A 144179-nucleotide genomic window follows, 5' to 3' on the forward strand; every position below is an offset into this window, starting at 1 on the left:
AGAGTGGATTCCTGAGAGTGGAGTGAGAAGCGTTGGATCCATCAAGTATGGACGGCTCAGATTGGATATAGTGTGATGATCCGTGGGAAGAGTTCTCATTGGTTGGGAACATCTTCAATTTAAAATACTAGTTTCCATGTGTTAAAAATAAGGAGATTTTGTTAACAGCTATAAAAATATTATGCAAGAGTGCATCAATAAAATTTTCACTCAACTTAGACCACATTTTATGGATGATCACCGAGTTGTATGCAATTCCGATCTTTCTATCTATTTTTTGTCATTTAGACTAATTTTCGCCAATTCAGTTGGAAGTGGGTCAAATTTGAACAACACCTACATCATATTTGCTCTTTATTTTTTCCAAAAATATTTTCTAGGTAACATAAGTATCTACTTAATCAGAGAAACATAAAAAACTTTGCAAAATTCCACCCCTAGCTACGAGCGGTCATGACCACTATTTTGACCGTGTTTTGAAACATGCATGAAAAATTCAAAAAAAAAATTGGTAAACCTTCACATTGTGTCATTATATATGACCAAGGTACGAGGAAAAATAACAAACTTGTAATACGACAATTTATTTTAAAAACTCTTCTCACTAATGAGCTATCATCTCTGAAGGTTCATGGATTTCAAGCCAAATGATCAATCTCATGGCCACATTCATGGCATAGTTTGTTCAAATGATCTCATATTGGGTACAAGGGTGCATATTGGAATGGAAAACAATGTTTCCTAAGGAAGTTTTCATTTACTTCGGACGGAAAATTCATTTTTCATTTTTCAAGTACCCAAAATGAGTTTTTTTGTGAAGGACCTACCATATATTTGTTGCAAAATTGGACCAAATACTTTTTCTAAAATACTAGGCCATATTTAATATATAATTGACCAAATGGGTTGGGTGTCAAAAGCTTTTATCCACCTCTCATGAAAAAGACAAATGTTCGTCGAATTAGCTCGAAGCGGGTTAAATTTGAACTGCAGGTGCATTATAGTTTGCTCTTTATTTTTCTCAAAAATCATTTCTAGGTACACAAGTATCTATTTTATCAGTGAAACATCAAAATATTTCCAAGATTCAACCAGTAGGTAGGAACGGACATACCCGCCTTTGTGACTGCTTTTTGAAATGGCATGAAAAATTGAAAAAAAAATCAAAAAATTCTAAAATCTTTGCGTTGTTTTATTATATGTGACAAAGTTACCAAAAAAATAAAATTGTAATACGGCAATTATTTTTAAAAAAGTGTTCTTACAAATGAGCTATCATGTGTGGAGATTTATGTCTTTCAAGCCAAATAATCAATCTTGTGGTCACATTCATGACATAGTTTGTTCAAATGATCTCATATTGTGCACAAGGGTGCGTATTGGAATGGCAAACAATGTTGCCTAAGGAAGTTTCCATTTGCTTTGGACACAAAATTCATTTTCCATTTTCCGAGTACCCAAAATGAGTTTTTTGTGAAGGACCTACCATATATTTGTTGCAAAATTGGACCAAATCATTTTTCTAACATACTAGGAGATATTAATGTACAATTGACCGAATGGTTGGGTGTTAAAAACTTTAATCGACCTCTCGTGGAAAAGACAAATTTTCGTTGAATCAGCTAGAAGCGGGCCAAATTTGAACTGCAGCTACATTATAGTTTGCTCTTTATTTTTTCCAAAAATCATTTCTAGGTACACAAGTATCTATTTAATCAGAGAAACATCAAAATATTTCCAAGATTCAACCATCAGGTAGGAACGGTCATACCCGCTGTTTTGACCGCATTTTGAAATGGCCATGAAAAATTCAAAACAAATTCAAAAAATGGAAAACCATTGCATTGTGTTATTATATGTGACAAAGTTACCAGTAAAAATAATAAACTAGTAATACGACAATTATTTTAAATAAGTGTTCTTAGAAATGGGCTATCATATGTGAAGATTCATGGCTTTCAAGCGAAATGATCAATCTTATGGTCACATTAATGACATATTTTGTTGAAATGATATAATATTATGCACAAGGGTGCATATTGAATGGCAAACAATGTTGATTAAGGAAGTTTACATTTTCCTTCTATGAAAATTTCATTTTTCATTTTTCAAATGACCAAAATGAGTTTTTTTATGAAGGACGTACCATATATTTGTTTCAAAATTGGACCAAATCATTTTTATAAAATACTACTCCATATTTAATGTACAATTGACAAAATGGTTGGATGTTAAAAACTTTTATCCACCTCTCATGAAAAAGACAAATTTATGTCGATTCAGTTGGAAGCGGGTTAAATTTGAACTGCAACTCCATTATAGTTTGCTCTTTATTTTTACCAAAAATCATTTATAGGTATATAAGTATCTATTTCATCAGAAATACATGGTGTGCTGCCTTGACGTTGAGGTTTGGATGGTGGTCGAGGGCCCAACTCCAGAGCGCATGAACTTGCATGCCAGCCGCATGGTCACCGCCTGACCGTTGCGTTGCCACGCGTTCTAGGTGGAATATGCATGTCTAGTGGGTTGGACAATCCCTCGGTAGGTGTTAGCAAGAAGAATACAATAGAAGAATCTCACGAGGAGACTGAACTAAGCTCAAACATGAATTAGCACCCAAGTGTTTGATTAGCGGTGCGGGTAATTCACATAGACAATGGGCCTAAATTTTGGCTGAGGATGATCATCTACTAAGGACACTCTATTGGCAAATTTTTATCTCAAATGGATGAACCTAGGTGGCACTTGCTTTGCAAAGTAACACATTGTGCAGAAATATGAATGTTGAAGCTGGGATCGAATTAATGAATGGATTGAGCTGAAATTTGGTGTACGATGTTAATTTGGGCATATGAAGGCATTGTATAAAAATTATACCATTTGGACATGCCAAAGTGACACTTCCTTCCCAATGTGCCAATCTGGACAAAAAATGGTAATTGAAACTGGGCTGACATAGATGATTGGATTGAGCTGAAATTTGGAGGAGGATGATAATTTGGGCACATTAAGGTACTGTAAAAATTTCATAAAATTTGGATAAATAAAAATTGTACTTCCTTCACAATGCTCTCTACTGAACAGAATATTGGGGAAAATATTGAGAGAAACTGGCTGAATTAAATGTGCTAAAATTTGGTGGAGTAAGGTTATATGGTCAGTGTCATTCCGTGGTAAATTCTCATCAACTATAAAGCAATATAAAATGTAGTTGCTTCACAAAATGAAAATATTACCAGAAACAAAGATTGGATCATGAGCTCACATGGATTGTGAGATGTGGCTACAATATTATGGAGAGCTATGTTTTGGGGACATTGATGATGTGGAAAAAATTCAACTCATCAGGATATTCCTATCTAGTACTTCCTTCACAAAGCTATTAGCTGAACACAAACTTTGGATATTTGCTGAGAAAGATTTACTAGGCAAATCGTTACAAAAGTTTTCATGAGGCAATGATTTGGATAGGAAAGAGTGCCAAAAAAATATAAGGGTAATCAAAGAAATAGAAATAGCACTTCCTTCACGAAGTGCTATTCTGAACAGAATAGGAAAATGAATATTGCTGAATTATTTTTGAACTATGGAAGGAAGGGTTTTCACATATATGAGAAATATATGATCCAAAGTATTTATGAGAATTTTTCGAGAATTTTTGGAATGATAGAATAGTAGGTTGCTTCACAAACTAGGATGAGGTGGGATATAATGGACCCACGAGTGACATGTCAACATAGTTAGAACATGTTACGACATTTTTACAATCGTCGTAAAAGTTATGACGATCTCATCTTATGCGGTTACGATGTTTTTGACTCACATTGTCGTAATTTATATGTAGATTTGATCCCCTCAAACGGTTTACGACGATCTCGGATGAAATCGTCATAGATTTATGACGAATTCATCAATGACATTTTAAAAAACATCACATATGAGCATATTTCTTGTAGTGGACGAGGATAGTGGCAGGTTGTATGTGACGTACCCCAAGGACTAGAGGCACTTGAACATGATCGTGGTCCTAGCAAGGCGGGATAGCATTAGCTTTTGTCGTTTATCTTGTCCATAGACGGACCATGTTTTCTATCTGAATAATGAACGATTGTGTGGAACTATAATTTAGCTTGTGGCAAGTGTAAGCCGAATCTTATTACTCTTCCATCTATTATGTAATGCAATGTTTATCCTGCTTGCGAAACACTTATATGCGACTCTTTCCCCTTTTGAGGGCTCGCCCCCAAATAAGGAAAGTGTCACATCTTAGTTGTTACAAGTTGGTAATCAAAGCCTTACGACCATAGGAGCCTTTGGTTAATCGAACTTAGCCGAGTCGAGTCTGGTGAAAAACTATTTCGAGTCTTAGTTATATCGGACAGTAGGTTTCTTTTTTCTCCTCTTCTATGCTCTGGTGAGGTTCACTACTTAGGAAATTTTAATTCTACTCCTCTTCTCGCTCAAAACAATTTAGGATCACGCGGATATTTTGGAATCTATATGATACCGATGTGATGGAGTTTTGTCTTGGTGCCTCTTGTCTGACTTGATTTCTTCCGGGGAGTTGAGCTCCAGGAAATTCTTGAGCACATCGTTATCGTTTAGATTTCTTAGTATCTCAGGATGGAGGATGATCGAAATTGCTTCAATACTTGTAGTGACGAGAGGAGTCTGGCATCCCCAGTACTGGTGCACAGAGTCCGGATGTATCACCATACTTAGTATCATTGTGATTAGGAAGGTCTGAGATAGATGAGTTTCCAAGATTTTAGTTATGTGTTGATGGATGTGATACACTGGATGGGCTAGTGTTATTGCTAGGAGCTGAGTGATAAATTTCTCCTTGTATCCGTTGACCCGATTGCATGACCAAAAATTTCAGAAGTTCTTAGGTGGGAATTCCATTAGTAACCTAGGGATTCTTTCATCAGATGTATGTTGGGAATATACATTTGTTCCGAGCAATTCTAACTCATACTTTACAATTGCAAGTGGCTTTGAATCAGATGTTGTCAACAGTAATTTGTGGAAGCATTCTTACTAATTTTATTTCGAGTGCAGTTGCTAAGAATTCTTGTTCAGATATTTCTGTCCATTGAATCAGCTTCATCTTTGAATTTTTCAACTCTGGTCTAATGTTGTTGTGTGTCTCTAGGATGGCTCCACCAACTCGCCAGAATCCGGGTCGTGAGGATGAGCAGTCAAACCCTCCACCACCCCCTCCGCCTCCTCCTCATGAGGCATGGCAAGCTGTGATGGCGGCAACCAGTGCAAACACTCAAAAATTGTTCCACTTGTTGCAAGAGAGGAACCAAGGGCACCAGGGTAATTTAAACAATGGTGGTCAGCAGTTTGCATCCCTGAATCAATTTCTGGCAAACCAGCCGAAGTCCTTCACCTCCTGTGACCGGCCATTCGATGTGGATGACTGGATTCGTGACATGAACAAGCAATTTAAGTGCAGTAATATCAGACCAGAGGACTTTGTAAAGTTTGCAACATTCCAACTCAAGGGGCATGCAGCAGAATGGTGGCAACAATTGAAAGATTTCAGAGGCGACGGGGTGATCAGCTGGGATAATTTCTACAGGATTTCAGGGCTCACTATATTCGAGCAAGTTTTATGGAAGAGATGCATGAGAAATTCACGAGCTTGATGCAAGGGAGTTTGTCTGTGTACAACTACAATGTGGAGTTCCAGGAGCTAGCTCGTTATCCTAAGGAAGACATTCCATATCAGAAGAGCAAGATTTAACAGTTCCGTGGTGGTCTGAAGGAAGACTTGCAGCTGGCCCTTGCCTTGCACGATCCCACTAAGTTCGATCAGTTTTACAATTTGACTCTCAGGGCTGAGTCGGACTTGCTCAAAGTTGAGAACTCAAGGAATCGTTTCATAGACTCTAGTTCCTCTTCCTCAAATCAGGTTGTTCCGAAGCAACAAAAATACTGGGTTTCTCCTCCTCCTCGGCAGCCTCGGCAGTTCAAGCAGTCTGGTGGTCGTGGTCCTTCCCATCCACCCAACCCAGCTTTTGAGCAGAAGTTTGAGCAGCAGAAGTAACGAAATCCTCAAGTGCAATTTCGTCCGCTATCACAGGTGACCTGTCACAAGTGTGGTCAGAAAGGTCATTACTCTAACAAGTGCACCAACCAGCGGCGTCTCCCGACTCCTCCTCCAGCCAGACCCCCACACAATACTATGGTGATGTTTAATCCAAAGTATGCAAGGGTGAACATGGTGAATGCAGCTGAAGCAGAAAAGTCCTCACATGTGATCATGGCTAATCTCTCAGTTAATTCTATTCCTACAAAGATTTATTTGACACTCGTGCATCGCATTCATTCATTTCAAGGCCTTTCTCATTTAAGAATGGGTTTTTAACTCGTGACTTGCTTAAGCCTCTGTCAGTCGTGTCTCCCGGTAAGATCATGAATTCTAGCATGGTGGTTCTTGATGTCTCTGTTAAGATGGGAAACTATTCCTTTGTGGCTTCTCCAATTGTCCATGGCTAGTCGGATATTGATCTGGTCCTTGGGATGGATTTTCTCACGATGAACAAGGCATTTGTCGATTGTGAAGCCAAAGAAATCAACTTGACTCATCCTTCGGAGGACGTGATTATTTTTGCTGCCCGCGATGACACGATTCGTCTCTTTTCACGAAGAAATTTCACCCACTTCTCAAGTTCCAGTGGTCTGTGAGTATGAAGATGACTTTCTAGAAGAATTGCCACGAATGCCTCCGCGTCGGTCAGTTGAGTTTGTAATTGAACTTGAACCTGGAAGTGAACCGGTGTGTGAAAGTGTGTTATATCGACTAGAGGGGGTGAATGGGCGATTTTAAGAATTTCATCGCTGAGGAAATTCCTTTTGAGGAAATTCCTCACTCATGAATAACGTGCCGCGGAAATAGCACTGGATCAGAAGTGCAACGATTACAACAGCAGTTTTCTTGATGAAGATTAAGAGAATCGGTTTGCACGGTATGCAGGCACAGAATAAGCAGGTGAAGATTAACTGGTATGAAGAATTTGAGGTTGAGGAAATTTGGAGAAAGTCTTCAGCAAATTCTTCAAACAGTGACAATGAAAGTCTTCAATATACAATATGGAGGAATTGAAAGAGTTGAAGAAATAGAACCCGTATGACGATGAAGACAGTTGTTGATGATCCAGTTCCAACTGTTGTGACAGTCGTCCGTCTGGTTTGGAGTGGCTTGGTATTGAAACCAAAGGACACACAGTACCTACCATATTATCCTTGAGCTAAGGACACACAGTCCTCGCCCAACACTCGTGGTAAGTCTTCAGGGCAGACTTCCAAACCCTCACGAACTCGGTTACCCGACGATCCACAATTGACTGCTGGATGCTCTAGACCATGACGCCTAACCGTCTGGAGGATGCACAGTCCTCAAAGGTAAAAGGCTTTAGTTCCACACAAGAACAAATTCTTCAGTGATGCTCAATTACTTGGTTTTTGGTTTCTGGTTTGGTGTTTGGGATATTTCCTCACTTGATGATTTACTCTCGAAGACTCTGAGGAATTTGGGTTGCTCTAAATAACAAGTATGAGTTTCTCGCAGAGCAGCCCACCAGCTAGTGGTTGTGGGGGTGGCTATTTATAGCCTGGGAGCATACAAACATGATTTGACATAAATGCCCTTAAATATTGTGACCGTTGGCGTGGATAAGATCGGTGAGGTGGCGCGAATCGCAGCAACGGTCGAAACTCTCAACTGTGAGAGTCCTCATGTATCTCATATTCCTCACTTGAGGCTTTTGTAGGTTTAGGCTTGGGTTGAGCATCATGAGAAAATTCATTCTGTAGTATTACCTTGACCCCCTTTAACAGTACGGTGTTCCTATCACTCAAGAGTAAAGACAATGAAACAGAAATAATAAATCTTCACGCTTCAAAGTCTTCGGATTGATTTTCTTCAGGACACAACGAATTCCTCATCTTCAATATCTTCATGAGGAATAGCAATTTCATCACAATTTTTCGCGATCAAAGTCTTCAATCTTAGACCAATTTCTTCAGCCGAAGACATACATTTTTAGAGGTCGATATTCATCGTATAACTCAAACTCCTCAGCGACTTATAGAGCATGTGTGCACTTATAAACACATTAGTTACTTAACATATACGTCTTCAAACCACCAAAATCACTAAGGGCACTAGATGCACTTACAATCTCCCCCTTTTTGGTGGTTGATGACAACAAGGTTAATTTTTCAACGGGGACAAAAATATGAAGTGAAAATACTGAGTTTAAGGAATTTGAAATCAAGATACTGAGAGACTCCCCGTGAAGATGTGCATTTTTTGAGGAATTTGCTTTTCACAACAGATGCACATTGATGATTTATATCAGGGAGATCTCCCCCTGTATCTTGTAAATCATGCATACATTTGACATATAAAATGTGGAATTTGAGAATGCATGATGAGAAACGGTATCTGACGTATTTCAGCATGCCTGCATTAATATATTTTGAGGAATAAGCATGTGAAGAACAACGTTCAAAAGAGTCAGAGTACCATCGGGCTTAAGTTCTAACTCATTACATAAAACACTTCAGAAGAACCAAGAGTTTGTAACTTAATAAAGTTCATAAGCCCCAAAATATATATCCCACGTGAAGACTAACTCAGATTTCTCGCCCTTTGTCATCAAGTGACGAAAAGGGACAAAACTGAGGACTAACACCCCATGAAGACTTTCACTTCTTGGCTGATGAAGAGGCGTGAGGATTCTTGGCGACATGCTTCTTCCTTGGACCAGTGGCAGTGTCTTCTGGTTCTTCATGAGACTCTGCAGTGCGAAGTGAAGAAAAAGAACTGTCCTCAAGGTCAGGAACTGGGATTGGCTTGAATTTCTTCTTGGTAGGCCACGACCAGTCAAAGTCTTGAGTAAACTCCAATTCCTCAAGTTCTGCTTGAGTCTTTAGATGAGCCAAGGTGCCCCAGGTACGATCAAACACCTCATGAAGATAATAGTGATTTTTCCTCACTGCATTCTCAGTCGCGTTGAGGGTTTTCACAATGGCACTGAATTGCCGTTTTACCCATTTGTGATTGCGATCGACCTTCTAATCAACACTGAGGAGTAGCTCTGTGTTGTTCATCACTCTTGGGGCAGTTGGGCTTGGTGGATCATGAGTGGCAGTGTCTTCATATGAAGAATATGATTCTGCTTCGCGAAACTGGCCATCAAGGGGCCGATTTCCTTCATCAATGATAGATTTTCCTTTGCCTTCAACAGGCTCAAATGTCTTCTTGATGACTCTGATGGGCGGCAGATATCCTATGCGATTAGGAAAATCAGCATGGTAGTTGATGCCTGACCTGCTTCTGATGAATCTCATGATCCACGCAGCATAAATCTTCATATCAAATGGTGACTATGCATTATCAGCCAAAGTCCTCACGAAGAAGTCATGAAGGTTTATTGGTATGCCATGGATGATATTGAAGAGGATATTCTTCATGATGCCTATGACATCTTCTTCATCATCATGGCCTTTGATAGGAGCGATGACATTGGCCAGAATTCTGTAGACCGTTCGTGGTTCATACTTCAAGTCTTGAACCAGAAAGCGAGTCCTTGGAGGTTGGTCCTTGGCCAAAGACTTCATGAGGACTTCCATCAGTCTGTTGGGAAGCTCCCGTTCCTCATACATCAGCACTGCATTTTCTGAGGGAATTGAGACTGGAAGCGCTCACAACAATTCAGTGGCAGGCGCTTTGTAGTGCGTGTGCTGAGTCATCTAGTCCAACACCCAAGTGTTGACATCCTTCGGGTCTCCAGAGATATGCAAAGTAGCGTAGAACTGAAGAATTATGTCACAGTTCCAGTCACCTATGTCAGTGCAGAGAGGCAGCAGTCCAGCTTCGTGAAGAACATTGAGGACTGGAGTGAAGCAAGGAATTTCTTCCATGTCACAGTGAGGAATATGCTTGTGCTGAAATATTTTGTTTGTCCCACAGAGCACAGAGGCATAGTAGTAAAGTTGATTCCTCGTTCAAAATTTCCGGTGCCTAATACGAAGATTATCATACGGATTTGCGCCTGTGAAGTACATTCGTTCTTCATAGAATGCTTCCTTTTGAAACTTTGTCTTCTTTAAAAAAGGCTGATTTTGTTGTGGTTGAAGATTATGCTGCTTTTCTTTAGGAGGAGCTACTATGATTGTTGTTTTTGTGTTGACCACAACAATAGCAGTTTCGGTATTTGGGGCAGGAGCATTTTCTTCATTCTGACATTTTTCTTCAGGTTGAGGATTTTCCTCAGCTTGAGGAATTTGCTTGGTGGAGGAGGCGGTTGTAGCATTGGTCGCTGCATTATCTTCAGCTGAAGCAGCTAATTCATGAGCAGATCCTGTGAGGATTTCCGTTGCAGCAGGAGTAGGAGGGATTTGGGTAGACCTTGGTCAGTGATGAGTCTCTTCCCAAAAGTCATCACGAAAAACTGGAGTGGTGCACCCAATTTCATCATAGGTCTTTTGAGGAATGGAGGGTTGAGGAATGTCATCAATTTGAATTTCCTCATCCATGATTTCTTCAGCTTCAGCATCTTCCATTTCCTCATCATCTTCAGGAAAGACATAGTCAACTCCGAAGGGAACCAGTGAGTAGGATGGAGCTACATTCAGAGGTGTAGCATCCACTGGGGCAGTTGAAGACTCTGTCTGAGTGACCTTTGGGCGCTTGGCCTCTAAGGATTCTGAGGTCGTCGAAGCTTTTCTCTTCTTTGCTTCTTTCTCAGCAGCTTTGGTCTTCTTCATGTCTGATGCAGACGGAACCATCTTCTTCACCTTTGACGGTTAAGGTGAAAGAATTGTTTCTTCAAGAGCTGGTGCAGTCACAGTCCTGGCATTTTCCTCAACTAAAGCATTTTCTTCAGGTGGAACATTTTCTTCTGCTGGAGCAGATTCATCATTTGGAGTAACTTGAGGAATTTCCTCAGCAGCACGTTCATCAGCTTCATCTTCTTCTATCAGCTGAACCGTGTAGCTAGACTCGGGTAGCTTTTACTGCACAGGAGGAGCAACTTTCTTTTTGTATTCATCAACTGCATATGTTGCAAACTTGATGAAATTCACCTTGATACTTTGACGATCAGATAGGCTCGTGTACTTATTTGTCAAGGTTTTTAGTTCAACCTGGGTTGAAACAAGAGCTTTAGGCGTCAGATTGAGGAGATTCTGCTTGAGGAATTTCTCCTTCTTCAGTTTAGCAGCCTTTGCTTGCTTGGCTTGTTGTTCTTTCCATTTTGCCTCATTGATGAATGTGGCAACCATGTGACTGAGACCAGGGGGAAGCTTCAAGTCATCAATGGGAGTGTTTGGATTTTCATACTAGACATTGATGAAATCCAGCAGAACCTTGGGGTCCATGGCAAGAGGAATAGAGGTGCCTGAAGCTTGTGCAACTCGTTCCTGCTTGTTTCTGGTGATTGCTTGAAGAGTTTCGTCATGAAATTCCTCACTTCCTTCTGATGCAGAAGGAATGTTGATGATTTTGCTCGGACTAGGCCTGATGCCTCTTCCAGTAGTCATTTTAATCTTCAAAAGAGTTGGTGAAGACTTTGTAGCAGAGCTCGTGGCAGATGGCACTGAGGAGCTGGAATGAGAAGGCTAATGCTTAACTATCTACTTTTGTTCGGGCTGTGAGGTCTGTGGTGCTACTGAAGGTTTTGACACTGGTGCAACCTTCTGAGGTAATTGCTCTTTTGGCACTGAGGCCTTTGGTTTCTTTGGCACAGTCTTCTTCTGAGGAATAGCTCTACCAGAGACTTCAGGAGCTGAAGAGGTGGCGGCAGTGGCAGCAGCAGCAGAGTCCTCATTGAATTTCTTCACTGCAGCTTCTGCTTTCCTCTGGAGCTTAGCCAAATGTTTGTCTTTCTACTCAGGGTAATCCTCAATTGTTTCAACACTTGAGGGATGTGTAGCCTGTTGATTACCCACAGGAGGCCTCTTGCATGGTGGCTTGAGGGCGAATTTCTTCGCATATTTTGGAGTTACATAGCGATATTCCTTCCACTCCTTGGTCCATCTGCGTTCAATTTTTGAAGCCTTATCTTGCGCTTCGCCATGGTTTCTTTGCCATATATTTCCTCATCAGGAGTGCAGTAATCACCATATATTTCTTCAGGAATATCAGTTGTAGTGTTCTGTTCAAGTTTTATTCCTCCTTTTTGCTTTCTCTCATCTTCCATTTTCTTCAACTAAGGCTTTTGCTGAGGAATTTGCACTCTTGAATATTCTGATGACACTGGTAAAGTTTCCTCGAGGAACGCTACGAGTTAAGTTGATGAGAACCTAGTGATTCATCAACTGACATTTTGTATCTGTGAACAGAGTATGGGTGCAAAGAATTTGGAGAGGTCATATGCGTTCTCAGATTTGAAGAAATTGAAAAAAATTAGAAATTGAGGAATTTGACCAGTGGGTTGAGGAATTTGACTAAGCATTCTGATCTTGGGTTCGAGAGTTGTGCAAATTCGAGAATTTACACAATTGAGGAATCTCATGAAGAATTTGAGTGGCTTAGTGAAATTCATCAAGTGTTTGAGGAATGAGTGTGCGAGGCTGACAGACACTTGGGAACAATAGATTTCGCGAATCTAAAGTGAAATAATAGATCAACAAAGGCAGTAAAATAAGATTTTAATTACCCTGAGCAAAGAACACGAAGAACAGGAGCAGTAAAAGTGAGAAGCTCTTCGGTTCAGATCTTCTACGCCCTAACTTGGCGGCAGAAGTCAGCTACGGCGGTGGCTGAGGAAGAGATTCCGCTTTCGGCATGAGTTCAGTGACGGCGAGGGCGAGGCAGTGAAGTTGTTCCTCACCGGCGACGAGTTTGCTAGCGATGGCGCTAGGGTTGAGCTCGAGCGGAGAGGTGACGAGAGGACGAAGGGTTTTAACTGAGGGGGGTAAGGACCTATTTATAGCTCAGGTGAAAAACTGTTCGGGTGAATCTTTCGGACCGAACTACCCTTGCCTATTCGTCTCTGCACGACACGTGGAGACCACGATTGAAGCGGTGGAGATCATGCTTATCTGATCATGGGAAGTGGGTTCAGTTACTATGTAATGATATAAAAATCATTTTTGAAGATTTGAGGATTTCGTTGCAAAATCCTCAGCTGACAAGGACACAGTGAGGATTTTGAACAAGTTTCAAGTAGAACGCATATGAAGAATTGAACAGACTGGGTTGAGTACAGCATAGAGGGGAGTCGGGTTCGATCACATTCACTTAGATGAAATATCAAATTGAAGACACAGCTATATATATATATAGGAAAATGAAAAGCATCAAATGTTTTGAAGATTTTGAGAATCTTGAGGATTTTGTGACAAAGCGTGAGGATGATGAATTTCAACTTTCAAGAAAAACAGCTTGAGGAATTTCAAAGTTGGGTGGTGGCGTGACCCACCGTATAAGAATGATGATTTCAGGCGCCACGTACAATTGTCGTAGGGCCCTGAGAACCAAATTCTTCATTAATTTCCTCACAATAAGAGTGATATTCTTCATTGATTGAACAAAATAGATTCTTCGTGTGTTGCACATCTAAGTCATCAATTTTGCATAAGTGTTAGGATGTGTGCATGTTTTCACAAAACATTTGAAGACTCTAAGATATTTAGCTCACACCTCAACTTGCAAAACCTTTTCTCATCCAAGGGCTTAGTGAAAATATTTGCTAGTTGATCGTCAGTCTTCACATGGTCGATGATGACATTGCCCTTGAGGACATGGTCCCGAAGAAAATGATGACGAATCTAGATGTGCTTAGTCTTCAAGTGTTATACTGGATTGTATGCGATCTTGATTGCACTCTCATTGTCGCAGTAGAGAGGCACATTCTACATGTTGATGCCCTAGTCTTTGAGGGTTTGCTTCATCCATAGCAATTGAGTACAACATGATCCAGCAGCAATGTACTCAGCTTCAGCAGTGGAGAGAGAAACATAGTTCTGCTTCTTTGAGGACCAGTAGACTAATGATCTTCCGAGGAAATGACAAGCGCCAGATGTTGACTTGCGATCCACACGGTCACCAGCATAGTCAGTATCAGAATATGCAACGAGATGAAGAGTTGGGCCCTTGGGGTACCATAATCCTAGTGTTGGTGTGTGAGCTAAGTATCGAATAATATGCTTCACAGCCGTATGGTGTGATTCCTTCGGTTTGGCGTGAAAACGAGCACACATGCAAACACTAAGCATTATATCTGGCCTAGATGCACACAGATACAATAAAGAGCCAATCATCGAGCGATATACATGCTGATCAAAATCTTTACCATTTTCGTCAGTGCAGAGATGGCCGTTGGTAGGCATGGGCGTCTTGACGCCTTTGAATTCATGCATGTCGAATTTCCTCAGAACATCCTTGAGGTATTTCTCCTTTGATATGAAGATGACATTGTGTTGTTGACGAATTTGAAGACCTAACAAGAATTTTAGCTCCCCCATCATAGACATCTGATATTCTTCACTCATCATGTAAGCAAATTCATCACTGTAGCGTTTGTTAGTACAACCAAATATGATGTCATCGACATATATTTGGCACACAAATAGTCCATTGTCATAGGCTTTTGTAAAAAGAGTTGGATCGAGTGAACCAGGTTTGAAGCCTTTCTTCATGAGGTATTCCTTCAATGTATCATACCACGCCCGAGGGGCTTGCTTGAGGCCATAGAGTGCCTTTTTGAATCTGAAGACTTTGTCTATATTCCTCGGATCCTCAAAACCTGGGGGCTGAGCAACATATACTTCTTCCTCAAGCTTACCATTGACGAATGCACTTTTCACATCCATTTGATATAGAGTAATGTTATGATGATTAGCGTAAGCAAGTAGAATTCGAATAGCTTCGAGTCTAGCAACAGGTGCAAAAGTTTCATCGAAATCAATTCCTTCAACCTGTGTGTAGCCTTGGGCTACAAGTCGTGCCTTATTCCTCACCACTTGACCATCCTCATCTTGCTTGTTTCGGAAAATCCACTTGGTGTCGATGATATTGTGCTTGCGAGGATCTGGTCGTTTGACGAGTTCCCACACGTCATTTAGCTTGAATTGAACAAGTTCATCTTGCATGGCTTGAATCCACTCAGGTTCCATGAAAGCTTCAGCAACTTTTGAGGGTTCTGTGATAGACACAAAAGAAGAATGCCCACAAAAGTTAACGAAATGTGAAGCTTTTGAGCGAATGAGAGGACCTTACGCGTTGATGTCATCGAGGATTTTGTCAAGTTCTACTTCATTTGCAATCCTTGGATGAGCTGGTTGAGGATTTTGTCTGGGCTCAGGAATTTGATTTGGAGAAATTTCCTCAGGAGCACCTTCTTGAATTTCACCAGTGTTGGGGACGATTTCTTCAGCAATTTCCTCAGTAGGAACAATGTCTTCAGTAGCTTTGAACTTGATTGCTTCCTCACGAGATAATTTATCTGGCACAGGAGGCAATTGCTCTCTTTGCGAGCATTAGTTTCATTGAACCGCACATCTATAGTTTCAACAACCTTGTTGTGATAGGTGTTCAAGACTCTGTAGGTGTGCGAGTCCTTTTCGTAACCAAGCATAAAACCCTCATGTGCTTTAGGAACAAATTTGGAGCTATGGTGAGGATCTCTAATCCAACATCTTGCACCGAAGACTTTGAAATAACTTACATTGGGTATCTTATCAGTGAGGAGTTCATATGAGGTTTTCTTGAGGAATTTGTGAAGATATACCCTGTTGATGATGTGGCAAGCAGTGTTGATTGCTTCAGGCCAAAAACGACGAGGAGTCTGGTATTCTTCAAGCATAGTCCGTGCCATTGAGACCAGAGTCTTATTCTTTCTTTCAACGATGCCATTCTGTTGAGGAGTATAATGATCAGATAATTCGTGAGTAATACCAAGTTCATCAAGATAATCATCAAGACCAGTGTTTTTGAATTCTGTCCCATTTTCACTCCTGATGTGTTTGATCTTGACGCCGAAGTTCGTCGAGGCCCTTGAAGAAAATCGTTTGAAGACTTCCTGCACTTCAGTTTTATACATAATGATATGCACCCAAGTATATGTAGAATAATCATCAACGATGACAAAGCCATATAAGGATGTTGCATTGGTTAGAGTAGCATAATGAGTAGGTCCAAATAGATCCATGTGAAGCAATTCAAATAGACGAGTGGTAGTCATGATGGTCTTCGAGGGGTGTTTGGATCTGGTCATTTTTCCAGATTCACAAGCACCGCAGAGGTGGTCCTTGAGGAATTTGACGGATTCAATGCCAATGACATGCTTTTTATTCGCGAGCGTGTGCAAATTCCTCATGCCTGCATGACCAAGTCTTCGATGCCATAGCCAGCCTTCTGAGGTTTTTCTCGTAAGCATGTGGTTGGTTGAGGACGTGTGGAAAAATCAACAATGTACGAATCTCCTCTCCTAAAGCCTTCGGAGACTTTGGATCTGTCAGGTTCCATGATGACTACACATCTATTTTTCCAAAGATAACAACCATATCAAGATCACAAAGCATTGAGACTGACATGAGGTTAAACCCAAGGGATTCAACAAGCATCACCTTGTCCATGTGTCTGTCCTTGGAAATAGCCACTTTGCCACGTCGCAATACCTTGCTTTTACCTTTGTGAGCATACGTGATTTGCTTAGTGGTGATGGAGTCAGTGGCATATTCATCAGTAAGCTTTTATCACTAGTCATGTGGTGTGTGCAGCCACTATCAAGAACCCACTCGGTACTCTTAGGTTTGTCATCCTGCAGATGAATTAGTACAGCTTACCATCTCATATGCTTCAGACTTGAAGAATATGATATCAATTTCATCATATAGGAATTTCATCATTAACAGTAAATTTCAGGACGTGTGAAATGTTATCATTTCATCAATTTTGGCTTGCGTCCAATCAAGCATTTTCCTCAGGTCTCCAGCAAATTCTTCACATAATAATTTTCATCTAGAGACCTGACCTGCAGAAGTGATTAGTTCAGTTTCTTCACCACCCACATCTTAAGGGGTGGAAAAGAGTTCATCATCCTGCGAGCACCATACGAGAAAGGGGGCATTGAAGCTAATGCACTTCTCTTCACAGTAAGGGGGTTTGAGTACTCAAATTAATAGGTAGAGAAGTTCGTTGAGGATTTATGAACATAACGATTTGAGGTATAATGCTCATATTCATATCCCTTGTAATTTCCCTGCATATCACAAGCATTAGCACGAGTACAAGCATAGTTTTGAACAATTGAGGATTTTGATCCTCTTGAAGACTTTGGTCCACCTAAGGAATTTGATCTGGGGTTCAGGTTCTTCACAGGTGGTGTCATGAGGACATTCACCTGAAGATTTTCCAAACAACTTTTGGGGACCCAAATTTTCCTCAGGGGTGATCCCTTCCTGCAGTTAGTTCCAACATAACGAGCAAATACTTCACCAGATTGATTTTTGAATAGTTTATAGTTGGAGTAAAATGACTCATCTGAGGAATAGGATAATTCACATGCAAAGCTTGTTAGATTGGATGGATCAACATGAGGTCCTTTAGCAGCAACCCATGAGGTTTTGGGATACTGCTCAGGTTTCCAATATGATCCATCAGCATTCAGTTTCATTTCAAAGGCAATTCCTTCCTTCCTCGGGTTCCTGTTCAAAATCTGCTTTTTGAGAACATCGCAAAGGGTTTGATGCCCTTTGATACTTTCGTACATGCCTGTCACATACAATTCCTTCAGACCTGCATTTTTGTCAGTAACATTTGTGGTTTCCTCAAGTGAGGAATTTGTTACCATAGGAGCAGTTGAAGAATTTGTAGCAATATAAGCATTTGATGATTCTGGTGAAGAATTGGCTGTTTCATGCTTGATGCATTTGAAACATGGTGGAGTGAATTCAACCTGAGCGGCACTAATCTGTTGAGCAAGTAATAACTCATTTTCCATTCGAAGATCATCATGGGACATCTTCAACTTCTCAAGATCAAGTTTCCTTTGAAGAAATTCATAGGGAAGTTTGTCATGATCAGCCAAGAGTGTGCCATAACGATCTTGGAAGACTGTCAAATCTAGACTGAAGACTTTTCATATCTTCAGTAAGAATTTGAGTATGATTCATTTCATCATTCAACAGATCATCGCTTCTGTCTAGCAGTTTTTGAAGCTTTTCAATGGCACATTGTTGCTTAGTTGCAATGTTGGCAAATTTGCTGTAACTGGGTTTTTTATAATCATCGGGTTCACAGTCACTTGAATCAGAGGAGGAAGTGTCATTCGTTACCTTTGAACCTTTTGCCATGAAGCAATAGGTTGGAGGAAAATCATCAACATAGTCATCAGTGTAGATAGTGTTGTCATTTTCTTCAAGGTTGAAGATTGACAAGCCGACGAATGTGGTAGCCAGTGCAAGACTTGCCACACCAGACTCTGAGTCTTCTTCTGAACCTTCCTCTTCATCACATTCCTCATATTCTTCCTCAGAATCCATTTCCTTTCCAATGAGTGTCCGAGCCTTTCTAAAACTAGTCTTCTTGTGCGATGAGGACTTTGAGGATGAGGGTTTTGAAAATTTCTTCTTTTTCTTCGTGTTATCAGAACTTTCATCCTTGTATTTCTTCTTCTTTGGTTCCTTCACCCAGTGAGGACAATCAGCAATATAGTGACCAGATTTCATGCATTTGTGGCAGGTTCTTTTCTTGTAGTCCTCAGATGAAGATTCTGATTTCCTCATATCTCTTCTTGAAGATTTAACAAACTGACCACGCCTTGTAAACTTCTCGAATTTCCTCACGAGAATTGCAAGCTCCTGTCCAAGTTCTTCAGGATCACCAATGCTGCAATCTGAGTCTTCCTCTTCAGATGAGGAAATTGCTTTGGCCTTCAGCGCACGATGTCTAGAGTAGCTTGGTCCATACAGATCTCTCTTTTTTCCTGTTGGAAATCATGAGTATTGAGTCTTTCGAGTATATCAGCAGGATCGAGCATCTTATAGTCTGCTCTTTCTTGAATCATCAGAACCAGTGTATGAAATGATGGATCCAGAGATCTTAGTAGTTTCTTCACAACTTCATGGTCAGTGATGTCTCGAGATCCAAGTGCTTGCAATTCATTTGAGATGTCAGTGAGGCGATCAAAGGTATCATGGAAGCTTTCATTGTCAAGCCTCTTGAAGCGATTGAAGAGATTGCGAAGAACATCAACACGAGAGTCACGCTGAGTTAAAATTCCTTCATTAACTTTGTACATCCTAACCCAGATAAGCTTTGTTGTGCCCAAAGCACTCACTCTGCCATACTGACCTTTGCTCAGATGGCCACAGATGATATTCTTCACTTGAGAATCAAGTTGCTTGAATTTCTTCACATCAGCGGCAAAGACAGTAGCAACGATCGAGGGAATGCATGTTCCACAAGTTACCAGAGATCATTGCCAATAGCTTGAAGATGCATCTGCATCTTGGTCTTCCAATAGGGAAAGTCCTTTCCTTCGAAGGTAGGACATCCTGTAGTAACCTTGATCATACCTGCAGTCGACATAATGATACGTCTCCGTCGTATCTACTTTTCCGAACTCTTTTGCCCTTGTTTTGGACTCTAACTTGCATGATTTGAATGGAACTAACCCGGACTGACGTTTTTTTCAGCAGAATTGCCATGGTGTTGTTTTTGTGCAGAAATAAAAGTTCTCGGAATGTCCTGAAAATTTACAGAGATTTTTTCTGGAATAAAAGAAAAATACCTGCGCAAATATCCACCGGAGGGGGCGTGCTAGTGGGCCACAAGCCCACAGGCCGCGGCCACCCCCTATGGTCGCGCCGTGCAGGCTTGTGGGGCCCACGTGGCACCACCGCCCCCAATCTCAGCTCTATATCTTCCGTTTCGCCTGGAAAAAAAATCAGAGAGAAGGTTTCATCGCGTTTTGAAACACGGAGGCACCGCCACCTATTGTTCTTCATCTGGAGGGCAGATCTAGAGTCCGTTTCGGGCTCCGGAGAGGGGAAATTGTCGCCATCGTCATCATCAACCTTTCTCCGTCGACAATTCCATGATACTCTTCATCGTTCGTGAGTAATCCCATCGTAGGCTTGCTGGACGGTGCTGAGTTGGATGAGATCTATCATGTAATCGAGTTAGTTCTTGACGGGGATTGATCCCTAGTATCCACTATGTTCTAGATAGATGTTGCTACTACTTGGCTATGCTTAATGCTTGTCACTAGGGCCCGAGTGCCATGATTTCAGATCTGAACCTATTATGTTGTTGCCAATATATGTGTGTTTTAGATCCTATCTTGCAAGTTGTAGTCACCTACTATGTGTTATGACCTGGCAACCCCGGAGTGACAATAGCCGGAACCACTCCCAGAGATGGCCATAGTATGAGGAGTTCATGTATTCACCGCGTGTTAATGTGTTGGTCTGGTTCTTTATTAAAAGGAGAACCTTAATATCCCGTAGTTTCCATTAGGACCCCGATGCCGCGGGAGGGATGGACAATAGATGTCATGCAAGTTCTTTTCCCTAAGCACGTATGACTACATACAGAATACATGCCTACATTAGATCGACGAATGGGAGCTAGTTACATATCTCTCCGAGATATAGCTGTTACATGATGAATCACATCCGTCATACTCATCCATCACCGATCCACTTCCTACGAGTCTTTTACTACTGGTTCTCGCTATGTTACTTTGCCTAGGCTTGTCCCTTGCTACAAAAGGGATTGGGCCACTTTGCTGTTGTTGTCACTACTGTTGTTACTTGTTACTCTGTTGTTGCTACTACTGTTGTTCCTTACTACTCCGTTGTTACTTGTTGCAAGACTTTGTTGGAGCCGTAGCCAGGGAAGCATTCTTCTCAAGAATAATCCCTCATCCACGTGCTGGCGCCATTGATACAACTGTTAGGAATAGTCTGCCGTGTCAACAGATTGTTTCTGGCACCGTTGCAATCATACTACTTTGCTACTGATACTTTGCTTGCAGACACTAATATTTCAGGTGTGGTTGAATCTGACACATTCAGCTGATAATACTTGAGAATATTCTTTCGCTTCCCGTCTTGGCGAATCAATAAATTTGGGTTGAATACTCTACCCTCGAAAACTGTTGCGATCCCGTACGCGTGTGGGACATCAAAGGCTTTTTCTGGCGTCGTTGCTGGGGAGGCACAACTATATTCTCTGAGTCACTTGGGATTGATGTCTGATGCTCACTATGAGGAATCCGAAAGATCCAAGAACTAAAATCCTACCTTCCACTACGAGGAGAGGTAAGGAACTGCCATCTAGCTCTGCACATGATTCACCTTCAGTTTTGAGTAAGTTTGCGACTTCGCCTCCTGCTAGAAATCTTGATATGTCACGTGTGCTTGATGATGCTACTTCTGCTGCCTATGATGCTTATGATGCTGCTATGCTTGATACTATGCCTGATGATGCTATGCTTGATACTATGCCTGATGATGCTATGCTTGATACTATGCCTGATGATGCTATGCTTGATACTATGCCTGATGATGTTATGCCTGATACTGCTTTGCCACTTGGTGCATTCCTTGATGCACATATTGCTAGAGTTGCTGCTAGATGTGATGATACTTCTGAAACTGATGATACTATTGACGTAGAACCTGCTACTATGCTTGAATTGCCTGTTATGCCTGATACGCGCTATGTTATGGAGGGAGAGATAGCTGAGGACTTTCTTGCGTGTAAGGATAGCTATGATGTTGAGAAACTTCTGCACAAGTGGAAAGAAAAATCTCTGAATGCTAGGATGAAATACGACCCGAAGTTTGCCACTTCGCCTATCTTTGTGACCGATAAGGATTATGAATTCTCTGTCGACCCTGAGTTAATCACTCTGGTCGAATCTGATCCTTTTCACGGTTATGAGTCTGAAACAGTTGTAGCCCATCTTACCAAACTGCACGATATAGCCACCCTATTCACTAGTGAGGAAAAGATCCGCCACTACTATATGCTTAAGCTGTTTCCTTTCTCGATAAAGGATGATGCTAAGACCTGGTTCACTTCTCTTGCTCCTGGATGTGTGCGTAGCCCCCAGGATATGGTCTACTACTTCTCTGAGATATATTTCCCTGCCCATAAGAAGCAAGTTGCCTTGCAGGAAATATACAACTTTGCTCAAGCTGAGGAAGAGAGTCTCCAACAAGCTTGGCGGAGGCTCATCCAGCTACTGAATGCTTTGCCTGATCACCCTCTTGAGAACAACGAAATACTTGATATCTTCTATAATGGACTTATCGATGCTTCCAAAGACCACCTAGATAGTTGTGTCGGTAGTGTTTTTAGGGAACGAACCGTAGAACAAGCTGAGATTCTGCTAAATAACATCTTGTGCAATGAGAATGCTTGGACTATTCCCGAACCACCTCCTAAGCCAACTCCGAAGAAAATAGGTATTCTATTCCTCAGTCCTAAAGATATGCAAGAAGCCAAGAAATCTATGCGAGAGAAAGGCATTAAATCTGAAGGTGTCAAAAATCTACCACCTATCGAAGAGATCCATGGTCTCGATAACCCGATACAGGTAGTAGAAGTAAATTCTCTGCGTAGGTTTGATGAGAGTGATATTCCTTTTGATAAACCTGCTAGCTTATGCATGGATGAATTTGATAACTTTGTTGCCAAACAACAAAGTTGCAATGATTATGTTAGCAGACAATTGGAAAAGAATGCTCATATGCTTAGTCATTTATGAGCTTGTGTGGACAGAAATGTCAATGATCTTAAACTTCTGAGTAAACATGCCTCTATGGTTATTACTCGCGTAGAACAAGTACTTAAAGCTAAAAATGACTTGCTCAATGAGTTGAATGACAATGCCGTCAGAGTCGTCACTAGAGGCGGTAGAATGACCCAGGAACCTGTTGGAAATATGCCCTAGAGGCAATAATAAATTAGTTATTATTATATTTCATTGTTCATGATAATCGTTTATTATCCATGCTATAATTGTATTGATTGGAAACACAATACTTGTGTGGATACATAGACAAAACACTGTCCCTAGTAAGCCTCTAGTTGACTAGCTCGTTGATCAAAGACGGCCAAGGTTTCCTGGCCATAGGCAAGTGTTGTTACTTGATAACGGGATCACATCATTAGGAGAATCATGTGATGGACTAGACCCAAACTAATAGACGTAGCATGTTGATCGTGTCATTTTGTTGCTACTGTTTTCTGCGTGTCAAGTATTTGTTCCTATGACCATGAGATCATATAACTCACTGACACCGGAGGAATGCTTTGTGGGTATCAAACGTCGCAACGTAACTGGGTGACTATAAAGATGCTCTACAGGTATCTCCGAAGGTGTTAGTTGAGTTAGTATGGATCAAGACTGGGATTTGTCACTCCGTGTGACGGAGAGGTATCTCGGGGCCCACTCGGTAATACAACATCACACACAAGCCTTGCAAGCAATGTAACTTAGTGTAAGTTGCGGGATCTTGTATTACGGAACGAGTAAAGAGACTTGCCGGTAAACGAGATTGAAATAGGTATGCGGATACTGACGATCGAATCTCGAGCAAGTAACATACCGAAGGACAAAGGGAATGACATACGGGATTATACGAATCCTTGGCACTGAGGTTCAAACGATAAGATCTTCGTAGAATATGTAGGATCCAATATGGGCATCCAGGTCCCGCTATTGGATATTGACCGAGGAGTCGCTCGGGTCATGTCTACATAGTTCTCGAACCCGCAGGGTCTGCACACTTAAGGTTCGACGTTGTTTTATGCGTATTTGAGTTATATGGTTGGTTGCCGAATGTTGTTCGGAGTCCCGGATGAGATCACGGACGTCACGAGGGTTTCCGGAATGGTCCGGAAACGAAGATTGATATATAGGATGACCTCATTTGATTACCGGAAGGTTTTCGGAGTTACCGGGAATGTACCGGGAATGACGAATGGGTTCCGGGAGTTCACCGGGGGGGCAACCCACCCCGGGGAAGCCCATAGGCCATAAGGGTGGCGCACCAGCCCTTAGTGGGCTGGTGGGACAGCCCAAAAGGGCCCTATGCGCCAAGGATAAGAAATCAAAGGAAAAAGGAGAAAAAAAAAGGAGGAGGTGGGAAGGGAGGAGGACTCCCTCCCACCAAACCTAGTCCAACTCGGTTTGGGGGGGAGAGTCCTCCCCCTTTGCTCGGCCGACCCCCTTGAGGGTCCTTGGACCCCAAGGCAAGGCCCCCTCCCTCCCACCTATATATACGGAGGTTTTAGGGCTGATTTGAGACGACTTTTCCACGGCAGCCCGATCACATACCTCCACGGTTTTTCCTCTAGATCGCGTTTCTGCGGAGCTCGGGCGGAGCCCTGCTGAGATTAGATCACCACCAACCTCCGGAGCGCCATCACGCTGCCGAAGAACTCATCTACCTCTCCGTCTCTCTTGCTGGATCAAGAAGGCCGAGATCATCGTCGAGCTGTACGTGTGCTGAACGCGGAGGTGCCATCCGTTCGGTACTAGATCGTGGGACTGATCGCGGGATTGTTCGCGGGGCGGATCGAGGGACGTGAGGACGTTCCACTACATCAACCGCGTTCTCTAACGCTTCTGCTGTACGGTCTACAAGGGTACGTAGATCACTCATCCCCTCTCGTAGATGGACATCACCATGATAGGTCTTCGTGCAAGTAGGAAAATTTTTGTTTCCCATGCGACGTTCCCCAACAGTGGCATCATGAGCTAGGTTCATGCGTAGATGTCTTCTCGAGTAGAACACAAAAGTTTTTGTGGGCGGTGATGTGCGTTTTGCTGCCCTCCTTAGTCTTTTCTTGATTCCGCGGTATTGTTGGATTGAAGCGGCTTGGACCGACATTACTCGTACGCTTACGAGAGACTGGTTTCATTGTTACGAGTAACCCCCTTTGCTCAAAGATGACTGGCAAGTGTCGGTTTCTCCAACTTTAGTTGAATCGGATTTGACCGAGGAGGTCCTTGGATGAGGTTAAATAGCAACTCATATATCTCCGTTGTGGTGTTTGCGTAAGTAAGATGCGATCCTACTAGATACCCTTGGTCACCACGTAAAACACGCAACAACAAAATTAGAGAACGTCTAACTTGTTTTTGCAGGGTATGCTTGTGATGTGATATGGCCTACGATATGATGTGATATATTGGATGTATGAGATGATCATGTTGTAATAGAAAATATCGACTTGCACGTCGATGGTACGGCAACCGGCAGGAGCCATAGGGTTGTCTTTATACTAACGTTTGTGCTTGCAGATGTGTTTACTATTTTGCTAGGATGTAGCTTTAGTAGTAATAGCATGAGTAGCACGACAACCCCGATGGCAACACGTTGATGGAGATCATGGCGTGGCGCCGGTGACAAGAAGATCGTGCCGGTGCTTTGGTGATGGAGATCAAGAAGCACGTGATGATGGCCATATCATGTCACTTATGAATTGCATGTGATGTTAATCCTTTTATGCACCTTATTTTGCTTAGAACGACGGTAGCATTATGAGGTGATCTCTCACTAAAATTTCAAGACAAAATTGTGTTCTCCCCGACTGTGCACCGTTGCTACAGTTCGTCGTTTCGAGACACCACGTGATGATCGGGTGTGATAGACTCAACGTTCACATACAACGGGTGCAAAACAGTTGCGCATGCGGAACACTCGGGTTAAGCTTGACGAGCCTAGCATGTGCAGACATGGCCTCGGAACACATGAGACCGAAAGTTCGAGCATGAATCGTATAGTTGATATGATTAGCATAGAGATGCTTACCACTGAAACTATTCTCGACTCACGTGATGATCGGACTTGAGATAGTGGATTTGGATCATGTACCACTCAAATGACTAGAGAGATGTACTTTTTGAGTGGGAGTTCTTAAGTAATATGATTAATTGAACTAATTGTCATGAACATAGTCTAATGGTCTTTGCGAATTACGATGTAGCTTGCGCTATAGCTCTACTGTTTTTATATGTTCCTAGAGAAAATTTAGTTGAAAATTGATAGTAGCAAACTTTGCAGACTGAGTCTGTAAAACCGAGGATTGTCCTCGTTGCTACGCAGAAGGCTTATGTCCTTAATGCACCACTCGGTGTGCTGCACCTCGAGCGTCGTCTGTGGATGCTATGAACATCCGACATAAACGTTTCTGATGACTACACGATAGTTCAGTGCAAAATACTTAATGGCTTAGAAGCAAGGCGCCGAAAACGTTGTAAAAACGTCACAGAACATAAGTGATGTTCTAAAGAGATGAAATTGTGATTTCATGCTTGTGCCCTTGTTAAGAGGTACGAGACCTCCAACAAGATTCTTTGTCCACAAAGTAAATGAGAAAAGCTCAATCATTGAGCGTGTGCTCAGATTGTCTGAGTACGACAATCACTTGAATCAAGTGGGAGTTAATCTTCCAGATGAGATAGTGATGGTTCTCCAAAGTCACTGCCACCAAGCTGTAAGAGCTTCGTGATGAACTATAACATATCAAGGATAGATACAATGATCCTTGAGCGATTCGCGATGTTTGACACTGCGAAAGTAGAAATCAAGAAGGAGCGTCAATAGTTGATGGTTTGTAAAACCACTAAGTTTCAAGAAAGGCAAGGGCTAGAAGGGATACTTCGTGAAACGGCAAAACAGTTGCTGCACTAATGAAGAGACCCAAGATTAAACCCAAACCCGAGACTAAGTGCTTCTGTAATGAGGGGAACAGTCACTGAGGCGGAGCAACTCTAGATACTTGATAGATAAGAAGGCTGGCGAAAGTCGAAAGAAGTGTATTTGATATACATGATGTTGATGTGTACTTTACTATTACTCCTAGTAGCATGAGGGTATTGTATACCGGTTCGGTTGCTAAGTGATTAGTAACACGAAATGAAAGCTACGGCATAAACGGAGACTAGCTAAAGGCGAGGTGACGATACGTGTTGGAAGTGTTTCCAAGGTTGATATGATCAAACGTCGCACGCTCCCTCTACCATCGGGATTGGTGTTAAACCTAAATAATTGTTATTTGGTGCTTGCGTTAAGCATGAACATGATTGGATCGTGTTTATTGTAATACGATTATTCATTTAAGGAGAATAATGGTTACTCTATTTTCTTGAATATTCACCTTCAATGGTTTATTGAATCTCGATCGTAGTGTTACACATGTTCATGATATTGGTGCCAAAAGATACGAGTTAATGATGATAGTACCACTTACTTGTGGCACTGCCGCTTGAGTCATGTTAGTATAAATTGCATGAAGAGCCTCCATGCTGATGGATCTTTGTACTCACCTGATTTCGAATCACTAGTGACATGCAAATCATACCACATGAGCAAGGCCTTGTTTTCATTGAGATGAAATAAGATAGTAACTTGTTGGAAGTGATACATTTTGATGTATGCAGTCCAATGGGTGCTGAGGCACGTAGTGGATATCATTATGTTCTTACTTCACTGGAGATTTGAGTAGATACAGGAGTATTTACTTAATGAATCACAAGTCTGAAATGTTGAAAAGTTCAATTCCGTTTCAGAGTGAAGTTCGTCGTAACAAGAGGATAAACTGTCTACGATATGATCATGGAAATGAATATCTGAGTTACGAGTTTTGGTACGCAGTTAAGACAATGTGGAAATTGTTTCGCAGTTCATGCCACCTGGAACATCATAGTGTGATGATGTGTCTGAACGTCATAGCCACGCACTATTTGGTATGGTGCATACTATGATGTCTCTTATCGAATTACCACTATCGTTTATGGATTATGCATTAGAGACAACCGCACTCACTTTAAATAGGGCACCGCGTATTTCCGTTGAGATGACACAGTATAGACTGAGGTTTAGAGAAATCTAAACTGTCGTTTCTTGAAAGTTTGGGGCTTCGACACTTATGTGAAAAAGTTTCAGTCTGATAAGCTCGAACCCAAAGCAGATAAATGCATCTTCATAGGATATCCAAAACAGTTGGGTACATCTCCTATCTCAGATCCGAAAGCAAAGTGCTTGTTTCTAGAAACAGATCCTTTCTCGAGGAAATGTTTCTCTCGAAAGAATTGAGTGGGAGGGTAGTAGAACTTGATGAGGTTATTGAACCATCACTTCAACCAGTGTGTAGCAGGGCGCATGAAGTTGTTCATGTGGCGCCTACACCAATTGAAGTGGAAGCTGATGATGGTGATCATCAAGCATCGGATCAAGTTACTACAAGCCTCGTAGGTTGACAAGGTCGCATACTACTACAGAGTGGTACGGTAACCCTGTCTTGGAGGTCATGTTGTTGAGCAACAGTATACCTACAAGTTATGGAGAAAGCGATGGTGGGCCCAGATTCCGACAAATGGCTGGAAGCCATGAAATCCGAGAGAGGATCCATGTATAAAAACAAAGTGTAGACTTTGAAAGAACTACTTGATGGTCATAAGACTATTGAGTAAAGATGGATCTTTAAAAGAAGACAGACAATGATGGTGATAAGTCACTATTAAGAAAAGCTCGACTTGTCGCAAAGATGTTTTCGACAAGATCAAACAGTTGACTATGATGAGACTTTCTCACTCGTAGCGATGCTAAAGGTCTGTTAGAATTATGTTAGTTGTTGATGCATTATTTATGAAATATTGCACATAGGATGTCAAAACATTGTTTTCTCGACGGTTTCCTTGAGCAAACATTGTACGTGATACAACCAGAAGGTTTTGTCGATCCTAAAGATACTAGCAAGTATGCAAGCTCCAGTGATCCTTCAATGGACTGGTGCAAGCATCTCGGAGTTGGAATATACACTTTGATGAGATGATCAAAGATTTTTGGTTTGTACAAGGTTTATGAGAAACTTGTATTTCCAAAGAAGTGAGTGGGAGCACTATAGAATTTCTGATAAGTATATGTGGTTGACATATTGTGGATCAGAAGTAATGTAGAATTTCTGTAAAACATACAAGGTTGTTTGAAAGGAGTTTTCAAAGGAATAACTGGATTGAGCTACTTGAACGTTGAGCATCAAAGATCTATGGAGATAGATCGAAAGCGCTTAATGGAAGTTTCAACAAGATGCATGCCTTGACAAGTTTTGAAGGAGTTCAAAATAGATCAGCAAAGAAGGAGTTCTTGGTTGCGTTGTAAGGTGTGAATTTGAGTAAGACTCAAAACCCGACCACGGCAGAATAAAGAGAATAGACGAAGGTCGTCTTCTATGCCTTAGCCATAGACTCTAAAGTATGCCATGCTGAGTGTCGCACCTGATGTGTGCCTTGCAGCAAGTCTGTTCAGAGGTACAGAGAGTGATCCATGATTGAATCACTAGCAGCGGTCAAAATTTATCCTTAGTAACTGATGGACTAAGGAATTTTTCTCGATTATGGAGGTGGTTGAAGAGTTCGTCGTAAAGGGTTACGTCGATGCAAGCTTTGACACTAATCCGAATAACTATGAGTAGTGAAACGGATTCGTATAGTAGAGTAGATATTTGGAGTATTTCCGAATAGCACGTAGTAGCAGCATCTATAAGATGACATAAAGATTTGTAAAGAACGCACGGATCTGAAAGTTTCAGAACCGTTGACTAAAACCTCTCTCACGAGCAAGACATGATCAGACCCCATAACTATATGGGTGTTGGATTCGTTGGAATCACATGGTGATGTGAACTAGATTATTGACTCTAGTGCAAGTGGGAGACTGTTGGAAATATGCCCTAGAGGCAATAATAAATTAGTTATTATTATATTTCATTGTTCATGATAATCGTTTATTATCCATGCTATAATTGTATTGATTGGAAACACAATACTTGTGTGGATACATAGACAAAACACTGTCCCTAGTAAGCCTCTAGTTGACTAGCTCGTTGATCAAAGATGGCCAAGGTTTCCTTGCCATAGGCAAGTGTTGTTACTTGCTAATGGGATCACATCATTAGGAGAATCATGTGATGGACTAGACCCAAACTAATAGACGTACCATGTTGATCGTGTCATTTTGTTGCTACTGTTTTCTGCGTGTCAAGTATTTGTTCCTATGACCATGAGATCATATAACTCACTGACACCGGAGGAATGCTTTGTGTGTATCAAACGTCGCAACGTAACTGGGTGACTATAAAGATGCTCTACAGGTATCTCCGAAGGTGTTAGTTGAGTTAGTATGGATCAAGACTGGGATTTGTCACTCCGTGTGACGGAGAGGTATCTCGGGGCCCACTCGGTAATACAACATCACACACAAGCCTTGCAAGCAATGTAACTTAGTATAAGTTGCGGGATCTTGTATTACGGAACGAGTAAAGAGACTTGCCGGTAAACGAGATTGAAATAGGTATGCGGATACTGACGATCGAATCTCGAGCAAGTAACATACCGAAGGACAAAGGGAATGACATACGGGATTATACGAATCCTTGGCACTGAGGTTCAAACGATAAGATCTTCGTAGAATATGTAGGATCCAATATGGGCATCCAGGTCCCGCTATTGGATATTGACCGAGGAGTCGCTCGGGTCATGTCTACATAGTTCTCGAACCCGCAGGGTCTGCACACTTAAGGTTCGACGTTGTTTTATGCGTATTTGAGTTATATGGTTGGTTACCGAATGTTGTTCGGAGTCTCGGATGAGATCACAGACGTCACGAGGGTTTCCGGAATGGTCCGGAAACGAAGATTGATATATAGGATGACCTCATTTGATTACCGGAAGGTTTTCGGAGTTACCGGGAATGTACCGGGAATGACGAATGGGTTCCGGGAGTTCACCAGGGGGGGCAACCCACCCCGGGGAAGCCCATAGGCCATAAGGGTGGCGCACCAGCCCTTAGTGGGCTGGTGGGACAGCCCAAAAGGGCCCTATGCGCCAAGGATAAGAAATCAAAGGAAAAAGGAGAAAAAAAGGAGGAGGTGGGAAGGGAGGAGGACTCCCTCCCACCAAACCTAGTCCAACTCGGTTTGGGGGGGGAGTCCTCCCCCTTGGCTCGGCCGACCCCCTTGAGGGTCCTTGAACCCCAAGGCAAGGCCCCCTCCCTCCCACCTATATATACGGAGGTTTTAGGGCTGATTTGAGACGACTTTTCCACGGTAGCCCGACCACATACCTCCACGGTTTTTCCTCTAGATCGCGTTTCTGCTGAGCTCGGGCGGAGCCCTGCTGAGATTAGATCACCACCAACCTCCGGAGTGCCATCACGCTGCCGGAGAACTCATCTACCTCTCCGTCTCTCTTGCTGGATCAAGAAGGCCGAGATCATCGTCGAGCTGTACGTGTGCTGAACGCGGAGGTGCCGTCCGTTCGGTACTAGATCGTGGGACTGATCGCGGGATTGTTCGCGGGGCGGATCGAGGGACGTGAGGACGTTCCACTACATCAACCGCGTTCTCTAACGCTTCTGCTGTACGGTCTACAAGGGTACGTAGATCACTCATCCCCTCTCGTAGATGGACATCACCATGATAGGTCTTCGTGCGCGTAGGAAAATTTTTGTTTCCCATGCGACGTTCCCCAACAGAACCTTTGTATCCTAAGATTCATCCTAAGAGAATTGAACAAGATTCTCAAGGAGTTAGCACTGATGCACCTAGTCATCCTAGAAAGAAGAAGAGAGATGATAGGAACCTGCACGCTAGCAACCCTGTTGCTGCTACACCTGAGAGTCCAAACGATGTCTCCGTCTCTGATGCTGAAACACAATCTAGTGATGAACATGAGCCTAATGATAATATCAATAGTGATGTTCATGAAGATGCTCAGCCTAGCAATGAAAAGGATGTGGAGATTGAACCTAGTGTTGATCTTGATAACCCACAGCCTAAGACTAAGAGATATGATAAGAATGACTTCACTGCTAGGAAGCATGGTAAAGAAAGGGAACCATGGGTTCAGAAACCTATGCCCTTTCCTCCCAAACCATCCAAGAAAAATGATGATGAGGATTTTGAGCGATTCGTTGAGATGATCAGACATGTCTTTCTGCAGATACGTTTGACGGATATGCTCAAGATGTCTCTGTATGCTAAGTACATGAAAGATATTGTGACTAATAAGAGGAGGATACCTGATCTTGAGATCTCCGCCATGCTTGCCAATTACACTTTCAAGGGTGGAAATCCTAAGAAACTAGGTGATCTCGGTGTGCCCACTATACCTTGCTCCATTAAAGGCAACTACGTTAGAACTGCGTTATGCGACCTTGGAGCTGGTGTCAGTGTTATGCCTCTCTCTATTTATCGGAGACTCGAACTGGATAAGTTGACACCCACTGAAATCTCTTTGCAAATGGCCTACAAATCAACTGCTTTCCCTATCGGCATTTGCGAGGATGTGCATGTTGTGGTTGCTAACACCACTATCTTAACAGACTTTGTTATCTTGGATATTCCCGAGGACGATGCCATGGCTATCATCCTCGGAAGACCCTTTTTAAACACTGCAGGGGCTGTTAAAGATTGCAACAAAGGCAATGTCACTTTCCATGTCAACGGTAATGAGCATACGGTGCACTTTCCGAAGAAATAATATCGAGTACATTGCATCAATGCTATCGAAAAAACTTCATCGATTCTTATTGGGAGCTTTGAATGCCCTATTCCTCGTGTCAAGATGAAGTATGATTTGCTTGTTGGGGAGATACACACCCCCATTGAGGTGACTTAGTGACTATTCGAAAATTCTCCGTTCTCTTTTGCGATTCGAGAAAGTTTTGTCGAGGAGATTTGATCAACCCCATTGACGGATTTCTTTCGATGACCATGAGATGGATGAATCGAGGAGTCACAAACCTCTGTTCCAAGCTTTCACTTTAGGTTGCTTAGAAGAAAAATGATAGGTTTAGTTTAGTTTTCCTGTTTTCTGTTTTAGCGTCCGGTGGAAAAGTACCCCAAAAATAAAAGTTCTCCGAACGTTGTCAAAATCTAGTATGATTTTTTCTGGAATATTTGAAAAATACTGGGACAAAGAGTCTGTCTCGGGGCCACACCAGTGGGCCACAAGCCCTAGGGGCGCGGGCACTCCCCCTGGCCGCGCCACCCAGGCTTGTGGGGCCCACAGGCACCCCCTCCACTCATTCTTGCTCTCCTCCGCTTCTCCTACCTCCAGAAAAAATTGTTCGCGGCTCAAACCCGTGCTGGGATTTTCGATCTCTTTGCTCAAATCACCGTTCTCCGAACTGTTTTGGGGAAATTACTCCTTCGTAAGTGACTCCTCCATTGGTCCAATTAGTTTTTTCTCTAGTGCCTTATACTCCGCGTATTTTTGCTACCTTGTGACCATGTTCTTGAGTTTTGCATGCTAATTTTAGCTGGTCCCAAGTAGTTTTGATGCGTAATATGGTCTCTAGGCACTTGTGGGAGTAGTTGCTATGAGTTTCGTTGAGCCTTATTCACTTTTCCTTAGAATCACTAAAAAATTCAGAAATTTTCAGAGATAGAAAAGGAACAAGATGAGGAGGTTCTTAAGAGGCTCTTCAAGCCGTGACCCCAAGGATGATGGAAGTGAGAAGAAGCCCAAGTATCTGGTCCCTCGAGTCGCGGAAGTTCGAGCGTGCGAGTGGCCAAGTGATGTGTTCTTACGCGCCGCTGGAATTTATGAGGACTTTTATCACTTGGTGGAAAACGTAGGCCTTACATCCTTCATTGAAGATAAGTGTCCACAATACCTCCTCCTCACTAATATCTTCGTACAAAGCTTCAACTTCTATCCAAGGAAGAATCATCCTATGGTTGAGTTTAAACTTTATGATTTCCCCCAGCGCATGTCACTCCAGGATTTTTGCAATGTTTGCAAATTGCCTTTTGTTGGGGATATTCATGAACCTCGTCCACGGGACTTGGAAGCTTTCATCGGTACAAGTGTTGTAGGAGAGGAGAGAGGAGTGTCTTTTGCTAGAGCTGCTAGCATTCATTTTCCCGTGCTTCGGTACTTTTCACTATTTGTGGGAAAATGTTTGATTGGTCGTGGGAAAGCTGGGTCACTTAGTTCCCCAGATCTTGCGGCCTTGCGCGAAGCCCTTTATAACGACAAAACTTATAGCTTGGGCGCTATAGTAGCTCAACGGTTGAACCTGAACCGTTCTAAAGGTGTTGTCTATGGAGGTATCTATGCTACCCGTCTTGCCAGACACTTTGAGATACCCATTAGACTGGAGGACGAAGAAGAGATTCTTCTTCCCGAGAGATATCTAGATTACGATAACATGGTTCTCCATGACTTTCTTGATAGAGATATAGGTGTAAGGATGATTTATAACCTGGTATTAGTCAGGGTACTTGTGAGACTATTACTTTGCCTGCTCCTTCTTTGTTCAATCTTCATGCAGGAAGGTACATTATTATACCCTCGGATATCTATGCATATTGGGGCCTAGCCCAACCACAGGTGCCCGTGCCCGAGCCACCAGTCGAGTAGCAGACGCCGGTTTATCAGTGGGAGCCGGAGGAGCTCACACAGCAGTGGCATCCTCAGTCCACTCCGGAGTACCCCGGAGCTGGTTATTTCCTTCCATGGGAGTAGACCAACTTAGGCCAAAACCCTAAGCTTGGGGGAGTACGTGTTTCTCACCGACTTTACATTCTTGCTTATGCTTTCACTTTGTTCGTCGATGTTCACACTTTGCCCCTGTATCATCCATGTCAGTTTATTTTCTTTTTCTCGTTTTCTTTTCATGTGTCTGTCTAGTTTGAGAAAAACCAAAAAGGTTTTCTTTTTCTTCTTTTGCTTGTTGGGAGCTTTCCTGTGTAGATAGTTTTCTTTTTCTTTGGGTTAAGGTAGAAGATATTGGTTACAATGTTTAGTTGCTCTTGCATGCATACCTGTTTAGCTTTCAAAGAGCCATATTACTTTGTCTTCTCCTTTGTGTTTGCCTGCAGATTCCAGCATAGTCCAATGCACGAGCACTCTTATTATTGTTCACATCGTTCGGTCGTGCAAGTGAAAGGCAATAATGACGATATATGAGGAAGTGACTGAGCCTGGAAAAGCTGGTATGAACTCGATCTATTTTGTTTTTGTAAATATGACTAGCTCAATGTGCCTGATTCAGCTTTGTTTTGATAGAAACATGTTTGCAATGACAACTTAGAGATCATAGTTGCTTATGCCATGCTTACTTAGCTAGGAGCTTATAATGGTTTGCCTTGGTTGCCAACATGAATGTTGAGATAATTATGATGTAGTATGATAGGATGGTATCCTCCTTTGAATGTTTCAAGTGGCTTGACTTGGCGCATGTTCACGCATGTAGTTGAAACAAAATCAACATAGCCTCTATGATGTTCATGTTCATGGTGATTTATGTCCTACTCATGCTTGCACTCAATGTTAGTTAATCTCAATGCAATTTGATGACTGTTGTCGCTCTCTAGTTGGTCGCTTCCCAGTCTTTTGCTAGCCTTCACTTGTACTAAGCGGGAATACTACTTGTGCATCCACCTCCCGTAAACCCAAAGTTGTGCCATATGAGTCCACCATACCTACCTATGTGCGGTATCTACGTCTCGTTCCAAGTAAATTTGCATGTGCCACTCTCTAAATCTTCAAGAAATAATCTGTTTTGCATGCCCGAACCGCTCATGTGGTGACAGGGGGCTATTGGTATCTTGCATGCTAGGCATGTTATCCTCGATATGTGTTTATTCACTATCATTCACGAGAAAGGGTCCGGTAATTGGAATTCCCAGTTCCATGCTCAAATCGAAAAGATAATTGCAAACAAAACTCCCCCAGGATTGCTGTTGGTATGAACGGTACCTGAGGATTCGCCTAACCGTGGAGTGTGATTGATTGGTGCTGGGGGAGTCAAAACTTTACTTTTCTGTTTGGGAACCGCCTATAGCATGTGTGGCGTGGAAGATGTTGAGAACTCTTAGTCATTGTGTTGACAATGAAAGCATGCCACCCAAAATTATTATCTCTGTTTTCAAAGCTTGAGCTCTGGCACCTCTGCAAATCAATGCTTCCCTCTGCGAAGGGCCTGTCTATTTATCTTCTTGTTGAGTCATCCTCCTCTTACAAAAGCACCAATTAGAGAGCACCTCTGTCATTTTTATGCTTTGCTTTTAACTGTGTTGAGTATGACTATGACTGGATCTTCATTGCCTTGAATTACAATGTTTAGTCAGCCCTTGGTCTTTGAAGGTGCTCTGCATTTATGTTTTGCGGTCTCAGAAAGAGCTAGCGAGATACCATCTATTCGTACTGCTTCATGTTGTTTTGATTGAAGTGTTGACGTTGGAGGCTTATTATTATTTGCTCGCTAGTTGATTATGCCATTGATATGAGTTTACCGTGAGACCTAGATGTCATTTGCTTATGTGGTTTGATTGTGATCTTGTTGAAATTCTGGTTATGAGTTAGACATAGTTGCAACAACAAGATCAATCAGAGTTCGTCAAAGTTTTTCTTTTGTCTCTCTCAGTTTGTCAACTGAGTTACTTGAGGACAAGCAAGGCTTTAAGCCTGGGGGAGTTGATACGTCTCCGTCGTATCTACTTTTCCGAACTCTTTTGCCCTTGTTTTGGACTCTAACTTGCATGATTTGAATGGAACTAACCCGGACTGACGCTGTTTTCTGCAGAATTGACATGGTGTTGTTTTCGTGCAGAAATAAAAGTTATCGTAATGTCCTGAAAATTTACGGAGATTTTTTCTGGAATAAAAGAAAAATATATGCGCAAAGATCCACCGGAGGGGGCGTGCCAGTGGGCCACAAGCCCGCAGGCCACGGCCGCCCCCTATGGTCGCGCCGTGCAGGCTTGTGGGGCCCACGTGGCACCACCGCCCCCAATCTCAGCTCTATATCTTCCGTTTCCCCTGGAAAAAAAATCAGAGAGAAGGTTTCATCGCGTTTTGAAATACGGAGGCGCCGCCACCTATTGTTCTTCATCTGGAGGGCAGATCTAGAGTCCGTTTCGGGCTCCGGAGAGGGGAAATTGTCGCCATCGTCATCATCAACCTTTCTCCGTCGACAATTCCATGATACTCTTCATCGTTCGTGAGTAATCCCATCGTAGGCTTGCTGGACGGTGATGAGTTGGATGAGATCTATCATGTAATCGAGTTAGTTCTTGACGGGGATTGATCCCTAGTATCCACTATGTTCTAGATAGATGTTGCTACTACTTGGCTATGCTTAATGCTTGTCACTAGGGCCCGAGTGCCATGATTTCAGATCTGAATCAATTATGTTGTCGCCAATATATGTGTGTTTTAGATCCTATCTTGCAAGTTGTAGTCACCTACTATGTGTTATGACCCGGCAACCCCGGAGTGACAATAGCCGAAACCACTCCCGGAGATGACCATAGTATGAGGATTTCATGTATTCACCGCGTGTTAATGCGTTGGTCCGGTTCTTTATTAAAAGGAGAACCTTAATATCTCGTAGTTTCCATTAGGACCCCGCTACCACGGGAGGGATGGACAATAGATGTCATGCAAGTTCTTTTCCCTAAGCACGTATGACTACATACGGAATACATGCCTACATTAGATCGACGAACGGGAGCTACTTACATATCTCTCTGTGATATAGCTGTTACATGATTAATCACATCCGTCATACTCATCCATCACCGATCCACTGCCTACGAGTCTTTTACTACTGGTTCTCGCTATATTACTTTGCCTAGGCTTGTCCCTTGCTACAAAAGGGATTGGGCCACTTTGTTGTTGTTGTCACTACTGTTGTTACTTGTTACTCTGCTGCTGCTGCTACTCCTGTTCCTTACTACTCCGCTGTTACTTGTTGCAAGAATTTGTTGGAGCCGTAGCCGGGGAAGCATTCTTCTCAAGAATAATCCCCTGTCCACGGGATGGCACCATTGATACAACTGTTAGGAATAGTCTGTCGTGTCAACAGATCGTTTCTCGCACCGTTGCTATCATACTACTTTGCTACTGATACTTTGCTTGCAGACACTAATCTTTCAGGTATGGTTGAATCTGACACATTCAGCTGCTAATACTTGAGAATATTCTTTCGCTTCCCGTCTTGGTGAATCAATAAATTTGGGTTGAATACTCCACCCTCGAAAACTGATGTCATCCCATACGCTTGTGGGACATCACATAACTAAAAATACAGGTGGTTAAACCAAAATCAAACAGAACAAGGGAATACCTTTCTCTCATACCAATTGAAAGTGCCTTATATCTACTAGAGGGGGGTGAATGGGTGATTTTTAGAATTTCCTCGATGAGGAAATTCCTCACTAATGAATAACGTGCAGCGGGAATAGCACAGGATCGGAGGTGCAACGATTACAACAATAGTTTTCTTGATGAAGATTATGAGAATCGGTTTGCGCAGTATGCAGGAACAGAATAAGCAGGTGAAGATTAACTCGTATGAAGAATTTGAGGTTGAGAAAATTCATAGAAAGTCTTCAGCAAATTCTTCAAATAGTGACAATGAAAGTCTTCAACATACAATATTGAGGAATTGAAAGAGTTGAAGAAATGGAACCTGTATTACAATGAAGACAGTTGTTGATGACCCAGTTCCAACTGTTGTGACAGTCATACGTCTGGTTTGGAGCGGCTTGGTATTGAAACCAAAGGACACACAGTCCTGGGACACACAGTCCCTACTTTATTCTCCTTGAGCTAAGGACACATAGTCCTCGCCCAACGCTCGTGGTAAGTCTTCAGGGCAGACTTCCAAACCCTCACAAGCTCGTTCACCCGGTGATCCACAATTGACTGCTAGATGCTCTAAACCATGACGCTTAACCGTTTGGAGGATGCACGGTCCTCAAAGGTAAAAGGCTTCAGTCCCACACAGGAACAAATTCTTCAGTTATGCTCAATCACTTAGTTTTTCGTTTGTGGTTTGGTGTTTGGGGTATTTCCTCACTTGATGATTTACTCTCGAAGACTTTGAGGAATTTGGGTTGCTCTAAATGACAAGTGTCAGTTTCTCGCGGAGCAGCCAACCAGCTAGTGGTTGTGGGGGGTGGCTATTTATAGCCTGGGAGCATCCGGACATGATTTGACATAAACGCCCTTAAATATTGTTACTGTTGGTATGGATAAGATCGGTGAGGTGGTGCGGGCAACGGTCAGAACTCTCAACTATGAGGGTCCTCATGTCTCTCATATTACTCACTTGAGGCTTTTATTTAGGCTTGGGTTGAGCATCATGAGGAAATTCATTCCATAATATTACCTCGACCTCCTTTAACAGTACGGTGTTCCTATGACTCAAGAGTAAAGAAAATGAAACAGAAAGAATAAATCTTCACGCTTCAAAGTCTTCGGATTGATTTTCTTCAGGACACACCGAATTCCTCATCTTCAATATCTTCCTGAGGAATATCAATTTCATCGCAATTTATTCGATATCAAAGTCTTCAAGCTTAAACCAATTTCTTCAGTCGAAGACATACATTTTTAGGGGTCGATATTCATCATATAACTCAAACTCCTCAGAGACTTATAGAGCTTGTGTACACTTATAAACACAATAGTTACTTAACATATACGTCTTCAAACCACCAAAATCACTAAGGGCACTAGATGCACTTACAATCTGCAAGCGTCCGTATAAACTTGGTCCCGAAGAGTTGAAAGAGTTGAAGAAGTAGCTTGATGAGCAAGAACGTCTGGGTTTGATCACACCAAGTTCATCTCCTTGGGGTTGTGGTGTTCTGTTTGTCAAGAAGAAGGATGGCACGGACCGACTCTGTATTGATTACCGTCCATTGAATAAAAAGACAATCAGGAACAAGTATCCACTTCCCAACATCAATGAATTGTTTGAGCAATTTAAAGGGTCCAAGATTTTCTCTAAGCTTGATCTCTGGATGGGCTATCATCAGATCCGCATTCGCGAAGAAGATATTCCCAAGACTGCTTTCAGGACAAGCCTTGGCTCTTATGAGTGCACAGTGATATCTTTTGGTCTCGCCAATGCTCCGCTAACTTTCTCTCGGATGTTGAATTATATCTTCTCTCCCTTCAAAAATGAATTTGTCTTGGTGTATCTTGATGGCATTCTGATTTTTTTTGAAACTGAGGAAGAGCATGAAGTACATCTCCGGCTTGTGCTTGATAAGCTAAGAGAGCATAAGTTCTATGCTAAATTTTCCAAATGTGAATTCTGGTTGAAGGAAGTTGTCTACCTTGGGCACATCATCTCTGCCGAGGGCATCAAGGTTGATCCTACAAAGGTTCAGGCCATTGTTGAGTGGGAGCCTCCTCAGAATGTGAAGCAGCTTCAAAGCTTTCTCGGGCTTGAAAGCTATTGCGTAAGGTTTGTTGAGAACTTCTCCAAGATTGCTAAACATCGGCCTAACCTTCTTCAGAAGAGTATGAAGTATGTCTGGTCTCCAGAGTGTCAATTAGATTTCGATACACTCAAAGAGAAGCTCACCTCAACTCTAGTATTGACTCCTCCTAATGATTCCAAGCCTTATCATGTGTTCTGTGATGCCTCTCTCCAAGGTCTTGGTGCAGTCCTGATGCAAGAGAAGAAAGTTCTCCACTTGGGAGGTCGTGGGTTCGATCCCCCTCTCCGTCTTTTATATTTTCTTGTGTTAGTCGTGCGTGTTGTAGCTGTGACACTCACATTGGGCCATAGGGCCCACCTGTCATGTTCTAGGGCCCCTCGTGCCTATGACCAGTGCCCCCCTATTAAATTGTGTGTGGTGTTTTTTGGTTATTTTTGTGTTATTTCCATATCTATATTAATTCCAGAAGTAAAATATGCCAAATCTGGCACTGTTTGACATACTGATGATTTAGGATTAGAGTAGATTTTATTTTCTGTTTTGTGGTGTTTTTATGCATGCAAGTGTAGTAGTGTGATATATGGCTTTGAGGTAGAAAAACCCAAGGAATCGAATGGTGGCATTGGATTTCACTTTTGAGCAATTCTGCTAAAGTGCCATTTTGATGAGGTGGCATTTTGTCATGTGTGTAGGATTATTTCTGTGCGTGCTTTAAAGTTTGTGCCACACATGCAGCATATTAATTGTTGCATTATCATTTGCTGGTGTTTATTTGTTGTTTATTTCTTTTGGGTAGCATCGGGAGCTAAGAACGAGTTCGAGGATTCTGTTGAGTATGTTCACGATGATCAAGAGCAGTTCCAGTCTGAAGATCTCACACGCAAGATGATCGTGCCCTTGACACTGTTTCTAGCTTTGTTATGCCTAGTTGAATCGTTTCCTTCGTTATTCACCACTGCCTACCACCTGATAAATAAGCCTCCAAACATTGCCATGAAACATCTAACCTTCACATCCTAGCAAATATTGTTTGGCTGAGTTAGTGCTTATTCAACCCTTTTATTAGCGTTGCTAGTTGCACGTGCAAGCTAGTCCATGCGATAACATGGGCAGTTTGATTATCATTTTATTTAAATGCTAATTAATGCACCTATATACTTGGTAAAAGTCGGAAGGCCAGGCCTTTTGCTAGGTGATTTGTTCCGTCATTGCTGCCTTAGTTTCGGCTACCAGTGTTTTATTCCACAACTGAGCGCTCCTAACACGTTCGATGTTGTTATGGGAACCCCCTTGGTAAATCGTTTAGTTTAAGCGGGTCTGACAAGACCCAACTTTGGTTTTAAATTTCGTAATAACTTAATTAAAAAACATAAGGAATAGTTACCCCGAGGAAGTTAATCAATCCCCGGGCGAGTGCTCCTCATGAGTGTTGGTCCACCCACCTAGCAGTCGGCGGTGCCACCTCGGGGCAACTCAAGTCTTTTGGCTATCGTCCACTATGCATAGACAGTTGTGTCGTGAGAACGAGATATGCGGCTCCTATCGGGTTCGTCGACACACCGGGTGGCCTTGCTGGACTTGTCTTACCTTAACGATATATCTTGTGCATTGGGATTCTGGTGAGACTTTGGGTCTTCGTAGAGTTGAGGTTTTCTACTAAGGAATTCGACAAGATCGCGAGTTTCATGATCAAGGATTTCTATGCGACCTATGATAATTTGTGATGGATTAGTTGGTGCACCCCTGCAGGTTAAATCTTTCGAAAATCGTGCCCACGGTTATGTGGCAATCATTGATACTTTGTCAACATCCGGTTCTAGGTAACTTGAAGTAATGTAATTAGAACCTGCTAACTGTGTGCGTAACCGTGACTGTTTCCTTTAGAGTTCCTTCTGTGATCGAGAACACAGTGGGGTTATGAATGAGGTCTTCAATATCACTCAATGATTATTTTTAGTTCGTCGGTTATTCAACGTAAGTTAGCCATCATAAATGCTTAGGTTGTTGCAAACTCAAACACAAACCCCTTTCTCACCCAACAACTTAGTTAGATTCGCTGCCATGGATGAGATTGTTGAGTCCTAATGGTTCACATATTACTACAACTACCCACAGATAAAGATACCCCAGATACAGATGCTTCCGAGGATACCCAGCTAAAGTGGAGTTTGACAATAACAGTGGCAAGTTGTACATGACGTACCCAAGGACTAGAGGCACTTGGTCGTGATCGTGGGCCTAGCAAGACGGGATAGCGTTAGCTTTTGTCGTTTATCTTGTCCGTAGACGAACCATGTTTTCTATTTGAATAATGAATAATTGTGTGGAACTATAATTTAGCTTGTGATGAGTATAAACTAAATCTTATTACTCTTTCATCTATTATGTAATGCAATGTTTATCCTGCTTGCGAAACACTTAGATGCGACTCTTTTCCCTTTTGAGGCATTGCCCCAAATAAGGAAAGTGCCGCATCTTAGACATGACATCTAGACAACACGAATAATCCACCAAAATACAAGACATAGAGTATTACACCTCGCGGTGACCGAACCCATCTAAACCCTCATTGTTGGAAGTTCATTCTACTCTTTATTCACGTTGATCCCCGCAGTCAGAACCGTAAAAGGGCCTTTTGCCTATCCCATAGATTGTTGTACTTTGGCACAAACTATAAAGAGCGGTATGCAGCCATGAGTGCAACTACTGGCATGCAACTACCAGCTCTGGATAGACAGATTCGGTAATTTAAATTAAAAAAAACGTACAAGAGAATAGCTGAGCCAAGCCAATTTCCATGCATGTTCTTCTATGCACAAAATGGAAAGTGAGCATGTACGAAGTACAAGATTACCAATGCTAACTCTCAATCATCATAGTGAACATACAGATCGAATCTACATGGCTGAAAAAACAAATCAATGCACACTTTTGTGCAATAAAACTGTTTGCCGATCTACTCGAGACCAACAATATCCTTGTTACGCCCGAACAGGTTACCTGCAACACAAGAGACATGTTGTAATTACCAATCAGTAAGGAGCATTCAGTCACAGAAGTTTCTGATAGCATACCACATACATAAACAGTAAAACCAATAGCAAGTTTAGACTGCTTCTTGCATTCCTTGGTGCAGTAACAATTATGTGTTTGAAACTACTACTTAATACTCTGAATGTAATATTTTTTTTATTTTTCGTACAAACTGAGGTACAATAAAGACAAAATTTTGTTGCGAATAGTACCTTAGAGAGAGACAATGTCAATATTCACTGCATAATTAATCTTTTTTTATTTTCTCCTGACATATTTTGTGTTTTGAAATGAATTCTAATAGGATGCTGCTCCCTCCGTTCCTAAATATAAATCTTTCTAGGAATTTCACTACGGACTACATACGTAGTAGAATGAGTGAATCTACAATCTAAATTATGTCTATATACATCTATATGAGCCCGTAGTGAAATCTCTTAAAAGATTTATATTTAGGAACGGAGGGAGTAAATTATATTGCAATCCATATGTTGTTCAAAAACAACTTTCAACCTGGGGGGTGCCCTTAGCAATGTGGTTAGTACAGTAGGCAAGGGTGTGTATGACAAACATAGAGCAAAGGTCGTAGTACACCGTCAATGTGACACAACGATTTAAAAAAAAGGTCCAGTCTCTCATCAGGGCACGACCTACGCCCTATGAGGAGAGACGTCGAGCGCGATGCTCTGCGTACGGAACACTTGAGTGTTACCACTTCCGAAGTCCCACGACTCTAGACTGGTCTGAGACTTACTACGTCTGTCGGCCTTCAGTCGAGCCTCAACTCTTAGGAAAGGGGGGACTGACTCTCCTCTGGAGTTTATTCAAGTAGGGAGTGAATGTTTTACATGCCTATTAGGGGCCTTATATAAACTAGCAGCGTGTTTGTTTGGGGGGGGTTGCAGATGGGGAATGGGAGTTTAAGGTATATGGGAGTTAAATTCCTTCGATTGTCTCAGGGACATGGGAGTTGAGATGGGAAGAGGAAGGGGAATTAAGAGGTCCAACTCCCTTCGATCTTGTCCCTGCAAGGACCAGGTAATTAAGCGTGGGAGTGGGAATTGATGTAACAAGAAAAAACTGTCCGCTCATGTCCTGTTGTTTAACGGCTGATGAAGCATTCATTTTTCTTATCCATACTCCTGTATCGTCAACAATTCTTAGTTCTGTAGGCAGGACCATAAACCAAACAACAGAAAATAACTCCCTCTAGAATTCCCACCGATAAATACTACCACATACCAAACGTGGGATTGGGACTAATAATCTACTTCCCAAGTCTAATTTCTTCACAAACTCCCCCCTCATAAACTCCCATGCCCAATCCCTCAAGATGCCAAACACGCTGTAGGGGTCCTTGACAAACAACCAAGACTACCCTTGAAAAGAGATGGGAGGGTAGAACTATGTAATCCTTAGTCATTTAGCCCATGTGCCTCTAGTAGGGTTAGGAGGGGAGTTGTGGCTCATGAAGGGGAGATTTTCTCCCCCATATAAAGGCTTTCTCCCTTCAGTTGGGCTTTGCTCCTTTGCCTTCATGTTTGACTTATTTTTATGGGGCCTCCTTCCTTTGGTTTGTTGACAATGAAGACTTGCTTGAACCTTTGTTGAGAAAGGTAGCTTGTTTGGAATTTTATTGACCTCCTTGACTTGTGTTGGCTTTCATTGACTTCTTTTGACCGTCTATGTGGAGTGCCATGTACGACTTGGGTGGGGCACATGGGCAGAGCCAGGGGTATTCCATGGAATACCAATGATTTGGCGCCAAAAATATATAGGTATACATATCCAGCCCACGCACGTGGCACGCAGCCCTCAACTCGGACTCCTCACTCCTCCGGTATGACTTGCTTTTCTTCTCCCATGTTCTACTTCTATCCTGACCTAGCTGTTGCAGCTGACAGGGGCAACCGGCGGCGGCGCCATGGGGACCACCGCATCAGCCACCAGCACGGCAGCACGGCAACACCTGCAGGCGGCCGCGGCACAGCAAGTCCAGCGGTCCGGCGTCCAGCCCTCGGCTGCTCTGCTCGTCTCGGCGGTTACTGGTTGCTAGATCCCTATTTATTTACTCTGATTTAGCATCTATTTACTCTGTCCTGCTAGATGCTAAATGGCGTGTAAATAGAAGCTGATCTACTAGATACTACGGAGTAGATGCTAAATCTTTTATGAACAAATACTAATCTCCTAGAGGCTAGATGCATGCCACTGCCACTGATTTTTTATCTTCTATTCTTGTAATGTAGATGAAGAACAAGGGTGGTAGCTTATTTTCAATGTGGGAAAAGGCTTTAAAGGCAAAGAAAACAACTTCCGCATCCACACTGAACTACTTACTTGCATGGCAGCGTTCAGTCCACTTGATTTATTTGCTGATGATGATCAAGAGAAGTTGGTTAGGCTTGCTAGAAAGTTTTGTGATAAGGATTTCAGAAATGATGAATTGTCAAGACTAAGCATGTACATTTCTCATGTGTGTATGGATAAAAGGTTTAAAATTTTGAAGAATCAACTAAGGAACGAAATGGGTGATAAATATTTGAATAATTCCTTGGTGATGTTTGTAGAGAGAGAATTCTTCAACCAAGTGAAAGATGAGGATGTCATCAATCTATTCCAAATAGGGGATCATAGAGTTGTACTGTAATTTCTTTGGTTGTTTTGTAATCTTTTTTAATTGTTAGAGATATTGCCACAATGATATTTTGCTTTCATATCAATATATGGTCATTGTGTCATTGATATTGCTAGCTTACTGCCCATTTATTGTCCTGGTATACATTTACATTACAACAACAACAACAACAAAGCCTTTAGTCCCAGCAAAAGAAAAAAGAATTACAAGGAATACCCAGCAGCAAATTCCTGGCTCCACCACTGGTGAGTGCCACCACTCCTTGGTAGCAGGGTAGCACTATAAGGATTGGTAGCAATATAACTTCTCTCCGGAAAATAGAGGTGTCCTAAAGAGCAGTTTACTTAAATAAACTGCATTGTAAGTAATTTCGCACTTAACTACCAGGGTTCCAGTGCTCGTTTTGCAGTATTTGAGGTTTGGAATATAGGCAACAAATCATAGACATACATTTCGCAAGAATACGTAAAAAATATTAACATCAGATCAAATCCTGGAACTTGAAGGTATTTCAAACTCATGCTTAATTATCTGATTTACCTTCTAATGATGCACTTAATAGAGAACGTGTTTTGAAGTGATATGTCCATCTAGCAATAATTGAATCTCACTGCATGCTTGCTTCTCTGTGGAACATTGAATTGTTTTTGCAGTAAAACTATCAGAACAGTTGCATGACCTCAATCTATAATTTTGGTAAAACAGCAAACTAAATGAAGAGATTACATGCTACAATAGTTTGGGGAGAAAATGAAATATACAGATATTTGGGTATATACCACCTTACAGGTTGCAGCTCTGGGTATATAGAATTAATTGCACAAAAGTACCACAATTGGGGCTAGGTTAACTAGTGCGGAGCACCCTGTGGTCATCCCCATGGACACCAACTCCCCAACCACCAAGTGGACCTTTGACGAGAGCTCACACCCTGTGGTTATCCCCATGGACACCAACTCCCCAACCACCAAGTGAACCTTTGACGAGAGCTCACGCACGCGCCATAGAACATGAGGTGAACTCACTCTTTAATGATTCTCCTTTCCCTATATGCGAGACATGGTTACTACCTAAGACGGAGACGCTATGTGTGATTAGGTACCAAGAAGATGGCCATGGAGAAGCTAGGAGCAATGGACAAGATGGTGCCGAAGCGAAGCGAGCAAGGCAAAGGAAGGAGCTGCTGACAAGAATTAGCCACCGGACATCCGATGAGACACAAGGAGCAAAAGCCTGAAGGAGCCAGCGAAGTCCAAGTCTAGACATCCGGTGCCGACCGAACATCCGGTTTGCATCAGAAATCCGGTGCCACTATCCAGTACGTCCGGAGAAGAAAATCATGGAAGTCCGATGACTACCGCACGTCCGGTCCCCCACGAGCCACCGGATATCCGATGACTGTCTGCGCAAGTTTCGGGTTTAGGCCCTTGTATCCCTCCCCCCAAGACTATAAGTACACCTTCACTTGACGAATTAGGGTTAGCAAAAGCATATTGAAATCAAACCTAGAGAGCTTTGCTCATCTACCACTCCATAGGAGACCAAGAGGCTGTTTGGATTACAACCAATGTCGACCCTACCATAATATTGGTTAGCCAACAATATTTGGTGGTTGTTTGGAGCGTTGCCAAAAATTGGCTCGACCCGAGCGCCCGCGGTCCGCCCGTGTAATTTCCGCCAGCGCGTGGGTGAGCTCACGGCGTGGAAAACCTTCGCCAACTTTTTGGCATGGCACCGCAAGTACTAGTTGCAAGCAGTTATGATTGCATTAGCTAGTAATTAATCGGTGGGCCCTCCAAAGATTAGCAAACGCACGCAGCTCTCTTCGCATACAAACTTTCTAGTGCAGGCTACAGCAATCACGTGCTTGTTTTTGTTTTTGTTTTTCCAGTTGGATGCCTGATACAATTTCTACAGGAAACTACATCTTAATCTTAAACTATATATAAATTATTAGTTTTGCAAAAAAAATGTTTTTACCATCAAGATATAATTGGTTGCAAACCAAACAAAGGACAATTTCGACAATTTTTAGGGATGGTACAATGGCTACAAACCAAACAACAATGACTTGCCAAAATTTTGGTCATGCCCTCGCATTGGTCATACCAAAATTTTGGTGGGGCTAGTTGAGGCTTAAACCAAACAGCCCCCAAGACCTCCTTCGAGAAGATCCCAAGTGGATATCAAGGCCCCTTAGGGGAAGATCCTCCCATGGATTCAAGCCCCATCTCTCGTAGAGATTTGGGAAGAACTACCTCCTTCCAAGACCTCATCTCCTCCATGGATTTGAGATGAACCTTACCCTTGTTGTTAATTTCCCTTGGATTGGTTGTGAATGCTTTGTGGATCTCATGTATTGCCCATCTAGTGAATGTGTGATTCGGACTTATCCTTGTGTTTTTCCCTCTTGTGATTTATGTTACTCTTGAATCCCCCTCCAAGTTGTGAAAGATTAGGCCATCTAGGGCTCTACCCTACATCATTAACAAATTGGTATCATTCTCCATTTTTTTATAAATCAGTACTGGCTTTGGGGCAGTGTAATCCAAAGCAAACTGATGGCCGGTTGATGACGTTTTGACAACAATCCTGACTAGTGGGATGTGTTAAATTTCATGCACTAGCCAACGCAACCAAAAGTCTGGACTGATGGAAAGGGCTAGACAATCCACATATACACTTCAAACACCCCCTCTCACGTGTGACGCAGAAAGTCAACACATGGACAGACTCAGAGGTATGACTCAAGAGGCCTATACGTGGACACAGGGGACGACAGCAATTTTTGAATAAACTGCGAAAGCCAGGACTTGAACAAAAGACCTTACTCTCATACCATGTTAAGCTTCATGCACTAGCCAACGCAACCAAAAGACCAAACTGATGGAAAGGGCTAGACAGTCCACATATACACTTCAACAGGATCCACAGTCAGCAATGATGTGGCAGCATATCAGTGGCGGAGCTACACCAGAATTCCTGGGGGAGGGGCAGAACACAAAATGTGAACATTTGAGGGGGCATAATACTATTTTTTCTTGCAACTAAGCCCTCTACTTAATGTTCCCTTCACAGAATCCAAGAGGGGGGGGGGCACAGCCGCCAAACATCACACTAAGCTCCGCCATTGCAGCATATGTCGCACCAAAAGACCTGGGAGGCAGCTGAGGGCTTCCCTGAGCTCGCCGGAGTTCCACCACCCAGCGATTGGAGGGGAGGCAGCAAGTGACGAGGACCCACTCATAACCACCTTGACACCGCCAGCACGTGAAGGTTGTCATTGGTCGCTGGGGACCCGGATCCTCGTCGCCAGCGGTAGACGGAATCACATATGCGACAGTTTTCTTTTGAAATTGAGCTGGGTAAGATGCTAACGGGGTTAAAAGGGCGGCGATGACAACACCATATTGCTTGGTGTGGGAGCGACCATTCTGGACGGAGTCGGAGATGAAGAGGTTGAGGGCAAAATTGTGCATGCTTGAAGCTTAAGAGAGGTTGTAGGAATATATGCAGGGTAAGAGAGTTTCTGGGTGCTTTTTGAGGGTCGGCAACAAGCTCGGCATGGTAATGAACGACAAAGGTAGCATGCCGCAACGATGCGGACATACTCAGGGGCAGCGGAATACACAAATGAAGAGAAGGGGAGGCCTAGGCGACGAAGAGAAGATGGCTCCGCTCCCCCCCCCCCTCCCTAGCCTAGACTCACCCACCCCCTGCCCGTCGCCGACAAGACCCTGCCGGCCGCCATCCCAACCCCAAGGCCCACGCCACGCCGTCCTCACGCACGAGCTCCGATGGCCAAGTGTTTGCAGGTGAGCAGCGATGGCGCGACACGGATAGTGTGTCCTCCGGCTCGAGGTCCTACAACGATGTCGTCCGCTCCGCCTCACCGCCCCAAGGCCACCCCTCCTCCGATGGTCGCGTCACCGCCTGCACCAACGCCCGCAGTCCGGCTCCCTGCCCCCGCTCGCATGGGCCCCGGCTTCGAGGTCCACCACGTCGCAGACGCTGCCGAGGTGGATGCGGATGGCTTCCAACAGCCCCGTTGGAAGAACCGGCACCACCGGTCACGTCACACGCCCACGCCAAGACCTCTTCGCCGCAGCCCTTCACGTGAGCAGGTGGTGGACCTTTGCTTTCGCTGCCTCGCGCCCGGCCATCCTGTTCGTGAGTGCACAAAGCCAATTTAATGCCGCAAGTGCCTCATCTCCGGCCATCACTCAAGGCAATACGAGGGAAGGAACCAAAAAGCGGACCAGAGACAGCTTGATGCTGCCCCTCGCGTCGCGGCTGCCGAGCCGCACCATCCTCCGTGCGGTGCACCGCCCGCTCCGAAGCCACCCCCGCCTACCATGGACCCACCCACCTCTCCAGCGTGAGTGTTTACCCCTCGCTCCATCGGGATCGAGGAAGCAGAGGAGATCCTGCAACACGGAATGGTGACGCTCATGACCGGCAACCGATCTGCCCTCCTTTTGCTATGGATGACTCCCCTCCACCCCGCTCCGCTCCGCTCCCCAACCCCTAGCCCAGCCTCCTCCCGCCGCCGTCGAGCTCTGCCAGCACCCTCCCCTCGCCATGGCCTTCTCCTGCTCCAGCGAGGCGAGCTCCTCCGGCCACGCGTGCCGCTGGCAGGCCTCCCTCGACGGCTCGTCCTCCGCGCGCTCCTACAGCGAGGTCGCCACCTCCCCGCGCTCTCCGGTATCGAGGTCGACCAGGAGGGGTTCAAGCTCCCCCGGCGCAGGGACCGACGTCGCCGTCCCCGGCGTGCCGCTGCGCCTGGTCCTGCACCGCCTTGCCGTCGCAGCCCATCGGCCGAGGAGGCGGCGGGCCTCTGCTTCCGCTGCCTGGACTCGCGCCACAGGGTGCACGACTGCACTAGAGACGTCCGCTGCCGCCGCTGCCTCGTGTCTGGCCATGAGTCCTGGGAATGCCCGGACCGCCGCCACCCCGGCACACGCGCCCACTCCCCGCGCACGCCTACGACGAGGACCGCGCCGCCGGCGACACCGCGCCCCGCGGCGCACCGCAGACCCTGCTGCTGCCCCCCATGGAGGCCCAGGAACGCACCGATGGCCCGTCCGCTCCGGTGCGTGTCATCCTCGCCCGCTCCGTCGAGATCGAGGAGACGGAGGGCGTCATGCGCCGGGCCATGGTGGCCACCATCACTGGGACGCGACCCGTCGTCTCCGCGGAAGAGGTGTCCGAGCTGCTGCACACCTCCCTCGCCCTGCACCCCGGGGACTTCTCCGTGCACCTTCACCGCCCGGAGGACTTCCTCATCGTCATCGCCTCCCGTGAGCTCAAGGACTACCGCGTCGAGCTCGAGCTCCGCGGGATCCCCGCCCAGGCCTGGCATCTCTCCACGGCGGAGCACATCCTGGGCAATAGCTGCTGGATTGAGAGGCTGCACCCGAGCACGCGCTCCCGCGCCGACCTCGCCACGTTCCAGCTATCTGCCCGCACCGCAGACCCGGCCCGCATTCGCCGCCATGCCAGCTTGGAGATCGTCGAGTCGCACCCCTCGCGCCACCAGTCGGACGCCCCTGCCATCTCCACCCTCACGTACCCGGTGTCCATGACGCTCGCCCGTGCCGAGCTCGACACCCCAGCGCCGAGCATCCCCGCCCCAGCGGTCGATCCCGACGACGGCCAGGGCGGTGACCAGGGGCGCCGGGATGACGACCCTGCCAGGCACGCCCGCCAGCGCAGTCGTGGCCGCAAGAGGCGCCGCACCGGCTCCACCCCTGCTGGTCGCGCCGTCGGCATGCAGATGGACGACCTCCCCTGGCCGCGCAACCCGCGCCCGCAGCGCGCTGACGGCATCGCCATGGTTGCTGGTTGGGCCTCGGCCTGTGAAGTGTGGCGTACGGTCACGCAACCGCCGGCGCTCCGCCCGTTCCGTACCATTCGGCCATGGCCTGGCATACGTGGGGCCCATGGCACCCGTCGACCACGCCATCCCCCTAAAAAAGCGCAGGGCAAAGCAGTCAAGGCTGATCCGTCCCTAATCCCCAGGCCGATAAGATCAGAAGCTGCAGAGGGGGAGCCCACCCTCGTGGCCCAGGATCGCTCGCACGACCCCGTCACTGATTCAAACCCGTCGTCGCCCGACGCGGTCGTGGGGGGCATCGAGACACCGCTTCGCGCCGCACCAACCACCTCTGCCCAACCAGATCAGCTGCTTTACGTGGGGCCCCTCTCTTTGGACTCAGAGATTCCTGACTCCCAGGCCGCACAACATCCCACCCCTGCCGAGGCTGATCCTGCCTCTGCGCGAAGGCCTGCCTCCAACCAGTACACCCCAGGCACTGGTTCGGAGCTCTCTGCGCCCCACGCGGGTGACGAGACCCTGGTCGGGTCAAAGGAGGGCGCGATGACGGCGGACTCTGCCAGCCCCGCCCCCCCCCACCCTCGCCTGATGCGGGCGCTCCCACCACTACCGCAGCTGTGACCCAATACAATTCGGAGCCCGCCCCACTCCCTGCAGATGCGCCCATCAGCCCACAGGCTACCCCCACGGACCGCTTCGCTTCCCTGCCGATCACCATGCTACGATCGCGCCATCGGAGACCTGCTGCGACTTGGACATTGGGAGAATTCCTCTCGGCCGCCACAAAGCACATTAGTGTTGTCCTCCCCACCCCAGGAAAGCGCCCGCGCGGGGGCCGTTCCGGGTCCTCCTCTGCCTCCAAGACCGTTGCACCACCCACGACTGAGCGTCGGGCGCAGGGCCTCCGCACAATCGGCATCGTGGGCGTCAACCAGCAGATCACCGCTGCCGAGATGCGGGTCTACGACGGCATCTTCGCTGCACCCATCCCCCGGTCTGTGCTCGCTGCGATCGCAGCGCTGGTCGATCGCGAGCTGCCTCCCCTCCCGGGATCGGCGCCGACCACGACCACGGCGGACGGCGGCCCCATTGTAGCCTAATCGCTGTGTGCAGCACCCTTGTCGAACATGATCCCATGAATTACGACCTCAAAATTCTAATCTGGAACGCCAGCGGCATGAACGTGCGCGCTCGTCCTTCGGTCATTCGCTCGCTGATCTGTACCACCGAGGCCTCCATTGTATGCATTCAAGAAACAAAGATGGAGTTGATCTGCTCGTCGACCGTCCTTGAGACGCTTGGTTCCGAGTTCGACGAATACGTCTATTTGCCGGCAGTCAGCACCCGCGGTAGCATACTCTTGGCTTGGAAGAGCCGGTCCGTCGCCCTTTCCGACCAGTCGTTCACCACGAACACGCTCTCATCCAAAGTTGCCACGCCCGGCGCCACCCACTGATGGCTCACCGTCATATACGGACCCTAGGCCGACGCGACGAAGATCGCCTTCCTGAAGGAGCTGCGCGACGTGCGCGCTGCTTGCCCTGGACCTTGGATGCTATGCGGGGACTTCAACCTGATCTATCGCGAGGAGGACAAGAACAACCGCAACCTCAACCGTCGCATGATGGGCAAGTTTCGCCGCCTGATCGATGACCTCGCGCTCAAAGAGGTATACCTTAACGGTCGCCGTTACACGTGATCGAACGAGCAACCGCCGCCGACGCTCGTGCGCCTCGACCGCGTCCTATGCACCTCGGACCGGGAAGAGCTCCATGGGGAGTGCCACCTCCGCTGCCTCGCGTCCGTCGTCTCCGACCATAGCCCTCTGCTACTGGACTGCTGCCCCCTGCCACGCGCTCACCGCCGATTCCACTTCGAGCAGTTCTGGCTCCGCCTGGATGGCTTCCAGGATGTGGTGACCATGGCTTGGAGCTCCGTTACTCACGGCGATCCCTTCAAGCGCATGGTGCTACGCCTCCAGGCCACTGCTCGCGCACTTACTAGCTGGAGCGCTCGCTCAGTCGGAGGCGTCCGCCTCAAGCTCGCAATCGCGCGGGAGCTGATCTCCAAATTCGACAACGCGCAAGAGAAATGGGCCCTCAACCCCCGACGAGCACTGGCTGCGCTCCCAGTTGAAGATATCCTACCTCGAGCTTGCCTCGCTCGAGCGCACCATTGCCCGCCAGCGAGCGCGGGTTACCTCGCTGAAGGACGGAGACGCCAACACCTCCTTCTTCCACCGCCAGAGCACCTACCGCAGGCAGAAGAACATGATCTACAACATCAGCATCGATGGTCGCGCGCTTTCTACCCACGACGACATGGTGGACGCGGCCTTCTCACACTTTCATGGCCTACTTGGCACCGCCGTCGACCGCGAGTGCTCGCTCCACCTTGACGAGCTCATCGAGCCCGCCGACGACCTCCTCGCCCTCGAGGAGCCGTTCGCCGCCGAGGAAATCTGGCACGCTATACGGCAACTACCCGCGCACAAGGCGCCGGGCCCCGACGGCTTCACTGCAGAATTTCTGCGCGCTTGCTGGCCCACGGTGCGGCAAGACTTGGTGGATGTCTTCCAGCAGCTATACAACATGCGCGGCCGAGGTTTCACCCGCCTTAACCGGGCACTGCTCACCTTGCTCCCCAAGCGTGCCGACGCCGCCACCTTCGGGGACTACACGCCGATCAGCCTTATCCATCTCGTCGCCAAAGTGTTCGCCAAAGTGCTCTCACTCCGCCTTGGCCCAGAGCTGGATCGCCTCGTCAGCCCGTACCAAAATGCATTCATCCCTGGGCGCAGCCTCAATGACAACTTCGTCCTCGTCAAGCAATCTGCGCGGCTACTCCATTAGCTCAAAGCCCCACGTGCCCTCCTTAAGCTGGACCTGACGAAGGCATTTGACTCGATCTCCTGGCCTTTCGCCTTCGAGGTGCTGCGACGCTACGGCTTTGGTACTCGCTTCCGAGCATGGATGGCCATCCTGCTATCTTCAGCAAGCACTAGGGTGTTGCTCAATGGCGACCCGGGTCCCCCCATTTGGCATCATCGAGGCTTCCGACAGCGCAACCCGCTGTCCCCGCAGCTCTTCGTCCTCGTCGTCGACGTACTCGGCCGGCTCGTCAACCGGGCCACCTCGCTGGGTATCTTGCAGCACCTCCACCCACGGCACACGGTACCGGTGATCTCGCTGTACGCAGACGATGTCGTGCTGTTCTACCATCCATCGCCGGCCGAGATCACCGCAGTCAAGGGTATCCTGCACCTCTTCGGCCGCACCTCCGGACTCCACGTCAACTTCGCCAAGAGCACGGCGACCCTCATTCGCTGCGATGAGGAGGCGGCAACCGCTGTAGTACAGCTGCTCGGCTGTCCCATCGCCGAGCTCCCAATCACCTACCTGGGAATCCCACTCACGATCCGGCGATCGACGGCGGCGCAGCTGCAGCCCCTGGTGGACAAGGTGCGGGGCCAACTGCCGTCTTGGAAGGCCTGGCTCATGAACAAGGTTGGGCGCCTCGCGATGGTGAAATCCGTCCGCTGTGCAGTCCCCATTCACCAACTGCTCGTTTTTGCACCGCCCAAGAAAACCATCAAGCAACTAGAGAAGATTGAGCGCGGATTCTTGTGGGCTGGCCATGAGGCTGCCAATGCGGGCAACTGCCATGTAAACTGGCGGCGCACTTGCCGCCCCATCGAGCTTGGAGGCCTTGGCATCCCGGACCTCGAGCGCATCGGGCTGGCTCTCCGCCTGCGATGGCTATGGCTCAGCCGCACCGACCAGAACAGAGCATGGAGTGGGCTCGACCTGCAGTTCTCGGCGGATGAACGTGCCCTGTTCTTCGCCTGCACCTCGATGTCCCTGGGGAACAGCCTCCCGTCCCTCTTCTGGGACGATCACTGGATCGGCAGCCGATCTGTCGGCGAGATAGCACCGCGACTCCTCGCCTGCATCCCCACGCGCAAGAGGAGGGCGCGGACCGTTGCGGAGGGGCTCAATGCCAACGCTTGGGCTCGCGACATCGAGGGCACTCTCGGCGTCCACGAGATTGGCCAGTACATCCGCCTCTGGAACGCCATTGAGCACACCGTCCTGCTCAACACGCCTGACCAGCTCACATGGAAGTGGACCAGGAATGGATCGTACTCTGCCAAGTCCTACTACAAGGCTACCTTCCAAGGATCTATCCCCAGCGCCTCCTGGAAGCTCATATGGAAGAGATGGGCTCCACCCCGGGTGCGCTTCTTCCATTGGCTTGCTGACCAGGACAGATGCTGGACCTCCGATCGCCTAGCTCGTCATGGGCTGCAGCACCACGACCCTTGCCTCTTGTGCTGCCAGGACCCCGAGACAATGGACCACTTGCTCCTCCACTGCCCCTTCTCCAAGCAGGTATGGCAAGACATCATCGCCTGGCTCCGCTTGCCGTGCACCGCCCCCAGCCGCGAAACTTCCCTTCTTGCTTGGTGGCATCGCGCCTAGCGAGTATGCCGCAGCCCATGCGCAAAGGCTTCGCCTCCGTGACCCTGCTGACCCCGTGGATGATTTGGAAGCACCGCAACAGCTGTGTGTCCGAGGGCACCCAACCCTCGGTGAACGACCTGGTTACGAAGATCAAAGAAGCGTCCCTCTGGACCAAGGCAGGAGCGGCCGATCTCCGTGGCATCTTCCCCCAGACCTGGGATGTACACTAGCTATAGGTTTTCCATTACCAGCAATGCCCCTCCTAGGAGGATTGTAACATAAACTCAACCTTTTCAATACAAAGAAACGCATCTATCTCACTGCGTTTTCTCGAAAAGAAAATGACCGACAACCGCCCTGCTGCCACTATCGACGAGGTGCCGCATCCCTATACTCCAACTTCCAGCTCAAAGAGGAGGACTTCACGGTCCACGAGCACCACCCAAAGGACTTTCTCATCCTCTTCGTCTCGATGGTGTCATGGACGGCCTCAACGGGGAGCACCTCATCCGCTTGCAGCACTTCTCCCTCACGCTTCAACCATGGAGCACGCTCGCTATACCTGGCCATGGCCAGCTCGGCTAGGACGGCTCGACGCGACCCGACCCTGGCCGGGCCTAAACATGTCGTCGGGCCGAGCTCAGGCCTGGAATTTGAGGTTGGGCTTGAAGAATACTGATTTTCCTCCATGGTCGGGCCGGGCCAGGCTCAGGCTTGAAGAATACTGATTTTTCTCCGTGGTCGGGTCGGGCCGATCGGGCCCAGTCAAGCTTTTTCAGGCTCGGGCCGGGCTCAGGCCCAATATTTAGGCCCGACGGTCGGGTCGGGGCGGGCTTGGGCCTGGTTTTCAGCATCGGGTTTTTTCAGCACGGCCCGAAGTATGCCCTGGTATAATGCTCGCCCCCGCCGGCGAGGGCAGGTTCAATTACCACGTTGACCTTGAGCTCCGTGGAATCCCTGCCCAAGAATGGCATCTCGCTACGGCGGAGCACATCCTTGGTCCAAGTTGTTGGATTGGGCGTCTACATCCTCACACGCGCTCGCGGGCAAACCTTCGAGTATTCCGGCTTGAAGCTCGCACCCGCCAACCGGCCCGCATACGCCGCTCCGCCATCTTGGAGGTCATCGAAGTGGTTCCATCCTGCCCCACTCTGGCTCCGTCGAGGTCCGGGCGCTCACCTATCCCGTCTCGATCAAGCTCATTTGTGTCGTGATGCTGGATGAGACGGGCAGCAGTGCTCTGCCTTCCCCCAACACAAATGGTGACGCCGATGACGCCACTGACCCCACGTGCGACGGCAACCATGGTGGTCCTCGCCCCCGCCGCCGTGGGAGCAAGCGGCGCCGCTCTGGTGACGCTACAGTTGGCCGGGTTGATGGCGTAGCCATGGATTCTGTCGGCTGGACAACCGCCAGTCCAGACGCTCGCACTGATGGTGTGGCCACCAATGACCGATGGCCCTCCACTCCCCGGGAGCCGATTACACCGCCGTCTATATGCGCCCGGGTGATGCTTCCTTGGCCTGGCCAGGGTGGGGCCCGGGGCCCTCGCCGTTGACACAAAAGAGGAAAGTGCAGAGGTAAAGTTCATGCTGCAACGGCCGGCAACTTGCCGGCCCCATCACCCATGCCCGAGGCCCCAGCTAGCGCCACCCCCTGGCCGCTGTCGCGCCTCCGCCAGTGGGGCCCTTGATGATTTCAAACTCCCCGTCGCCTAGCGTCACCTTGCAGGAACAAGACGGGATCAACACGGACGGGAACAACCATGGCTCGCATAGGGATCAGGATGCTTTGTCCCCCGACTGTGAGATTCCAGACTCTTTGCCCATGGGACCCAACGCTTCCCACAATGATGATACGTTGTCGGGGCAAAGCGGTGCCTCAACGATGCCAGCACAGGCTCCTGTTGACCAGTCCACCGTGCCTATGCGCGAGACTAAGGCAATGGCTCCTCTCCCGCCAACCCTGCTGCGGGCAATTTGGCAAATGACGGCCCAGATGACAGCCAAACCGCCCCGACAAGCCCGGCCCATCCTGCCTCGCCCTATGGGGGTTGTGAAGCTGAACTCATGCACACAGGTCCGACTCCCCAATGACATGCACGCCCCTCACGGCGCTAAGTGCCACTCCTGGGCGCTTCGCTTCACCGCCGGTGACGCTGCGTCGCACCAGGCCCCGCGCACCATACCCCGCGTGCGACGCCAACCGTGGTGGTCCTCGACCCCGACGCCGTGGGAGCAAGCGGCGCCGCTCTGGTGACGCTCCAGTTGGCCGGGTTGATGGCGTAGCCATGGATTCCGCCGGCTGGACAACCGCCAGTCCACACGCTCGCACTGATGGTGTGGCCACTAATGACCGATGGCCCTCCACTCCCCGGGAGCCGATTGCACCCCCGTCTGTATGCGCCCGAGTGATGCTTCCCTGGCCTGGCCAGGGTGGGGCCCAGGGCCCTCGCCGTCGACACAAAATAGGAAAGTGCAGCGGTAAAGTTGATGCTGCAACGGCCGGCAACTTGCCGGCCCCATCACCCATGCCCGAGGCCCCAGCTAGCGCCACCCCGCTGGCCGCTGTCGCGCCTCCCCTAGTGGGGCCCCTGATGATTTCAAACTTCCCGTCGCCTAGAGTCACCTTGCAGGAACAAGACGGGATCAACCCGGACGGGAACAACCATGGCTCGCATAGGGATCAGGATGATTTGTCCCCCGACTGTGAGGTTCCAGACTCTTTGCCCATGGGACCCAACGCTTCCCACAATGATGATACGTTGTCGGGGCAAAGCGGTGCCTCAACGACGCCAGCACAGGCTCCTGTTGAACAGTCCACCGCGCCTATGCGCGAGACTAAGGCAATGGCTCCTCTCCCGCCAACCCTGCTGCGGGCAATTTGGCAAATGACGGCCCAGATGCCAGCCAAACCGCCCCGACAAACCCGGCCCATCCTGCCTCGCCCTATGGGGGTTGTGAAGCTGAACTCATGCACACAGGTCCGACTCCCCAATGACATGCACGCCCCTCACGGCGCTACGTGCCACTCCTGGACGCGTCGCTTCACCGCCGATGACGCTGCGTCGCACCAGGCCCCGCGCTGCTATACCCCGTGGCTTCCTCCAGGCTGTCACCAAGCACCTAAACGTGGCTCTGCCTACCCCGGGTAGACATCCAGGGAGACAACCCCTCACCTTCTCCCCTCAACGCGGGCGCTTTGCCACTATGGCCTTGTCCCAGACCCCCCCCCCCCCGCCCCGCGCGCGCGCACGCGCGGAGAGAAGGGCGCAGATCCAAGTTGCTCGGTTTACGCATTCTATTAAAAAAATTGCTGGTAGCCCCCCTTTGGGTCCACGTAGAGGCCTCTTGAGTCATATGTGAGTTTGTCACACGTGAGAGGGGGTGTTACAGTATATGTGGATTGCACTAGCCTTTTCCATTAGTTCGGACCGCAAGAGAACAATGACAAGATTGCATTCCTCCAAGAGCTCCGCGACATTCGCCTAGATTGCGTCGGGCCATGGATGATATGCGGAGACTTCAACCTCATATACCGCGATGAGGACAAAAATAACGAAAATCTCAATCGACGCATGAGGGGCATGTTCCAATGCATACTCAACGACCTAGCGCTCAAAGAGGTTTACCTCAATGGACGTCGCTACACATGATCGAACAAGCAATCACCGCCCACACGTGTCCATCTCGATAGGGTACTATGCACCTCATATTGGGAGGAACACGTGGAGTGCCACTTACAATGCCCCGCGTCGATGATCTCGGATCACTCCCCCTGCTTTTGGACTGCGCCCCGATGCCCGCCGCTAGCCGATGTTTTCGGTTTGAGGATTTCTACCTTCGCCTGGACAGCTACTAGGTGACGATGCATGTTGCTTGGACCTCGGTCCATGACAACGACCCCTACAAGTGCCTCATGCTTTGCTTGCAAGCGGCCGCCCGAGGCCTCATGAGCTGGAGCTCGGGCTTTGTTGGCTCCGTCAAACAGAAGCTCGATATCTCTCGAAAACTCATATCGACATTTGATGGTGCCCAGGAACATCGCGTCCTCTCACCGCACAGCTTAAGCTCGTGCACCTCGGCCTAGCCTCGTTGGAGCGCTTGATTGCCAGGCAGCGCGCCCACGTGACCGCACTCAAGGATGGTGACGCGAGCACGACTTTCTTCCACCGGCAAAGCACCTACCGCCGACAAAAGAATAGAATCCACAACCTCGTCGCTGGCAACCGAGTGCTCCTAGACCACACTGACATGGCAGAAGCAGCCTTCTAGCACTATGACGACCTCCTCGGGACTGTTGTCGACCGCGACCACTCCCTCAACCTTGAGCAGCTCGAGCCCAGCGACTTGCAAGACTTGGACGCACCATTCAACATGGACAAGATCTGGAGCACTGTGAAGCGCCTACCCGCACGCAAAGCGCGAGGCACCTGCGGATTCACCGCGGAGTTCGTTCACGCGTGCTAGCATACCATCAAGGATGACTTGGTCGCAGTGTTCCAGCAGCTCTACGACATGCGAGGCCGCGGGTTTCATCGACTGAACCAGGCACTTGTAATGCTGCTACCTAGACACGCCGACGCTAGTGCATTGGGCGACTATCGCCCAATTAGTTTGTACACTTGGTCGCGAAGATCTTCGCGAAGGTTCTCTCCCTGGGCCTCCTGCCGAAGCTTGACAACCTGATGAGCCGGAACCAAAACGCGTTCATCCCCGACAGTTGTCTTCACAACAACTTAATGCTGGTGAAACAGATCGCGCACCTCCTGCACTAGTTGGGTGCACCCCGGGTTCTGCTAAAGCTAAACCTGGCCCGCGCCTTTCACTCGCTCTAATGGCCCTTCCTCTTCGAGGCCCTTCGCCAATATGGCTTTGGTGAGCGATTCCTTAAGTGGCTTGCGATCCTACTCTCTTAGCCAACACCAGAGTCCTACTGAACGGCGAGCCGGGGCCCCCCGATATGGCACCGTTGCGAGCTGCGCCAGGGCGACCCAATATCGCCGCAGCTCTGCTCGCTGGTCACCAACATCCTAGCCCAGCTGATCAAGCCTGCCATCGATGACGGCATTCTACAACAGTTGCACCCACGACGCCCCATCCAACCCATCTTCCTATACACCGACGACGTGGTACTATTTTCCCACCCATCGTCGAGCGACATCTCGACCATCAAGGGTATACTTGAGATCTCTGAGAGCGCGTCTGGCCTGCGAGTCAACTACACGAAGAGCTCGACGACGTTGTTGCACTGTGATCCCGAGGCAGCGGCGCCGGTTGTCGAGACACTTGGGTGCTCCATGGTCGAGATGCTCTTCTCCTACCTCGGCACCCCGCTTACGTTGCGACGTCCTACGGCCGCACAACTCCAGCCCCTTGTTGATCGCACGGCCAGTTGCTTTCCCTCTTGGAAAGCCTAATTGATGAATCGCATCGAGTATCTTGCGCTCGTCAAGTCCATCCTGGGCACGATACCCATACACCAGCTCCTAGTGTTTGCCCCACCAAAGAAGATCCTCAAACAACTCGAAAAGATACAACATGGCTTTCTCTGGCCGGCCGCGCCGCTACCAATGGTGCGCCCGACCTTGGTGGCCTTGGGGTACAAGACCTGGAGTGTACCGGACTCGCCCTTAGGCTACATTGGTTATGGTTCTCTCGCACTAACGACGACCACGCCAGGTCCAGACTTGACCTGCAGTTCTTCGCGGACGAACTAGCTCTATTCTTCCCGTCGACTTACATGGTGATTGGTGATGGACTCACGGCCAAATTCTAGGAGGACCGCTGGATTGATGGGCGTGCAATCGGTGAAATCGCACTGCTCATGTTCGCACGCATCCCCAAGAGACGGCACAAAACAGAGGACAGTGGTTGACGGCCTCCTTGCACATGGTTGGGCACGTGACATTCAGGACATCATCGACATGCACAAGATTGGGCAGTACCTGATGCTCCAGCAAAGGTCGAGGGCCTCACACTCACTGAGGCAGAATTTTGGATTTCGTTTTGCATTTTTTTCCGGTCCTGGGCGAAATAGACGAATTTCGGAATTTCGGAATTTTTTCGGAAAAAACCGGACGAAAAGTCAAATCCAAAAATTGAAAACTGGGACGAAAACTGGCCGAAAATTGAACGAAAAACGTCCGAAATTTGACATAATTTTTGAAATTTTGCAAATCATGGCGTGCTGTCTTGCCACTCGGCTGCCCGTGGTCGCCGCGGACGGTGATGTTCCAGTGCTGCAGACTCGACCTGATGCGGTCCACAGAGCCGCGGCCGTCGCCAAGGTCACCGCGCGAACGTGCACTGTCGAGGTCGCGGCAGTCGCCCAGGTCGCCTCGCGCACGTGCGCCGTCGAGGTCGCGTCCGTCGCACAGGTTGCCGCGCGCACGGGGGTCGTCGAGGTCGCGGCCGTCGCCGTCGCACATGTCGCCGCGCGCACGGGCGCTGTCGAGGTCGCGCCTGTCGCCCCGCTCACCGCGCGCACGGGCGCCGTCGAGGTCGCGCCTGTCGCCCCGCTCACCGCGCGCACGGGCGCCGTCGAGGTCGCGCCTGTCGCCCCGCTCACCGCGCGCACGGGCGCTGTCGAGATCGCACCGGTCGCCCAAGCCCAGGTCGCCGCCGTCGCACAGGTCCATCGGAAGGAGAAGGGGGAGGGGTGACGAGTGGCGACTGTCGAAGACGACGCTGGCCGCGGCAGTGGCGCGCCGGCCGGCCTCGAGCTTCACGTATTGCCTGCAGCCGCCACACACACGCAGCTAGGGAGGAAAACGAAAAATTAGGGTTAGGGTTGGCTGAGTTCACGTATTTATACAACAAGGTAGGATATGTGGGCTATTTTGGGTGGTGGGCTGGGCTGGCAATTTCAAAAAAAGCCGAAATTATTTCACCGGATCGCACTAAATCCGGGCCCAGACGAGATTGACGAATTTCGGTCATTTTCCGTTTTTTCCGGGCGAAATCCAAAACTTTGCACTGAGGTACCGGATCGCCTCATCTGGAAGTGGACCACGAGTGGCGTCTACACTGCGCATTCCTGCTACCGTGCCACGTTCACTGGCTCAACAACTTGCGACGCATGGGAGCTGACCTGGAAATCATGGGCTCCCCAAAAGGTGAAGTTCTTTCACTGGTTGGCGAACCAGGATCGATGTTGGACGGCTGACCGCCCTGTGTGGCGCGGCTAGCACACCCCCTAGGTGCCCCCTCTGCGATCAAGCCCCGGAGACCATCCGTCATCTACTGCTCGAATGCCCCCTCTCACGACAAGCTTGGCATGAGATCTTGGCCTGGTTACGAATGACGATCAGCACCCCAAGGAATGAAGCCTCGCTTCGGGATTGGTGCAGCAAGCTAGCCAAGACACCCCAAGCCCCTCCTCAAAGACTTGGACTCAATCGCGCTCCTCATGCCATCGACGATCTAGAAGCACGGGAACGGGTGCGTCTTTGACAACGAACTACCATCTGTACACTCCCTCATCACTAAAGCTAAGGAGGAAGCTGCCCTTTGGGTTAGTACTGGAGCAGTCGGCCTGCGTGCCATACTGCCGACAACCTAGGACGTGCATTAGGCTCTTTCTTGTGCTATGTAACCCACCTCCTACGAGGATTGTAGCAACAAACTCTTTCTTTTCAATGCAATGAAAAGCAAAGTCTCTTGCTTTTTCTCAAAAAAGGGGGGGAGGCAGCAGGAAAGCTCACTGTTGGCTCGGGAAGGTGGAGATGGGAGTGTCGAGAACAGGCTCGTCTACATACGTGCGCTCTAGCGGTAGAACAACGAGTAGCACAGGAAGCAAACGAGAGACGCACATCGGGCATTGAGGAGACGTGGGAGCATGTTGGCACGAGGAACCATTAGGTGGAGCTGGAACAAGAGTGTTGAGCTGCGTCAGTTTCATACACACACACAAGGTGCTCCATGGGAAGTTTGCAACTCAGGAGGAAGAACACGAGGATGGCGAAGAGTGTTGAGCTGCGTCAGTTTCATACACACAAGGTGCTCCATGGGAAGTTTGCAACTCAGGAGGAAGAACACGAGGATGGCGAGCATGGCATTGCTCCTGCATAAACAATGGAGCATAAGGGAGCAATGGAGATAGGGAGGAAGATGTTAGGAATATGCAACTTGTATTCCCATGAGGCCATAGGCTGATATATATATACATGTACAGGTGTGGAATATATGTAGGAAACCCCTTATACAATGGGATAAGTACAAAAGGATACATGGCTATATAATATATACTCTAACACACCCCCCCCCCCCCCCCTCAAACTCATGGTGGATGAACAACACTGAGTTTGGAGAGATAGAAGCCATGTTGCGCTCTAGTCTGGGCCTTCGTCAGGAAACCCGCCAACTGTAACTCGGAAGGCACATACTGAAGAGCAATAACCTGATCCTGCACACCAGCGCGCACATAGAAAGCATCAACACCAATATGCTTGGTGAGCTCATGCTTCACAGAATCGCGCGCAATGCTGATAGCACTTCTACTGTCAGATAAGAGCAGAGTAGGTGTAGTGACAACAACAACAACAACCAAGCCTTTCAGTCCCAAACAAGTTGGGGTAGGCTAGAGTTGAAACCCATAAGATCTCGAAGCCAAGTCATGGCTCTGGAACGTGGATAGCTAACTTCCACGCACCCCTGTCCATGGCTTAGTCTTTGTCGATATTCCAAACCTTCAGGTCTCTCTTAACGGACTCCTCCCATGTCAACTTTGGTCTACCACGACCCCTCTTAACATTCTCAGCACGCTTTATCCGTCCGCTCTGCACCGGCGCTTCCGGTGGCCTCCGTTGAATATGGCCAAACCATCTGAGACGATGCTGGACCAGCTTCTCTTCAATCGGTGCTACCCCAAGTCTCTCTCGTATATCGTCATTCCGTACCCGATCCTTCCTTGTGTGACCACATATCCATCTCAACATGCACATCTCTGCTACACCTAACTGTTGGATATGTCGTCTCTTGGTTGGCCAACACTCCGCGCCATACAACATCGCAGGTCGGATAGCTGTCCAATAAAACCTGCCTTTTAGCCTTTGTGGCACTCTCTTGTCACAGAGTACGCCAGAAGCTTGGCGCCACTTCATCCACCCAGCCTTGATTCGGTGGCCCACGTCTTCATCGATATCGCCATCCTTCTGCAACATGGACCCCAAATATCGAAACGTGTCTCTCTCCGGTACCACCTGCCCACCAAGGCTAACCTCTCCATCCTCGTGCCTAGTAGCAGTAAAACTGCACCTCATGTATTCAGTTTTAGTTCTACTAAGCCTAAAACCTTTCGATTCTAGAGTCCGCCTCCATAACTCTAACTTTATATTAACCCCCGTTCGGCTATCATCGACTAGCACCACATCATCCGCAAAGAGCATACACCATGAGATATCTCCTTGTATATCCCTTGTGACCTCATCCATCACCAAATCAAAAAGATAAGGGCTCAAAGCTGACCCTTGGTGTAGCCCTATTCTAATCGGAAAGTCATCGGTGTCGCCATCACTTGTTCGAACACTTGTCACAACATTATCATACATATCCTTGATGAGGGTAATGTACTTTATTGGGACTTTGTGTTTCTCCAAGGCCCACCACATAACATTCCGAGGTATCTTATCATAGGCCTTCTCCAAATCAATGAACACCATATGAAGGTCCTTCTTTTGCTCCCTGTATCTCTCCATCAACTGTCGTACCAAGAAGATGGCTTCCATGGTAGACCTCCCAGGCATGAAACCAAATTGGTTTTTGGTCACGCTTGTCAACCTTCTTAAGCGGTGTTCAATGACTCTCCCATAGCTTCATAGTATGGCTCATCAGCTTGATTCCGCGGTAATTAGTACAACTTTGAACATCCCCCTTGTTCTTAAAGATTGGTACTAAAATACTCCGCCTCCATTCTTCTGGCATCTTGTTTGACCGAAAAATGAGGTTGAAAAGCTTAGTTAGCCATACTATCGCTATGTCTCCAAGGCCTCTCCACACCTCGATGGGGATACCATCAGGACCCATCGCCTTGCCTACTTTCATCCTTTTTAACGCCTCCTTAACCTCACACTCCTGGATACGTCGCACAAAGCACATGCTGGTAACATCAAAGGAGTCGTCTAGCTCAATGGTAGAGTTGTCAACCTCTCCATTGTAAAGGTTGTCAAAGTACTCCCGCCATCTACGCTTGATCGCCTCATCCTTCACAAGAAGCTGATCATCTCCGTCCTTGATGCATTTGACTTCGCCGACATCCCTCGTCTTCCTCTCCCTAATCTTGGCCATCTTATAGATGTCCCTTTCGCCTTCCTTAGTGTTTAAACGTTGGTAGAGGTCCTCATACGCCCGACCTCTCGCTTCACTCACCGCCCGCTTTGCAGCCTTCTTCGCCACCTTATACTTCTCCATGTTAGCTGCACTCCTGTCGAGATATAGGCATCTGAAACAGTCCTTCTTCTCCCTAATAACCTTCTGGACCTCATCGTTCCACCACCAAGTGTCCTTAGCTTCCCTTCTACTTCCCTTGGTCACCCCAAACTCCTCTACAGCGACCTTCCGCAAGAAGGTCGCCATACTCGTCCACATCAAGTTTGCACCGCCTCCTTCCTCCCAAGGGCCCTCCTTAATGACCCTCTCCCTGAAAGCCTGGGATGCCTCCCCCTTGAGCTTCCACCACTTCGTTCTAGCGACTTTGGCGCGCTTATCCCGTTGGACACTAATCCTAAAGCGGAAGTCAGCAACCACAAGCTTATGTTGAGGGACAACACTCTCTCCAGGTATCGCTTTACAATCAATGCAAGCGCGTCTGTCTTCTCTTCTAGAGAGGACAAAATCAATCTGGCTAGAGTGTAGACCACTACTGAACGTCACTAGATGGGATTCTCTCTTCCTAAAGAGGGTGTTAGCTACGACCATGTCGTAGGCTAGAGCGAAGCTCAGGACATCTTCTCCTTCTTGGTTCCTGATGCCATAGCCAAAGCCCCCATGCACCCTTTCAAAACCTGTGTTAGATGTACCCACATGGCCATTGAGGTCTCCTCCTATGAAGAGCTTCTCACCAATAGGTACCCTCCTAACCAAGTCCTCCAGGCCTTCCCAGAACTCCCTCTTGGTGCTCTCATTGTGGCCTACTTGCGGGGCATACGCGCTGATAACATTGAGGACTAAGTCCCCAACTACCAGCTTGACAAGGATCATCCGATCCCCTTGCCTCTTAATGTCCACAACTCCATCCCTAAGGCTCTTGTTGACCAAGATGCCTACTCCATTCTTGTTTGAAGTTGTCCCCATGTACCTCCACCTCCTTCGCCTTTTGTCCCTTCCATTTGGTCTCTTGGACACATAGGACATCAACACGCCTCCTCACCGCCGTATCAACTAGCTCCCGTAACTTACCCGTCAGGGACCCTACGTTCCAGCTACCTAAGCGTATCCTCCTAGGCTCGGCTAACTTCCTTACCCTCCGCACTCGTCGAGTCAAATGCGAAGACCCTTGCTCATTTTTCACTACACCGGGGCGTCGGTGCAGCGCGCCACTAAGGATGCGGCGACCCGACCCTTGCTCACTTATCACTGTATCCAGATCAAGATACGGCGCGCCACCAAGGGGGTGACGGCCCGGCCCTTGCCCATTTGACACCACACCCGGGTTCCGATGTGGCGCGTCGCTAAGAGGGTTACGCCCCAACGAGTTTCTTTTGGGTTTCATCTCCATAAGAGTGGCTGGGTTTTTCACGTTGGCTCGCCACGCCTCTGCACTCGAACGGGAAACTGCGGTCGGTTTCTTCGTCTTCCAAGCAATGAGAGAACCACCAAGAAAAACACAGTAAGCAGAAAGTGAACGGCGATCTAAAGGATCACTAGCCCACGTAGCATCCGAATAGGCCTGAAGCTGTAAAGAACTGGAGCGAGGAAAGAATAGACAGTGAGTGATCGTGCCCCGAAGATATCGGAGAACGCGAAGGAGGTGACTATAGTGAACAGATGTGGGAGCGGAGACAAACTGACTCAGAATATGAACCGGATAAGAGATATCCGGACGAGTGACAGCTAGATAGACAAGACTGCCAACAAGAAGACGATAACGCGTCGGGTCAGGCAGGGGGTCACCATTAGTATCACGGAGGTGAACATTGAGCTCCATGGGAGTCTCAACAATGCGCTCGTTAGTAAGAGCGGCACGAGCAAGAAGATCCTGAATATACTTTTCCTAGGATATAAAAGAGCCATCAGAGGTAGAAGAGACTTCAATCCCAAGATCATGTGCATTGTTGGATCATGAGCACTTGCTGAAAAACCACGAGGAGAAAGGTGGACAAACAATGTTGGATCATGAGCACTTGCTGAAAAACCAGCGGCAGTCATCATAGAGGCAAAACGCTCAAACCAGGCGCGGGGGGCTTGCTTAAGGCCATAGAGAGAGCGACGAAGACGACATATCATGCCATCGGGAATAGAATACCCAGGTAGAATACCCAGGTGGTGACTGCATGTACACCTCCTCACGTAGCTCACCATTAAGAAAGGCATTCTTAACATCAAGCTGAGATATAGACCAGTGGCATATAGAGGCCACGGAAAAACGTGTACGAATAGTGGTCATATGGGTCACAGGAGCAAAACTCTCGTCGTAACCACAACCATGCTCCTGCTGAAAGCCACGAGCCACAAGACAAGCTTTGTGACGCTTAAGCGAACCATCGGAGCGAGTCTTAACCGTGTAGACCCACTTACAAGTGATGGGATGGACACCGGGAGGAAGGGAAACAAGATCCCATGTATCAGTGCGTTCAAGAGCAGCAATCTCCTCTGCCATCGCAAACTGCCATTCAAGATGAACAACAGCCTCACGATAAGAAGTCGGCTCAAGAACAGCAGCACCAGCGGTGGGAAATCCAAGGCGATCAACAGGCGGACGAGGATGAGGACGTAAGCCATAGGTAGCCTGAGACGAGGAGGACGACACATCCGCAGAGGTATCCACATGACGTGAACGACAAGTGTAACACTGAGGAAAAAAAGGAACAATGCAAGGATGAGGCGCCAAGGTAGAATCGGGGGTGGGGATGAAGAAGTCACCGGAGATGAAGGTGCAGAATCCGATGACATGCTAGGTGAGGAAACCGTGGGAGATGGTGGTCAAAAATCGGTAAGAGGTGGAGAACCAGAGGTAGCAGAACGAATAGACAAAGGCTCGATGGGGATGAGAGGTGTGTTAGGAAAAGTGAGGAAAGAGATATCCTCCACTGAGAAGGTCGAGGAAGATCGGCGCGGGTCGAAGGGACGAGACTCATCAAAAGTCACATCCCGAGAAATACGCATCCGACGACCAATAGGATCCCAACAACAGTAGCCCTTATGCTCATCACTATAGCCTAAGAAGACACACTCAACAGACTGAGCAGTCAGTTTCGTGCGTTCGCGAGGGGCAAGAAGAACATAGCAAACACAACCAAACAAACGAAGCGTTGAATAATCGGGAGAACGATCAAAAAGTCGCTCGAAAGGAACGGCACCGTGCAAAGCAGTGGACGGCCGAAGATTGATGACATAGGTGGAAGTGGAAACAGCCTAAGCCCAAAAGTGAGGCGAAAGAGAGGCAGCGATCATCATCGCACGAGCCGCCTCAAGAAGGTGACGATGCTTGCGCTCAGCCACGCCGTTCCGAGCATGAGCACCAGGACAAGAAAACTGAGCAAGGGTACCCTGCTCAGCAAGAAATCCACGCAACATCTTGGACATACACTCTCCACCAGAGTCAGCACGAAACACTCGAATAGGCGAAGAGAACTGAGTGTGAACCATGGCTGTAAAACGCTTATAGATAGATAAGACCTCACTACGAGAAGACACGAAATATATCCACGTATGTCGAAAGGAATCATCTATAAAGATAATATAGTAGCGATGACATCCCTTCGAAGCAAAGGGAGCTAGACCCCATACATCAGAGTGAACAAGGTCAAAAGGACGCTGAGACACAGTCTCGCTATGAGGATAAGGTAACTGAACATGTTTACCAAGCCGACAACCCTGACAGTCTAAAGACACACCGCCAAAGACGGATCCAAGAAGACCACGTTGAACTAAGGATGAGAGACGAGAGCCACATAAGTGACCAAGGCGATGATGCCACTGCTGAAAAGAACTGGTAGACAAGGCAACAGAGGTGGAGGGACTGGCTGTGGTGGCAGTGGATGGAAGGTGAAGCCAGTCAAGCTCCCAGAGACCCTGAGAGTCACGGCGTCGGGGGCAAGCACCAAGAAAGCACCAGTGTGACGGTCCAGAACTGAACATGAGTCAAAGTCAAGAATGACCCTGCAACCAGAGTCAGCAATCTGACCACCAGAAATGAGCTGCATGGTAAGCCGAGGAACATGAGCAACATCGGGAACATGAAAAGATGCAGTGCTAAGAGTGCCTCGACCAGTAACCGGGAGAGAAGTGCCATCAGCAGTAAGAACATGAACAGGAGAATCGAGAGGTCGACTAGATGACGGAGTTGATGAATCATGAGTCATATGAATCCATGGGGATGTACCTGCTTGTGTAGAAGGTGGTCTCACAATGCTAGAAGAGTCTGTAGCAGAACCAACAGACCCTGTCGATGAAGAACCAAAAGATGGAGCTATCAGGCATCAAAATCGCACAATCTCCTGCTCAGTCAGGGGCACAACTGAAGATGTCGATGTAGATGCACCCGATAACAGAGAGTCGGATGCAATCAGCAAGGCGCGAAGGCGCGCAATCTCCTCGGTGAAGTACACAGCTGAAGTAGGCGGCGTAATAGCACTGGGAGAGAAGCGGGCACCACCACCTGTGGAAGCCGCTAAGTGTGACGATGTAGCATGACCAGTATCGTCTGCAAAGGCCGGTGGTGAAGACGAGGCCGTATGCAGACAAGCGCCAAGGGTAGACGCGTGTGCGAAGCACAGTCGATGGAGTCATGTGCACCAGTACAACCGATGAAAGTCGCGAGACGTGTCGAGGAATAGCGACAATCATCATCTGTGAAGCTCGCAGGAGGAGCAGCAGTAAAGCTACCACCACAGCCTGCGGAAGACGCCGAAAGGGACGGCGATACAAACGAACGAGCATCAAGTGTCGAGGAACGACCCAGATGCGAGACGGGAGCAGCAAGAGCCATCAGGCAGCAAGGGACATGCAAACCCGAGGGAAACATCTTTTCTTTTCTTTTCTTTTTTTTTTTTTTGCGGTCCCCGGACTAAGCAGCTATCACGCGATAGCAGTAGCAGCAAAAGAGACGGAGAGGGCCAGTGAGATCCAGCGATGGGGGCGGCGAAAACTGGAGCGGGAGGGCCAGCAGGGAGGTCCGGCGGCGAGATCTGACGGAAACAGAGGCCGGCGGCAGGATCCGGCGGGACAGCGGCGGCTGGAACGGCGACGGGACGGCGGGAGCCGACGGGAACGGCGACGGGACGCCGGGATCCGGCGGAGACCGGAACAGCAGCAGCAGCAGGGAGGGCCGGCAGGAAGATCCGACGAGATCCAGCCCTGGCAGCGACTCCATCTGAAGTCGTTGGAGCTGGCGATGGGGAGTCCTTGCAGCTAGATCGTTGACTGCGTCGGGAGACTAGAGGAGACCTGGCTGCGGGGAGAGAGGAAGCAGCAGGAGGAGATCCGGCTGTGGGGAGAGAGGAAGCAGCTGGAGGAGATCCGGCAGCAGCAGCAGATTGGGCAGCAGCAACGAGATCCGGCGTCTGCGTGGACAAGGGATTGGAACGGAGCACAAGTTGCGTGTGCAAAGGAAAAACCCTAAGGCTCTAATACCATGTTAGGAATATGCAACTTGTATTCCCACGAGGCCATAGGCTGATATATATACATGTACAGGTGTGGAATATATACAGGAAACCCCTTATACAATGGGATAAGTACAAAAGGGTAAATGGCTATATTATATATACTCTAACAGAAGAGTGATGGGGTCTTAGATTCATGGTAGGAGCAGCGTGATGTGGCAATGAACAGCACACGCCCAGAGCTCGTGCTCGTATTGCGCAACTACAAACGGCAAACGCTCCAACATCCACCACCTACAGGATGACCTCTCCTGCCCCGTCGTCCTCCTCATGTTCATCAACATACATGCGGAAGGTGCTGACAAAGTTAAACTCGCTCGTGGGGGCTGAGTACCGTTCATCCCCGGCCGAAGCTGACAGGCGAGCCGACGCCACCCATGACCACATCACTTCTAGAGAAGGACTGAAAGCACAATTGCTCCCTAGGGTGGTTTTGATAATTGATCATAACATATGCATCATTGGACTAATGTGTTTTCCAAGTGTATTTCAGAAAAGTTCAAAAGATGCTACGGCTCAAGTTTTATGTGGAGATACCCCTGGATACAAGAAAGGAACATTATTGGCTCAAGCTTCAAGCTAGAAGACTCTCTATTTTATATTTGTGAGAAATCACTTTTGAGTCCATAGGAAAGCCAATACAATTAAAAGGGGGTGAGGTAGTAAAATGAACTGATTGCTCAAATGCTCAAAGTTAGCCACCAAACACTCATTTTTTCAACATATCCACTATGTCAAGTTCCACATACACAAATTCGGTGTAACCAACATTGCCACTTCGGACCCACCGAGTTTGAACCTCAAACAGAACCCTAGCCATTCCCACCAAATCGGTGCAACCGAAACTGCATCGGAAGTACCGAGTTCAGTGTTACCAACATTCTGTTGCCAAGATACACAAAATCAAAATTTCCAAGTTTGAGTATCGGTGTCACCGAGTTTGGTCATCTGGCCGTTAGTCACCTATTTTGTGCCACCGAGTTCTATATATCGGTCTCACCGAGATTCAAAGTTCACACTTTTAGTACTAGTCGGTACCACCGAGTTTGCACTTTTGTGTGTAACGGTTGGATTTTGGTTGTTACCTATATATACCCCTTCACCCACCTCTCATTCGTGGGAGAAGCACTCGGAACACGCACTTCATTTCCAGATCCATTTTCTGAGAGAGAACCACCTACTCATGTGTTGAGACCAAGATATTCCAATCCAATCATTTGAAACTTGATCTCTAGAATCCCCAAACTGCTTTCCACCAAATCAACCTCTCCTACCCATGCATATTCTGTGAGAGAGTGATTTGTGTTGAGGAGACTACCTTTAGAAGCACAAGAGCAAGGAGTTCATTGATCTACCACATCTATTACCTTTTGAAGGGTGTTGCCCCTAGATTGGTTAGGTGTCGTTTGGGAGCCTCTTACTGTGTGTTGTGGAGTTGAACAAAGATGTTTGTAAGGGCAAGGAGATCGCCTACTTCGTGAAGATCTATATCGTGAGTGAGGCTAGTCCTGTGTGGACGTAAGCCGTCATGGAATAGACAAGGCCGCTTCTTTGTGGACCCCTTGTGGATGGAGCCCTGTGTGAACTCTCGCAGCCTTTACCCTCCATGTGTTGAAGTCTCCACTAACATGGGCATACGATAACGCCACCTATCGGAACCATGCCAAAAATCGTCGTGTCAACCTCATGCGTTTGATCTCCCTACCTTACTCCTCTACTTTACACTTGCATGTTTTACTTTCCGCTGCAATACTATTAGAACTCCATGTGTAGGGTGTACTTGACCTGTTATAACTGTCGTAGCTGCCTCTCAAGTAAAATTGGGAAAAGGCAAAAAAATTATCTTGTCAAGTAGTCTAATCACCCGCCCCCCTCTAGACATACTTTCGATCCTACAAGGACCCCGGCAAGCGGCTCGGCGCATGACATCATTGGCGTGGCACAACCTCCATTCATCCTGATGTCGGATGACGACGCTATTGGATAGGCATCAGAGGCGGAGCCGCTATTGTTTGTGGCATTTGTCGTAAGTGCCATGAGCCAACACTCGCGCCCCCGCCATGGCTGCCACCACTCAGATTCGCCTTGCCATGATGCCATCGCCTTGCTGGAGAGAGAGACTCAATGTTGTCCTAGTTAGCACAGGCGCATGCCTCCCATTCCACATCTAGTGAGCCCCATTGGTCAGTATTTCTGTCGAAACAAGGTCAAGTAGCAACCAATGCAATCTGTGACGCCTAGACACAGAACCGGTACTGATTTGAAAGAAAAAAAAGGTGGTACCAATTTGTTAACCTAGCCTCAATTGTGGTAGTTTTATGCAATTAACTCGGATACATAAACCATCAAAATATTTGGGTTCACTTATGTAGCACTTGAAGTTCCCAAACCTCTCCAACACCAATGCTTCAATGATCTAAGCTGGTTATGTGTTGGCCTCCTTTCCTGTCGCCAGAGAGACAGGTGGTCTCTGCTGTCATGACGCCATGCTGCCATCCACCCAACAGTTGCATTGTTTGATGGGGAGGAGACCCCATCCGCCATGATATACATGGTACACAACTTGGAATCACAATAGATACATGAGGCGTTGCTGATGGTCTCTTGTTCCCCATTTCTTGATCAGACCTGTGGTAATGTCTTATAAGAAATTATCTAGTTCTTGGGTGATCTAATCCTGATTTTATTTGTACGAACAAGGTGGTGACGGTGCAGGCTAGAACAATGCACAAGATGCTCTGAGTTACCAAGGTGTGTCGAGCATTTTCACAAAGCCATTTGTGCCAGAACTTTCTGTCTTTGTGCATTCAGCATGAACAAGCCCATCATTGAAGTGTCTTCTGAGAATGGCCACGGTGATGAGAGGAAGAACCATTAGGAGCGTGATACAAAGAACAGAGGAGGGAGCAAGAAGCAGACGAGCTGATCTGACGCCAGGTTTTACGTGAGCAACTCACACTTATTCTTTGCAGCAGAAAACTAAGCAAAACTCGCACTGCCTTCATGATCTTGTGGAAGATCCGGTACTTTGGGAGGTATTTAAATGAACCAGATTGTATACATATATCCAACATAATTTGTGGTGATATATAACAAACTTTATAAAAGCATACTGAGCATTGTGAATGATACCTTATTTCAATTCAGGAGCATATAGTGCAGGGCAAGGTGACACGGTATGATCAGGCAAGCCACTTATGAACTCGTTAGCAGCCTCAAGACAGCCATGCAGCATTTTCTTCTCTAACCTTACAAGTCTAGTAGCAACTTCTTTCTTTGGTTCCAAACTGCCATCGGCCAACTGGCAAACACCAAAGCAGTTCAGTAATGTAACAGAGAAATGAGGAAAATATACACAAGATCTCACGGCTCGTTACCATTGCTTCATCCTCATCCAAATTAGTCGGATAACCAGCCAATCTTGATTTCAGGTACACAACAAGTTGGTCCAGTACAGCTCGCTCTGAGCAAGGACTAACCTATGAATAGCAGTTTTAGATGACATGTCGCATATTATACAAACTATCATGCCATAATACGGATTATCAGAACGTATCTTGGTTGGCAGTTTTTCCTCTATATTGACAAGAAGTCACATAGATCATTGAGAATATATATCCCTAGTTTCACTCAGAGTAATGCAGATAAATGATGCTGCCTAGTGTCCCAGCCACCGTTCATTTCATTTCAGTGGTTAATCTCAACCAGATATAATCCAGTACAAAAGATCTAACTGTAAGTGAGGTGGAGATCTTTACTTGACTAGGATCTTGAGCATGCCAAGAAAAGGCTTCAAAAGTAAAACCAATTTCCAGATTACATGTTGTGATGTCTTCAATCTCTCGCTAAAATTTCAACCAAAGGGAAAATTTGTATTTCGAATTTTCTGCAAAACCAAACCAGTTCTGGCTTGGCCTAGCACCAGTTTAAAGGCTTATAAGCAATATGCGGGGCATGAACGGGTTGGTTACTTTAGGGAATAATACTTTATTCAACTTGGAAGATCTAAACCGAACATTCCAAATAGAAGCCTCATATAAACCTGAGTAAACAGAAGGCGACTTCAAAGGGTTACATTTGATATATATATATAGGAAAATGACTATGTACTTTTGGGAGTACGTACTCCCGCTCCTCATGTACCACATAGATGAGTCTTTTATACCTCAATATTATTTTTAATATACTTCATTAGTAATTACTAGATACCTTAAAGTGAGTTTCATGAAAAAATTCATGTGAGTTTACATATTTTTAAAGGTTTACGTATATACTGCTTTGTTTATACGTGAAAAAGTATATTATAAAGAGTACGTCGCAACTGATATTTTTTCAACAAAACTCATATTGAGGTATCTTACAATATTTAATGAAGTATATTGAAAATGATAAAGAGGTATAACCAATGCGTATATGAAGTATATTAAGAATGGGAGTACATACACCCAGGAGTACAGAAAGTATAGTAACACTATTCATCACCCAGGGTGTAGAATGAGTTATATATACACACACACACACACATGGAGTAGTATTTGTTTAATCGTTTGGTGCATGGCATTGCATTGTTATCAATGTCGCTCCTATATTTTTTCCACGGTATTTGACAACATCTAAGTGGTTGTTCACTTTGCTCGGCCACGGTTAACTAAAGTAAGCCTGTGTGTAAACCACCTGAGGTACAAGTTGAGCTTGATATAAAATAATAGGAACTACCCCATATAGGTCGAACACCATTCACGGCAATCTAGATATCAAATAGTAATTTATCAAATGCAATATGTTGCAACATCATGGATGGTAAGCTGGCTTACTGGACATGTATCACCTTCCGACGAAAGTATACATTGCATTTCATCTGGATCTGAAATGTATCCTAGTCTCAAGTATGGCAGCATTTCAGAAATAGTTTCCTTCTCTTTGCCTACACAGACCTGAGAAGTGAGGTATATCAATATTCAACATATTCTACTCTCAACTAAATAGGAAAAAGGAATTGAAAGTCCCACTTGGAATTTTTGGATTGCAAGCTTTCCATTTCTTTGAGCAACCATTCTCTTCTCTTGGTATTGAGGATCTTCAGTGTTTAGGGATGCCTGTGATAATTATTTAGGCTTGGTTACACCAACCAAATAAGGAGGACTGTAAAACAGTTCTAGAAAGTCCACCTCGATTGCTATGCGGTCATATGGATTGTCCTCATCAACAAAACCATAATTGAGAAGCAACCTGGAGTTTGGTTGTGGCCCACACCTGGATAATTATATATGTGAAATCATTGCATAAAAGAACAGTACATGAGATCTGTCTACAACATAAATTAAAATCAGCATCCTAATTGCCAAATATAATGAATGGGGACAAGAATATCAATGCACTGAAGCAAACATAATACCAAACGATTATTGGTTCTCCTGCTTTGTATGGCCGATCAACCAGCAATCGAACAGAACCATCAACAGCTGTCAGCATTGCTTTGCAGTTGCTCTTGTACGTCAATAGTGGTGGGCCCAAGGGAACTAGTGCAAATCTTCGTGCTAAACTAACCTTCTGCTCTTGAGATAAGAAGTACAACAAAGTCAATGAAATGCAGTTTGGTTTTGGAGATATCACAAGCAATGCAATGTTGTTCTCACACAAAATATTAAGCAAATAAGACAAATTTTCTGCACTAAATATGGAAAGATAATCTAGAGATAATTGAGAATTGACTGAGAAAGAACAAGATATGTAGCTTACGAATTTTTCTAGTGTGACGCTCAAACACTTCATCTACCATTTGTTCCCGGTCATGGTACGTGCGCTTCGCCTGATTCTATCTCCCTATCGCTTTCATCTCCCTTCGTTAACCCAGCCACCCAGGACCCAACAGGTGCACCGTTCTCTCGCCCAACCCCCTCTGTCATATAGATTCCCCACAACCACGATGTCGGCGGCCACCATATTCGAACTCCGCCAAGGCGCTGCCTCGCACTGATCCCGCATGGCCACGAACGCGACATGGCGTGGCAGAGTCAGCTCGCACCAGCGCTTCTCCCGAGTCGCGCAGCACCTCAACCATCGGTCGTTTACCCAGAATCTAGCAACTGTCCGCGGTAGTGTCGTCTCAACCGTACCACCACTGTACCCATTCCACCATCCACGTCCGTATCGTGATCTGGATACGGTCGCAAGTGAGCAAGGATCGGGTCGTCGCATCCTTAGTGGCGCGCTACATCGGCACCCGGGTGTAGTGGAAAATGAGCAGCCTTCGCATTTGACTCGACGAGTGCGAAGGGTAAGGAAGCTAACCGAGCCTAGGAGGATTCGCTTAGGTAGCTGGAACATAGGGTCTCTGACAGGTAAGCTTCGGGAGGTAGTTGATACAGCGGTGAGGAGAGGCGTTGATATCCTTTGCGTCCAAGAGACCAAATGGAGGGCACAGAAAGCGAAGGAGGTGGAGGGTACCGGCTTCAAGCTGTGGTACATGGGGACGGTTGCAAACAGAAATGGTATAGGCATCTTGATCAGCAAGAGCCTCAAGTATGGAGTGGTAGACGTCAAGAGACGTGGGGACCGGATTATCCTTGTCAAGCTGGTAGTTGGGGACTTAGTTCTCAATGTTATCAGTGTGTATGCCGTGCAAGTAAGCCACAATGAGAACACCAAGAGGGAGTTCTGGGAAGGCTTGGAGGACATGGTTAGGAGTGTACCGGTTGGCGAGAGGCTCTTCAAAGGAGGAGACCTCAATGGCCACGTGGGCACATCTAACACAAGTTTTGAAGGGGTGCATGGGGGATTTGGCTATGGCATAAGGAATCAAGAAGGAGAAGACGTCTTAAGCTTTGCGCTAGCCTACAACGTGATCATAGCTAACATCTTCTTTAAGAAGAGAGAATCACATCTAGTGACTTACAATAATGGGCAACACTCTAACCAGATTGATTTCATCCTCTCCAAAAGAGAAGACAGGCGTGCATGCCTAGACTGTAAGGTGATACGTGGAGAGAGTGTTGTCCCTCAGCATAAGCTTGTGGTTGTTGACTTCCGCTTTCGGATTCGCGTCCAGCGGGACAAGCGTGCCAAAGTCGCTAGAACGAAGTGGTGGAAGCTCAAGGGGGAGGTAGCTCAGGCGTTTAAGGACAGGGTCATTAAGGAGGGCCCTTGGGAGGAAGGAGGTGATGCAGACAACATGTGGATGAAGATGGCGACTTGCATTCGTAAGGTGGCCTCAGAGGAGTTTGGAGTGTCCACGGGAAGTAGAAGAGAAGCTAAAGATACCTGGTGGTGGAACGATGATGTCCAGAAGGCAATTAAGGACAAGAAAGATTGTTTCAGACGCCTATATCTGGATGAGAGTGTAGACAACATAGAGAAGTACAAGATGGCAAAGAAGGCCGCAAAGCGAGCTGTGAGTGAAGCAAGGGGTCGGGCGTATGCGGACCTCTACCAACGGTTAGACACGAAGGAAGGCGAAAGGGATATCTATAAGATGGCCAAGATTCAAGAGAGGAAGACGAGGAATGTTGACCAAATCAAGTGCATCAAAGACGAAGTAGAGCAACACCTGGTGAAGGAGGAGATTAAGCACAGATGGCGGGAGTGCTTTGACAAGTTGTTCAATGGGGAGAGTGAGAGCTCTAACATTGATCTGGACGACTCCTTTGATGATACTAGCAGGCGTTTTGTGCGGCGAATCCAGGAGTCGGAGGTCGAGGAGGCTTTAAAGAGGATGAAAGGAGGCAAGGCGATGGGCCCTGATTGTATCCCCATTGAGGTGTGGAGAGGCCTCGGGGACATAGCGATAGTATGGCTAACCAAACTTTTCAACCTCATTTTTTGATCAAACAAGATGCCAGAAGAATGGAGATGGAGTATATTAGTACCAATCTTCAAGAACAAGGGGGGTGTTCAGAGTTCTACTAATTACCATGGAATTAAATTGATGAGTCATACAATGAAGCCATGGTAAAGAGTCATTGAGCACCGTTTAAGAAGACTGACAAGCATAACCAAAAAGCAGTTTGGTTTCATGCCTGGGAGGTCGACCATGGAAGCCATTTTCTTGGTACGACAACTTATGGAGAGATAGGGAGCAAAAGAAGGACTTGCATATGGTGTTCATTGAGTTGGAGAAGGCCTATGATAAGATACCGCGGAATGTTATGTGGTGGGCCTTGGAGAAACACAAAGTCGCAGCAAAGTACATTACCCTCATCAAGGACATGTACGATAATGTTGTGACAAGTGTTCGAACAAGTGATGGTGACACTGATGACTTCCCGATTAAGATAGGACTGCATCAGGGGTCAACTTTGAGCCCTTATCTTTTTGCCTTGGTGATGGATGAGGTCACAAGGGATATACAAGGAGATATCTCATGGTGTATGATCTTTGCGGACGATGTGGTGCTAGTCGATGATAGTCGGACGGGGGCCAACAGAAAGTTGGAGGTATGGAGGCAAACCTTGGAATCGAAAGGTTTTAGAGTTAGTAGGACTAAGACGAAGTACATGAGGTGCGCTTTCAGTACTACTAAGCACGAGGAGGAGGGGGATGTTAGCCTTGATGGGCAGGCGGTACCTCAGAAGGACACCTTTCGTTATTTGGCGTCGATGTTGTAGAAGGATGGGAATATCAATGAAGATGTGAACCATCGAATTAAAGCCGGATGGATGAAGTGGCGCCAAGCTTCTGGCATTCTCTGTGACAAGAGGGTGCCACAAAAGCTAAAAGGCAAGTTCTATAGGACAGCGGTTCGACCCGCAACGTTGTATGGCGTTGAGTGTTGGCCGACTAAAAGGCGACATGTGCAACAGCTAGGTGTGGCGGAGATGCGCATGTTGAGATGGATGTGTGGCCACACAAGGAAGGACCGAATCCGGAATGATGATATATGAGATTGAGTTTGGGTAGCGCCAATTGAAGAGAAGCTTGTCCAACATCGTCTGAGATGGTTTGGGCATATTCAGCGCAGGCCTCCAAAAGCCCCAGTGCATAGCGGACGGCTAAAGCACGCTGATAATGTCAAGAGAGGCCGGGGTAGACCGAACTTGACATGGGAAGAGTCCGTAAAGAGAGATCTAAAGGATTGGATCGTCACCAAAGAACTAGCCATGGACAGGGGTGCGTGGAAGCTTGCTATCCATGTGCCAGAACCATGAGTTGGTCGCGATATCTTATGGGTTTCACCTCTAGCCAACCCCAACTTGTTTAGGACTAAAGGCTTTGTTGTTGTTGTTGTTTTTGTTGTTTTTGTTGCTCCTCTTCCACATAGGCTTGACACGAGGTGATCCAAAAGTGAATTCGGGCTGGAGGACAGCCTCCGTCCCACACACTAGGGTGAAAGGTGTTTCAATCGACCACAACGCTGAAGGGAGCGCATCGACCCATTGCATGCCGCTTTTCTTGAGTGTTAAAATTCCTAGTCTTGTGCCTTTCAAGGATCAGTGTGTTAGCTCGCTCTGCCTGCCCGTTGTTGCTCGGATGAGTGATGAAGGCAAAGCACAACCTGATCCCAAGCTCCTCGCGGTACTCGGTGGACACGACGTTGGTGAATTGGGTGTTGGTATTAGTAATGGCATGGTTGGGAACTCTGAAGAAACACACAATTCCTCTGAAGAGTTTGATCGCAGTATTTGCGGTGACCTTGGCGACACGCACAACTTCAGTCCACTTGGTAAATTTGTCAATGGCGATGTAAAGGTACTTGTATCCACCAACTGCTCGCGGAAACGGCCCCAAGATATCCAATCCCCAAACCATTGAGGGCCACGAGAGGGGAGTGTTTTGAAAAGCCTAAGCGGGTTGACGAATCCGCTTTGCATGGAACTGTCATGCCTCGCGGCGTTAAACTAGCTCGATGGCATACTGGAGGACGGTTGGCCAGTAGAAACCTTGCTGAAAGGCCTTCCCGGCCAGCGTATGTGATGATGCATGGCTACCGCACTCGCCTCCATGGATATCCATGAGCGGGTCGTGTACTTCTTCCCAAGAAACACTCGAGGAGGACACGATTTGAGTTATGCCGATAGAGATTTCCATCCATCAATGAGTAACGCTTCACTTGTCGGGTCATCCTCTCTAAAGTGACATTGTCTTAGTGAAAGCACAATTGCTCCCTAGGGTGGTTTTGATTATTGATCACAACATATGCATCATTGGACTAATGTGTTTTCCAAGTATATTTCAAAAAAGTTCAAAAGATGCTATGGCTTAAGATTTATGTGGAGATACCCCTGGATGCAAGAAAGGAATAATATTGGCTCAAGCTTCAAGCTAGAAGACTCTTCATTTTATATTTGTGAGAAATCACTTTTGAGTCCATAGGAAAGCCAATACTTATTAAAAGGGCGTGAGGTAGTAAAATGAACTGATTGCTCAAATGCTCAAAGTTAGCCACCAAAACACTCAGTCATTTTTTCCACATATCCACTTTGTCAAGTTCCACATTCACAAATTCGATGTCACCAACATTTCCACATCGGACCCACCGAGTTTGAACCTCAGAGAGAACCCTAGCCATTCCCACCAAATCGGTGCAACCGAAACTGCATCGGTGCTACCGAGTTCAGTGTGACCAACATTCTGTTGCCAAGATACACAAAATCGGAATTTCCGAGTTTGAGTATCGGTGCCACCGAGTTTGGCCATCTGACCGTGAGTCACCTTTTCGGTGCCACCGAGTCCTATATATCGGTCTCACCGAGATTCAAAAGTTCACACCTTTAGTAATAGTCGGTACCACCGAGTTGTCCACTTCGGTGTCACTGAGTTTGCACTTTTGTGTGTAACAGTTGGATTTTGATTGCTGCCTATATATACCCCTTCACCTACCTCTCATTCGTGGGAGAAGCACTCAGAACACACACTTCATTTCCAGATCCATGTTCTGAGAGAGAACCACCTACTGATGTGTTGAGACCAAGATATTCCAATCCAATCATTTGAAACTTGATCTCTAGCCTCCCCAAACTGCTTTCCACCAAATCAACCTCTCCTAGCCATGCATATTATGTGAGAGAGTGATTTGTATTGAGGAGACTATCTTTAGAAGCACAAGAGCAAGGAGTTCATTGATCTACCCCATCTATTACCTTTTGGAGGATGATGCCTCCTAGATTGGTTAGGTGTCGCTTGGGAGCCTCCTACTTCGTGTTGTGGAGTTGAACCAAGATGTTTGTAAGGGCAAGGAGATCGCCTACTTCATGAAGATCTACCGTGAGTAAGGCTAGTCATCCGTGGACGTAAGCCGTGGTGGGATAGACAAGGCCGCTTCTTTGTGGACCCTCCGTGGGTGGAGCCCTCCATGGACTGCCGCAGCCGTTACCCTCCGTGGGTGGAGCCCTCCATGGACTGCCGCAGCCGTTACCCTCCGTGGGTTGAAGTCTCCACTAACATGGACGTACGATAGCGCCACCTATCGGAACCATGCCAAAAATCGCCGTGTCAACCTCATCGTTTGATCTCCCTACCTTACTCCTCTATTTACACTTGCATGTTTACTTTCCGTCCCTATACTATTAGACTTGTTATAACTGTCATAGATGCCTCTCAAGTAAAATTGGGAAAAGGCAAAAAAAAATTATCTTGTCAAGTAGTCTAATCACCCCCTTCTAGACATACTTTCGATCCTACACTTGGGGAAGGACATTTCCTTTCGGGTAACCACATATCTCGAAGATCAAAGAAGGTGTCTAAGAATAGTAGGTCCGTGCTCGTTGGGTGGTGGTTTCTGGATAGGGGTTCTTGTGATAGGATTCCCCTCAAAAAGCATCACCCGAGCAACCTCGTTGGAGCGAGGATGCCCCTTCCCCTTGGTCGGTGGTCGAGACAGACTATCGGGTGAGCCTTTCTTCAAAGGTTCCGGCAGGGACGGACTCCCAAAGGGAGGTCAGTCACGATAGTCAGTAAGTGAGTTGATTGTCGCGACGCCTCACATGTTGCATCTGCAGACCGTTGAAGTGTCGCTCGAATTTCCTGACCTAGCCATGTATGCTGCCATTTGTGGGTCGCCGGGGCCGCCACCCTAGCGACGGCCGCCTTGGCCGCCACCACACCGTCGTCTGCCTTGGTCGCGACCCCCTCATCAGCGGCTGGATCATCACTTGCTCCGCCACCGCGGCCCGAATGCAGGAGGTGGAGGCCACCAAAGGCCCACCGCCGGGCTTCTGCCTCGCAAACCTTGCACGCTACATCTACTTCCTAAAGAAGGTGGAGCGCCAGGTCGCACACGCGAAGAAGCTCATCGTCACCGTGGCCGCATGAGAAGCCGCAGCGGCGGCGCGGAATGCATTGACAGGCAACGGACTCGACTCCACCAGCTCGTCGGCTGGCTCCTCCTCCTCTAGCTCTTACTGAGCGCTCTCGATTCTGCTGGAGTAGTACAAAGCCCCTCCGTAGTAGCATTGAGGGGCTATGTTCAGTTCATCTAACTATAGATATGATTGAACTATACTGTTGTTGGGAATATGCAACTTGTATTCCCATGAGGCCATAGGCCGATATATATACATGTACAGGTGTGGACTTATGCAGGAAACCCCTTATACAATGGGATAAGTACGAAGGGGTACATGGCTATTATTATATATACTCTAACACCCCCCCCCTCCTTCAAACTCATGGTGGATGAACAACACTGAGTTTGGAGAGATAGAAGCCATGTTGCGCTCTAGTCTGGGCCTTCGTCAGGAAATCCGCCAACTGTAACTCGGAAGGCACATACTGAAGAGCAATAACCTGATCCTGCACACCAGCACGCACATAGAAAGCATCAACACCAATGTGCTTGGTGAGCTCACGCTTCACAAGATCACGCGCAATGCTGATAGCACCTGTACTGTCAGATAAGAGCAGAGTAGGTGTAGTGACAGAAACACCAAAATCCTGAAGTAGAGTAGGTGTAGTGCCAGAAAGAACGCCTCATAGACGGATGCCACGCATGTGAATGCACATGAAGCCAATGAACTCGGTGTAGTTAGTACCATCAAAAATCACCGGACAACAAGGAACAACAACATAGCCCGATGCAGCAGACATTTTTTGTTCTTTTTTTTAGTCAACAGCCCTAAACAGCAGCAGCGAACAGAGAGCCACGGGAACAAGCAGCAGCAGCGAACAGAGAGCCACGCTGCCACGGGAACAAGCAGTTGCAGTTGACGACGGGATCTAGGATAGGAGACCACGAGACCACAGCAAAAGGATCAACAAGCAGCAGCAGCGAACAGAGAGCCACGCTGCCACGGGAACAAGCAGCAGCAGTGGTTCACCAGAAGGCCACGAGATCCAGAACGGCCGCCGGCGTGGACGGCGGCGGCTAGGACCACAACAGAAGGATCAACAAGCAACAGCAGTGGTTGACCAGAAGACCACGAGATCCAGAACGGTTGCTTGGCGACTTGGCGACGGGAGCGGATGAACTTGGCGACGGGAGCGGACGAGATCCAGCGAGGGCGTTGACGAGGAGCTGGTGGCTGTGAAATCCGGCGGGATCATGGCGACGAGATCAGGTTGCTCTCCCTATGACGAGAGCCCGAGATTGAGCACCCCTGACCTCGAGTTCCAGCGGGACTCGGGCACGGGATCGAGCAGAACTCGGGAAGAAGAGACAGCTGCGGCTGTGTGAAGATTGGATCGGGAAGAGCACGAGTTACGCGTGCAAAAAAAGAACCTAGGCTCTAATACCATGTTAGGAATATGCAACTTGTATTCCCACGAGGCAATAGGCTGATATATATACATGTACAGATGTAGACTATATGCAGGAAACCCCTTATACAATGGGATAAGTACCAAGGGGTACATGGCTATATTATATATACTCTAACAACTGCATACTTTAAATTAGCTAGTATATATATAGTTGAATTAGTTAATTTTAGTACGTGGTTGGTAATAATTGGAAAAAAAATGTTCGGTTCAGCTGTCGGGTTGAATTGTTTTGTACAAAGACCACTGATATATTTACCCAGTAGTGAATGTCAGTTGCAAAATTGCACGATAAATACTTAGTTGTCAAACCATAAATTTCATTCGGTCAAGCTTTGACTTTACATTCATACTATCGAGATACAATATAAAAATAATAATTGCGGTGGCGACGATGGCGTCCTGCGACGGCTTTGTGGTGCTCCGGGGTACAGTTGTTCAATTCTTCAAACCAGACCAAAATGTTATGGACTTCCCGATCAAAGAGACGGTCGTCGCGCGGACGACGCGAGGGGGGCGGGGGGCAGCGACTAGCGGGGCTGCGAGGAAGGTCGACAGTGGCGTCCCAATCTACTGAGGGGGCCGTGACAGGTGCAGACGCACGCACGGGCACGGGCACGGTGGGTGCAGGCATGCGGACAAGCACTAGAGCCGTGGGTGCAGGCGCGCGCACGAGGACGGGCGCGATGGGTGCAGGCTCGCGCACGGGGACCAACGCGGCGTGTGAAGGGGCCGCGCACAAGCACAGGCACAGGAGGAGGCATTGGCGCTTGCACGTACACGAGCTCGCGCAGGTCCGCATAGACCTCGCTGACGCTCGCGGTTTCCAGTGTTGCGATGATGCCCGCCGACTAACCCGACAATGCTACGGGGATGGTTGCTGGCGCGGGCGCACGGATGGTTGTTGGCGAGTGCATCGGGGCAGCATCCGCTCTGGCATGCAGCTCTTCCTGGGCCATGTTCATGGCGTCCCATTCGTCTTTATGTTCTATCTCCTCCGGCTCGGTGTCAACTTTACCAAACCGGAAGACTAGTGGCATATGATCCTTGTGTGCCATGGCGTAGGTGAGTGGAGGTCTGTGAGTGGGCAGTAAAGCCGCCTATTAAACAGCGTAGTGCTCGCACACCACCCGGTGAGCATGCGCAGCGAAGGCCAGCTTGCACGCCTCCCGTCAACTCAAACAGCTGCTCGCACGGCACCTAGCCAATAAAAGAGTGCGACACGTGGCAGCACGTAAAGGCAGTAGAACGCCTATGGTTTGTAAATTATATAATGGTTTGTATGGTAACATGACAGTTCTTTGTTCAAAAAAAAATTTGTTGGCTATTAATGTGTACGCCTTATCCCAAAGTGGACACAAAAATACCACAACATATTTGTGCTATATCATCATGCCATGTCCAATTTCTTGAATTTTGTGTGAGTTCTAGATTTACTATAATTTAAACCAACATTCACAATGTTGACTCTGGAAGAAAAAATATATTAAAAAACATGTCTCAAATAGGAAAACAAAATCCTATGATGCCTTTATGTGCCATGTCATGACACCATGCCAAGTTTCATGAATTTCTAACAAATTTTTAATTTACATGAATTTAAAACCCAAATTTCTCGATGTTTGTGGCCGAGCCAAAAACCGAAGATGTTGGTAATTCATTCTCATTTCTTGCATGGGACCTAAAGATGCAATCATGCACACTTCTATGATCTTTTAACCCATTTTGATGCATCGAACCTTGTGATTGTAGTTCAAATTTGAATTATGCACATGAAATGTCTATGAAACACAATTAATGTATAAAAAGGGCCAAACGAAGCCTGGATAATTCCATATTTTAGCATGACACTCCTACTGGTCTATTTTGCCTCTAGAAAATGTTCAAGGCGAAAAGAGACAACGGATATCATTTCGCCAACGTAAGGTGGCGTGTTCCATATTGGAACCACAAAGCTTCCCGTAAGAAGCTCCGGTTTGTAAGGGGCTTGTGCCAATACTAGTCCCAAATTGGTCAATTTTTTACCATGGCACATATGTGCCATGTCATGACACCATGTCCAGTTTCATGAACTTTCTGACAAATTTTTGATTTACATGAATTCAAACCCTGAATTTGTCAATGTTCTTGTGGCCGAGCCAAGACCCCGAGATCTTTGAAACTCATTCCCATTTCTTACATGGGACCTAAAGATGCGGCTATGTATACTTATATGATTTTTCAACCCATTTTGATGCACCGGACCTTGTGATTATAGTTCAAATTTGAATTATGAGCATTAAATGCCTATAAAAGTCAATTAATGTATAAAAAAAGCCAAACGAACCCTGTATAATTCCATATTTTAACACGACACTCTTGTTGGTCTATGTTGCCTTTAGAAATAGTTCAAGGCGAGAAGAGGCAGCAGATGTCGTTTCACCCACGTAAGGTGACGCGTTCCATATCGAAACCACAAAACTTACCATGTGAAGCTCCGATTTGTAAGGGGCTTGTGCCAAAACTTGTCCCAAACTGGACTAGTTTTTTATCACGGCACATATGAGCCATCTCATGACACCATCCAAGTTTCATGAATTCCTAACGAGTTTTTTATTTACATGAATTTAAAACCAAAGTTTCTCAATGTTTGTGGCTGAGGCGACCCCAAGATGTTTGAATTTCATTCTCATTTCTTGCATGGGGCCTAAAGATGCAGCCATGGACAGTTATATGATTTTTCAACCCATTTTGATGCGCGTGACCTTATGATTTTAGTTCAAAATTGAATTATACACATTAAATGCCTAGAAAACTCAATTAATGTATAAAATAGCAAAATGAACCCTGAATAGTTTCATATTTTAGCAAGACACTCCTATTAGTTGTCTTTACAAAAAGTTCAAGGCGAAAAAATGAGTGGATGTTGTTTCGCCCACATAAGGTGACGTGTTTCCAATCGGAACCACAAAACTTCCCGTGAGAAGCTCCGGTTTGTAAGGGGTTTGTGCCAAAACTTGTCCCAAATTGGATAGTTTTTTTTACCACACCACATATGTGCCATGTCATGATAACATCCCATGCTTCATGAATTTCTGACGCGTTTTGGATTTACAGTAATTCAAAAACCAAGTTTCTCAATGTTTGTGGCCGAGCCAAGATGTCGAGATGTTTGAAATTCATCCCCATTTCTTGCCTGACCTAAAGATAAAGCCATGGACACTTATACGATTTTTCAACTCATTTTGATGCAACGGACCTTGGGATTGTATATCAAAATTGAATTATACACAATAAATGTCTAAAAAATTCAATTAATGCATAAAAATGTCAAACGAAACCTGAATAATTCCATATTTTAGCACAACACTATTATTGGTCTGTGTTCACTGCGGATAAATCTTATTGCAATCCAAACACCGTCATTTGCCAAAGTAACCTCATTTTTCGTTTTGAAAACAATATGAAAATCAAGTATATCACAAACAGTTTATGATCATGAATCATGTATGATGCAGTACAAAATATCTTGACCAATCCTCATGCATGGCTTAAGCCGGAAGCTTCGTCGGCTATAGTCCACCACCAGCCAGTTTACCGCACTGGCTCCTCAAGACCAGTTTACTGTTCAATCGTCGCCAGTGAAAGATGAGGATGTGGATCCCCGTCGTGAGGGCAACTTCGGCAACCCACCCCGGCCCGAGCACAGGCGCATCAGCCATGAGTGCGATCTCAACATGCTTGAACATGGCCGCTACCTCCGACAGGGTGGCTGCAGCAACCGAAAGGACAACTGCTGCAACTGATAGGGCAGCAGCAACAACCGCGATGGAGATAGCAAACGGTGAGAATGGCACATCAGCTGACAGTTCTTTCTTCTTCCAGGCAATGAGAGAACCACCAAGAAAAATACAGTAAGTAGAAAGTGAACGGTGATCTGAGGGATCACTAGCCCATGTACCACGAATAGACCTGAAGCTGTAAAGAACTGGAGCGAGAAAAGAATAGATGGTGAGAGATCGTGCCCCGAAGATATCGGAGAACACAAAGGAGATGACTATAGTGAACCGAAGTGGGAGCAAAGACAAACTGACTCAGAATATGAACCGGATAAGAGATATCCGGACGAGTGACAGCTAGATAGACAAGAACTCCCAACAAGATGGCGATAACGCGTCGGATCAGGCAAGGGGTCACCATCAGTATCACGGAGGTGGACATTGAGCTCCATGGGAGTCTCAACAATGCGCTCATCAGTAAAAGCAGCACGAGTAAGAAGATCATGTATATACTTTTTCTGTGATATAAAAAATCCATCAGAGGTAGAAGAGACTTCAATCCGAAGAAAGTAGCAAAGAGGTCCAAGATCAGACATAAGAAACTGCTCACTAAGACAGACCTTTACAAAGGCAATATACTCGAGGTCGTCTCAAGTGATGATCATGTCATCGACATAGAGAAGAAGAAAAGTCCGTCCATGAGGTGAAAGGTGGACAAACAACGCTGGATCATGAGCACTCGCTGAAAAAACCAGCAGCAGTCACCACAGAGGCAAAGCGCTTAAACCAGACGCGGGGGGCTTGCTTAAGGCCATAGAGAGAGCGACGAAGACGACATACCATACCATCGGGAACAGAATACCCAGGTGGTGGTTGCATGTAGACCTCCTCATGCAGCTCACCATTAAGAAAGGCATTCTCAACATCAAGCTGAGATACAGACCAGTGGCATGCAGAGGCCACGCCAAGAAGTGTACGAATAGTGGTCATATAGGCCACAGGAGCAAAAATCTCGTCGTAATCACGGCCATGCTCCTGCTGAAAGCCACGAGCCACAAGACGAGCTTTGTGACGCTCAAGAGAACCATTGGAATGAGTCTTAACCTTATAGAGCCACTTACAAGTGATGGGACAAACACCTTGAGGAAGAGAAACAAGATCCCATGTACCGGTGCGTTCAAGAGCAGCAATCTCCTCTGCCATCGCAAACTGACATTCAGGATGAACAACAGCCTGACGATAAGAAGTCGGCTCAAGAACAGCAGCACCAACGGTTGAAAACCCAAGGCGATCAACAGACGGAAGCAAACAAGGTCGCAAGCCATAGGTAGGCTAAGACGAGGAGGAGGACACATTAGTAGACGCATCCACATTACGTGAACGACGAGTATAATACTAAGGAAAAGACGGGAGAATACGAGGAATCTCCAGAATAGGCGAGGGTGACGGAGAAGGCACCGGGGATGAAGGTGCAGAATCCTGTGATAAGTGAGGTGTGGAAACCATGGGAGATGATGGCGTCGAATCTGCAACAGTCGAAGAAGCAGGGACAGTAGGACGGACGGGCAAGGGCTCAGCAGGATTGATAGGTGTGAGAGGAAAAGTGAGGAAAGATATATCCTCCGCTTCAAAGGTCGAGGAAGATGGACGCGGGTAGAAGGGACGAGACTCATCAAAAGTCACATCGCAAGAAATACGTATTTGACGACCGACAGGATCCCAACAACTATATCCCTTATGCTCATCGCTATAGCCTAAGAAGACACACTCAACTGACTGAGTGGATAGTTTGATGTGTTCACGAAGGGCAAGAATAACATAGCAAACACAACCAACAAACAAAGCACCGAGTAATCGGGAGAACGATCAAAAAGACGCTCAAAAGGAACGCCACCCTACAAAGCAGTGGACGGCTGAAGATTGACGAGATAGGTGGAAGTGGAGATAGCCTTAGCCCAAAAGTGAGGCGGAAGAGAGGCAGCAATCATCATCGCACAAGGCATCTCAAGAAGGTGACGATGCTTGCGCTTAGCCACGCCATTCTGAGCAAGAGCACTAGGACAAGAGAATTGAGCAAGAATACACTGCTCAGCAATAAATCCACGCAACATCTTGGAGATATACTCTCCAGCAGAGTCAATACGAAACACTCGAATAGGCGTAGAGAACTGAGTGTGAACCATGGCAGCAAAACGCTTATAGGTAGATAAGACCTCACTACGAGAAGACATGAAATATATCCACGTGTGTCGGGAGAAATCATCTATAAAGATAATATAGTAGCGGTGGCGTCCCTTCGAAGCAAAGCGAGCTAGGCCCCAGACATCAGAGTGAACAAGGTTAAAAGGACGCTGAGACACAGTCTCACTATGAGGATAAGGTAACTGAACCTGTTTACCAAGCCGACAACCTTGACAGTCTAAAGACACCGCCGGAGACGGGTCCAAGAAGATCACGTTGAACTAAGGATGAGAGACGAGAGCCACATAAGTGACCAAGGCGATGATGCCACTGCTGAAAAGAGCTTGGTAGACAAGGCAACAGAGGTGGAGAGACTGGCTGCCGTGGCAGCGGATGGAAGGTGAAGCCAGTCAAGCTCCCAGAGATCCTAAGAGTCACGGCGTCGAGGGCCAGCACCAAGAAGAGCACCAGTGTGACGGTCCAGAACTGAACATGAGTCAAAGTCGAGAATGACCCTGCAACCAGAGTCAACAACCTGACCACCAGAAATGAGCTGCATTGTAAGCCGAGGAACATGAGCAACATCAGGAACATGAAAAGATGAAGTGCTAAGAGTGCCTCGGACAGTAATCGAGAGAGAAGTACCATCAACAGTAAGAACATAAACAAGAGAATCGAGAGGTCGAGTAGATGACAGAGTTGATGAATCATGACTCATGTGAAAAGATGCTCCAGTATCAAGAATCCATGGAGATGTACCTGCTTGTGTAGAAGGTGGTCTCACAATGCCAGAAGAATCCGTAGCAGAACCAACAGACCTTGTCGATGAAGAACCAGAAGATGGAGCTATCAGGCATCGGAATCGCACAATCTCCTGCTCAGTCAGGGGCGCAACTGAAGATGTCGATGTAGATGCACCCGACAACAGTCGGAGGCAATCATCAGGGCGCGAAGTCACGCAATCTCCTCCTCGATGAAGTACACGGCTGAAGTAGGCGATGTAATGGCACCAGGAGAGAAGCGGCCACCACCACATGTGGAAGCCACTAAGTGTGCCAATGTAGCATGACCAGTATCGTCTGCAAAGGCCGGTGGTGAAGACGAGGCCGTATGCAGACAAGCACGAAGCACCAAGGGAAGACACGTGTGTGAAGCACAGTCGATGGAGTCATATGCACCAGTACAACCGGTGAAAGTCGCAAAAGGTGTCGGGGAAGAGCGACATACACTGGTGGAAGTCGCGAGAGGGGTCGGTGTAGAGCAACAATCATGATATGTGGAGCTCCCAGGAGGAGCAGGAGTAGAGCTACCAGCATAGCCTGCGAAAGACACCGAAGGGGGCGGCGGTACAGACGAACGAGCATCAAGCACCGAGGAACGACCCAGATGCAAGACGGTAGTAAAGAAAACACCGCCAGGAGTAACCGGACAGCAAGGGACATGGGAGACCCGACAGAAACATATCTCTCTCTCTCTCTTTGTCTTTTTTTTACAGTCGACAGACCAGGCAGCGGTAGCAAACAGAACCGCACCCAGTGAACAGAAACGCACCCAGGGCTAGCAGCGACAGGTCAAGGAGGAGGCAGCAGGAGGCAAAAACACACGGGAATCAGCTATCGCGCGATGGCAGCAGTAGCAGGGAGGGCTGGTGAGATCCAGCAGTTGGCGACAGGATCCGTCGAGAACAACGGCGGTCGGAGACGGGATCCGAAGCAGCAACAACGAGGGCCGACAGCGGGATCCGACATGAACGATGGCCGACGACGGGATCCGGGGAGAAGAATAGCAGGCCGCGACAGGATGTAGCAGGTAGGGCCGGCGACGGGAACGACGGCCGGCGGCGGGATCCAAGGAGAGCAGCAACAGGCACGATGGCTCACGCGGGATCTGGCGAGGACGACGGCAAGATCCGACGGGGACGTCTGCTGGTGGTGAGGATGGCAACGGGAGCCGCAGCCGGCACCTCGAGCGAGAGTTGGAGCTGCAGCCGAAGGCTCGGGCAGGAGTTGGAGCTGTAGTCGGCGACTCGGGCAAAGAGTTGACCTGCGATGGATGAACACCGGAGAGCAGCGCCGTTCATAGAGGACGAACGATGGCCATGTAGACGGAGGATTGGATCGAGAGCACGAGTTGCGCATGCGGAAAAAAAACTAAGGCTCTAATACCATTTTAGGAAATATGCAACTTGTATTTCCATGAGGCCATAGGCCACTATATATACATGTACAGGTGTAGAATATGCAAGAAACCCCTTATACAATGGGGTAAATACGAAAGGTTACATGGTTATATATATAGTACTCTAACAGCCCTGATGGCAAACGCCCACGCCCATCTCGAGGCCGCCCACACCCATCTTGTGTTGGCCACTTCACAAATCACAGTTGCCTTGTCCAACACCGGTCGACAACCCACGTCCGATCAGTTAGTAATCGCTAAGTGTGCTCGAGCAGGCGTTCGTTCGTCGGCAGCCACCCTAGCCAAGATGGTGGCCATCCATGCCCGGACCAAGGCCGCCCACGCCCGGCTCATGGCGGCCTTATCCAAAGAGATGGTGGACGAGGACTGTGAGATGCTGGTAGAGTATGCGGCGATGGATGCCATGGAGCTCCTTACCCCAGAGATCATCGAGCGGGAGTTGGTCATCGAGGAGATGACGGAGATCGACAAGCGTCAGGCGAAATATTAGTCTGTATTTAAAGCGTTGGTCTTTCGTTAGAGTAATGTTTAAGTCAACTAACTATGTTTAATTGCTCGATTAAGTAAGCGCGGGCAATGTTGTAGACACTTTTGTGTAATACTCAAATTTGCAAGTGTTGGTAAATTAAGCAATGGCATGAGTGACCACTCTAACATGGAAATTCAGACAAATTTGTTATCGTATCCCCATTTTCTTTTTCAAATACAAATGTAATGCAAATACCGTGTGCAATGTAGTATCCAATATCTTACGTCGGAAGCTTGAAGACCAAAATTTCCGCGTTCAGTCTCATCACACGCGGGACAAACTATAGAATTTGTTTGTGATATTGGATATCACACACAGTTGTGATAAAGGGATTGTGTCTGATGTGACTGTGCGCGCCAGATTTTCTCCGCGTTGAACGAAAATTTTGGGCTGCCCCGCAAATATCTACCTCCCCCACCCCTCGTACCAACCAAAAGCCACATTTTCCTCTGCTTCCCACTTCATTCCCTAAGTTCAAATCTTCACTACTTGCTTTCAGCGCCACCTCCTCGTCGGCGACGCTCCTTCTTGTTGCTCGGCCTCCTCCATCTAGTCAGGTAATCCACAACTTTTCTATACCCCCTCCCCATCCACCCCCTCCATCCCACATGCCCCAAACGCCGATGCGACACCTTCCACCAAAAGTACCAACCCATCACCCAGATAGTCGCCGCCGAAAGACATGATGCACACAATATAGCCAGGGTCTCAAGGAGCATCTGGCAACGGAGAAGCAAATCGCACGCACGGATCGGGCCGCGATGGCTGCCATGTGTGTCGACCCCTAGATCTTGGAGCAGCACCTCGTCGTCGAGGCTGTTACAGTATATGTGGATTGCAATAGCCCTTTCGATCAGTTCGGACTTTTGGTTGCGTTGGCTAGTGCATGAAACTTAACATGGTATCAGAGCTAAGGTCTTGAGTTCAAGTCCTGGCTTTCGCAATTTATTTTAAAAAAATGCTGGTAGCCCCCCCCCCCGGTCCACGTCCACGTAAAGGCCTCTTGAGTCATACATGAGTTTTGCGCACCGCCGCTCTCTTTTGGTTGCACGCGTTGACTTGTCTTCCCGTCACACGTGAAAGGGGTGTTACAGTATATATGGATTGCACTAGCCCTTTCCATCATTTCGGACTTTTGGTTGCGTTGGCTAGTGCATGAAGCTTAACAGAGGCCACTATCGACGCCTCGCATGCGGACAAAGCCACGTGGTTAGCTGCTTTAAGCAACAGCTCGTGGTGTTTTCTCGAGGGCTCCGTTGGTGCCTTCGACAAAGACTACGAGTTGTTTTCTCAGCGTGCCCGTGCTTTTCTCGGCTCCAGAGCCGACAGGTTGATGCCGGACAGGCTTAGGCCACTCACCACTACGAAGAGGGCACCCACGATGTGGAGACCTCGTCCTTTTCCAAGCCCGACGCTATCGATATCACCGACAACGAGGAATAGCTTGGTTTTTTAGCTTAATTACTAATGACCTGTGTTCAGCTAGCTACGCCTGTTAAGCATGTTTGGTTTACCAGTTGCATGTGTGGCTCCTGCCTTTCCTTAAGAAATTCTGGTGAAATATCCAATATAATGCTACTATGCAATCTGACCTTCTAGTATGTTCTATTGTACAATGTGATGCTCAATTAACTGTTTGGTTCATTTGTTTTAGTGATCATCTGCAATGTGATGTTCGATTGTTGTTGGTACAATTTTGTATTGTTATGCATATGAGAAGTAAATCGAATTTGCATATCAAAATACATGTGAAACATACAATTGCTATATTTCACAATTCTTAGCACGCTTGTCTTTTCCATGTGGCTCGAATTAATATGTTGATTTGCAATGCGCTTATTTTTCATTAACATATTTTACTGATAGCATGCCAAATCTCACTTATAACGTGATCAATATCTATCTTAAATACGTTACAGGGGAAACAATGGGAGACATTGAAGTTTACCATCGAAGTTTGCACATTCATGATCCATTGGCTAATAGCACATTATTATGCAACTGCAGGAACCATTCTAATATTTAGATTTCTAATAATTTAGTCTTGCACCTATAGGTCTTGCTGTAAGAGGTTTAGACCCATTGTTCGACCCATTTTGCACGTGGGGAAATGAAGTGTTCATGAATATCAATCAAATTAAGAAATTCAGGAAGAATGTTAAGATAAAGAAACTAGCGACAAAAAACAACAAGATGTTTGTCTGCACAATGAAGAAGACATCAGTCAACTATAGGATGGTACTATCTCTTTTACCTTGTCTTTTTTCCCTTTGCGACATCAGTCAACTATATTTGTTTCCACTCCTTTCCAAAGCAGTTCATCAATGGGTACATCTCAAACCATCTATATGGTCAAGAGGTGAGGAAGGTATTCATAGAGCACCGGTGGTATAATCTTGAAGTCTTCCTCAAGAGGATGAAGGATGGGCGGGCAACCATCCATAGACCCAGGCCTAAAGTTGCAAGGACCTTTGACATCAGTGAAGGCTCAATATTTCCTTCTGCTTCAACAGTTTTCTAGACGAGATTCAACTATCTATTTACCGTCTATGATGCTACTTTCCAAAAGTTTTAGATGTTGCAAGTGAAACTTGGTCCTGTCGTGTAATTGGATAGTTAGGTAGTATATGCCTATATGATGTTGTACTCTTATGTATTTCAATTAAGAAATTCTGGTTGTCGTAATACAAATATGAAATATATTATGTGATTGATATGAAGTGTCAATTTGATTACTAACTGGATCGTAAATAATAGAGCAATTAAGCTGATTATTGGGGTTTCCTATTGCAGACGGTTTCTCAAACAAGACCGTGAGAGATGACCTCAACAAACTCACACGGTTTCTGGAAAGTTGGCTTGTTGGATCAGTGATCGGCCGACAACTGTGTGCGTTAGGCCACCCTTTCACAAACGTTTTCACATAAAAAGTGTGTGTGATGGACAGCCCTATGCCAAACAGTTTCTTCTAGGCACCGTGTGTGATGGCCACCCCAATACAGACGATGTTATGCAGAAAATTATGTGTGATGTACAATACAAACAGAAACGTATCTTTGGGATTTCCTATGTGGGATGCTAAGCACATCTCACACGACTTCGCCAATATGTTTGTTTGTGATGGCCCTTACAATCGCATATGATTTCTTTTTGTCCATCGTGTGTGATCGGACGGAGGTATCGCTGACGATTTATCTGTGTCATGTAGAATAGGCCCCCTATCGCCCATGACGGTTTAAAACTGCGTCACGGGAAGGGGATAAAACCGTTTGTATAGGAGCCGTCTGCACTAGTGGATGGCCGCAATGTACAGCAACAAGTGTTCTTGGGGTTTTGGCGAATCATCAACAACCGATGTTTCCTTGATCATGGCGGCGTAGTCACTAGAGAGCTTGACCTACCTCTAGGCCAGGCCCAAGCATTCAGGACGATCATCCCCGTTTTCAACGAAGGCAGACGCCGCCGCGTATAGTTTCTGGGTACAAAGCACTGAGCTTTAGAGGCTTGGCTTGCCCAGTTGAGAGCCATGTATCCCCATCTCATACCTCCCCCCATCTCGTCCCTAGACTATATTAACACCCCCCCCCCCTCACTTTCTAGGGTTAGCAAAGCATATTAGAACTTGACGGAGCTTTGCTCATCGACCCCTTCTCACTTTCTATGGTTAGCAAAGCTCTGTCAACAAAAGTGCACAAAGAGCCCCGGGCGTCCAGAAGAGGCTATAGAGCGTGCAAACACCATGTTCTGCCCCGAACTCCCCCAGACACTCACCCGAAACTTCCAGCCAACCTTGCCACAAAGCAGCCCCGGACAAGCAAACTCTCGGGTTACCCTGGACCGTCGCCCGGAACTTCCGACCTGCCTGCGCACAGTGACTCGAGTCAAGGCCCATGTACCCCTTTACCCCAACTAGACTATAAATATACTCGTCTTCTACCTCCGTTTTAGTGTTAGCAAAGTGATAGCTCAGATCCAGAGAGAGCTTCGCTCATATCTACCCACTACTCCCATGGAGATCAAGACCTCCATGTGAGAAGATCCCTAGAGGATTCAAGGCCCCTCTAAGGGAAGATCCATTTTAAGGCCCCTCTCTCCTAGAGACGGGAATGAACTATCTACCTCTTTTGCTATTACTCTTGTTAGATTTGGATCTTGTGTCTCATATGTGTATGTGGATTCTGATGGATAAGTCTATGTACTATGGTCTTTGTGGGGCTGCAGCACATAGTCCTTTGTGGGGCTGCAGCACATGGTAGGATAGCATCTTAGACTAGCATCTTAGCAGCATCTTAGACTAGCATCTTAGACTAGCATCTTAGCATATGCTTGGCTGGCTAGCAGCCTATAAATATGTATCCCCAACCCCTCAGGTTGGCATGGCATTGTGTGAGAAATAAACCAACGAAAATTGTCCCAACTCTCTTAGTGTCATCTACAACTATCAATGCTCAGGCTGAAAGGTCTAACAAGTGGTATCAGAGCCTCGTTATCTTGCACCCTGAGCATTTCCTGCTCACCTCTCTCACCGGGAGCTGAGCAGCCTAAGCCGGTAGCAGCAGCTGCTCCGACTGCCCCTAGTTACCTCCCTCCCTCCGGACTGTCGAGCAGCAGCTCGTCAGCAACAGCCTCCTCTTCACGCAACAGCCCCCCTGCAGCGAGCCATGTCTGCAGGTCGCTCTCAGCACACGGCTACCTCGAGCATACGGCGCCGGCAGGAGGCCGAGCGCGCCGTGGCAGAGGAGTGTGAGCGAGCAGCTGTAGCAGCAGCTGCTGCGGCAGCAAGGGTGTCAAGGCTGGCTGCAGCGGAGCTGGCAGCAGCCAGAGCGGAGGTAGAAGCAGTCAGGGCGGAGGTAGAAGCAGCAGCAGCAGCGGAGGCAGCACGTGAGGCTACAGCGGGTGCCAAGGCACTCCGCGTCGGCTCCGGCAGCTCCAACGGCTCCGCGCCTGCGGACGACGGCGCCGACGCAGACCGCGCCAAAGTGGCGCAAGAGCGGACAGCGCAGTGGGCAGCCGAGCACGCCCGCGCTCCAGGTGGAGGTGCGCACGGCGACGGCGGCTGCAACGACCAGGACCGCGGCCTCTACGAGGTCCGGACTGTGGTCAGGGATGTTGGTCCCAGTGTTGGGTGGCCTACCCTCACTAAAACCAACTACGTCGAGTGGGCCGCGATCATGAAGATCAGGCTCCAGGTGCGGCGGCTGTGGGAGGCAGTCCAGGACAGCAACGTCGACCACCAAGAAGATCGACGGGCGCTGGACGCCCTCATCGCCGCAGTCCCGCCCGAGATGCAGTTCTCGCTTTCCAACAAGCGGACTGCCAAGGAGGCTTGGGACGCCATCGCCGCGGCACGCATCGGCAGCGACCGTGCTCGCAAGTCCACACTGCAGGCACTTCGTAAGGAGTGGGAGAGCATGGCTTTCAAGCCAGGTGAGGACGTTGATGACTTTGCTCTCCGTCTCAACACTCTACTGCAGAAGATGGTGAAGTTCGGCGATGCCACCTACACCGAGGAGAGAGCTGTCGAGAAGCTTTTCCGGTGCATTCCCGAGAAGTACAAGCAGATGGCTCGCTCGATCGAGTCTTTGCTGGACCTCTCCACGATGACGATCGAGGAGGCGATAGGTCGCCTCAAGGTCGTCGACACCGACGAGCCACAGCCTCCCTCGGGGCCCATCACCACCGGCGGGAAGCTGCTCCTAACTCGGGAGCAGTGGGATGCCAGCCTTGGTGACAAGAAGAAGGGGGAGCCTTCTTCCACGACGGGCGGCCGCAAGCGCGGCAAGCAGCGCAAGGCGCGAAGGGGCGGCAAGGCACAAGGACGTGCCGAAGGTGACGCCCGCGGAGGCGCCAAGGACGGTGTCGCTGGCAAGCCCAAGCCAGCACAGGACAACAGCTGCCACAACTGTGGCCGGCTTGGCCATTGGGCCAATGAGTGTCGCCAACCACGACAAGGCCAGGCTCACGTCGCACAGGCGGCGGAGGAGGAGACGGCTCTGTTCATGGCGCATGCAAGCATCGAGCTACCTTCAGCGACACCAGTCGCAAAGGCTCCCCTCCACCTCGACGAGCCAAAAGCACACGCTCTTCTCGGCGATGGCTCCGGGAAGGACAAGACTGCGGGCTGGTGCCTCGATACCGACGCCACCCACCACATGACCGGTCGAAGGGAATTCTTCGCCGAGCTCGACTCCGACGCGCGAGGCTCCGTCAAGTTTGGGGATGCCTCAGCTGTGGAAATTAAGGGTGTCGGCTCCGTCATCTTCACCACCAAGACGGGAGAGCACCGGCTGCTCACCGGTGTCTACTACATCCCCGCGCTAAGGAACTCCATCATCAGCTTGGGACAGCTGGATGAGAACGGCTCACGCGTGCTGATTGAGCATGGGGTCCTACGCATCTGGGATCGCCAGCGTCGCCTTCTCGCCAAGGTACCCAGAGGCGAAAATCGACTCTACGTCCTTGATGTGCAGGTGGCACAACCGGTCTGTCTCGTTGTCCGTCGGGACGACGAGGCGTGGCAATGGCATGAGCGCTTTGGGCACCTTCATTTTGAGGCCCTGAAGCGTCTAAGTGCCAAGGAGATGGTGCGAGGCCTGCCATGCCTCGACCATGTGGAGCAGTTCTGCGACATCTGTGTGCTGACGAAGCAGAGACGACTCCCCTTTCCCCAGCAGGCGAGTTTTCGGGCCAAGGAGAGGCTGGAGCTCGTGCACGGAGATCTATGCGGCCCGGTGACGCCAGCCACACCAGGAGGTCGACGCTACTTCCTGCTGCTCGTCGACGACCTCTCTCGCTACATGTGGGTGATGGTCCTCGGCAGTAAGGGAGAGGCGCCGGACGCCATCAGGCGTGCGCAGGTTGTTGTGGAGGCGGAGAGCGGCCGCAAACTGCGCGTGTTGCGCACTAACAACGGTGGCGAATTCACGGCGGCTGAATTCGCGTCGTACTGCGCTGATGAGGGCATCCAGCGCCACTACTCCGCGCCGTACAGCCCGCAGCAAAACGGCGTCGTCGAGCGGCGCAACCAGACGGTTGTGGGGATGGCTCGGGCTCTCCTCAAGCAGAGAGGGATGCCGGCTGTTTCTGGGGAGAGGCGGTGCTAACGGCCGTCTACATCCTCAACCGCTCGCCTACTAAGGCACTCGACGGCAGGACGCCGTACGAGGCCTGGCATGGGCGGAAGCCGGCGGTCTCTCACTTGCGGGTCTTTGGCTGCCTTGCGTTCGCCAAAGAGCTCGGCCACATCGGCAAGCTCGACGACAGGAGTACTCCGGGAGTCTTCATCGGCTATGCGGAGGGCTCAAAGGCCTACCGCATCCTCGACCCAGAGACACAGCGTGTGCGCACGGCGCGAGACGTCGTGTTCAACGAAGGGCAAGGGTGGAAATGGGACAAGGCGGTGGACGACGGCTCGACGCCGACGTATGACGACTTCATTGTCGAGTACGTCCACTTCAAGGAAGCTGGGGGAGCAAGCAGCTCCTCTTCGCCGAGCACGTCTACCCCAGCCCCCAAAACTACATCGACTCCGGTGCCTGCTACGCCGACGGCACCACAACCGGCGACGCCGCATACTCCAGCCCCGACAGTCACCACTCCGGGCTCGTCTTCATCAGCACCAGCTCACGCAGAGCACAACCCGATGAAGTTCGCTTCCCCGCTCACTCACGACGAGGAGCGCATCGACGCGTATCATAGCGGCAAACCGCTACGGTATCGTACGATGGATAATCTACTCGGCGACCAGCCGGTGCCGGGACTGGTGCCACGCGACCTGGAGGCGCAGCTACAACTCGCGTGTGAGGACGGCGAACCTCGGTCTTTTGCAGAGGCCGAGAAAGACGCGGCATGGCGCGCCGCGATGCAGTTGGAGATGGATGCGGTCGAGCAAAACCGCACCTGGGAGCTCGCTGACCTCCCTCGTGGTCACCGCGCAATCACCCTTAAGTGGGTGTTCAAGCTGAAGAGGGATGGAGCCGGCGCCATCATCAAGCACAAGGCTCGCTTGGTGGCCCGAGGCTTCTTGCAGCAGGAAGGAGTCGACTTCGACGACGCTTTCGCTCCCGTGGCACGGATGGAGTCCGTGCGACTTCTCCTTGCGCTAGCTGCCCAGGAGGGCTGGCGTGTCCATCACATGGATGTCAAGTCGGCATTCCTCAACGGCGACTTGAAGGAGGAAGTCTATGTGCATCAACCACCGGGATTTGCGATCCCTGGCCAGGAGGGCAAGGTACTCCGCCTGCGTAAGGCTCTCTACGGCCTACGGCAGGCACCTAGGGCGTGGAACGCCAAGCTGGACTCCACGCTAAAGAAGATGGGCTTCGAGCAAAGCCCGCATGAGGCGGCCGTCTACCGACGGGGCAGTGGAGGAAATGCCCTGCTGGTGGGCGTCTATGTTGACGACTTGGTGATCACCGGCATCAAAGATGCAGAGGTGGCGGCGTTCAAGGAAGACATGAAGGCCACCTTCCAGATGAGTGATCTGGGGCTCCTCTCCTTCTATCTAGGGATCGAGGTGCACCAGGATCACTCCGGGATCGCGCTTCGACAGTCCGCCTACGCCAAGCGCATCGTTGAGCTAGCTGGGCTCACCGACGGCCACCCAGCTCTCACTCCGATGGAGGAGAGGCTGAAACTGAGCCGCGACAGCACGACGGAGGAAGTGGACGCTACGCAGTACCGACGCCTTGTGGGGAGCCTTCGCTACCTCGCCCACACACGGCCGGACTTGGCATTCTCCGTCGGCTATGTCAGTCGGTTCATGGAGCGATCGACGTCGGAGCACCAGCAGGCAGTGAAGAGGATCGTCCGCTACGTGGCAGGGACCCTCGACCACGGCCTCCACTACCCTAGGTGTCCGGGGGCGGCACACTTCGTCGGGTACAGCGACAGCGACCACGCCGGCGACATCGACACCAGCAAGAGCACGAGCGGGATCCTCTTCTTCCTCGGCAAGTGTCTCGTGAGCTGGCAATCGGTCAAGCAGCAGGTGGTGGCCCTGTCCAGCTGTGAGGCCGAGTACATAGCGGCCTCCACCGCCTGCACTCAGGCGCTCTGGCTCGCTCGACTGCTTGGTGATCTCCTCGTCCGAGACACCAGAACGGTGCAGCTCCTGGTGGACAGCAAGTCCGCCCTGGCCCTGGCAAAGAACCCCGTTTTCCACGAACGGAGCAAGCACATCCGACTGAGGTATCACTTCATCCGCAGCTGTTTGGAAGAAGGGAGCATCGAGGCGAGCTACATCAACACCACGGACCAGCTCGCAGACCTGCTCACCAAGCCTCTTGGGAGGATCAAGTTCCTCGAACTCTGCTCCAGGATTGGGATGATTCGACTCTCCCACAAGACGACGTACAAGACTTAGGGGGAGAATGATGGATAAGTCTATGTACTATGGTCTTTGTGGGGCTGCAGCACATAGTCCTTTGTGGGGCTGCAGCACATGGTAGGATAGCATCTTAGACTAGCATCTTAGCAGCATCTTAGACTAGCATCTTAGCATATGCTTGGCTGGCTAGCAGCCTATAAATATGTATCCCCAACCCCTCAGGTTGGCATGGCATTGTGTGAGAAATAAACCAACGAAAATTGTCCCAACTCTCCTAGTGTCATCTACAACTATCAATGCTCAGGCTGAAAGGTCTAACAGATTCAGTGGATGTGTGACTGCACCTTGTCTTGAGTGTTCCTCTTTTCTGGTGTTTGTGTTTGATTCCTATCCTCCCCACCTCCAAGTGTGAAGATCACCACCTAGGGTTTCACCCTATATCACTTTACCTAGCTACTTGTTTCCTTTTGTTGATTGTGGATCTACTAGTTACTCTTTCCTTGGATGCTTGGAGAGCACATGTGTGATGTGGATCTTGTTCTTCTAGTGAATTTCCCTTGTGTTTGTTGAGTTCTTGCATGCTCTTCCTCTTGATCTCTCCAAATTGTGAAGACCTGGCACAATTGAGGCTTTGCCCTACATCATTTTGGGCTACTTAAGCCAGATTGAATCTCCATATAAACCTCTTCTTGAAGATCTCCATGCAAGAATCCATTCTTGACATCCGACTCATGCAGTAGCCAACCAAAGTTAGCAACACAAGAAATACGATTTCTTGTTGTACTCGCCTTTGCAGCGGGTGTAGAGATCTCGTCATAGTCAATCCCATAGGTTTAACTGTAACGCCCTTGCCACTAGTCTCGCCTTGTACCATTCGCTTTCCCTTCCAAGATTCTACGTTCAATTCCAGGGTTTAGGGTTTGCTTGACGGTGTACACCCATTTGCAGGCAGACTTTTCCTTTTGGAAGGGGAACAAGATCCCATTTCTTCTCCTTTACACATGTCTACTTGGATCTCTCACGGATGGTATACTACTTGACTCTCCTATGTTGTGCACCTATAGGTTTGAGCCCAATGAGAGCACGCAATGGAGGAGATCAAGCACAAGAAAACGCCTACACCATCCGCGAGGGAAGCATGGAGGCAAAGGAACCACAAATACGACGACCCAGAGCGTGAAGACGGTCCCCAAAGGCCAACCAGGCCAGACAGTCCCAACCATATGCCTGACATGTCGGATGGTCCAACTTGACCTTGCTCTCTAGACCATGTCAGACTTCGAGTCGGACATGGGTTTAGAACCTCCAACATGTCAGACTATCAAGCTTAAGTTGGACTATCGGACTTTGCCTGCATGCACTAAGATGGGCCCATCCCATGTATCTTCCCTTTCCTGCTTACCCTTTGTCAGGGGGGCCTATATATACCTCTCCCCCGCCTTAGATCTAGGGTTAGCAAAGAAAGGACTGGACATTAGAGCTTACCTTATGTACCTCCCCTTGTGGGATTACTCTTACATGTAGATTGCTCCCTTAGTGGAGATCAAGGCCTCCTCTTGAGGGTAAGACTTCGTAGGAGTAACAAGACCTCCACTTGTGGGAAGATTCCTCCATGGAATTCAAGACCTCCATGTCTTAGGACTTGGGGAAGAACCCTAGCTTGTTCCATCTCTCTCTTGTGGATGATTTGGATCAACTATTTATCCACCTTTTGTTGCAACTTGTGTGTCGATTTGTGCTAGTTTTCCTCGTGATTTCCCACGTGTTCTTCGTGTTCTTTCTCAAATCTACCTTCAATTCGGAAAGATCAGCCCATCCTAACGGCTTGCCCCGTATCACATGTGATCTAATTAAAATGAAAAATATTTACAGCTAAATTGTTTTTAATTCATACGATACCATCTATACCGACTAATAAAGGGAGGTGATCGACAATATCCACATGACGATTTTATCCCTCCACCAAATTACATATTACTACCTTGCCACCGGCAAGTGAAAAAACGATTCATTTCTTTTTTCTTAAAAAGTAGCCAACACTCGACCTCGACTCGGACGTTGATGCCAACAAGTTGTTGGTGGTGCGGTCTTTTTTACCTATGGAGCGCAACACTCGAAGAAAATCCACATCCAATACATCCTCCACATTCACCGTAACTCAACCGTCCAAGCCGCCGCAGATCAAACGCCGCCACTGCCTGCTTGACCACCAGGGCCACTGTGCACCCGATGAAGAGGATGTTGGGTGCGCCTTATAGGCCCATCCCAAACGTCCTCCACATTTGCCCTAACTCGACCGCCCGAACGGCCGCAGATCAAACGCCGCCACCGCCTACTTGACCACCATGGCCATCGTGCACCCGACAAGGAGGCCGATGGACGCGCCTTGCGTCGTGCCGACGCAATTGCAGAGGTACTCGTCCGGGAAGAGATCAGGCCTCATCTGTGGCCGGTGGTCAACAACAAAGAAGAATTTGGTCAGGTCTGTTGCTTGTTGTCCCATTGTCTTTGGCTCACGATAGTAAAACTAGAAGAAGCTGAAGGTGGCCACCAACATGGAGCATCGCGACGACGTTGTTCAGGCCATACCAACGGTGACGTTGTTTCGGCCCCGCCAGCGGTGATCCTTCTCGTATGTACGTCTTCCATGGACGTCATGAAGTTGGCTACGAGCTGGTCGTCGGAATCTTCCTGTGTTCCATCTCGTGCGTACTCACCACGGGTATGAGGAAGATGATGTGGGGCCCGCAGACAGTTGGGTCCTTGTCACGACTCACGAGAGCTTTGTAAATGGAAGGGGACTAAGGAGCGCCCGTTCAGGTGCGGGCGATGGCTAGTTGTGGAGGACACACCGCATAGGGTGTACGTGCATGGTGACAACGATGCAGCTGTACAACACCATGTGGCCTCGGGGGAGCATGGAGAGGCAGCACGAGCGGCAAGAGCCTCAAAGTTGTGCTCACTGGATATTAAAATTGGTATAGTGGTATACATCAACTAATGTATTAACACAATTTCTTTAAGAACGTGTAGTGGTTAAGTTGTGAGCATTGGAGCCCCGTCATGCTTGGGTAAAACTGGTGGCGAGCTCCCATGGCAATCCGCTCAGATGGCAATCCGCGGCTGGCTCGTCTCCTTTTATCGCCTCACCACACATGCCACCACTAACCTCAAGACCACACTTTTCCCAACTCTTTGTCCATTCTTCGCTCTTCTCGGTCGTCTCCGTCATGCGTCGAACATGACCGATTGCTAAAAGCTCTACTACTAGCCTGTGACTGTGTGGCCAACCAGATCCTACATCCTACGAGTAAGGGTACGTACATGTACATATGTTGACAAGTAAAGGTACAATACTAGAGGTATATATGTGTTGTGATGGTGCGAAATTTATGATTTACCAGCTGACTCAACCTAAATATAGCCTTGTATTTTGGAAAATCATTTGACGTCTTTTAAACATGTATTAACATGATAATTATCGAGGCATGTAGTCTTACATGGGTCATGGCGGTGATTTCATGCATACTATATAGCAGCCTTCATCTATTTAAATGTGACCATTGTAATTGTTTTTTTTTCAAAAAAATATGTAATATGTGACTTGAAATGCATCACGAGAATTTACATATCTGAGCATCCTTAAATTATTTACGACATGTGCTGGTCTGCATTCGACTATCTATACCCGTGGGAAAGTAAAGGTACATGTTCTTTATACTTCATGCTTTCCACCTCCAACTCCTTATTGTTCAAATTAAGTAATCTAAATTCCGACCAATAAAAAGAAGGGAAAATCTTTGTGCAACACTCCTGACCTCGTCGGACACAAACAGCCCAGTTCCTCGACCTGGAGTCCTGGACAGCCCTGGTTCATGCAATATCCGTTTAATCACAAGATTAAATGGACATATGGTATGAATCTATTATATTTTTCTTCTCACTCTCTTGCTTATTTATTCCTCACATCCTTCACGTCTAGAAGAATATTAACGAGAGCTTCATTTGGTTTGTGTATATTAGGCTAGGTCTGTATGATATTTTGTTCTTCTCCTGTTGCAACGCAAGGGCATGTTTGCTAATACATTACTCACTTGTGAAACAAATATTAAACCCTGACTTCAAAACAAATGGAACTAAATCAATTGGCTCAGGTGCCATGTTGGAGAACTACAAATAAATGCTCGGCATATTACCTGCAAATGAACCACGCAAGACTGTACCGCAACAAATGCCTGCTTGAAGATCTCAAACGGAAATGCCTCAGTAGGCACATCAAAAGGGTATTGCTGCATAAAATTCACATGAGAATAAAGAGCCAGCACAACAAACTCTCATGGAAAAAATATAAGGAGGATCAAGAAAATACCTTAAACAATGAACCTGCCATGAACCACAATGTGTCAAGCTCATTATACTCTTTTTTTATTCCCTCATCTCTGACAACAACTTCATCCTGAATCATGAGAAAATCAAAGCTGGGATATTTATTTCTTCTAAAAATTAATTAATCTCAAATTGAAGAAATTAGATGATAAGTTGACATTAGTAGATAAAAACACTGACCCTCATGGGGCTGCCATTCAGGTAATCCAATTCACTTTCAGTCCATAAAAGAGGTGATTCAACAGCTAGCTGCCCCCTGCCTCGCTGACGATCAAGTTCTTTAATATACGGGTACCAAAGTGAATCTCTTCCTTGCTTCTTCTCATACATGAGATACAATGCCAAGCATGCCAGCTCAGACAATTTGTTTGTCGTTAACAATTCAGCTGCATGGTAGAAAAACAAAATAAATATCATAGCATCAAATCGCTTGCATGTTCTTCTCTTGGTGTCTACATGAGAGCACTATGCCATTGGGAGCTGTAGTTGTTACAGATGATGGGAAGACTGTGCATATCACATATGCAAAATATGTAACTTGAATAGATGAAATATTATATCAGTTTCCAAGTGTTTCATGGTTAAACTACTTCCAGCCAAACTGTACTTATACTGCTCCTTTCTCTGATACTAGTATCATGTAATTAATGTCTAAAAGCTAAAAACTCGTTAAAATCATAGAACAAATAAACATAAAAATGAATGCTACAGATAAATATGGAGAGAATAGCCATAATACCACCGGTGGAAACCACATGTGCCAAAACATCACTATAAAAAACCAAAGTGCCAAAATAGCACTCAAGTTCAGTTTTTTCATACCAAAATAGCACTACCGTCTATTGTCAAACAGATTCTGTTAGTCAATGGTGGATGGAGCTGTAGTTTTTTCTACCTTGCCAAAAGTACCCTTCATCCTATCTTTGAGTGTGTGGGCTGCTGTTCGTGGCCATGGAGTCTGGCTTGTACTGGTCAAAGTGGCCGGAGATTGTTTCGTCGACCCGAGCTCTATCCACGGCTGCTGTATGCGGCAAGCCGGCTGCCCCACCGTTATATCCACACTGTTCCCAGCGACATGAAACCGCCGCTCTGCAGCAGTTGCGTGTCGCAGCACCGCCCACTATGCAGTGTGTGCAGCCATGCCCGCCCAACTCCTCCCTGCATCCAACCCATCGCCACCCGGCCACTGTGGATGATGCCGTGTCGCCTCCTTTCTCCGGAACAGCGCGTGGAGCATGGCCCCACTCGTGGTCGCTGGATCTTGCCGGATACTATGCCTGTGTGTTGCTTGTTGTTGCTTACCATAGCTAGCTGCTGCCACCACACCTAAAAATGCGGAGGAGGGAGACACGTATCTTGCTGGTGGATTTCATCGATGGCAGCGAGCACATGCCAGTGCCGACTGAGCTAGAGGAGGATGGCTGCGCCGGTCCCTTTTCCTTGTCTAGCCGCGAGCACACGGTAAAGGGCAAAGTAGTATTTTCACTCATCTGTTAGTCTCAATTAGCTCATAGTGGTATCTTGGCATGAAAATTTTCAACTGAGTGCTATTTTGGCACATTGGTTTTTCATAGTGGTATTTTGGCACTTGTGGTTTTCACTAGTGGTAGTTTGGCTATTGTCTCATAAATATGTGAATCAATTGAAGCTACTAAGAATAGATACGGATTATGTCCATATTCCTAACTGATAATGATCTTTTGGCTTTATAATCAACACCCATGTTAAGGTTGAAAGTTGGAACACAAATTTGTCCCCAAGTTTCAGTAAGGGATACATTTGCACAAATCCTACACCACAAATAGGATCTTGCATTTTCTCCACTCGTGTGTGGGAGGACCAAAAATCAATTAGGAACACCTAACTCAGCAGAGATAACTGTTGCTCTTTCTTTAACATAGATGAGCTTAACCGGAAAAATGTGTAAGCATGACACTGTTGAAAAAGGTAATGTTAAATATCTGAATAAAGCAGATTCACAGACTGTTGCTACAATTGAATCATGCTTCTTTAAGGCCGTTGTATTACCTGAGTGAACTCCAGATATACTACAGCATAGTTACTATTGCCTCCGTTTCTAAATATAAGTCTTTCTAGAGATACACTATGGACTACATACGTAGCAAAATGAGTGAATCCACACTTTAAAATATGTCTATATACATTCGTATGTAGTTCGTAGTGGAATATTTAAAAAGACTTATATTCCCTCCATTCCTTTATGTAAGGTGTATTATTTTTATCACGGTGACCAAGACATATAATTATACACATGTTAAGACGAAATTAACCTTGGCTAAATCATTGATTCACGGCAACTAAATCATTTAGGCTAGGAAAATAAGACATACATGCAATCACTAAGGAGATACTTTCCTTTTTCTCTTTACAAGAACGGATGCATGCAATCACGGGAGAGATATTTTCCTTTTTTGAAGGGCTAACAATGGAATTATGAGGAATTATAAGAAATGCACCTTATATTGTGGAATTTTATTAAAAAACAAATAGGCCTTATATAAAGGAAGGGGGGGTATTTAGGAACGGAGGGAGTAACTTACAAAGAAATTTCCCCAGACCACATATGTAGTGCTGGTCACAAGACTACCAAGAAACTCCGTGGTATTGCAACACATGGAAGTGGAAAGAACATCTTACCCAAGAAATGACTGCACAGTATTTCTACAAATTCTTCTCATATGTAACCTACTCAGGGCAGGAACCCTTTCGGCATAATACCATTCAAATGCCAAATTCATTTAGATTACCAAATTTGCATCAAAGGAATGAAAATTGCCCACTTCCTCCGCCATAAACCGACCAAATGACAGAACTCAGCCGGTTTAGAGCCAGAGGCCAACTCACCGACGGACTCGTCGCCGAGAACCCGCTCCAGCGTGACAACGAGCGACATGGGCACCTCGAAAGCCACATCCCCCGCCTACGCAAGCAACCAGAAAGCCGCATCAGGATCGCAAGTTCACCACCGAATCACCAACTAACCCTGATTGCTCAGTACCTCGAGGTCCTGCCCAGCAGCGACGAAGTGTAATGGCCGGTCTCTGCCCCCGCGAGAGCACGGGACGGGGCGCTCCAGGATGGCCAACTTGCCCGGCGGCAGGCCATTCGTGAGTAGCCAGTCAGAGAACCCGCCAGCGGAGGATGCGGACAAGCACGCCGCGGGGGAGGGCGGCCCCTGGGCCCCGGAGGAGGAAAGGAGGGTGTCGGCGTGGCAGGCGGCGAGGCGGAGGCGGGAGCACGAGCGCGAACCGGGCTGAGGGAGGCGGCGCAGGAAACAGGGGAGAAGGAGGCGATGGTGGGTGCCGGACAAGGCGGAGGAGGCCATGGGTGGCGCTCGAGCTTCGGACGACCGGTTGGTGTGGATGAGGGAAAGGCGCGACAGGTGGAGCCATATTTTCCAAGCAAAGATCATCACGGACAAGTGACAACGGATCCATCCACACCCATCACCCATGGCTAATCTTTTTTTTAATAATACGTACGTTTTTTATTAAATTTGACAAATAATATGCCTTTGAATTATTTATATAGGAATAATACACCTCGTCCACTACGTAGCCGACTGGAACCTATCGACCGCGGCGTAGCCAACTAAAACCTCTCGGCCGCGGCGTAGCCGACGGGTACATGGCCTTCTCGCCCGCCTTTCTGTTCACGACGGCTGCCATCCCAGCATTTGCATGGATCAGCGGTCAGCCCTAGGCGGCCCCTCGCCTAGAACACAGAACCCCGTGATGACCAGGCGCTCATGTCCGCTTGTCACTTTTTACTCATCAAATGAATTAATATCTTAGAAGCTGCCTCGTCCATCTCAAGCATGGTAGAGCTCATCATGCTCTGCTTTGAAGCCTTGTGAGGGCTTAAAATTAACTTCGCTAAGAGCAAGGTCATTGCCACTGATGTTGATAATTTGAAGGCCTTGCGAGTGGTGCATCTCCTACACTGCAGCCTCGGTTCTTTCCCTTTTAAATACCTAGGCCTCCCGATTGCTATGAATATCTTATGTGCCAAGGAGTTTGCTCCCATTGTTACCAAGGTTGGTAATCGGGTGCTACCTTGGAGGGGTAGGTACAACTCGAATGCTGGAAAAGTTGCCTTGATTAACTCTTGCCTATCTTTCCTGCTCATGTTCACGATGGGCTTCTACCTTCTCTCTGCGGGCACGCACGACGGTTTCGACAAGCATAGAGGTGCTTTCTGTTGGAACTCGGCTGATAATAAACGCAAATATCGGATGGTCAAACGAAACATCATCTGTAGACCTAAAAACATCGAAGGGTTGGGTATCATTAATACTGTGGTGATGAACAAATGCCTCAAATATTGGTTCAATGGCATCGTCTTGCTGCCTTTTGCCCCACGCTCTCGGAGGCGGAGGACTCGGTGGACTAGCCTCAATCTGCTTCGGGCCATTTCTCGATAAAATTCTTGTACTCTAAGCCTATTGCGGGTTCACCAACGAATAAGTTCAACCAGATTTGGCGTTCTCGTATCCGCCCTAAGATTAAAATCTTCTTGTGGCAAGCCTTCAGGGGCCGGCTTCCCGCGGCGGATCAGATCTGAAAATGAATGGCCCCGGTTTGGATCGTTGCGCCCTGTGTGAGGAGTTGGAAGACGCCAATCATATATTTTCCATTGTGTCTTGGCTAAAATGATTTGGTGTTGTTTTGGATCGTGGCTTCATGTTTCTTGGGCCCCTGCTTCTATCTCTGACCTACGGACTTTAGTAACACATTTGGTGGGAGCCATGAAACGTTTGTTTTGGATTGGGTTTGCGGCGGTCTGTTGGGCATTACGAAACACAGGGAACAAGTTTACCATTGAACATATCTTTCCGTCCAACCCTGTTGATTGCTTATATACAGCTTGCACGTTCTTGCAGCAATGGAGATTATTGACTAAAACTGAAGATCGCATCGGCTTCGACCTCATGTTATCCAAGATTCGGGCCACGGCTTCCTCCCTCTTGCGGCAGGAGCCCGCTACCTAGCCTCTTGGTGACCGCATACTTGGAGGATGTGCCACCTTTCACTTGATGCTGCTTATGGGTCGGCCTGCGTGTCGTGGTTGGGGCCTGCGTGCCATGTACCCCTTAAACTATCTACTCCCCTTTTGGCCTGGTGCCTTTTGAACCTCTCTCTGTTATGTGCGCTGTTACTCTGCCTAGTGGCTTTATCTATAAAGTCGGGCATATGCCTTTTGTCTAAAAATATCTTAGAAGCTTCAGGAAGTGATAAGTTAAATGAATATTGTATACATGTCCAGGACTTGTACAGAAAAAACTAACTAGAAATTGAAGAAGAAAATGACATGTGTTGGCTGAAACCAAATACTAGTGCCTATCGATCTCCCTTGTTTTTCTGTGAAACTCTGAAGCAAACAATCTTTCAGAAACACAATTTGTGCGTGAATCCAAAAAACAGACATAGACGAGAGAGATTGGAGATCTCACCGTAGTTACATCGATTCAGTGAGGAGTGTATGTGCAAGAAGCTAATCCAACACCCAAGCAAGCAATCAGTTGGATGGATTTCTAAAGCAGCAAACAAGCAAGCAAGCAATCAGCTGGATGGATTTCTAGAGCAACAAACAAATAAGCAGCTGGATAGATTTCTAGAACAGCAAGCAAGCAACTGGATGGATTTCTAGAGCTAGCTACTAGATTCGTTGCTTTCAATCTAGTGAGTTTAGAGCACTACGTGTGTGTCTTATGCATATGGGTAGTACTAAAATTACTCTCGAAGTGTTAGCACACAGGTGGACACGTGGACATCGACGACAAATTACCCAGGTTGCTAATTGGTCCTTCATACAAAAAAATGATTTTCTACAACCAAAATAGCTGAAAATGATTAACTGATGATCGATGCTTAGACAACTGCTCCTGACGCAGATTATGCTTAGAAGCAAATGGATATGACACGAAGCAATGCGAAGCACCAGAATCAAATAACACTTTAGCAGGAATATCATCGACGAGGAGGTTACCCATGATCACATCTAACGAGTTTTCTGACTCCTGTGCATTCACCATGTTGACTCGAGCTGATCTGGGGTTGAACTTGACAAGAGCATTGCTTGGAGGTTTGCCTGGAGGAGGAGGCGGCAGTCGGAGGTGAGAAGTACACTTGTTGGCATAGTGACCCTTCTGCCCACACTTGTGACAAGTCACCTCTGCTGGCTGCCTGTACTGAGTCTGAGGAGGCCCTTGCTTCTGATGCTGGAATCTCTGCTGGAAGACAGGGTTGGGTGGGTGGGAAGAACCACGACCACGAGAGTGCTTGAGCTGCTGTGAGTGCCGAGGAGGAGGAGGAGACACCCAAAACTTCAGTTGCTTCTGAACCACCTGAGTCGAGGAAGAGCTCGAATCTCTGAAGCGCTTCTTAGAATTTTCCACCCTGAGCAATGCTGCCTCTGCCCTGAGAGCTAGGTTGTAGAACTTGTCGAACTCCTCAGGATCGTGCAAAGCAACAGCTAACTGCAAATCTTATTTCAAGCCACCTCTGAACTAATAAATCTTGCTCTTCTGATCAGGGATATCGTGCAGCGCGTAACGGGCTAGCTCGTGGAACTCAACGTTGTACTTGTACACGGAATTGCCATCGTGCTTCAAACGCCTGAACTTCTCACGCATCTCCTCCACAAAACTGGAAGGAATGTAGTGGGACCTGAAGTCACGACAGAACTCATCCCAAGAAATCACCCTAGCGCCTCTGGAGTCCTTCAGCTGTTGCCACCAGATAGAAGCCTGCCTTTCAACTGGAATGTTGCAAATTTAACGAAATCCTCAGGACGCACATTGCTACACTCGAAGTGCTTGTTCATATCATGGATCCAGTCCTATGCATCAAATGGCTGGTCGCAGGAAGTGAAAGTCTTTGGCTGGTTCGACAGGAACTGACTCAGACTAGCAAACTGATTGCCACCATGCTGAAAATTGCCTTCCTGCTGATTGGCTCTCTCTTGCAACAACTGTAGCAGCATCTGGGTGTTTGCATTAGTAGCAGCCATCACCGCTTGCCAGGCCTCTGCAGGAGGAGGCGGCGGCGGCGGAGGATTCTCCGGAGGAGGAGGTGGCGGCGACATATCCTCACGCCCTGGATTCTGACGAGTTGGTGGAGCCATCCTGAAGACGGACAACATATTAGCCCACAGAATAAATTGAAGATATTGCTGAATCAAAAGACATGAATATCTGAACAGGAATAAAGCAATTGCATTCGAACAAAATAGTAAGAATGCTTCCTCAAAGTGACGGTCGACAAAATTCTGATTAAGACCACTGCAAACAAGTATGAGCTAGAACTGCTCGGAACAAACGTATGATCGAGATTTCATCTGATATCTTCATGGATAAGATCGCACAGGCTCGAATTACAGTAGCCATCCTGTGCAAGGAAATGCACACGACATACGAAGTATCCCCGAGTCGTAGTGAGCTACAAGGATTCTTTAAGACACAACAAGAACCGATGTAAGACGATCGTCAACAAACGTACCCACTGAACATCAAATCCCAACCTTGATCATACATTTGTAGGAAGATATTCCTATAAGGTACTACTTGATATCCCACCTATGAATTCCCGAAATAACTGGTCATGCAATCTGGTACACGGGTACAAGGAGTAATATCACATAACTCCTATACTAACCCGTCACCTGTATCACATCCGTCAACATACAACCAGCATCTCGGACCTTCATCTACAACAGACCCTCGTGATCACAACGATACCAAGTATGGCTGTACTCCCGAACAATCTGCACCAGTACTGGGGACATCAGGGTTATCTCGCCACTACTAGTATTGAAGCAATTACGAACATCCTTCGTTCTTAGATACTCAGAAATTTGAATGATGGCGATGTGCACAAGAATCCCCTGGAGCTCAACTCCCCGAAAGAAATCAAAGCAGACAGGAGGCACCAAGACAGGACTCCGTCACATCGAAATCATATAGATTTCACAAATACCCGCGTGATCCTAAAAAAAATTGAGCGAGAAAAGGAGTAGAATTTAAGATTTCCTAAGTCGGGAACCTCACCAGAGCATGGAAGAGGAGAAAAAAGAATCCTACTCTCCGATATAACTAAGACTCAAAACATTTTACTAGACTCGACTCGGCCAAGTACGATCACACGAAGGCTCCTATGGTCATAAGGCTGTGATTACCAACTTGTAACAACTAAGATGCAGTCCTTTCCGATCTGGGGATCGAGGCCCCGAATTGGAAAGGAGCGCATCTAAGCGTCTCACAAACAAGGTATCATAACACATACATAATAACAACAGATTGACAATCAGGGGTTCAATTACCATCTCATAAATATATCAGAGTACATCACGCATACAACCAAAGTAGTTCCTCTACGGACTACAAAACAAGGGAAATGGCTATGCTACCCTGCCTGCTGGCCCACGATCACGACCACGCCTCAATCTTCTGGATAATTCATGTACAGGCGGTTGTTCTCCTCGTCATACTGCCACACCAGCTGCGTGCCATCGGGATCACCTGTCTCTGGGGTACCTGAACCTATTGGTGTTGTGAAGGAATCTGTGAGCCACGGGGACTCAGCAATCTATGACCTCGGTGCCAGAACTAGTCAAGTTATTAGGTTGGATAGGTGGAGTATTTAGGTTGCAGCATCCTAAGCTTGATATGGTGGCTAACTTACGTAGAGCATATATGAAGGTGGTCTATACTAGCGGTCGATGATAGATGATCACTAAGTGATCCTGAACACCTACCTACGTCAATCATAACCCCACCATGTTCCCGACCAAAGAGAGGTCTTCGAGGGGACAGTCACGGTTATGCACACAGTTGGCAATTTTATTAGCTTATGTTTAAGTTATCTATTACCGGATGTTAACAAAGTATTCCAAGTTGCCACATAACCGCGGGCACGGCTTTCCGACAGATTAAACCCTGCAGGGGTGCTCCAACTAGTCCATCACAAACGTACATGGGCCGCAAAGTAACCCTCTATCACGAATCTCGTGATCTCGTCGGATTCCTTAGAGGAAAACCTCAACTCTAGGGAGAACCAAAGCTTCACCGGGATTCCTATACGCAAGATATATCGCTAAGGTAAGACATCTCTAGCAGGACCTCCCGTCGTGTCGACGACCCCGATAAGAGCCACGTATCTCAGTCTCAGGACATGACGGATGGAAAAGCCTACAAGAGCCAAACCTCAAGTTTCCCTGTGGTGGTCCCCGCAGTCTGTCCATTTTGGACCAACACTCATGAGGAGCACTGGCCCGGGTTGTTGATTAAAGATCCTCGGGGTGATCATTCTCTATGCAGATTATTATTAAGTGATTAGCAAATTAACACCAATGTTGGGTCTTGCCGAACAAGTCTTAGCACTACGCGATTTATCGAGGGGGTCCCCATAACAACCCCGAACGTGTTAGGAGCGATCAATATAGAATCAAACACCAGTAGCCGGTAACTATGGCGGCAATAACGGAACAAAGCACCCGGCAAAAGGCTAGGCCTTCCGTTATTTACCAAGTATATAGGTGCATTAATTAAATAACAGAATTAAGATAATGATATCAAGCTCATGTTATTACATGAGACAAATCACCTGCATCTAGCAACGCTAACATTAGTAGTTGAGCAAAGCCTACTTAGCCATTCAAGTTTTGCTAGGAAGGGATAAGTGTTTGGTTTCATGGCATATCAGGAGGCAATTTAATTCAGTGGTAGGCAACGAGCATATGACAAGGAAAACGTAAACTAGCATAACAAGTCTAGAGATGGAATCAAGGTCATATCATCTTGCCTGTGATATCCTCAGCTTGGAACGGTTCTTGATCGTCCTGCACGTACTCTCCCGAATCCATGAACTCGTTCTCCGATCCCGGTGTTACCCAACATAAGAATAACATCCAATGAACAACAACACCTCAAGAGGCAACAAGCACATGATGCATGAGATGAATATGAGCATGCATCACTATTCTACTCACTAGCACAAGCATGAGAAGTAAATACATGTTCCTGGACAGAACTGCATCCTAAGCTATTTTGACATGCATGAGAATTACATGATCAGATGCATCTCTAGAAAACGAAGCAAAAGCATATAAAGAACAAAACAAACGGAGCTACAGATCAACGGGAATCAACGAAACAAGATATGAAGCCCTACGTGTCAAATTCATCACCACACACCCAAATGGCTCAACTCTGGTATTTCCAGGTTACCAAGACATAAAACAAACCAACATGGATGGGATGGAGCAAAGAATAACACCACAACATCAACTAAGCACTCACAAACATCAAAATGACAAAACTATACAATCTGCCATAAAGTGCATCATAGCACTTTGTGAGCTACATGCAAAGCACCTAGAGCCACCCAAATATGACAAATAATATATGTGGCTTTAGCCATCCAATAGTACTTCAAGCACAAGCAAGAATCACACACAAAGGAATTAAACACAGAAAGTTACAAGGCTGCAAACTTGCCCAAAAATATCACATTGCAGGGACTTAGTGAAAATTCCAGATTCTCACTTTCTGTCTTTGCTCTGAAGCATTTTTGACAGCAGCCAAAACAATATCTATAGGTCTCCAAATGGAATGAAAAATTACAGGGAGCTAGAAAAACATATCAGCTTCAACTTTCCAGTTGAAAGCTAAGGCTAGATCACAACACATTGACCTGCACAACCTCATCAACAGGAGAAGAAAATATAAACAGATTCTCAGACTTAGTGAAAATCTCAGATTTCCACTAATCTGGAATTTCAGCCACATGCCTACTTTGAGTGGGCACAGCTTGCACACATGGATTCCAAAACATGAGATGAAACCAACATGAGGTAGAGGGGGTCACCCTCTACTAGCACAACCAAGAAGCAAACCTTTGTGCTCAACAAATCACATGGAACCAAGCTCTAAACATACAAGAAAATGATAATATGTCATCTCCAGAAAATGTTCCAATGGTAAAACTAAGTTCACCGATGGATTCCTTGGGAGATTCTACCCCAAAATCATATAAAATACTTATGCACTTTCTTGGAACAAGAGGGCACAAACTAGAGAAGAAAAACTACATAGTTTCACATAGAGATGAATAGGCATCATCACATGTGATTCCACTAGCTCAACACCTACACCAAGAACATACACACACTCACAAGGAAGGGTACACACTCACACATATGGACATGTGTTGGTGCACCTAGCTTTAGTAGGTGGGGTGAACCCACATACACCCACACAACTACACACACTCACAACAACTATTACACCACATATACACAAGGTGCACAAGCATATCACCCTTGGTGATTGCACCACATATACACACACATCCACCTCTTGCATGTGTGCTACCACACACACAACACAACACCATCACCTACACTACACACTCTTGAGACCATAAGCACAATCACATCATTTCACTACAACTCATGAGAGGTAACTACACATGCTGCTACCAAGTTTATAAACACACACACATATACCTCTAGCACCCAAATTCCAATGCACTTGCACATCTCCATCCACTACACCTAGAGCACACACAACACAAATACAAACCAAAATGCACCACCATGCAATCTCCATTTGCAGCAAACAAGGGAAACAAAATCTAAATGAAAATCTAGCCTATCATCTACTGATCTCATGCCTGGAAATACTGTTGCTAGCAGATAATACTACACAACAAAGAAAAATAAATCAGGAAAAAAAAAGAGGCTTGGGGGGGGGGGTTCGAACCCAAGTCCTCTTCTGCACTACACCGCTGCAGTTGCCACCCTGCTGGTCACCATGCTTCTGACAGAGAAGGCACAACTAGCTGGTAATGCTCTGTGGCGCTGCTACTACTGTTGCCGAAAAGAAATTGAAAAGGGAGGAGATGCACCACCGGGGATTCGATCCCTGCACCTCCAGGTAACAAGCAGAGACAACAACCACTGCGCTACGTTTCGTCTACTGACAGAAGGAGGGATGTATCTCTGAAGATCAACTCCTCTGCTATGAAGCACCACGCCGGCGACCGAACCAGAGGAGGACGACGGCGACTACCACGGCTACCACCGGCCACACCACGCTACGGGGGTGAAGTAGGATCCGCAGGGGATCCATTCTCGCCTCAAAAACAACCTATTGCCGCAGCTAGCAACGGGCACAACTTCATCTCTACTGTTGCGCCGCTCTATGCTACTACACTGAACAGAGCACCTCGACGAACGCTCGAGGCCATGCCACGCTAGAGAGGGAAGAGATGGGTCTAGAGCTGCTCACCGAGGGGAGAAGGAGAGAGGAGGAAGACGACGAAGTAGGAAGCAGAGGCGTCATCGATCTGCTGCAGGAAGAGTTGTTGGAGTCGAGGAAGAAGCGCACGTCGTGGACGTCGAGGAGGGAGTTCCCGGCTACGGCTCCGTGCAAAAATGGAACCCCTCCTGGGTCCTCTTGCACGCGCAGCTACGGGGAGGAGAGGAGATCAACGCTACGCCGGCGTCGAGCTCGACCCGGAGCTTCTCATGGCGATGGGGACGACGAGGGAGTCTCTGGCGGCGCTGGAGGGAGAAGAGGAGGGAGAGGAGGAACCCTAGCTGAAGGGGGGAGGGAGAGGAGAGCTTATATCACCCTTGGGGGGCGAGCTGGAGCCGCAAGATCGAGGTCACGGCGATCGGGAGGCTGTGGCTGGTTCGTATACCATGACGTCGACGCGAGGAAGAAGAGGGACGACGCATGGGCTGCGGTAGCGATGGGTTATGGGCGTGGGTGAAGTTGGGCTGCGGTAGCGCCAGTGAGAGAAGGAGGGAAACCCGTGGCCCTCTCTATTTTAAAAACAACATCACAACAACTAATATTCCTAGGGAAAACTAAGGGCATAAAAATGGAGACAAAATATCCTTGGGCATAAGGGAATTATGCCCCAAATAAATAAAATACCAAAATGACTATTTGGGCAACTAAAAATAATTGCCAATCAGATTTAATTAAATCTGAAATAAAGGAAAACCTCAAACAAAAGAGGTTTAAAAAACCCCTCTCCTACATGCCCACACTCCAACTAAAATGCACTAAAAGTGTAACATTTTTAAAACAGCATTCAAACACGTTTTAAAATGCCTTACAAAGTAAAAGGAGAAGGAGATGCTTCTAGGTGATCTCAAGGAGACGCTTCTACGGGTCATGCTTATGTTGATGACATTGTGGTAAAATTGCAGAAGAAGGAAACGCTTCTTGGTGATCTCAAGGAGACGTTTGACAACCTACGGGTCTATCATATGAAGCTTAACCCCACGAAGTGCGTGTTTGGGGTCCCTGCTGGACATTTACTTGGGTTTTTAGTATCCGAGCGTGGCATAGAGGCTAACCCAGACAAGATTAAGGCGATTACCTCACTTGGGAAGCCGACCAACATTAACCAGGTCCAACGTATGGCGGGTCGTATCGCGGCACTTAGTCGTTTTATAAGTCGCCTGGGTGAGAAGGCCATCCCGCTCTATCAACTGCTCAAGAAGACAGAGCACTTCATTTGGACTGATGCTGCCAATGAAGCGTTTGAGGCCCTAAAAAAACAACTTGCCGAGCTGCCCGTGCTGGCAGCCCCAGCTCACAAGGAGCCAATGCTCTTGTACATTGCTGCTAATTCTAAAGCGGTGAGTGTGGCAGTGGTTGTTGAGAGCAAGGAAGAAGGCAAGGAATAGCTAGTCTAGCGGCCAGTGTATTTCGTTAGCGAGGTGTTAACCCTGTCCAAGCAGCAATATCCACATTGATAGAAGTTGGTCTTTGGGATCTTTATGGCGAGCCGGAAGTTGAAGCACTACCTTTTGGAGCACCCCATTACCGTAGTCAGTTCTGCACCTATTGGGGACATTATACAAAATCGAGAGGCTATGGGGTGGATTGCTAAATGGGCGATAGAACTTGGTCCCCATCATGTGAAGTATGCACCGCGTACAGCTATCAAGTCTTAGGCATTGGTGGACTTTATCAATGATTGGACCGAGCTGCAAGTGCCGGAAGACAGGCCAGAGAACACCTACTACATGATTCATTTCGACGGCTCTAGGCAATTGGAAGGTTCAGGCGCCTCAGTGGTGCTGATATCTCCAAGGGGGACACGTTTTGTTATGTCTTGTAGCTTTTGTTTCCTTGCACGAACAATGCAGCCGAGTATGAAGCTTTATTACACGGGCTCAGAATAGCTAAGGAGATGAATTTGAGCCAAGTCGGGTGCTTGGGCGACTCAGATTTAGTGGCTCAGTAAGTGTCAGGTACCTGGGATTCCAAGGATCCGTTGATGGCGGCTTACAGGCAAGCGGTCATCGAGGTGGCGGGTTATTTCCATGGCTATGAGGTTGATCATATTGATCATCGACAGAACGAGGCGGCTGATGTTCTTTCCCGGCTTGGGTCACAACGTAAGACTATCCCTCCTAATGTGTTCTTGGATGTTTTGCATAACCCTTCGGTGAAATTGCCTTCGGAAGAAGACATAGCAATTCCTGACCGGGAGTCACAATTGGTGGCGGCCCTTAGAGCAATTCCTGATTGGACGATATCTTACATTTCTTATCTGGCTCGAGGCAAGTTGCCATCTGATGAAGTTTTCGCCAGACAGATCGTGCAGCGATGCAAATCCATGGTTATACATAAAGGCGAGTTGCACAAACAAAGCACTTGTGGGGTTTTCCAGCGTTGTGTCTCACCCGAAGAGGGGGGGGGGCGAGATTCTCAATGATATACATGCGGGCGACTGTGGACATCATGTCGGGTCATGATCTCTGGTGTCAAAGGCTTATCGTCATGGTTTTTACTGGTTGACGGCTCATGCCGATGCTGAAGACATAGTACGTCGATGCGATGGATGTCAGAAGTTCGGACTTCAGGCACACGTGCCGGCTGAGGAGTTGCGCATGATTCCCATTACGTGGCCTTTTGTAGTTTGGGGGCTTAACATGGTTGGCCCTTTTAAAAGATCTTCGAACAAGAAGACACTCTGCTGTTTGCGGTTGACAAATTTACCAAGTGGGTTGAAGCGGAACCAGCTGGTAACTGTGAAGCAGAAATGGCAGTCAAGTTCCTCAAGAAGCTGATCTTTCGTTTTGGCTACCCTCATAACATCATCATCGACAATGATACTAATTTATCTAAGGGGGCAATGAAGGATTTTTGTTAGTGAGAGCACATCCGGCTTGATGTGTGTGTGCAGTAGCTCATCCACAATATAATGGTCAGGCTGAGCGGGCCAACCAGGAGATATTGCATGGGATCAAGCCCCGGCTCATGGTTCCTTTGCAGCGCACTCCAGGTTGTTGGGTTGAAGAGCTCCCCTCTGTGTTATGGAGTATCAGGACAACGCCTAATAGGTCGACTGGGTACACTCCTTTTCCCCTTGTCTATGGGACAGAGGCGGTTTTTCCAAGCGATATGAAGCATGATTCTCCCAGAGTCGTCGCATATGTTGAAGCTGATAATGAGTAGGCGCATCAGGATTCTTTGGACGCCCTGGAAGAGAAGCGTGATTTGGCTGCTGAACGATCGGCGATTTACCAGCAAGACTTACGTCGTTATCATAGTCGACGTGTTAAAATCCGGGTCTTCTAGGAGGGGGGCTTGGTGCTTAGGTTGATTCAAGATCATACGGGTATGCACAAGCTTCCCCCCCTTGGGAGGGGCCTATCATCGTCAGCAGGAACCTCCGCAACGGTCGTACTACTTGATTTATCTACGCCCCGACAAACAAACCACAGAGGAAGAGACAACCCACCCTTGGAACATTGCTCATCTGCGGCCCTACTATACTTAGAGCCATTGGCTCGTCATCTATGTACATATTTAGATCATTGTGTACTCCTTACATTATATCAATAAAGCCGACGCCCATGAAATTCGGGGTCTTTGCCGTTTCAGCCCACATGTGAGCATGAGTCTTTATTGATTAAACTTAAGTCGCCCAAGAGGATAAGCCGCCATTGGGGAGGCTATTCAAACATGGACGCTACTGGTATCAAAGAGAGTAAGTCGCCTTGATGCGACCACTCAAACATAGGTACCAGTAGAGCCAAAGAGGATCAAGTATCATGATGCACGGTTCAAACATAGGCGCCTATGTATGATCACGAACGATAAAAACCGGCTTACTTGGGGGCTACTAGTTCCCAAGTCGTTTAGCAGTAATAGCATTGTCTTCTGCTATCCTATGCCTGTTTTTCCTTGATCATAGGTCATTTGGGAGCTTCTAACTCATTGAGTCCCGCCGTAATACCCTCTTGGCCAACGAAAAATTAACGCATTACTGAATGGTTATACTGGACTGTATGTTTTGCGACTCGCCCATAAGACCCGTGTACTCTTGGCGAGTCAATCCAAGTATTGGACCCTGAACTCCCAAGGTTAAAACATTGAGGTACTTGCGAGAGCCAGCATATGGAGAATAGACAAACCATGGGTTCACTGAACCTGCTTCACTAAAGCTTGACTTGAGCATGATCAGCCAGTCTAAACACATAAAGGTTTTTGCAAAAACCTCTTTGGGTATGATTAGAGCCTTGCCAGCCCATCTACCCGCCGTGACTCACAGAGCCAGCTCATTTTACACCTTATATGGTGACTATGTTTTCAAGCAGAAGATTCAACAACAAAGACTAAACTCATCCAAAGAGGTGTTGGTCAAAGCGGGAGTATAACACTTCTTCAACTCGCCTAATCAAGGCGACTTCTATTACAAAGGTAATGTCATGAAAATTTAAACATTCAGTACATAGACAGAAGCAGTTGTTGGGCATGTTCCGAAACAACAATTACATGGCTCATTAAGGCCAGAGGTTTTCTATGTTACAACCCGGTGACAAGATTTCGCCGGGTTTAATCTCTTCTGCAGCCTGAAGCTTCAAAGAGTCACCACTTCTAAGCCGCCGCCGGCTCATCTTGTGCTGAAGTTTCGGGGTCTTGGATCTGGAAGTTGTCCACATCCTAAGTGCAATTGATTAAGGCGTGAAATTCAGCTTCGTCCGTTAAGATGGTTGACGGGTCAGCGTTAGGGGCAAAAAGAGGCTTACAACGCTGAGGTGCTAAGTCCAAATGCGCGAAGCTGGGAGTCACCACACGTTTCCCTTCATCATCATAAGTTGATTGATATTTCAAAAGATCAAGACTTTGAGCAAGACGACTTGCTGCAGGGCGAATGTCCTTTACGCATTGCGCGTAGTCTTCTTCTGTGAATTCTGAACCATCATCCTTATATTCAAGGAAGCCGACAGCTATTCCATCTGGCTTGAGTTCGAGAGCATAAGCTAGTGCCCGACTCATGGCCGCCATCACTCCCTTACGCGCGGATGATTTCCTTATTTCAGTTATATGCCGAGGGATGGTTGAGAGTCGCCTCAACATGTCTTTGATGTACTTTATTGGGTCTTTGTCTCCCCAAACAGCCTTGACAGTCAGCAAGCCGCCAGCATAAAGTTGCTCCGTCAGAGTGTATATGGCCTTCAACTTCAAAACTGAATCATCTTGAAGGTTGGTGGATCGAGGGCCTATAAAGGAACAAGGGATATATAAGTCGTCGAGCACCTCGTGTCCTTTGTCACAGTGATAATAGGTTTTATGAAGGACTTTCCAAAAATAGCGTCGGTCTTCTTGGAGATATGTTGACGCAGGCCAGACAATTATGCTGTAGCTTCTGCAAGGGCGGCTTGTTCCGTTGCGGTTGACTCCTTATACTTCAGATAGTCAGCCCTGACCTGTCCAAGCTCTGCCATCGTGGCCTGGAGTTTTTCTTCTAGTATGGCCCTGGCGTCTTGCTAGCATCCTAGGCTTTTTTGCATCTCTCTTAGGGATACGTCAGTTTGACTACTAGTATCCTACAAAATCAAACATGAAAGATCAGTGACCTTAATATTATGGGGTTGCGTTGAAAGGTGGACAGACAAGTCTCAAGCATATTGCAAGCAATACACTCAACACTTGGGGGATAATGTACTTGTTTTTCTAACAGGGAAGATAAGTTTTTCATTTCTATTAAGCAAGACCCCACTCATCTTCAAGAAGATGACCCGGCCCTTGGGGGCTACAGGTTGAAGCTCTCCACAGATTATTATGTGAGACCCGACTCATCTTCAAGAAGATGACCCGACCCTTGGGGGCTACAGGTTGAAGCTTTCCACAGGATATTAAACAAGACCTGACTCATCTTCAAGAAGATGACCCGGCCCTTGGGGGCTACAAGTTGAAGCTTTCCACAAGTTATTAAACAAGACCCGACTCATCTTCAAGAAGATGACTCGACCCTTGGGGGCTACAGGTTGAAGTTTTTCAAAGATTATTGCACAAGATCCGGCTCATCTTCAAGAAGATGACCCGACCCTTGGGGGCTATAGGAGGATATATATAAGACAGTTTGTTCTGTAAATACCTCATATCTTCTCTTCATCATATTTACTAAGACGGCTTCAAAATCTCGGCTCGACGCGAGACGGTTCAAATATCCCGCATGAAGCTCTTCGAAGTTTAACTTCTCGATGTTTGGAAGGTCAAGTACAGATTTTCCTGTCGTCATCTTGGTGGAGACGTCCCCGGCAGTGTGCTTTGCCAACACATTGTGGACATGGGTTGTATGACCCGTCCCAGTGATAATGGCAGCATCATCTTTGGGTAAAGCACCTTTGGTTGACTTCATGGGACATGGCGGCTTGAGTTTCTCTTTGTGACTCGGCTCCACCACTTTACCATCAGTTCTGGATGGAGTAACTTGGGCATCAAGGATGTTATGTGTGTTGGCGCCTTCAGGAGGATCAGCATAAGCCCCAATATCTTCATCTGGAATATCAGGGACAGGAACATCTATTTCATCCATTCCAGGTTTGTCAACGTTTAGAGTTGACCCGCCCGTTTTCCGTTTCTTAGCTTGAGCTCTACAAAGATGAAAGGTCAAGACACACTTAAATTAAACATCATAATGAAAAATGCATACAACAATTGATGCCATACCCTGGGAGACGGACAAGAGGTGGTAGTTTGGAAGATGCCGAGTCGCCGGATGAAGGAGGAGACACTTGTTATAGTTACAGGGTTTGATGAATGTAGGCAAAGGTTGTCAATAAAACTTGATAGGAAATAAGAAAGTACCTCAGCTCGACGTTTGCGGCTGGATGTTTTTTCAGGTAAACCCGCCATAAGATCACCAGAAGAGCTATGGGTGTGGCGTTTTGGAGTGTATAAGGCCTTCTTCAAAAGGAAGTTAGGATCCAAGTGAGCATCTGGGTGACTCATAGGGACTTTCCTACAAACCCGCCTCTGAGGTATTTCCAAGGAAATACTTGAATAAGAAGAAATGGAAATTACCTCAGCCTCTTCAGCATCATTTTCCCTGTCTTCTCCCTGGAAGTTAAAGTACATGGTTAGAACAGATCTATGATGCCTTAACGGGACGGTCCAGGTATTTACCTCACAAACGTCTTCAGCATGTGGTGACTCGCCCACAATGGATGACTCAACCGCATCGGGTTTGCTTTTCTTCTTCTTGGCAAGGGTCTTCACTCTTTTTACACGTGGCTTGACAACCTTACGTTTTCGGAAGGGTGCATTTTTTTGTAAAGGGGGAAAGTTAATTCTACCAAAGAACATAAGAAGGCATCAAATCAAACAGATGAGAGGTAAAATTATCTACCTCAGGAGCAGGGTTGGCACGACAGAACGGTTTTAGACCAATTTTGGAACAAGCCTCTTTGGTTTCACCACATAGCTTTTTCACGAGACTGTTGATTTCTTCAGTGTCAAGCATGACATTCGTGAAACGCTGAGCATTGTTCAAGTTATCGTCATACTGACACATCAAACCCTCGCGGCGGCTCAGAGGCATGATCCACCATTCAATCCAACATCGGATCAAGTCGACGCGAGGCAAACCATTGGCGTTCAGAGCCCTCAGCCGGGGCCAAATAGATTTGTGGGCGGCTTGTTCTTCTGAAGTCAGAGGTTCAGGGAGTTGAAAGTCCATTGGAAGGCGATCTTCTCTATAACCTGGTAGGGGATTCTCGTGATCTGGAGCGGTGTTTTTGCAGTAGAACCAGGTCTTTCCCCAACCTTTAGGATGGCTGGGCAAGGCGGCAACAGGGAAGCCAGTTTCACGATGCCTCTGGATGGTAACTCCGCCAAGCTCCAAGCTAGGACCATCAGCACATTCCGTTTGGCAATTTAAATAGAAAACTCTCTAAACAGAGAAATGGTGGGTTCTATTTCTAAATATGCTTCACAATAAACCTGGAATTGGCACAGGTTACTGATTGAACTGGGACCCAGATCTTGGGGGTGGAGATTGAAAAAGCTAAGGGCGTCTTGAAAGAACTTTTAGCCGGGGGCGCGAGAAGCCTCGTTCCAAGTGGTCTGCAAAGACTACTACTTGCCCTTTGGCAGGTTGAGGCCGAGCTTCTTTGGAAGGAGCCTTCCATTCAATCACCTCTTTAGGAAGCAAGATCCCCATTGACACAAAACGTTGTAAGGAGGCTTCGTCAATATCAGAAGGTAACTTGTCGCATTTCGATGGTTTTGACATAATGTCCCAAGCCGGAAAAAGATCAGCTGCATGGATATAAATGACGGGTTATTCTAAAATGACTAGCAAGAAGGGACATTGCAATGTTCTAAGTCGCCTAAGAATGGGAGGGCGCATGATAATGGCGAGTCACGAAAAGCGCTAAGCCGATTTCATGGTAAGTCGCCGTTAGGTCATGAAGGACCCCAAATGATTGAATCTTGCTAAATGTTGGAAGAACAGTTTTTATCAAAACTACAAAATAGTCTGGATCTACTAGCAGTGTAGAAAATAAAAGTTAATGGCTGAAATAAAAACAACGAAGAACAGCGGCTATAGCAACTTAAAGGCGACATATTTTTCATGCAGAGATAACAGTAAAGTTTTTGCTAGATTCATCCCGCATCCGCTTCCACTACTTGCTAAGGGAGTTTCGTTGCGTTTAAAGGAGTATATCAACTAGTGTTGTTAATGGAGGTGCGACGAACCCTAGAGAAGCTCCGGCGAACTACGTTACGTGATTCGAGTAGATCTATACAAGGAGATAAAGGCGTACCTGACGGCGTCGACTGGCGGAGGAAAAAGATCGAAATTGGGCGGAGAGATGAACAAAGAAGGAATCCGTGCTTCGGAGGGGATCGCTCGAGAAGATGCAGCGGCGGCGCGTCAAGGGTTGACCAGCTCGAGGAGGAAGAAGATGAGTTAGGGTAAAAAGTAAAAAAGATTCCTCGTTGGTATTTAAAGACCGAAGGGGGGAAATGGAAACGGTAGGCGCGGGAAACAAGGAGGCGCTGTAAATTCGGAATTGATGGCGCCTCAATTTTCGGACTGTACGTATAAGATCAAAAGGAGCCGTTGGGTGATGTCATGAATATTCCTGGGATTTCAGAATGAATGACATCATCATTCCATGTGGCGGAAAATCAAAAAAAGTTCACAAGCCGGCAATGTTTCCGTTGGAAATAAGACGTCGATTAAAGTGAGCCGCCGAGAATTAAGGAGAGGTTTATTGACGTGAATAAATTCAAGTCAATCTGGGGCCTAATGTTGGGGATATTATCCCATTATAAGACCCGCCTTATAAGGCCAGGTCAAGATAATGGCGGCTCTACCTCGATGAACAAGATGGGCCGTTGTTTGATGAGAGGAAGGTGCTAGCTGTGCGCAGTGAAGAGATGGTTGGCCCAAGATGTAGAGAAGGCGACTTACGGTTCACGCAAGGAAAGAGACGCTAGAAGCTTCCTTGTGTGGGAGACAAGGCGAGTTAGAGATAGGCCGACTTATCAATTGTAAGGAGAGTTGGATTCTTGTAAACCTACAGCCTCGACCTATATATAAAGGCGAGTCTCTAGGGTTGAGAGGTTAAGTTAACATCAATCGAGAGCTAGGTCAGGGGAATCCGTACCCTTGTAATCGATTCCCACAGCAATATACACAAAGCAGGACATATGCTTTTACCTCAATATGAGGGGCCGGACCTGGGTAAATAGCGTCTTCCGTTTCCCGATCAACCCCTTTGAGTCACCACATGGTTGCGATGGCTACATCACTAAGTCCTTCCCACGAGGACATCTATCGTGAAAAAACCACGATAGTTTTTAGATTTAGTAAAAAATACCGGCGAAAGAATCTACCGGAGAGGGGCCACCCCCAGGCCACAAGCTTGTAGGGCGAGCCCCCCTAGGCCGCAACCCCTGGCTTGTGGGGTCCCTGAGGCTCCATCGACCTTGTTTCCACTCCTATACATTCCCATCCACGGAGAAAAAAAATCAGAGAGAAGAGTTCATCACGTTTTACGATACGAAGCCGCCGCCACCTCCTGTTCTTCATCGAGAGGGCATATCTGGATTCTGATTTTGGCTCTGGAGAGGGGAAATCGACGTCGTCGTCATCACCAACCATCCTTCATCACCAATTTCATGATGCTCTCCATCGTTCGTGAGTAATTCCATCGTAGGCTTGCTGGATGATGATGACGAGATGATGTATATACTTCTTGCCCCACGTTGGATACCCCAAGTGGAAGGTCGAGATCTAGTTAGCAACAAATATCCCTTACAAGGAGACTGTAAGGTTTATCGAACCAGGAGGCCTCCTAGGCTCAACAAGTAGGTGTCTTCCACCCTGGCGCTAGCAGAAGACATGGACCTGCACACACAACAAATAACTTTGCTCCCAACGAGTACATAGAGGTTGTCAATATCTCCGGCCTTGTAGTTTGCAAAGGATCAAAACACAAGCGGGAAGGTAGTAGTGATTGCAACAGAAAAGTAAAGAAAAGCGGTAAATGATGGAGGTGTAAACAATGATGGTGATATGGACCGGAGTCACATGATGTTCACTAGTGATGTGTCTCTCCCAAAAGACGATAAACAACTATGTTGGGTAAACAAATCACAGTTGGGCAATTGATAGAATTAAGATCGCACCGCAATGCTAATTATGCTCCTTGATAGTATGAGGTTCAATAGTAATGGGCGGTACGCCAAGACAAGTAGACCGTTATTCACCAGCATCTACTTACTAATCATCCACCTTTAGGTATCTATCCAGAACATCTCTCCGGTATTAAGTTGCTAGCCCCACCCCAAAGTGTAAACTCAAAGCAACAGACAACTGCATTAACTAACTATGCATAAGGTAAACAATCCTTGCAACTATTGTCACAGGCACCGTTGTTTTCTCCTAGTGGCAACAAGCACATCCCCTAGTCTCATGTTTCTGTCACTCAAGCTAGACATCGAGGGGCCCGAACCCACAATCATGCATAACGCTCCATCTTGGAGTTACGATCTACTACTTGGCCAAAGCAATAAAAAGCAACAGAGAACATGCAAGAATCACTAAGGAACATAATATAAAAGGATAATTAAATATATAACTCATAACAATCTGAACATAATCTCATAATCCATCGGATCCCAACAAACCGAGCATAGCAAAAGCAAGAGAACTACATAGATGTCTTGATCATGTAGGGCAGCTCACAAGGACTAACCATTGAAGCACAAGATTGGAGAGAAGACATCACATAACTACTGGCCATGGACTCATGGTCCAAGGAGGACTACTCACGGCACGTTCGGGAAGCGTCCATGGCGGTGGAGAAGCTCCCGAAAGTGAATCCTCCCTCCGGTAGGGTGCCGAGAAGAGGTATCCCGACGCTCCCGATCTTGGAAGCGTTGCGGCGGCGGAACGATGGAGAAATTCGCGATTCCAGAAAGTTTGCGAGGGTTTCCTCATGGATCTCTAAATATAGGCCAAAGGAGGGCACCAGAGGAGGTGGGATCCACCCAGGCGACCTCGTGGCACGGTCTAGGGCCTGGCCGCACCAGCAGGCCGCCTGGGAGGCCCCTGGCCCCCCGTGTGGCCCTCCTTCGGTGATCCCAAAGCTTCTGTTTTGCCGATTTTTTATATATTTTTCTGGATTTTTTCGGGCTTCGAAAAATTGGGTAAAAGCCCGTGCAAAATACACATCAGCAGACAGAAACTGGCACTAGGTGCACTGAGTTAGTAGGTTAGTCCAAATATGTGTAAAATGATATAAAAGTGTAGCAAAACATATAACATTGTCACCCGAAATATCATGGAACAAGCAGAAATTATAGATACGTTTGGGACGTATCAACATCCCCAAGCTTAATTTATGCTCGTCCTCGAGTAGATAAATGATAACACAATAATTTATGTGGTGACGTGCTAACACACATATATGAACTTCAAAGTAAAGCAAGTGAGATATGCAATTTAAGTCAAGACAATAACAAGCAAGAGTCTATATCTAGCATTGAATTTAGCAAAGTAAGAACATAAAGGTGCAAGAGCTCTCGCTGTCCGTGACTCGAACGTCTCCAAATGGTGTTTGCGTGCAAGAAGTGGGAGATGGGTTCAAAGATAAAATATTTTTAATTGAGAATTCAATCTACTAAATCTCACACTTAGTGTCCTTCGGAATCTTATTTTGACTCATCCCCAGACCACTTGTTAGGCACAAGTCAAAATGATCCTCTCCATTTCGATTTTGAGCACTCATGCAATGAATAAGTGTAAGCAAGATATGTTGGCACTTAGGATGGCAAATGGAATAATGATGGGGAAGGAAGACAAAAAGGTGTGAAAGGCTCACATCAATGAGGACAACCATAGGCGAGAGAAAGCCAAATGATAAATATGATGTGAGGAGTAGGGATTGCCGTGTAACGGATGCACATATGAGCTAAGGTAAGCTCTCCAATGGAACTAGTGGGGGTTCATCCAAGTTGTTTGCTCATGAAGCTCATCATTGGAATATGCAAACCAAGTTCTATAGTGTAACGGTCCCCACATAGTTATGCATGGAGTACGAGTATGGATCTTTCAAAAGTAATAGTAGTGTTGCCCCTTCTCTCTTTTTTTCTTTTTCTTTTTTACCTTATTTTATTTTATTTTTTTGTGGCCTCTTTGGCTCTTTATTTTTATCTCGGGATCTTTTCCTCTCTTAAGGGCAACACTCCATGTTTTACATGAATAGAAATAAAAATCATCGCACTTTGTAAGAAGTACTCAACATGAACACAAGTGAAAACTATCATGATGTATGCAAATGTATGCCTCTGGCAGTGTAGCAGGATATGCAATGATACTAGCGCGTCATGTAGGAGTAATGAGGGCAATGCCCAACTAGCATGCGGCTCTATAATCAAGCAAAAGCATGAATGACATGAAGATCAAGTCATGAGATGATGGATGTTGCATGGCAATGTATCTCGGAAAGGCTATGGAAGTGCCTTAATAGGTAGGTATGGTGGCTGTTTTGAGGAAAGATATAATGAGGCTTATGTATGACAGAGCGTATCATGTCATGGGTTTGGATGCACCGGCGGAGTTTGCACCAACTCTCAATGTGAGAAAGGGCAATGCATGGTACCGAAGAGGCTAGCAAAATATGGATGCTGGAAGTGCCAACAATCGAATAATCACATTAGTCTGAAGAACTCATACACTTATTATCGGTAACTCTCTATCTAGTTAGGAAATTCATAACGAGACAAGTACCCCGAGGAGGAATGTTTGGGGGTTTGGTTATCCTTGCGCATCCTTGACTCATGGTAACGTGAGGGTACTCTATATATTCCAACCCCTCCAGAGGTTAGCGATCAATTTAGTAGCTAGAGTTCTCAACTATTTTTTAGTTTTTGAAAAACACACGGATTTCCCAAAATACGACACCTATCACTAATAGTCTCAAGCTCTTGGCACCAATAATCCAAACATTACTCAAATCAATACTTCAAAACTATTGCAAGTTACTACTATAATTAAATAGCAACCTCACTTACCTACTCATGCAAGACACACAACTCAGTGCAACGAGCCAACTCTCTAAACAAGATAAGCATGATAACTCAAGTGATTTACAAAATCAACCTAAATAAATGCTCTTAAGAAGATAAGTATGAAAACTAAGAGCTAAGCATGACAGTAGCTAAGAAGAGATGAAGAACACACAAAAAGGATAAGCATGAAAACTATGTTGTGTTCTAGAGTGGAACGGAGCGTGTCTCTCTCCAAAACAAGGTAGGTTAGGTTCCGACTTGTCATGACCAGAAAACAAAACTAAAACAAACTAAAAAGCAAATAGCGGGACGCTCCAAGCATAGCACATATCAAATGAAGTGATAAAAATATAGCATGGAGATGGACGAACTGATGATTGTTGATAGAGAAGGGGATGCACGGGGGCATCCCCAAGGTTAGACGCTTGAGTATCCTTGAATATTTCTTAGGATGCATGGGGGCATCCCCAAGCTTGAGCGTTTGACACTCCTTTATCTTCTTTCATCATCTCTCCCATCACATACTTGAAAACTCTCTTCATATAAAACTCATCATAAGCTGATTAGCGTGGTTAGTTCCCTTAATAAAATAATTCAATACCTGCTGGAAATAATGATTTTCATGAAAATCTACTGCTTCTCATGATTGCCAAAAGGTTTTTGCAAATAAAAAGCAAGCTTAGGATTCACAAAACACTGAAAACACAAAACATGGCAGAATCTGTGAAAAACAGAACATCAGGTAGTAAATAATTTATTCAGGATACTTCTGCAACTCAAATAAAAAAACTAAGAACAGATGCCATAAAGCCAATTATATAGAGCATGTGTTCAGAAAAAAATCAGATAAAAAAGATGACCTGGTGATGTTTGGCGAATTTTTCCTTCAAGAAGACAAAATCTGTTTCTAGACAACATGTCACAGCTTTTGAACTTTCTTGCAATCAGAGGCTATAACTTGGCACAAAGCTAAAAAATAAAGATACAATGATGTTGCTACAGTATTAACACACATCAAGCCCACTAAAATGGAAAGTAAAAACAAATTGGGTTGCCTCCCAACAAGCGCTTTCTTTTATGCCTTTGAGCTAGGCATAATGCAAGAAGATCAAGTGTTATCAACTCCAAAAGAATAACTTGCCCATGTAACAGACTCATAAGGTAACTTAATATTCTTTCCAGGGAAGTGTTTCATTCCCTTTTTAATAGGAAATTGGAATTTAATAATCCCCTCTTTCATGTCAATTATAGCATCAACGGTAAGGAGAAAAGGACGTCCCAAGATAATTGGGCATGAAGGATCACATTTAATGTCCATAATAAGAAAATCAACGGGCACATAATTATCATTGACAATAATAATGACATCATAAATTCTCCCTAAAGGTTTCTTTATGGAAGAATCAACAAGACGAACACCAAAAGAACATGGATCATAAGGTTTCCAATCAAGCATATCATACGTTCTTTTGGGCATAACGGAAGCACTAGCTCCAACATCACACAAAGCAAAGCAAGAGATATCATTCAATTTAATTTTGACCATAGGATCCCAACCATCTTATAGTTTTCTAGGAATAAAAGTCTCTAGCTTGAAGCTTCTCCTCCCTAGCTTTGATAAGAGCATTGTTAATAAGCTCGGTGAAGGCAATATTGAGTGTACTAGTGTGGGGGTCTTTAGCCATTCTTTGCAAAAAGGTGATGACTTCGGAGAGACTACAATTGTCAAAATCAGTAATATTGCTATTAAGTAAAATTGTAGTGTCATCCTCTACATTTGATTTTCTCTCTATTATGAGAGTTTGGATGTCTTCCCAAGTTTGGGGACGGTTAGGAGCAACTTCAAACCAAAGATCTTGTGGCTTCCCGACGCAACCATGCCAAGGGCATAATTATCCATAATGACTGGTATAGTCACATGGTTTACTTGTAAAAAGACCCTTAGTGGTAACTGGAGCAATAGAGGAGAATGTATAATCATTGTTGTTGTGACTAGTGGAGTCACCCAACATGGTGTTCTCAGTGGAACCCATAGCAGCGGCAACAAGCAAGAGCAAATCAACTAATTTTTTTGTGGTTTTTGGTATAAGACTCTAAAGCAAAAACTAGAAAACAAACTAACAAGACTAAAAAGCAAAGGTAAAAGATAGCGTGCAACTCCCCTATCTTGAAGAGTGGAGTCCCCGACAACGGTGCCAGAAAATCGCTTGATGACGAGATGATGTACATACTTCTCGCCCCTCGTTGGATACCCCAAGTGGAAGGTGGAGATGTAGTCAGCAGCAAATTTCACTTACACGGAGACTGTAAGGTTTATCGAACCAGGAGGACTCCTGGGTTCAACAAGTAGGTGTCTTCCACCCTGGCACTAGCAGAAGATGTGGACCTACACAAACAACAAATAACTTTGCTCCCAACGAGTACAGAGAGGTTATCAATCTCTCCGGCCTTGTAGTGTGCAGAGGATCAAAACACAAGCGGGAAGGTATTGATTGCAACGGAAAAGTAAAGTAAGCAGTAAATGATGGAGGTGTAAACAATGATGGTGATATGGACCGGAGTCACATGATGTTCACTAGTGATGTCTCTCTCCCAAAAGATGATAAACAACTATGCTAGGGTAAACAAATCACAGTTGGGCAATTTACATAATTATGATCGCACCGCAATGCTAATTATGCTCCTTGATAGTGTGAGGTTCAATAGTAATGGGCAGTACGCCAAGACAAGTAGACCGCTTATTCATCAACATCTACTTACTAATCATCCACCTTGAGGTATCTATCCAGAACATCTCTCCGATATTAAGTTGCGAGCCCCACTCAAAGTGTAAACTCAAAGCAACAGACAACTGCATTAACTAACTATGCGTAAGGTGAACAATCCTTGCAACTGTGGTCACAAGCACCATTGTTTTCTCCCTGGTGGCAACAAGCACATCCCCTAGTCTCATGTTTCTGTCACTCAAGCTAGACATCGAGGGTCCCGAACCCACAATCATGCATAACGCTCCCTCTTGGAGTTACGATCTACAACTTGGCCACAGCAATAAAAAGCAACATAGAAACATGCAAGAATCACTAAGGAACATAATATAAAAGGATAATCAAATATATAACTCATAACAATGTGAACATAATCTCATAATCCATCGGAACCCAACAAACCGAGCATAGCAAAAGCAAGAGAATTACATAGATGCCTGATCATGTAGGGCAGCTCACAAGGACTAACCATTGAAGCACAAAATTGGAGAGAAGACATCACATAGCTACTGGTCATGGACTCATAGTCTAAGGAGGACTACTCACGACATGTCCGAGAAGCGTCCATGGTGGTGGAGAAGCTCGTGGAGGTCAATCCTCCCTCCGGCAGGGTGCCGGGAAGAGGTCTCCTGATGCTCCCGATCTTGGAAGCGCTGCAGCGGCGGAACGATGGAGAAATTCGCGATTCCAAAAAGTCTGCGAGTGTTTCCTCACGGATATCTAAATATAGGCCAAAGGAGGGCACCGGAGGAGGTGGGACGCACCCAGGCGACCTCCTGGCGTGGCCTAGGGCCTGGCCGCGCCACCAGACCGCCTGGGAGGCCCCTGGCCCCCTCCAGTCCTCCTTCGGTGCTCCCGAAGCTTGTGTTTTGTTGATTTTTTATATTTTTCTGGATTTTTTGGGTAAAAGCCCCTGCAAAATAAACATCAGCAGACAGAAACTGGCATCGAGTGCACTGAGTTAGTAGGTTAGTCCAGATATGTGTAAAATGATATAAAAGTGTAGCGAAACATATAACATTGTCACCCAAAAGATCATGGAACAAGCAGAAATTATAGATACGTTTGGGACGTATCAGACGGTGATGGGTTGGATGAGATCTATCATGTAATCGAGTTAGTTTTGTTAGGGTTTGATCCCTAGTACCCACTTATTGGGGAATGTTGCATGGGAAACAAAAAATTCCCTACGCACACGAAGACCTATCATGGTGTTGTCCATCTACGAGTGGAGATTAGATCTACATACCCTTGTAGATCGCACAACGGGGAAGCGTTAAGAAACACGGTTGATGTAGTGGAACGTTTTAATGTCCCTCGATCCGTCCCATGAACCGTCCCATGATCCGCCGCACGAACCGTCCCTTGATCCGTCCCACGAACCGTCTGACGATCTGTCCCACGATCCGTCCCGATCTAGCGCCGAACGGACGACACCTCTGCGTTCAGCACACGTACAACTCAATGACGATCTCGGCCTTCTTGATCCAACAAGAGAGACTGAGAAGTAAATGAGTTCTCCGGCAGCGAGATGGCGCGCCGGTTTGGTGATGAACTATTCCTACACGGCTCCGCCCGAGCTCCGAGGAAATCTAATCTAGAGGAAGAACTATGAGGTGTAGGTTTGAGTTGCACGTGGCAAAGTTGTGAATCAAAAGCCCTAAACCTCTAGTATATATAGGAGGAGGGGAGAGGCATCCCTAGGCAGCCTTGGTGCACCAAGGAGTCCTCCTTGGGCCAGTCGAAGTGGGAGAGAGGGAGGAGTCCTTCTCCAATCCCACTTGGATTAGGACCCCTTCCTTATTTTCCCACCTCTTCTAGATTTTCCACTTTTTCCTCAAGGGCTTTCCTTGGATGACTTTGTTAGCCCATTATAACTTATTGTACATCCAATAAACCCACGTGGACCCCTTGGGGCATGGTGGGCCCACCCAGTGGGCCCCCGAAACCCATTCGTCACTCCCGGTACACTGCCGGCAATGCCCGAAAACTTTCTGGAATCCAAACACCAACTTCCTATATATCAATCTTCGTTTCCGGACCATTCTAGAAACCCTTGTGATGTCCTTGATCTCATCCGGGACTCCGAACAACCTTCGGTCACCAACATATATAACTCAACTATACTAAAACACCATCAAACTTTATATGTGCACACCCTGCGGGTTCGAGAACTATGTAGACATGACCCGAGACACTCCTCGGTCAATATCCAATAGCGGGACCTGGATGCGCATATTGGATCCTACATATTCTACGAAGATCTTATCGGTTGAACCTCTGTGCCAAGGATTCATATAATCCCGTATAACATTCCCTTTGTCCTTTGGTATGTTACTTGCCCAAGATTTGATCGTCGGTATCCATATGCCTATTTCAATATCGTTACCGGCAAGTCTCTTTACTCGTTCTGTAATACAAGATCCCCGTGACTCACACTTGAGTCACATTGCTTGCAAGGCTTATATGTGATGTTGTATTACCGAGTGGGCCCCGAGATACCTCTCCGTCACAGGGAGTGACAAATCCCAGTCTTGATCCATGCTAACTCAATGGACACCCTCGGATATACCTGTAGAGCACCTTTATAGTCAGCCAGTTACGTTGCGACTTTTTACACACACAAGGTATTCCTCCGGTGCCAGTAAGTTAGATGATCTCATGTACATAGGAATGAATACTTGACACGCAGAAAACAATAGCAACAAAATAACATTATCACATGTTACGTTTATAATTTGGGTCTTGTCCATCACATGATTCTCCTAATGATGTGATCCCGTTATCAAGTGACAACACTTGCCTATGGCGAGGAAACCTTGACCATATTTGATCAACGAACTAGTCAACTAGAGGCTCACTAGGGACAATCTGTTGTCTATGTATCCACACATGTATTTGAGTTTCCAATCAATACAATTCTAGCATGGATAATAAACGATTATTATGAACAATGAAATATAATAATAACTAATTTATTATTGCCTCTAGGGCATATTTCCAATAATCTCCCACTTGCACTAGAGTCAATAATCTAGTTCACATCACCATGTGATTTTAACGAATCCAACACCCATGTAGTTCTGGGGTTTGATCACGTCTTGCTCGTGTGAGAGGTTTTAGTCAACAGTTCTGAATCTTTCAGATTCGTGTGTGCTTTACAAATCTTTATGTCATCCTATAGATGCTGCTACTACGTGCTATTCGGAAATACTCCAAATATCTACTCTACTATACGAATCCGTTTTACTACTCATAGTTATTCGAATTAGTGTAAAAGCTTGCATCGATGTAACCCTTTACGACGAACTCTTTAACCACCTCCATAATCGAGAAAAATTCCTTAGTCCATTAGTTACTAAGGATAACTTTGACTGTTGTTCAGTGATTCAATCATGTATCACTCTTTGTACCTCTTAACAGACTTGTGGTAAGGCACACATCAGGTGCGTCACACATCTTGGCATACTTTAGAGTCTATGACTAATGCATAGGGGACGACCTTCGTCCTTTCTCTTTGTTCTGCCGTGGTCGGGCTTTTGAGTCTCACTCAAATTCACACCTTACAACACAGCCAAGAACTCCTTCTTTGCTGATCTATTTTGAACTCCTTCAAAAACTTGTCAAGGCATGCATTTCATTTGAAAGTTCTGTTTAGCATTTTGATCTATCTCCATAGATCTTGATGCTCATTGTTCAAGTAGCTCTTTCCAGGTCTTCCTTTGAAAAACCCCTTTCAAACAACCTTTATGCTTTACAGAAATTCTACATTACTTCTGATCAACAATATGTCAACCACATATACTTATCAGAAATTCTATAGTGCTCCCACCCACTTCTTTGGAAATACAAGTTTCTCATAAACCTTGTACAAACCCAAAAGCTTTGATCATCTCATCAAAGTGTATATTCCAACTCCGAGATGCTTGCACCAGTCCATAGAAGGATCGCTGGAGCTTGCACACTTGTTAGCATCCTTAGGATCGAAAAAACCTTCTGGTTGTATCACATACAACCTTTCCTCAAGGAAACCGTCGAGGAAACAATGTTTTGACATCCTATGTGCAATATTTCATAAATAATGCAACAACTACTAACCTAATTCCAACGGACTTTTAGCATTGCTACGATTGAGAAAGTCTCATCATAGTCAACTCTTTGAACTTGTCGGAAACATCTTTGCGACAAATCGAGCTTTTATTAATGGTGACTTTTCACCATCATCGTCTGTCTTTATTTTAAAGATCCATATTTACTTAATAGCCCTACGACCATCAAGCATTTCTTCCAAAGTCTACACTTTGTCTTCATACATGGATCCTCTCTCGAATTTCATGGCCTCCAGCCATTTGTCGGAATCCGCGCCCACCATGCTTCTCCATAGCTCGTAGGTTCATTGCTGTTCAACAACATGACCTCCAAGACAGGGTTACCGTACCACTCTATAGTAGTACGCAACCTTGTCGACCTATGAGGTTTGTAGTAACTTGATCCGAAGCTTAATGATCACCATCATCAGTTTCCACTTCAATTGGTGTAGGCGCCACAGGAACATCTTCGTGCGCCCTGCTACACACTGGTTGAAGTGACGTTTCACTAACCTCATCAAGTTCCACCACCCTCCCACTCAATTCTTTCGAGAGAAACCTTTCCTCGAGAAAGGATCCGTTTCTAGAAACAAACACTTTGCTTCCGGATCTGAGATAGGAGATGTATCCAACTGTCTTGGATATCCTATGAAGATGCTTTTATCCGCTTTGGGTTCGAGCTTATCAGACTGAAACTTATTCACATCAGTGTCGCAACCCCTAATTTTCAAGAAACGACATCTTAGGTTTCTCCAAACCATAGTCTATACCGTGTCATCTCAACGGAAATATGTGGTGCCCTATTTAAAGTGAATGCGATTGTCTCTAATGCATAACCCATAAACGATAGTGGTGATTCGATAAGAGACATCATAGTATGCACCATATCAAATAGGGCACGGCTATGACGTTCGGACACACCATCACACTATGATGTTCCAGGTGGCATGAATTGCGAAACAATTTCCTCATTGTCTCAACTGTGTACCAAAACTCGCAACTCAGATATTCATCTCTATGATCATATCGTAGACAGTTTTATCCTCTTGTCACGACGATCTTCACTCTGAAATAGCCTTGAACTTTTCAACATTTCAGATTTGTGATTCATCAAGTAAATACTCCTGTATCTACTCAAGTCGTCAGTGAAGTAAGAACATAATGATATCCACTGCGTGCCTCAGCACTTATTGGACTGCACACATCAAAAATGTATTACCTCCAACAAGTTACTCTCTTGCTCCATGTGGTATGATTTTGCATGTCTCAAGTGATTCAAAATCAAGTGAGTCTAAACGATCCATCTGCATGGAGTTTCTTCATGCGTTTATAACAACAGGTATGGTTTGCAAGTCTCAAATGTTTCAAAAATGAGTGAGTACAAAGATCCATCAGCATGGAGCTTCTTCATGCATTTTACACCAACATGACTCAATCGGCAGTGCAACAAGTAAGTGGTACTATCATTATTACTTTGTATCTTTTTGGCACCAACATTATGAACATGTGTAACACAACGACGAGATTCAATAAACCATTGAAGGTAATTATTCAAGAAAATAGAATAATCATTATTCTCTTTAAATGAATAATCGTATTGCAATAAACACTATCTAGTCATGTTCATGCTCAACGCAAACACCAAATAACAATTAGTTAGGTTTAACACCAATCCCGATGGTAGAGGGAGCATGCGATGTTTGATCACATCAACCTTGGAAACACTTCCAACACTTATCGTCACCTCGCCTTTAGCTAATCTCCGTTTATTCCGTAGCTTTTATTTCGAGTTACTAATCACTTAGCAATCGAACCGGTATCTAAAACCCTCGTGCTACTAGGAGTACTAGTAAAGTACACATCAATATCATGTATATCAAATATACTTTTGTTAACTTCGCAAGCCTTCTCATCTACCAAGTATCGAGGGTAGCTCCGCCTCAGTGACCCCCTCATAACAGAAGCACTTAGTCTCGGGTTTGGGTTCAATCTTGGGTTTCTTCATTAGAGCAGCAACTGGTTTGCCATTTCATGAAGTGTCCCTTCTAGCCCTTGCCCTTCTTGAAACTAGTGGTTTTACTAACCATCAACTATTGATGCTCCTTCTTGATTTCTACTTTCGCAGTGTCAAACATTGCGAATCGCTCAAGGATCATCATATCTATCCTTGATATGTTATAGTTCATCACGAAGCACTAGCAGCTTAGTGGCAGTGACTTTGGAGAACCATCACTATCTCATCTGGAAGATTAACTCCCACTTGATTCAAGCGATTGTTGTACTCAGACAATCTGAGAACATGCTCAACGATTTGAGCTTTTCTCCTTTACTTTGTATACAAAGAATCTTGTCGGAGGTCTCATACCTCTCAACAAGGATACGAGCATGGAATCTCAATTTCATCTCTTAGAACATCTCTTATGTTCTGTGACGTTTCAAAACGTCTTCGGCGCCTTGCTTCTAAGCCATTAAGTATTACGCACTGAACTATCACGTAGTCATAAAAACATGTATGTCTGATGTTCGCAACATCCACAGACGACGCTCGAGGTGCAGCACACTAAGTGGTGCATTAAGGACATAAGCGTTTTGCGCAGCAATGAGGACAATCCTCAGTTTCACGGATTCAGTCCGCAAAGTTGCTACTATCATCATTCAACTAAATTTTCTCTAGGAACATATAAAAACAGTAGAGCTACAACGCAAGCTACATCATAATTTGCAAAGACCTTTTGACTATGTTCATGATAATTAGTTCAATTAATCATATTACTTAAGAACTCCCACTCAAAAAATACATCTCTCTAGTCATTTGAGTGGTACATGATCCAAATTCACTAACTCAAGTCCGATCATCACGTGAGTTGAGAATAGTTTCAGTGGTAATCATCTCTATGCTAATCATATCAACTATACGATTCATGCTCGACCTTTCAGTCTCATGTGTTCCGAGGCCATGTCTGCACATGCTAGGCTCGTCAAGTTTAACCAGAGTGTTCCACGCGTGCAACTATTTTGCACCCGTTGTATGTGAACGTTGAGTCTATCACACCCGATCATCCCGTGGTGTCTCGAAACAACGAACTATCGCAACGGTGCACGTCGAGGAGAACACAATTTCATCTTCAAATTTTAGTGAGAGATCATCTTATAATGCTACCGTCGTTCTAAGCAAAATAAGGTGCATAAAAGGATTAACATCACATGTAATTCATAAGTGACATGATATGGCCATCATCTCGTGCTTCTTGATCTCCATCACCGAAGCACCGGCATGATCTTCTTGTCACCGGCGCCACACCATGATCTCCATCATCGTGCCGCCATCGAGGTTGTCGTGCTATCTATGC

The 144179-nt window shown here is 46.8% G+C and overlaps 2 protein-coding genes across 10 annotated transcripts; both read right to left on the reverse strand.

The window, feature by feature from the left end:
• Positions 1–43025: 43025 nt before the first annotated feature.
• LOC123398318 (fructose-bisphosphate aldolase-lysine N-methyltransferase, chloroplastic) lies at positions 43026–111557 on the reverse strand. Of its 9 annotated transcripts, XR_006610135.1 has the most exons (15): positions 111129–111557; positions 110975–111050; positions 108290–108495; positions 108093–108179; positions 107920–108012; positions 77435–77589; positions 77208–77292; positions 77049–77135; positions 76854–76973; positions 75417–75518; positions 75172–75340; positions 46458–46543; positions 46134–46196; positions 45620–45654; positions 43026–43246 (listed from the first exon to the last, which is right to left on the reverse strand). XR_006610135.1 is itself a non-coding variant. In XM_045092798.1 (12 exons), exons 1-11 carry the CDS (start codon positions 111540–111542, stop codon positions 75173–75175), a joined length of 1593 nt encoding a protein of 530 aa, XP_044948733.1. In that variant the 5' UTR covers positions 111543–111557; the 3' UTR covers positions 43026–43246; position 75172. The 9 variants fall into 9 exon arrangements, 3 of the variants coding, with proteins under 3 accessions (XP_044948733.1, XP_044948734.1, XP_044948735.1); XR_006610134.1 differs by lacking the exon at positions 46134–46196; XR_006610132.1 differs by lacking the exon at positions 45620–45654.
• On the reverse strand, positions 71076–72071 carry LOC123398319. The gene has a single exon (XM_045092801.1). The coding sequence runs from the start codon at positions 71745–71747 to the stop codon at positions 71442–71444; it is 306 nt and encodes a 101-aa protein (XP_044948736.1). The 5' UTR covers positions 71748–72071; the 3' UTR covers positions 71076–71441.
• Positions 111558–144179: the final 32622 nt, after the last annotated feature.

The sequence above is a fragment of the Hordeum vulgare genome, chromosome 5H (genome assembly GCF_904849725.1).
Source record: "Hordeum vulgare subsp. vulgare chromosome 5H, MorexV3_pseudomolecules_assembly, whole genome shotgun sequence".
NCBI lineage: Eukaryota > Viridiplantae > Streptophyta > Magnoliopsida > Poales > Poaceae > Hordeum > Hordeum vulgare.

Coding starts and splice junctions, on each gene's coding strand:
- LOC123398318 (XM_045092798.1), bottom strand. CDS start 111,542: ATGATCTTTGCTTGGAAAATATGGCTCCACCTGTCGCGCCTTTCCCTC. Junction 77,293..77,434: donor GGAGAACCAATAATCGTTTG/GTATTATGTTTG, acceptor ATAATTATCCAG/GTGTGGGCCACAACCAAACT. Junction 75,341..75,416: donor TGGATGAGGATGAAGCAATG/GTAACGAGCCGT, acceptor GGTGTTTGCCAG/TTGGCCGATGGCAGTTTGGA.
- LOC123398319 (XM_045092801.1), bottom strand. CDS start 71,747: ATGGAGTCGCTGCCAGGGCTGGATCTCGTCGGATCTTCCTGCCGGCCC.